The 144,179-nt window shown below is 44.4% G+C and overlaps 2 protein-coding genes across 3 annotated transcripts; one reads left to right on the forward strand and one right to left on the reverse strand.

The window, feature by feature from the left end:
- Positions 1 to 27,954: 27,954 nt before the first annotated feature.
- On the reverse strand, positions 27,955 to 78,347 carry SENP5 (SUMO specific peptidase 5). Of its 2 annotated transcripts, none has more exons than XM_081953626.1 (10): positions 78,202 to 78,347; positions 64,261 to 65,801; positions 56,635 to 56,740; positions 56,356 to 56,503; positions 51,484 to 51,531; positions 49,422 to 49,499; positions 43,673 to 43,810; positions 41,727 to 41,810; positions 28,189 to 28,239; positions 27,955 to 28,076 (listed from the first exon to the last, which is right to left on the reverse strand). In XM_081953626.1, the coding sequence occupies exons 2-10, from the start codon at positions 65,768 to 65,770 to the stop codon at positions 27,966 to 27,968; spliced, it is 2,274 nt and encodes a 757-aa protein (XP_081809752.1). In that variant the 5' UTR covers positions 65,771 to 65,801; positions 78,202 to 78,347; the 3' UTR covers positions 27,955 to 27,965. The 2 variants fall into 2 exon arrangements, with proteins under 2 accessions (XP_081809752.1, XP_081809753.1); XM_081953627.1 differs by having other exon boundaries at positions 78,075 to 78,213.
- A 45,196-nt stretch (positions 78,348 to 123,543) lies between these two features.
- Positions 123,544 to 135,517, forward strand: AHSG (alpha 2-HS glycoprotein). Its single transcript, XM_081953633.1, has 7 exons — positions 123,544 to 123,807; positions 125,770 to 125,880; positions 127,477 to 127,561; positions 128,517 to 128,680; positions 130,318 to 130,428; positions 131,702 to 131,803; positions 134,763 to 135,517. The coding sequence occupies exons 1-7, from the start codon at positions 123,607 to 123,609 to the stop codon at positions 135,009 to 135,011; spliced, it is 1,023 nt and encodes a 340-aa protein (XP_081809759.1). The 5' UTR covers positions 123,544 to 123,606; the 3' UTR covers positions 135,012 to 135,517.
- The last annotated feature ends 8,662 nt before the right edge of the window (positions 135,518 to 144,179 follow it).

Genomic DNA, 144,179 nt, shown 5'->3' on the forward strand with positions numbered 1-144,179 from the left:
CAGAATTCAGGCTAGTCAAGAGCCCCACCATGTGTGCAGCTGGAGGGCTGCAGCCACATCTTGAAGAAGCCACAAAGGGAAAGGAGCAGCTCAGAATTGCACATAGGAGCCCTGGATTTGGGGGAAGGGCCCTGCCTGCAGAAGAAGAGTGAGGGTGAGGGGGTGGGGGGGGAATAAACCTGAATAAAATTTGCATAAGTGTGCAGCTCAAAAGAATTTCTCTTAATCCTCTTTCCCTACCCTTGTCAGTTATACTCACACTGGAGAGTTTGAAGATGGGTTGACGAATGCATAATTTACCGGGAAAATATGTTTTGTGTAAGCCTTGGATTTCACATCACCTTCCGCAGAACATGTGGGCCGCTATCACTAATTTAAGCCCTGACAGGTGGCCCTTGGCCCCAATGGCTGGGTTTGACCCCTGTTTGTTTGTGGGAGAGGGTACTGCCAAGCTCAGCCTGAGGGTTTTCTTGCTCCTTCAACGCTGCTTCCCCCACCCCACAACCGGGTAGCTCCTGACTAGTGACAGCCCTAGAATCCCCTGGGGGGGGGGGGGGGCTGTCCATCTTGCTTTGATTCATCCAAGATGACCCTAAAGGGAAAAATTAAACCAAGGCAGCTGCGTGGCCCTTTTTGCATGCTTACATTCTCCCTTCCTAAAGGGATACCTCAGTGGCTAGGACGCTGAGCTTGTCGATCAGAAAGGTCAGCCGTTCGGCGGTTCGAATCCCTAGTGCTGCATAACGGAGTGAGCTCCCGTTACTTGTCCCAGCTTCTGCCAACCTAGCAGTTCGAAAGCACATAAAAATGCAAGTAGAAAAATAGGAACCACCTTTGGTGGGAAGGTAACAGAATTACATGCACCTTCAGACATTAGTCATTTACACATGACCACGAAGACATCTTTAGACAGCGCTGGCTTTTCGGCTTTTAAAAGGAGATGAGCACCGTCCTCTAGAGTCAGGAACGACTAGCACATAGTCAGGGGATCCTTTACCTTTTTTTGTTCTTTTTTATTATTATTTTCCTTCTACAACACCTTCCAGTCATTATATCAACATTATTATGTCATCATAACTGTACATGTAAATATTATTTCGCTTCTATGTTTATAAATCTTTATACACAGATATATATATTTATCAGTACAATTACAACATATATATATATATATATATATATATATATATATATATATATATATATATATATATATATATATATATATATATATATATATATATATATATATATATTGTTTTCGTAGATTTTCACGGGTATAGGTATGCTGGTTTTTGTTGTATTTGGGTCTTTTCCCGTGTAAGGTTGAGATTGTCTATATCTATCTATCTATCTATCTATCTATCTATCTATCTATCTATCTATCATCTATCTATCTATCTATCATCTATCTATCTATCATATATATATATAAATTTTCGGCTTAATTAATTTTATTCTTGTTTTGCAGCCATTTGTACCAATTGTTCCAAATTTCATAATATTCCGACTCTTCTTTGTCTTTTAATTTTAGTTTTAATTTGTCCATCTCTGCACAATCCAAAGTTTTTTGTATCACTAATTCGTCCAAGGGGATATTATTTTGTTTCCAGCATTGGGCAAATGCTATTCTAGCTGTGGTGAGCAGATCCTTTACCTTTTATCTCCCTTCATCTTTTTTTTATTTTTATTTTTTTGCACCTGGGTATATCTTATTTTTAGACAGCACGGTGACTCAGTGATTAAGACGCTGGTCTTGTTGGCTGGAAATCTGACAGTCCAGATTCAAGATTTGAGCACCATGTAGTGGGGCGAGCTTCCATCCTTCCCTCAGCTCCTACCAACCTAGCAGTTCAAAAGCATGCAAATGCAATTAGATAAACAGGTACCACTTTGGTGGGAGGGGAACAGCGCTCCATGATGTCAAGCTGACCACTGTCTTCAGACAGTGCTGGCTCAATGGCCTTGAAACAGAGATGAGCACCGCCCGCTAGAGACGTCAATGACTAGCAGAGAAGTCCCAAAGGTGCTTTTTTTAAGGAGGCAACTGGACTTCCTTGTTTTTTTTTTCCTTTGGAAGACATTTCTTCAAAAGAGTCAGGAACGATTAGCACATATGTGCGAGGGAAACCTTTACCTTTATTCTCCCTCCACCCTGGAATCAGCAAAAAGACTAGCTTGGAACTGAATTCGATCTATTTCTGCATCGCCCATCTTCCCCCCAGTTCAATTGTCTTGGTCAACGCTGTCAGAGGAACGGGTGACAAAGCTGAACACGTTTCATAGTCTGTCTGACTAACCTCGGACAAGGCTAGAATGAGAAGAGAAAAGGCTATTTGAACAAAGGAAGGCTGATGCTTGTCACCCTTCTGTGATGGGAACAAGATGCAGCAACGTCCAGAGCCCGTGGCAGAAAGAAGCTGACGGGGCGTGTTGGTGCCACAGCTAAGGGCAAGGAAAAGCCTTCAACAGAGAGGTGAAATTTTGCAAATAATGACCAGAATTTAAATGGACCTACAGTTTGCTCTAATGCAGAATATGTTGACCTGTGTGTACGCTCAGCTTTTCAAGGCTTCACTGCTCTCTTTTCATTATGTTCTTTTTTGTTTCTTTTTATACCTTCCTTAGTGTTGTGGCCCGCCAGCAGCCAGCAGAGCTGGCAGCATATTCGGAGACTGAGGAGGTTGGGGAAGAATGTGGGTCAGTCCTGGAGTCTGGGGAAAGCTCTGATGAGGGCTCTGTGTCGGAGGCAGAGAGGGGGCCAGAGCCGTATGCCAGTTATCAGCTGCCTTCAGAGTCAGACATCAGTGGGGCAGACGAACAGCTGGAGCCTGTTCCCAGTGCGTGCATGCGCAGAGTTTCCAGACGAAGGGAACAGCTAAAGAACAGGGGTCGACTTGGGAGTAAGGTCACAGGTGGACAATGAAGGGCCCCTCCCAGAGGAAATAAAAGAGGAGCAAAAGGGGAGTGGAGTTTGCAGGAGACAATTAATTCGCTTAATTGGTTCGTGACTCTCTCAGACTCCTTGCCAAGTTTTGCAGATATCGGCCTGGCAGCCCTCCAAGCCAGAGAAGGTCTGTGACTGTAAATCCTCCCTTGAAAGACTTTGCTGGATGGGAATGAGCAGAATTCACAGTCAATTAATAAAAGGGGTTTTTGTCGGGACAAGGAGTTTGTTTCATGCTCTTGGGAAGCCTAACTCAGAACACTTTAGATGATTTAGCCCATGGTTTCCCAACCTTGGCTACTTTAAGACGTATGGACTTCAGTTCCCAGAATTCCTCAGCTAACATGGGTTGAAAGTCCTCCAATTCTGGAAGTTGAAGACTAGTGGGAGTTGAAGTCCATGGCTGACTAGGGAATTCTGGGAATCGGAGTCTACACATCTTAGACTTGTGAAAGGTTGATTTAGCCTCTCATACACAGGGAAGTTTCCCAAAAAAGAGAACCAAGGATGTCTTTAGGGTATGGTCCAAAAAGTGAAGATGGAAGCCACAACAAGTTAAGATGTCAGCCACAACCAATCAAGCAAAGCACAGAAATGCACATAAAACCAGGTGGAGCTTCAACTCTAGAGTCATGGCTGCCATCTTGACTTTTTTTATATGCTCTTCATTGAGATTGATGGTCTGTTGCAAAATCCAATACTTGGTTATTGTAATCTCACTTTTTCTCCTATCTTCTGGAACCATAAAATGTGAAGGAATCTTTGTCCACCTCCCTGATCTTTGGTGAGATTCCTGCTGATATTATTATTGTTATCATCATCACCATTATCCCATGTTTTGTATGTTGTTGGGTGAACACAACTGTGTAGTTTAAGGTGGCTTACTAAAACCAGCAATGAGTTCAACTCATTGTCCCTTTGGGGAGTCCCTTTGGGGAGAGGGGGCGGTATAAAAATCGAAATAAAAGTTAAAAGTTAAAGTTAAAAACTCAATTTTTACAGTTCATCCCCACAACTGAGACCCAACTCCAACTGAACGTGAGCATTTTTATATATTTATTATTTACATATCAAATTTGGAAGCTGTACATCTTCCTCGCCAAACATAATGAAGAGTAATGGAAAGAAAATTAGAAAAGATCAGCTGAATGATTGGTTTTATATATGGTAACTGCAGAGAGATTATTATATGGAAAGATTGGGTACTACCCACAATGGAGGAATGGCTGGTGAAGAATTTGCAGAGATGGCTTGTTTGATTAGAGAAAACAACAATAACTATATTTGTCAGTGACCGGAAACCCTTTATGGACTTTTTGCTGAAACTGAGGGAAAAATGAACTTGTGACTGATGCCTTTGATAAGTAGAAATGGTGGAAAGAAGGGAGCTAGGACATAACCTTAGAGCAGTGGTTCTCAACCTTCCCAATGCCGCGACCCTTTAATACAGTTCCTCATGTTGTGGTGACCCCCAACCATAAAATTGGTGTCTCGATGGTTCCTAACACCATAGAAAATATGTGTTTTCTGATGGTCTTAGGCGACCCCTGTGAAAGGGTCGTTCGACCCCCAAAGGGGTCCCGGCCCACAGGATGAGAACCACTGCCTTAGAGCATTGTTTCCCAAACTTTTTTTCTCATACTAACTAGGGGTCCTTGGTGCTCTTTGAGCTTGGCTGTTTTCTTGTAGACATTTCATTACCCAAACTAGGTAACATCAGCAGCACTAGTTTGATGAACAATGAAACATCTGCAAGAAAACAAGCAAGGTCAGAGAGCACCAAGGACCCCTCATTTCAACCCTGAGCTACAAATAACAAATAATAAAAAAATATTACAAATAATACAAGTAGCAGCATTGCCAAACAGGCATTATGAGTTGTTAACCTAATTTTGAGAATCTTCTTCTCCGGTAACATTGTACTGCAAACTAGGGCATACAAAACCTTTGCCAGACCAATTCTCGAATACAGCTCGTCTGCCTGGAATCCACACTGTATTTCGGGCATTAATACGATCGAGCGGGTCCAGAGGTATTTCACGAGAAGAGCAGAGGTGGGTTGCTACCGTTTTGCACCAGTTCGGGTGAACTAGTAGTGGAAATTGGAACTGGGTCACTGAACCGGTAGGGCCAGCAGGCTGGCCACGCCCCTCCCCCCCCCCAACTGGTTCTGGTCACCACTGATGTTGCCGGCTTGTTTTTTATTAATATTTTCATGTTCTGCGCATGCGCAAAACAATTTATAGTCAACTGTGCACGTCTGGCGCATGCGAAGCGAACCAGCAGCAATTGCTGGCAGCAACCCGCCCCTGGAGAAGACTACTCCATTCCTCTGCTCACAATAGAATCCCTTAGGCCACCAGGCTCGAAATTTTGGTCTTGGACAACCTGGAACTATGCCGCCTACAGTCTGACCTAAGCGTAGTTACACAAAATTGCCTGCTACCATGTCCTACCTGTCAATGACTACTTCAGCTTCAACCACAATAATACACGGGCAAACAATAGATACAAAGTTAAGGTAAACTGCTCCAAACTCAATTGCAGAAAATACGACTTCAGCAACAGAGTGGTCAACGCCTGGAATGCTCTACCTGACTCCGTTGTTACGTCCTCAACCCCCCCACAGCTTCAACATTAAACTGTCTAGCTTGGACCTCACCCCTTTCTTAAGTGGTCCATAAAGGGCACCTGCATAAGCATCCCTGTCCTACTGTTCCCAATTATTTGTACTCATTTCCTTTGTTCATGCCCATCTTCATACTTATACCTGTTATCTTGTACATGTTAGACAAACTAATGTGTGTGTGTGTGTGTGTGTGTGTGTGTGTGTTGTATTTGTGCTGATAAATAAATAAAGGGAGACTAGTATAGATCTATTTCAAGCTATTTAGCTCTCATCTGCTAGCCATACCCTTACTGGGATATATATATATACACATACATACATACATACATACACACACACACACACACACACACACACACACACATATATATATGTGTGTGTGTGTGTGTGTGTGTGTGTGTGTGTGTGTGTTGTATTTGTACTGATAAATAAAGGGACCTTCCTTCCATATTTAGTCATACCAGGGGTTGTAACACAAATACATACATACATACGTACGTACGTACGTACGTACGTACGTACGTACGTACGTACATACATACATACATACATACATACATACATACATACATACATATATATATATATATATATATATATATATATATATATATATATATATTCTCCTTTATTGGTACAGCCGACGAGGCAAGAGTGAGCCACTTTTGAAGCTATCCTCACATCAGGCCATCTAGCTAACCTTCTGGTTCTCATTAAGCAGGATAATGAAGAACTCCGTTCACACAGCACCTTTAACCCGGTTCATGGATTAACCTTCTATCGAGTTCTCACACTATAGCGAGCTCTAAACTAATCAAGCTGTGTTTGCGCAATACTGTATATACCACGTCTCAAAGTCCAAGGTCAAGGCTAACTAAGCTGAGTACAATGTGTAACCAGGTTTTCCACTGGCTTCCTGACCCCACTTAGGTGAAGATTTCGTTTCTGTTTACTTGATCTTTCTCGTTCAACTGAGCAGGAAAGAAACTGTTTTCTGTTTCCATTAAAATGTAGGGTTCCTGCTCTTTGTCACACTATGGCAAGGACCCTGTCTGAGTAGCCATCCTTTCAGTGTGCAAAGGTTTTTCCCACATTTTGCAACCTTCCCCGGTTTCTCATGCTTCAAGAGACCATCCTTTTGAGGATATCTAATCGTCATAAAGGACACAATGGCTCAATGGCTAAGACGCTGAGCTTGTCGATCAGAAAGGTCGGCAGTTCAGCGGTTCGAATCCCTAGCGCAGCGTAACAGAGTGAGCTCCCATTACTTGTCCCAGCTTCTGCCAACCTAGCAGTTCGAAAGCACGTTAAAAAATGCAAGAAGAAAAATAGGGATCACCTTTGGTGGGAAGGGAACAGAGTTCCGTGCACCTTCGCCGTTTAGTCCTGCCGGCCACATGACCACGGAGACGTCTTCGGACAGCGCTGGCTCCTCCGCTTTGAAACGGAGATGAGCAACCCCCCCCCCCAGAGTCCAGAACGACTAGCACATATGTGCGAGGGGAACCTTTACCTTGTCATGGACTTGGGATCTGTAAAGCCAAACTCCAGCAAGTTATTGTGCTTGCCTTAAAATCTGGAAAGCTCACAGCTGTCCACTTCCAGTGTTATGATCATCATTGGGATCAAGCATCTAGCTGGCTTGGTAGTCATTCTGTAAAACTAAAGATTTCGGACTACAACATACAGGGGCTGCTTCTTTGTTTATATTTCTAATTTATTTTGCATGCATGACACCTAAATGGCTCCAAATAATGGTGAAATGCAATTTTTTTTACTACCGGTTCTGTGGGTGTGACTTGGTGGGCGTGGTGTGGTTTGGTGGGTGTGGTTTGGTTTGGTGGGCGTGGCAGGGGAAGGATACTGCAAAATCCCCATTCCCTCCCCACCCTGGGGCCAGCCAGAGGTGGGATTTGCCGGTTCTCCAAACTACTCAAAATTCCCACTACTGTTTCTCTGTCAGAACCTGCTGGATTTCACCCTTGGCTGCAAACATGGAATAGAAAAAAAAAATAGACGTCCCTCTTCCCCTCAAAATTATAAAATTACAGAGTTGGAAGGGACCTTGGAGGTCCTCTAGTCCAACCCCCTGCTCAGGCAGGAGACCCAATACCATTCCAGACAAATGGTCATCCAATCTCTTTTTAAAAACCTACAGTGCCGGAGCAACTACTCCAGCATAATCCTCGATAATTTAAGCCAAAAAATTATGTTATTAAGGGAGACATTTGTTAAGTGAGCTTTGCCCCATTTTGCAATCTTCCTTGCCACAGTTGTTAAGTGAATAACTGCAGTTGTTACCTTATAACATTGTTGTTAAGTGAATCTGGCTTCCTTATTGACTTTGCTTGTCAGATTGCAACTGTCACTAATATAAATCAGTTGCCAAGCACCCAAATTTTGATCATGTGGCAATGGGGATGCTGCAATGGTCGTAAGGGGGAAAATGGTCATAAGTCACTTTTTTCAGTGCTGTTGTAATTTCAAATGGTCACTAAATAAACTCTTGTAAGTCGAGTATACTACAACAGAGCAACCCATAACAACAAATAACTTGGCACAGGGGGCTGTGATGGCTCATGTGGTAAGACGCTGAGCCTGCGCTCCGCAGAGGTCAGCAAGTCGGTGGTTCGAATCCTGTGAGCAAATAAACCACGTAGGGACAGTAAAGGTGCCTCCTCCAATTGCCTACTGGCATTCAAGCCTCCCGCAGGTAAAATAGCACCGCCCGAAAAAATTCATTTCACAGAGGCTGCCAGCCGCTTCGGTGATCCTTGGCTAAAATGTGCCCTATGCTTTTTTTTTTCTTAAAAAAAAAAAACCTTGGCATAATTGCTTTTAAAAACCCACGAAATGCCGTTTCAGCACTGACTTTGCAGTAATGCAAAGATTGGTGTATACGCACCAAAGAATGAGGAATAAATAAATAATTGCATTTATTTTATTCATGCAATCTATCCACCAACTCAGTCCTAGTGGGTTTTAGATTATGATTTGCAGTTTGTTCCAAACAATGGACGATGCACTGCCTTGAATCCCCAGAGGAAACGTAGAATATAAATGCATTCAGTAATTAAAAATATTTTAATTAGAATGTCCCAACGGTGCTTTTTTCAAGAGGCAATAGGATTTTCTTGTTTTCTTTGAAGACGTTTTGCTTTTCAGAGCTGAAGAAACTTCTTGGATGAGAAGCAAAATGTCTTTTAAAAAAAAACAACCAAGAAAGTCCAGAAAAAGCACCTTTGGGGACAACCGTAACCTGGATGACTGAGAATCTCTATAGACACTTTAATTAGAGTTACCAAGGACCGAATCAGGAATCATGGGCTTGATCAAACAAGCTATGATCTACTAAAAGTGGGGCAACTATCTTTTGTTGTCCAGTCCCAGTTTTAGATCTGTTATCAATCCTTCTGCCCTGCATATTTTGCAATTCATTTACATTTATTCTAACAACCTGTTTTCTTACTTATTTTTTTCCCCTTTAAATCCATTTAATTTTTTTTTTAACAAAGTGATTAAAACGCTGCATTCTGCAGTCCCAGTTGTGCCTCCTGTGTAAGCCATCTTTGGCAATTTACAAAACCTAGTTTTCTCCATATGTTTTGGGAAGGAATTTTAGTGAAGAATTCTGCAAAGCAAAAAGCAGATTGGGGGGAGGGGTGGCCCACTCCAGCCTGCGACTACAATTCCCATTAACCCCATGAAGGTTAGGGGAAGTCCCATGGATCAGAAGGCCTGTGGAAAGTTGCAATTATGTGTTTTTACAGGGGAGGGTTTACTTTTTTAAAAAGTAAAAAAATACAGTGTGACTCTGGACTGGAACAATTCAACCTCCTCTTTTTACCACCAAAACAAGCGTGTGCTTTGTGTATTTGGAGAATTTGACAGATGGCCAAATGCTTTCAAAGCCAGACTTGCATATTTCAGGTTTCATGAGCGAACACACTGGTTATTAATATGACAGGTTACAAACATCAGAAGATTTTGCTGTTAATTAGCCATTTGACAAATACCATGTCCCAAATTCCCACACCAACAACAGCTTGGTGGCACTTGAGAGACCTCTGGTGGCCAAAGACAGGTACTTCCTTTCACACAATCGGCATCACTACATTTTCCGATGATGGTTTGAGGCATTTTTTTTAAAAAAAACACCAAATGGAAGTTCGCAAATTTAAGGTCTGGAGCCTGAAGTTTGAACATTTCAGATTTAAATATGAGCCAGCCACGTGCAGCAGCTGCCAAAAAAGCCAACAAAGTTCTAGGCTGCATCAACAGAGGGATGGAATCAAGATCACATGAAGGGTTAATACCACTTTATAATGCCTTGGTAAGGCCACACTTGGAATACGGCATCCAATTTTGGTCGCTAGAATATAAAAGAGATGCTGAGACTCTAGAACAGTGGTTCCCAACGTGAGGCCCATGCCCCACAGTGGGGCAATTTGATTTTTAATGGGGGCAATTTGAACCTTGTCTAAACAAAGTTAATGGCTTTTTAGGCTCCCTTCGCATGACTAGATTACACTTTTTGAGTAAAGTAAGAATTATATGTCACAGGCAGGGCATCGGGATTTTAGAGATGCTTAGGTGGGGCATGGCCAAAAAACAGTTGAGAACCACTGCTCTAGACAGAGTGCAGAGAAGAGCAACGAAGATTATTCGGAGACTGGAGGCCAAAATATATGAAGAACGGTTGCAGGAACTGGGTATGTCTAGTTTAATGAAAAGAAGGACCAGGGGAGACATGATAGCAGTGTTCCAATATCTCAGGGGTTGCCACAAAGAAGAAGGAGTCAAGCTATTCTCCAAGGCACCTGAGGGTAGAACAAGAAGCAATGGGTGGAAACTAATCAAGGAGAGAAGCAACTTAGAACTGAGGAGAAACTTCCTGACAGTTAGAACAATTAATCAGTGGAACAGCTTGCCTCCAGAAGTTGTGAATGCCCCAACACTGGAAGTCTTTAAGATGTTGGATAGCTATTTGTCTGAAGTGGTGCAGGGTTTCCTGCCTAAGCAGGGGGTTGGACTAGAAGACCTCCAAGGTCCCTTACGACTCTGTTATTCTATTCTATTTTTTTAAGTGTTTCTCCACCATGGGAACTTGAAGATGTGTGGACTTCAACTCCCAGAACTCCCCAGCAGCCAGACTTGCCTAGATTGTAGGCCAACAGGCCAAGTAATTCTTCTCCCTGCCCTTGGGTTAGGGCAGGGGTGTCCAAACTTGGGAACTTTAAGACTTATGGACTTCAACTCCCAGAATTCCCCAGCCAGCCATGCTGGCTGGGGAATTCTGGGAATTGAAGTCCACAAGTCTTAAAGTTCCCAAGTTTGGACACCCCTGGGTTAGGGGAAGGTTGCAGTGAAAATTCTGTCTCCCACACACAAAGACACAAACACACACACACAAACAGCATGGGCCCATAAACAAAGAAACGCAGTTTAGACCTTCAGCAGAACATCCATCAAAGCATTATCTCCAAGGCTTCTCTTCCTTTCAATGGGATGATTTTGCCCCAAATTTAAATCTAGAGCATTTTTTTAAAAAAACAACTTCAAAAACCCTGGTGGTATCTCAAAAATCCTAGCGGGGCGTTATTTAATTCATTTATTTGTCTTTGAAAGGAACTAAGAAGAAATTTGTTAATGGTGAGAACAATGAACCAGTGAAATGCTTTGTGTTCAGAAGTTGTGGGTGCTTCATCCCTGGAGGCTTTTGAGAAGAGATTTGGACAGCTACTTTAAATGGATATGGTCATCTCTCAGTGAGGACAATGAATCAGTGGAACAGAAGTTGCCTCCAGAAATTGTGGGTGCTCTGTCACTGGGGTTTTTTAAGAAGAGACTGGAGAGCCATTTGTCTGAAATGGCATAGGGCTGCAATGGTGAAACTATGGCACATGTGCCACAGGTGGCACACAGAGCCCTATCTGCAGGCACATGATCCGTCGCCTCAGCTCAGCTCCACCGCGCAGGCACATGTGCCTCCCGCCAGCCAGCTGATTTTGAGGTCTTTGCTGTGCATGTGCGGGGGGAGGGCGCTTGCGGGAGACAGGTGCGCTTGCACAGGGTGTTGCATGCACATGCACGGGGGCATGGGGGAGCATATGGGTACCGTGCCCCCCCCCGTGGCCCATTTTTTGTCCCAAGAAGCTGCAGGGAGGCCTACTAGACCAAAATGGGGTGTAAGGCGAAGGTCTTGCACGCATGCATGGAGGGCGGGGGGGGTTGCGTGTGCATGCACGGGGAGAAAGGGGGTCACGCTAATATGCGCAGGGGGCAGGGCCCGGTGGGTGTCGTGCGTGCATTGAAAATGCACGCAACGGGACGCAACAACAAAAAGGTTCGCCATCCCGGGTATAGGATTTCCTGCCTGTGCAGGGGTTGGACTAGAAGACCTCCAAGGTCCCTTCCCATTTTATTCTATTCCATTCCATTATTCCAGTCCAGTCCAGTCCATTTTATTCCTATTCCATTCCATTCCATTCTATTCTATTCTATTCTATTCCATTCCAATATTCTATTCTATTTTATTTCTATTTCTATTCCATTCCATTATTCCATTCCAGTCCATTCCAGTCCATTTTATTCCTATTCCATTCCATTCCATTCTATTCTATTCTATTCCATTCCATTCCTCCTATTCCATTCTATTCTATTTGAATATTCTATTCCATTCTATTTTATTTCTATTTCTATTTCTATTCTATTCCATTCCATTATTCCAGTCCAGTCCAATCCAGTCCATTTTATTCCTATTCCATTCTATTCTATTCTATTCCATTCCATTCCTCCTATTCCATTCTATTCTATTCGAATATTCTATTCTATTCCATTCCAATATTCTATTCTATTTTATTTCTATTTCTATTCTATTCTATTCCACTCCAATATTCTAGTCTATTCTATTTCTATTCTATTCCATTCCAATATTCTGTTCTATTTCTATTTCTATTCTATTCCATTCCAATATTCTATTCTATTCTATTTCTATTCCATTCCATTATTCCAGTCCAGTCCAATCCATTTTATTCCTATTCCATTCTATTCCATTCCTATTTCATTCTATTCTATTCAAATATTCTATTCTATTCCATTCCAATATTCTATTCTATTTTATTTCTATTTCTATTCTATTCCATTCCATTATTCCATTCCAGTCCAGTCCATTTTATTTCTATTCTATTCTATTCTATTCTATTCTATTCCATTCCATTCCATTCCTCCTATTCCATTCTATTCTATTCGAATATTCTATTCTATTCCATTCCAATATTCTATTCTATTTTATTTCTATTTCTATTCTATTCCATTCCATTCCACTCCATTCCATTCCTCCTATTCCATTCTATTCTATTCGAATATTCTATTCTATTCCATTCCAATATTCTATTCTATTTCTATTTCTATTCTATTCCATTCCATTATTCCATTCCAGTCCAGTCCAGTCCATTTTATTCCTATTCCATTCCATTCTATTCTATTCTATTCCATTCCATTCCTCCTATTCCATTTTATTCTATTCGAATATTCTATTCTATTCCATTCCAATATTCTATTCTATTCTACTCTATTTCTATTCTATTCCATTCCAATATTCTGTTCTATTTCTATTTCTATTCTGTTCCATTCCAATATTCTATTTTATTTCTATTTCTATTCCATTCCATTCTAATTTCTGACACATTTTACACCAAGGATGAAAAGAAAAACTAAAGCAGGTTTATTGGCTCAGATGCTCAGGTTATATGGCTTGTCTAGTTGATAGAAATAGCCTCATTTCCTTTGGAAAGCAAGGAAGGCCCCCTTGGGCCCAGAGGCATCCAACAGCCATGGTGAGGTCACATACAGAATGATGTCACTCGTATAGTGGCCCATTTACACGAAATAAAACTAAGATGGATGAATACATTATAATCCGAGAGGGGAAAAAGAACAGAGTTTTGCACGTCATGGTTTGCTTGAGTGTGGTTTATGGACTAAGCCACAATTGACAGGTTTGGACACAATAAATCACAAACCATGGTTTGCAGACCATTGTAGCAGCGTTCATACAACAAGGGAAGCCACGCCGAACAAACCACCTTTAATGTAAATGTTGCCCTTATACGGCGAGGCGCATTTTCATCCCCTCAGAATTGAGAGAAAGGAGGGAGGATGTATTTTCCTAACAAGGAAACTTAAGTGCTTTCCTCCCCCCCTTTTTTTTTTTTTAAATGCCAGATGTTAGGGAACAATAAATAAAATTGATGTAACCTGTTTGTCATTCTGGAACCAAAGCAAAATACTTGAGCTGAGCCTTTAAAAGAACAGCTCAGTTCAACTCAAGATGCTTTGTAAATCTTCTGTATTAAATTAAGAGGGGGAAAAAAAATCCATAGAATTTTATGATTATATGAAAAACAGCCCACGAGGGAAGAGAGAAAAACCTGCCAGGATCACTGAAAATGTGCGTCTGTAGGCTTATTTTTCCATGAAAACGGCGCTGATTTTCTCTCTCCCCCCCCCCTTCCTTTGGCCGAGGGAGAGCATGCCTCCCCACCACCACCAAACTCCATTTGCAAAGAAGGAAGCCCCCAATTATTTGGACAGCTTGACAGAAAGAAACAGATCCAATTTGTTGGCATGACTATTTCCCCTTTCCAAGTCTTGCCATCTTTCAGACTGCGATTTGCATGCGTCTTAACCCTTTTTATCAACTCCCTTCAATCAGCCCCGGTTTTAACAGCGAGACGGTTAAAGCTCTGTGCACATTCAGAATTCAAAGCAGCTGCTCCTGCGTTTGTACTTTATTTTTAAAAAGAGAGAGAGAGAGAGAGAGAAAGATTACGGTTCAGAGGCCCAATTTGTGTGTTACACAGTGCAGGCCTGCACAATTGTATGGCAGTTTGCCCAGGTCTGCAAAGCAAATACTTAAGGAAGGACCAGAGAGGTCACGTTACATGATTGGGGGGGGGGGAAATGGGGATGTGGGGGGGGGAGAGAAGAGAGGCCTGGAGTTTGACCCCCAAAAGTGACACGCAATTTGCTCAATGCTCATTTTGCAAGCCGTTTAAGTCTCTCGGGGCAGGGACCCTCTGCAGGGTAAGCTTTAAAAAAAAGATGGCAGCCGCCACAATATGATGCACAGCAAAGCGCCATTTAAAAAAAGGCACAGCTTTAATTGCAAGTTGTAGCTGCCATCTTGACTTTCTTTTTGACCTTACCCTGCAGACATTCCTGTTTCAAGATGGAGTCTGAAGGGGGAAAAAAAGTCAAGCTGAAGCCATCTGGGAGGTGTGAAGACCGCATCCCCGTATCGTGACACAGGCAGTAGCGATGATGTTGTGGCCCACCAGTGGCCTGTGGAGCTGGCACAGATTCGGACAGGGAGGAGGTTGGGGAGGAAGATGGGCCAGTCCTGGAGTCTGGGGAAGACTCTGACGAGGGCTCTGCATCAGAGACAGAGAGGGGGCTAGAGCCGTCTGACGGTTATCAGCTGCCTTCAGAGTCAGACATCAGTGGGGCAGACGAACAGCTGGAGCCTGTTCCCAGTGTGCGCAAGCGCAGAGTTGCCAGACGAAGGGAACAGCTAAAGAACAGGGGTCGGCTTGGGAGTAAGGACAGACGATGAATGGCCCCTCCCAGAGGAAATAAAAGAGGAGCGACAGGGGAGTGGAGTTTGCAGGAGACAATCAGTTCGCTTAATTGGTTCGTGACTCTCCGAGACTCCTGGCCAAGTTTTGCAGATATCGGCCTGGCAGCTGTCCAAGCCAGATGAGGTCTGTGATTGTAAATCTTCCCTCGAAAGACTTTTTGCTGGATGTGATGAGCAGAATTCACAGTCAATTAATAAAAGGGGTTTTTGTCGGGACAAGGAGTTTGCTTCAGGCTCTTGAGAAGGTTCGGTCAGAACACATTGCAGTCATCAAGATAGTAATTGTGTCCCTCCCTCTTGCTGCTGGTTGTCTTCTTCTTCTCCTCCTCTTTCTTTCCACCTTTTCAAAATCAACACTTTCTCCAGGGATCTTGGCCTTCGCATAATGTATCTAAACTTTAGTGGGATAATTTGAATCTTGTCATTTCTTCTTGGAGCGAATGCTCTGGGGCAAGGAATTTTGCTTTGTTTATATGTTATTATTTTGTTTTGTTTTTTTCTCTTTCTTTCCTCCTTTGTTTTCATGTGAACTGGTTAGTTAGGCACCCAGAGTAATTTATTTAAGATGGGCAGACATATAAATTTTCTAGGGAAATAAACAAACAAACCATTCAACAGCTTAACATAAAAGAACCGTTTCCACAACCGGCCAACAGGCTGGCTGACTTCCATGACTCTGAATCACAAATGACCTAACCTTTGTCTACATTATTATACAAGCCTGCCCTGTGTTTAGCTTAGTCGCTTCCTACTTCAAAGCAGCTGAAAAGCCGTCTGAGGATTTGGGGAGTTTTCCTGGCAAATCTCAGTGATGTTATCAGAAAGGTCTCAAGAGGCCAGAAAAACCCTTGGCTATTCAGGGACCTTCTCAAATTTAAACAGACCTTCCAACCTTCCTTACTCAACAATCAAGGAGGGGTCTCTCTCTCCCTCTCTCTCTCTCTCTCTCTCTCTCTCTCTCTCTCTCTCTCTCTCTCTCTCTCTCTCTCTCTCTCTCTCTCTCTCTCTCTCTCTCTCTCTCTCTCTCTCTCTCTCTCTCTCTCTCTCTCTCTCTCTCTCTCTCTCTCCCTCCCTCCCTCTCTCTCTCTCTCTCTCTCATTCTTTCTCACTCATTCTCTCATATTCTCTCAATCTACCTCATTCTCTCATTCACTCCCTCATTGTCCCTCTCATTCTCTCTTTATCTCATTTTCATTTGCTCCATTCCTTCCTTCCTTCTTCATTCTTTCTTTCTTTCTTTCTTTTTCTTTCTTTCTTCTTTCTTTTTCTTTCTTTCTTCTTCCTTCCTTCTTTCTTATTTCTTTCTTTCTTTCTTTCTTTCTCTTTCTTTCTCTCTCTCATTCTCTCATTCACTCCATTGTCCCTCTCATTCTCTTTTTATCTCATTTTCATTCGCTCCATTTCCTTCCTTCTTCTTTCTTTCTTTCTTCTTTCTTTCTTTTCTTTCTTCTTCCTTCCTTCTTTCTCTTTCTTTCTTTCTTTCTTTCTCTCTCTCTCTCTCTCATTCACTCCATTGTCCTTCTCATTCTCTCTTTATCTCATTTTCATTCGCACCATTTCCTTCCTTCCTTCCTTCCTTCCTTCTTTCTTCTTCTTTCTTTCTTTCTCTCTCTCTCACTCTCTCATTCACTCCATTGTCCCTCTCATTCTCTTTTTATCTCATTTTCATTCACTCCATTTCCTTCCTTTCTTTCTTTTTCTTTCTTTTTCTTTCTTTCTTTCTCTCTTTCTTTCTCTCTCATTCTCTCTCATTCACTCTCTCATTGTCCCTTTTCATTCTCTAACGTCCCTGTCCTACTGTCCCCATATATTTGTATGCATTTCTTTCATTCATCTCCATGTTTATATTTATATCAGCCATCTTGTACATGTTTGACAAACAAATAAATACAAATACAAATAACGAAACGGAGGGGTGTTCTGACTTCATGGTGGTATCTGCCATCTTGATTTTTTCCGACCCCCATCGTACATCCCAGGACATCACCATCGTCATGGAAGGAAAATCTCTAGGCCAGCGGTTCTAAACTGTTTGACACTTGCTAGACTCAAATAACATAATTATTTCATTAGTTATTCATTTGATTCTTATCTCACCTTTATTACTTTATAAGTAACTCAAGGCAGTGAACATACTTAATAATCCGAAAAAGCAGTGCCTTATTTTAAACAATGGGTTCGTGAGCAGCAGTCCCAAACTGGACATAAGTAGTCCTCCACTTATGACCACAATTGAGCCCAGAATTTCTGTTACTAAGCGAGACAGCTGTTAAGTGGTTTTTGTCCCATTTTACAACATTTCTTGTCACGGTTGTTAAGTGAATCACTGCACATAAGTTAGGTTCCTAAGTGAATCTGGCTTCCCCATTGACTTGGCTTGTCAGAAGGTCGCAAAAGGCGATCACATGACCCCGGGACATTGGCAACCGTCATAAGTATGAACCAGTTGCCAAATATCCAAAATTTGATCACACAACTTATGGCGGTGCTGCAACGCTTGTATGAAAAATGGTCATAGGTCACTTTTTTCAGTGCCATTGTTAAGTTTGATCGGTCACTAAATACATGGTGGTAAGTCAAGGACCACCTGTACTCCATTCACGATCACAAATTGTTCCATTTTCCTCAGGATATCCCCAAATATGCCACAATTACCTCAGTTTGAGAACCGTGTTCTAAGCATACCAGGAAAGAGGAACCTAACACTTCAGCATCTTAAAGGAAATGCTCTAACAAAAAAAGGTCAAGAGAAAATCCTTTAGGGCAGTGGTTCTCAACCTTCCCAATGCCGCAACCCTTTAATACAGTTCCTCATGGTGTGGTGACCCCCAACCATAAAATTGGTGTCTCGGTTCCTGTGTTTTCCGATGGTCCTAGGCGACCCCTGTGAAAGGGTCGTTCGACCCCCAAAGGGGTCCCGACCCACAGGTTGAGAACCACTGCTTTAGGGGTTGTAGCCATAGTTGTGTGGAGGCCACAACTCCTAGACACAAAACGTAATACCGTAAAGAATTTTCCTCTTGGACAATCCAGTTCTTTATTTTTATTTCTTATTTTCACAATCTGATTTCTAGGCCTTATGATGGCACCTACTTCAGAAGTAACCCCTGAGGTGGATCAAATAAATGTAAACAAACCAGGCACCGGATCCCTCTGTGTTTAATTTGCATTAATATCCACCAGCTTCTGCTGAGTCAGTTCCGATAGGTTTACTTACACATTAACCTTCAGCCATGTGGATCCCTGCTCCTGTATAAATTGGAAACAAGCTAATTAGAAAAATGCAGTCTCTTCTACGATCCTGACTTCAGCAGAAAAGCAAAACTGAAGGCTCTACGGTGATCTATTAAGATTTTTTTTTAGCCAGGTTAGGCAATGGTTACATCACATAGACTAATATTTGCTAAAATAGTACTATGCCGGAGAATTACCGTAAGTCTAGAATAAACACATTTATTTGGGATTCCTTGAAAATTCCTTTATGCCTCTCCGTGCAATTTATTGCCCTTCTCCTACCATGTTTTCCTGAAAATAAGACCTCCCCAGATAATAAGCCCAATCGGGCTTTTGAGTGCATGGACTAAAATAAGCCCTCCCCGAAAATATTGCAACACAGCAGCAGCCAGGAGGTGACCACGCTCGCCGCCTCCTGCACCTCAAAAATGATAAGACCTCCCCGAAAATAAGGCCAAGCACTTATTTTCGGGGTCAAAAGAAAATACGACCCTGTCTTATTTTCAGGGAAACACAGTAGGTAGATCTGAATCTTTCAGCTTTTCTCTAAAACATTAATTTTGCTAATTCCTGTTTAATAGTGCCTGGTGGAAAAAAAAAAACAGCTGAAGGTTGATCACTTTTTTCCTAGAATAGGACCCTAAAATGTCCCATTTGTTTCTTATTTTAAATTCAGGGAAATAAACATGAGTCTGAGAAACTTTCTAATGCGGCTTTCATTCAACAAATTATGCTAATTTTTGATTGCTATTAATCCTAATCAAGTTGCTACATGTTCCAGCTACAGAATTATGGGGTTTCTAATCCAAATCCATGGTGATAGCTTTACACTGAAGGTTTACTTATACAAGTTAACCTTCAGCCATGTGGATCCCTGATCCTGTGTAAATTAAAGGTTCCCCTCGCACATATGTGCTAGTTGTTCCCAACTCTAGGGGGCAGTGCTCATCTCCATTTCAAGAGCCAGCATTGTCCAAAGACATCTCTATGGTCATGTGGCCAGCATGACTAAATGCCGAAGGTGCACGGAACGCTGTTTACTTCCCATCAAAGGTGGTTCCTATTTTTCAAATTGCATTTTACGTGCTTTCGAACTGCTAGTTTGGCAGAAGCTGGGACAAGCAGCGGGAGCTCAGTCCGTTACACGGCACTAGGGATTTGAACCGCCAAACTGCCGACCTTTCTCATTGACAAGCTCAGCGTCTTAGCCGCTGAGCCACCACGTCCCTGTGTAAATTAGAAATGAGGTAATTAGAAAAACATGGTCTCTTCTAAGATCCTGACTTCAGCAGAAAAGCAAAATTGAAGGTTCAATGCTCTACAATGATTTTTTTTTAAAGCCAGGATAGGCAATGGTTACATCACATAAGACTAATATTTGCTAAAATAGGACTGTGCCAGAGATTTACTCAAAGTCTAGAACAAACACGCTTATTTGGGATTCCTTGAAAGTTACCTTATGTGTCTCTGTGCAATTCCCTGCTCATCTCCTAAGTTGAGTGATGTCTAACCTTTTCCCGACCGAGTGCCCAAAGCGTGCGCCAAACCCCCCAAAATGCAATGCGTGTGCAGGCCCCGTGCAAGTGCCTCACCACCTACCTACCCCCGTGCATGCCCAGGCAACCCACCTGCCCCCTGCGTGACAGAGACCCAAAGACCAGCTGGCTGGCGGGAGGCGCGAGTGCATGCACGGCAGAGGTGAACTGTGGTGACGGCTTGCGTGCCCAGAGAGAGGACGTTGCATGCCACCTCTGCCATGCGTGCCATAGGTTCACCATCAAAGCAGTTTTTCTCTAAAACATGAATTCTGCTAATTCCTGTTTAATCGTGACGGGGGGGGGGGGACAGCTGGAGGTTGATCAGCCTTTTTCCTAGACTAGGATACTAAAATGTCCCGTTTATTTATTTTAAATCCAGGGAAATAAAATAAATAAATAAGAGGATCTTGAGTCTGAAAAACTTTCCAATGCGGCTTTCATCCAACAAATGCTTAATTTTTGATGGCTATTTAGTCCTAACCAACTTGCTACATGTTCCGTCTAGAGCAGTGTTTCTCAACCTTGGCAACTTGAAGATGTCTGGACTTCAACTCCCAGAATTCCCCAGCCAGCTGGCTGGGGAATTCTGGGAGTTGAAGTCCAGACATCTTCAAGTTGCCAAGGTTTGAGAAACACTGCTTTAGAGGGTCTCCAACTACGTTCCCTCTAAGGTGCGCGGCTGCGCTAGCGCGCAGGTGGCAAGAAAACACCGCGCAGCAGTTTTCAACTGCCGCGCAGTGATTTCTATTGCCACAGGCTTTGGAAGCTGGGGAGGTCCTTTGCAGGCAGCTAGAACGGGCCGCCTGCAAAGGACTTCCCCAGACTTGCTTTGAGGAGCACAGGGCGACTGAGGCTAGTTGTGAAGCCCCAAAGCCCCCACCGCCACCGGAAGAACTGCTGCCACCACCTCCTCCTCCTCCTCTAACAGGCAGCACTGCCGGATTTGCCGCCCGGCGCTGCGGCTGAGATGAAGCCGGCAAAGCTCCAGCCGGCATCTCCGCGTGTGGCAGCGGCGCCTCCCCTCTGCTCGGAGCACCTGAGCTCAGCGCTGGGTTACCCCTGCCTGCCCCCTCCTCCTCCTCCGCCGTGCTTTTGAAGAGCCATGAGGCTGCGGGAGACAGTAGGAAGGCGGGGAGGGAGCAGGGGGAAAAAAAGCCTCATGGTTCTTCAAAAGCACGGAGGAGGAGGAGCGGGCACGGGTTACCCAGCGCTGAGCTCAGGAGCAAATCTGGTGGTGCTGTTGGAGGAGGAGGAGGTAGCAGCAGTTATTCTGCTGGCAACTCGTCGGCAACTTCAGCAGCAGCCCTGCCCACAATGAAGAAAGCAGAGATGGAGCAGATCCACGCAGATGACGTCGCTGCAACATGACTGGAGGAGGAATTCTGGGAGTTGAAGTCCACAAGTGTTAAAGCTGTCAGGTTTGAAGAGCTCTGCATTTTTTTTCTAGGGGTGGAAGGGTCTTGTAACTTGACAGCTTTAAGACTTCCATGCTTCAAATGCTAGAGTTCCTGAGCCAACAGGACTGGAGGAGAAATTCTGGGAGTTGAAGTCCACAAATCTTAAAGCTGTCAGGTTTGAAGACCCCTGGGGGTTTTTTTCCCTAAAGGGTTAGGGGTGCAAGGGTCTTGTAACTTGACAGCTTTAAGAGTTGCGTGCTTCAAATGCCAGAGTTTCTGAGCCAACATTTTGGTTGCTAAGCAGGAGCGTTGTTAAGTGATACTGATATTATATAACACTTTGAATTAAGCGGGTACCTTGAAGAAACATAACTTTGAGTTTCAAATCATACTGATTTCGTTGTTGTCTTAGGTGACATCTGTGAAAAAAATTCGGGTGCTCAGGCATGAAAATGTGCCGCTCAAACACTATACTTTTCTGCTCACATCGAAAAAAAATTAGAGGGAACATTGGTCTCCAATCCAACTCCATGGCGATAGTTTCACATTGAAGAAAATCACTTTATTGCTAATAGAGCAAGATAACAGAAGCTTGAAAGCTCATTAAAACTTCTCCAGGTCAACTTATACCTAATGTAGTTAAGGTGGAGTTATTTGGGGTCTTCTCCCCACATTTCCACATTCCCTCATCTACCAGACTCCAGAGGCTGTGGGTGCTCGAAGATTGGACATGTTTAAAAAGAGATTGGACCACCGATTGTCTGAAATGGTACAAGGTTTCTTGCTTGGGCTAGTCCATCCCAACCTTTCGGATCTCAGGGACCACTAAATTCATAATTTTAAATCCCGCTGACCACTAATATGATCTGCCAAATGACAGGGTGGGCGCGGCAAGGTGGTCATGTGACTGGGTGGGCGTGGCCAACTCGATGTCACTCACGTCGAGGGGCGCCTTGGCAGCCTCTACTTGTCCCTCCCCTCCCAGCCACTCCTCACCTACCCACTTGGGCTCCTTAGGGCGCCAACAAGCAGTTGCTGGAGCAAAGCAGCCACCACGAGAAAATTGGAAAAAACAGCTGGCTCAGTTCAAATTGGATCTGACTAAGGAGGCTCAGTGGAAGCACTTGAGGACTACGAGCATAGGCCTTCCAAGCAGAAGGAACACCTGCAAGAATGCAAGGCCAGGTACCGGTGCCTGGAGGCTCAGTGGGCTGAGATGGTCAGCGAGTTCCAGGCCATGATGCAGTCCCACTAGAACAAGTCCCTCCAGATCTTTGCCACCAGCAGCACTTTCCCCCAGCCTTTGCCCAAAGCCCCACACCACAAGATCGAAGCAGACCCCAAGTTTGAATTTCTGCCCCCTCCGTCCCACACAAAAAGACCCTCAAGGGGGAGGTTCTCTGTAGCAACATTAATTGCACGTATCCGGCCCAGGTGCCGTAGTTTGAAGACCCCTGATTTCGTGCAATATAAAAAATGCAAATACCGCCAAAATTTTCTCGTGGACCAGCAGTTGGTGACCGCTGGGCTAGAAGACCTCCAAGGTCCCTTCCAACTCTTGTTATTCACTTAAGAATCTTTTCTGTAATTACCCTGCTTCCTTCTGTAACAAATCTCTCTCTTCATATTTCCTGGGTCTGCAAACATTCCAACAAGCATAGGACAGAATGTCCATTTGCAGCCGTAACCTTGCTTACACGTGAAACTGTAAACATGTTTATTATACATTAGGTTTTAGTCATTGGATTGGATTTTTGGTTGATGACCTGGTAAACGTTTTCGATTCCAACCTCAGGTGGATGGAATATTTTGGGACTCCAAGGGTCCGAGTCTCATCCTGTCCTTAGCATTCCTTACCGTGGTAGAACATCCAGCCTCAAAAACTGCAGACTTGGGGGGGGGGGGACATGCTCAGATACTGATGACGATAAATGATAAATGTAAACCTTATAAGAGCTGTAACGTGTGTTGGGAAGTGGATGAAATCAAAAGAAGTGTTGTTTGATGCCTCCATTACTAGCATAGCTACAGAAACTTGTCGGTTTGGCATAAATTACACAGCATCTCAAAATACAGATTTGCAAAGCCAAGAGTCCTCCAAAGTCACCCAGAAAAAATACCGTATTTTCCAGAGTATAAGACGCACCGGAGTATGAGACACACCAAGATTTTAAAGAGGCGAATTTTTTAAAAAAGTTTTTGCACTCTGCAGACCTCCCAAAAACTGCCCAATTTTTTGCGAAAACAGGCCTGTATTTTGTCAAAAAAGGACATGCATAGCCTTTAGGGGGTTGATAGAGTGCTCCTGGGGACTGGGGGGAGGGGCGGGGGGGACAAAGACAAGCAAAAAACGACCCATTTTTTGCTCATTTGTACCCTCCCAAGCTCCCAGGAGCACTCTGGAAGCCTCCTAAAGGCTATGCACAGCCATTTTTGCAAAGGGGGCAGGGTTTTGGGACACCAAAAATGCTGTATTCGGTGTATAAGATGCACCTAGATTTTCACCCTCTTTTTTGAGGGAAAACAGTGCATCTTATACTCTGAAAAATACGGTACATGAACGTTAAGGAAGAATCTGAATTGCTATGGAAGATTTTGTTTTTTAAAACACACAACACGCAATAGTGGCGAATATCTATGGCTCGGGTGTAGGATGAGGATAAAAGGTTGTTCTTCGAGCTTGTGGGTTGGTTTCCAAACGTTTCATTACCTGGCTAGGTAACATCTTCAGAGGAGTAGGGGAATCCCCGAAACTCCACTGAAGATGTTACCTAGCATGGTAGCAAAATATTCAAGAAATCAACCCACAAGTTCGGAGAGTGAACCTTCGCTCTCACACAACTCACAGCCTCAAATACAAAGGCATCTTGGAGGTTCATGGTTGGGTCTCAGAATTGGGTTGGGAAAACAGAATCTCTATCCTGCCTTGGAAGATTTTCATGACATTGGCAGGAGCCATTGAACATCACGTTCTTGGACAAGATGTAAGGAAACAACATTTTTAAAAAGCAGCCAATTTTCAGCATCCAATCCTTTTACACACACACACACACGCATGAAGTTGAGATATTGCTAGATCTTAATGGAAGCAGAGATCATTTATCAAAACTAATAATAATCAGACATTATAGTCCCAAACTTTTTTTTTTAAAATCCCACATAGATCACAACTTCAGCCTATGACACCGAAGGTCAAGATTCTTCTAGGCCATTGCTTGCAAATCCTGTTCATCTTTAATGTAAAGCAGGGGTGTCCAAACTTGGGAACTTTAAGACTTGTGGACTTCAACTCCCAGAATTCCCCAGCCAGAATTCCTCAGCCAGCTGGCTGGGGAATTCTGGGAGTTGAAGTCCACAAGTCTTAAAGTTCCCAAGTTTGGACACCCCTGATGTAAAGGCATCTTGTTTGTTAATGTTATCATTATACATAAATGATGAATTTTGCCAAGGCTGTGTAGTTGTTGTGTTTTAGTCATCGCTTTTTCTAGTGTTTAGCCTCTGTCAGGAATATCGAAGAAGTATAAACAGTTCTTTCTCACAGACTAGGTTGTGTTGTTATTGGTCGTTCTTTCTCTCTCTCCTTTTAGGTGATGAATGCAACAAAAATAAGGATCTCGCTCATCCCAGGATTAAGTGCTAGAAGGCAGCATCAGCCAAAAATGCCTTCTGCGTAAGCCTTCTGCTTCCAGACGTAGAGCTAGTAAAACGAGATACGCGTTTCCAACAGCTTGTAAAAGATAGTCGCACGCCCACCTCGGGTAGATTTTCAAGTCTCTCTTGGAGTTTGTGCATCATTAGCAAACATCTTGGTAGAAAATGTTTCAAAACCACACAGGTCTCCATCAATCAAAGCGAGCTTGCTTTCCTATCGAGATGTGCTGGAGTTACCAAGCCTTCCCTAGCCAAAAGGATGGTAGGAACTCAAGTCAACGTCATTTGGAAACTTGATCCAGAATACATCAGTTTGCTTTGCGCCTTAAGAGCCATCAACTTACAGACAGCCTATATGCTGTCAAAACATTTAACATCATGCCCCAATGCCTCAAAGTGAAACTGTGGGAATTGCTAGCAAATGGCCCATTCGGGTCCATTTAGCCCCCAAATACTGAAGGTAACAGTGCGCTATCGGCGTTGAGTCATGCCGGCCACATGACCACGGAGACGTCTTCAGACAGTGCTGGCTCTTCAGCTTTGAAACAGAGATGAGCACTGCCCCCTAGAATTGGGAACGACTAGCACATATATGCGAGGGGAACCTTTACCTTTTAGCTTATCCATGTTGGAAACTTGTATTCCAGAGACCTCACCTGGGGAAGTGAGCTTAAATCAGAAAACAAGCACACCAGAATCGAGAAGACAGCCAGTATCCAAGGTTTACCACAGCAGTGGGGGGTTGCAGGGGTTACGTCCCGGTACGGGCGTCCCGTAGCCTGCCTGGAGCATCGGATACCATTCCGGTAGGGTGCTCCGGAGGGCCCACCCACCCACCTGAGCTCCTTACCAGTCTTTTAAGTCTTTGGCGCTTCCGCACACACGCATGGCGCATACAGCACCTGCACAACGCTCCGCTCAGCAGCTGGAGCGTTGCAGAGGCTCGCGGAAGCGGTAAGGCGCATGTGCACACATATGGATGACACTGGGCCCGTTCCAACCGGTACCGGAACCCACCACTGTACCACAGGGAACATCTACTGGCAAGTAAAAATATTGTAGGCTGGATTTTGCTCCCTTGAATCTGCCCTGGGCACTATTAACACAAATGCAAAGGCAATAGAAAGGGAAGGAAGTTTCTTTTCTCCATAAAATGCTCATTTTGTGTATGTGACTTCTTCTGACTGTAACATGGGTCGGGTGTCTCCAGCTGAAATATCTGGCCAGTTAATACTGTGTGTGTGTGTTTGTGTTTGTGTGTGTGAAGGCTTTTTCCTTTAAAAAGACTGAATAACTGGCCCTTTAAAACTACCAGAAACCTATCACCATCTATGAAGGTAAAGGTTCCCCTCGCACATGCGTGCTAGTCGTTCCCAACTCTAGGGGGCGGTGCTCATCTCCGTTTCAAAGCCGAAGAGCCAGCGCTGTCCGAGGACGTCTCCGTGATCATGTGGCCGGTGTGCCTCAATGCCAAAGGCACTTGGAATGCTATTACCTTCCCACTAAAGATGGTTCCTATTTTTCTACTTGCATTTTTTATGTGCTTTCGAACTGCTAGCTTGGCAGAAGCTGGGACAAGTAACGGGAGCTCACTCTGTTACGCGCCGCTGGGGATTCGAACCACCGAACTGCCGACCTTCTGATCAACAAGCTCAGTGTCTTGCCCACTGAGCCTCCATGTCCCATCACCACCTATATCATAGGTTAAAATGTTTAAAATTCTGTGGGAAATCGAGAGGGTCCAAAATTATTCTGAAGATTGTTGGCTGCCAACCATTAGGATACGATGCAGGTAGAGAAGGGTAAGATAGGGTATAGTAGGGTAAGGTAGGGTGGAGTAGAGTAGGATACGGTAGGAGAAGTTAGGGTTGAGTATGGTAGGGTTGGGTAAGGTAGGATAGGGTAAGGAAACAAGCGATAGTTGAGTGGCTTGATGTACCCAGTTGATTATTTCTCAACGTTGGCTCAACTTTAAGACATATGGCAAATTAGCTGGCTCAGAAACTCCAGGAGTTGAAGTCCACACATCTTGAAGCTGCGAAGGTGAGGCACTGTGACCCAGATGTTGCTTAAAAATGAAATCAAATGTCAACGTTTCCTCGGTAAATCTACAAGCAAGACTGCCAAATCCAACTGAACGAGCATCTCCATATTTTATTTGCGCTAAAAGAGTCTGCGGTACAAAGAATTCTTTCCGAACGGTCTTCAGACTGGGATCTAGTACCACTCGGCAAATAAAAAATAAAAAATAAAATGACCAATTAAAATGGATTTTCACAAACTACAGACAGAGTCCAGTTTCCAACTATCTTTCTTCCCAATTTAATGGGGAAGGGACTAGGAAGAAAACATAATGTAAAAAAAGAAAAGAAAAGAAAGAAAAGAAAAAGATTCTGGATATCCTTTTCGTGGAATTGGGATTTTCTTCTCTTCTCTTTCTTTTCTTTCTTTTTTTTTTGTGTGTACATTCAAAGTTTATTGCATTGGAAAAATGGATCATGCACGTTTCATGTTTTCAGACAAAAACGTTTAACCTGTATTATTGTTGTCACTTCTAGCTACATTTCAAAGGTGCACCAATTCTACAGTTTTATACTTCTCTTTGCTTTTTAGTCGCATGCTTTGCCTATGCGCATGCGTTAAGATAATAAATATTAAATACAGGAAAGAACATTAGAATAAAACCCCACCCCACCCCCATGACATTGGGAATCTTTTACGGTAGGTTCGCCGGGTAAAGGTACAGATTGAAAGAAAGAAAAAAGAAACGAAAATGCTTGAGGTAATTCTGTTGGCTATAAACCACTCCACCAAGACTAGTTTGAAATTCATGGAAGTTTCTTTCTTCTCAGAAAATTCAAGTACACAAATACCAGCTGGGACTCTTCAGAAAATACCAAGGGCTGCTTTTCCCCCCCTTCTTTTTCTATTAGTCTATTAGTCGGCATTCACAGAGTTCCTTGTAAATCCTTTTTCGCACTCTGGGCATGTCCTCTTGGGAGAACTGAAAGGACTGGTCTAAGGCGAGGCACTTGCAGTACTGTGGGAAAAACCAAGAAGGAACACATCTTAGAAACAGGGACGAGAGGCAACGTTCCAGCAGATTCTGAAAAAAGGGAAAACCCGATACTTTTGAAAAGCTACTGCCTTACCTGGAGTACAAAAACTCCACAGTCACTGTCATTTTTCTGTTGTGGAATGCACTGGAAAACCACATAAACAAAACAAGAGTTTAACACAAATATTGCACACTAGGTTCCCAAGTAACCGATTTGCATTCTGTACATTGCTCGTTTCCAGATCACCAACAACTCGCAAACCAACCTCTAATTATGGAGTGTATCTCAACACTGTGCCAATCATTTATTTTCGGAAAGATCCAATTTGCATCACCCGTTTAAAAGAGGACCAGGTAGCATGATCATAAAAAAGATTGCTCCCTCCACAGCCTGGAGATCACAGAGACGTCTTGCTGGCTAGACTCTCCCTTGCTGGGGAATTCTGGGAGTTGAAGTCCACAAGTGTTAAAGTTGCCAAGTTTGGAGACTTTGGGACTAGACCTAGTGCCTGCTGAGCTAGGGAGGCCATCAGGAAACATTATGATTGGCCCAATTCTTTAAAGAGGGAGGGTCAAATTTTTAAATGTACAGGCTCATGACTGTCATAGGTTCATACTATCATATGTGGTAGAGTTCCCCAAAAGCTAAAAAACATTGGACGAAAATACATACTGTATTTTTCAGAGTATAAGACGCACTGGAGTATAAGACACACCAAGGTTTTGAAGAGGCAAATAAATTTTTTAAAAGTTTTTGTGCTCTGCAAACCTCCCCAAAACGCCTCTTTTTTTCGTGAAAAACTGGTTCATTTTTTTTCAAAAAAAGGGCATGAATAGCCCTTAGGAAGCTTGTAGAGTCTTCCTGGGGGGTATCCCCCCCTCAAAACAAGCAAACAACGGCCCGTTTTTCGAAAAACACGCCCATTTTTTTGTCAAAAAAGAGCATTAGGAAGCTTATAGAGAGCTCCTAGGGGCTGTGGGGTCAAAATTGAGCAAAAAAACGGCCTTTTTGCTCATTTCTGCCCTCCCCAGCCCCCAGGATCTCTCTGAAAGCCTCCTACAAGCTATGCACAGCCATTGTGGTGAAGGGGGCGGGGTTTCAGGAGGCAAAAAAATGTTGTATTCAGTGTATAAGACGCACCCAGATTTTCAGCCTCTTTTTTGAAGGAAAAAGGTGCACCTTATACTCCGAAAAATATGGCACTTGGTTGAAAAAAATGATAAAGTGGCATATTGATTTGAAACCTGAGATATTTCTATTGGGCATTCTACCGGAAAAATATGATTAAATGACTATACACCTAGTTTTATATTATTAACTGCTGCTAGAATTGTATTTGCGCAACAATGGACAAATGATGATACCGTCAGATGGGAGTGTAATTAAGAAAATATTAGAATGCGCAGAAATGGACAGATTAATGCTCATTATTAAGGTAAAGAAGAAACATAATATTTTTTTGATGTGGGACGTATTTTACTAGTGGTCAGACAATAGAAACAGAAGTTAGAAAGGAGATGTAAAAAAGAGGAAATATTAATGTGGAGAGAATTTGATGATAAAGATGTTATGTATTATTGTAATTATATTGATATATACTGTGTTTCCCCAAAAATAAGACAGGGTCTTATTTTCTTTTGACCCACAAAATATGGCTTGGGCCTTATATATCAGGGGAGGGTTTATTGTTTTGGGGTTGGGTTGCCACGCTTCGAGCATAACTTCTTCTCCGGCTTCCAAACTCTGGAACTCAGCTTCTAATTCTTCCAGCAACGGCCGCTCTAGGAGTGCGCTCTATGGTTGTGCGCCAGCTGACATAGGGCACAGAACCATAGAGTGCACTCCTAAAGTGGACACTGCTGGAAAAATCGAAGCCGAGTTCCGGAGTTTGGAAGCCAGAGAAGACGTTATGCTCAGAGCACGGCGATGGCGGCAAAAGTGGCGGCAGTGCCCTGGCCCTGCAGGGAGAGCTGGCCCAGGGCATGGTGAGGCTGGGAGGCATGTGAGCTGGGGGCGGAACAGGCGCTCACGCAACCACCCTCTCCAGCTGGGCAGAGCACTATGCACTGACCTAGGGGATTTCCCGAATGTGCCAAGCCGCTGAAGCTGGGGGGGTGCGCAGAGTGCCACGTGGCTTGGTGCTTTAGGGATACTCCCCTAGGTCAGTGAATGGTGCTCTGCCCGGTTGGAGAGGGGGTGTGCCGGGCGGCTGCTCATGAGTGTGGTCACCTCATGGCTGCTTCAGCCCTGAGGCTGTGCCCGGCTCTTCAGGAGCCCGCTCACAAGGGAGCAACCACCCGGCAACTCCCCCCTCTGGCCAGGCAGAACGCCACTCCCCAACCTAGCTGTATCCTGAAGGCAGCAAGCAACGTGAGTGCATTTCTCCCCCCCCCCCGGCTCCTGCGGCTTGGCGCCTTCAGAATACCGCTAGATAAGTGAGCTGGGGGGGTGTTGTCCAGGGGGCTTATTTTCAAGGGGTGGGGCGCTTATATTTTTGCCCACGGGAAAAATGTGGCAAGGCCTTAGTTTCAGGACAGGTTGTCTTTTCGGGGAAACACGGTAGTTATGCTATTAATATTATTGTGATGAATATAACAACAAATATGTGGATTATGGCTATTTAAATAACTGTACCCAGATCTCACACTTTGGTGGAAATGGAAAGTAATATAAATAAAACATGAAAAAAAAAAGAAATAAGTTAAAGAGTCCTTATGACAAGTCTACTTGTCTAAATTTCCCAGGGCATCTTGAGGAGGAAGCCGCCAGGACAGTTGCTCTGTTCTGTTTCCTCCTCTTCACAGGAGCCAAGAAGGCATATGCAATCCACTCTCTCTATTTCCGACCCCTTGGAAAAGTTTTTTCCCCAGAAATATAAAATAAAGGTGCTGCCCATATTTTTAGAACTGCCTTCCCAGCAAAATTCCCTGAATCCTATCAGTATCAGCACTGGCTGGGGTTTCTGAGTCCAAATAGGGTTGAAGTTCTACAGCTTTAGGATGAAGAAGAAAGCTGAGACATCTAAGTGTTTTTCTAACTTGGCAACTTGTAAGAGGGGTGGACTTCAACTCCCAGAATTCCCCAGGCAGAATCTCATAAAGGGATGTTTCCATTTAGCCTCTTCGAGAGCAAAAAAAAAAACGTTGCCTGAAGAATTCTGCAGGATGGAAACTCGCCACCAAACATTTTTTACTCTCAAGGAAGTTTGGGTGAAAAGATCCCTCCCGAAATCCAGGTAGGATTTCCTGCTTGGATTTTGTGATGAACCTTTTCCAGCCAGCCCTCAGGAATCAATCTGGGTAGGTGGCTGGTGATCTTTCCTGCCGGCTTCCCCATTGATTTTCTGGGGAAGCCAGCAGGATAGACTACACATGGGGATCACATGATTATGGGGTGCTTGGCAACTCACCACAACTGCGAATGGGTTGTCAAGCGCCCAGACTATATTTGTGTGACTGCGGGAGGCACTAAAGCAGTCATAAGCTCAGGCACAGGTTGTGAGTACCTTCATTCCTGTTGTAACTTTGAATGGTTGCTGAATGAATGGTAGTTAAGTGAGGACTATCTGCACTCTCACTTGGCATTGTGCAAATGAGAGTGAGAAAGCGACATTGTTTTTTAAAAAGAGATTGCAATGCTTCTTTTTTTCTTTTAGGGGTAATACTTTTCCTGATGTGATCCAACCAAAAGGATGTGGTTGGCAGCTTGGGTTGAATCACAAGGTCTCAGGGTCTCGATGCTTTAAAAATATGGCAGATTCTTATGCGGGTTTGGCCACGTAAGTAAACACACCCGTTATTTTGCAATGGGAAATAAATTCTACCTCCCAGCCACATGCCAAATTTGTAATAACCAAGATGGGGCAGCTTCTTTCCAATTATTTCAGGTAAATATTTGAACTCTGCTATCTCCTTTCCACAGGCTCAATTTATTCTGAGCATGCACACACACGGCCAAACACACTAGTTCAGGGAGAGAGTTACTCCTAGCAGTCTCTCTAAAAAGTGCGCGCGTACACATACACACACACATGTATGTATGTATGTATGTATGTATGTATGTATGTATGTATGTATGTATGTTATATATATAATATATATATATATAGCTAAGACTCCTGCCTAAGATATAATACAGCCCAGGTTCGAATCCGAGTAAGGGTGTGGCTAGCTGATGAGAGCTAATTAGCTCGAAATAGATCTATACTAGTCTCCCTTTATTTATTTATCAGTCCAAATACACCATGTATGTATGTATGTATGTATGTATGTATGTATGTATGTATGTATGTATGTGTATATATATATATTAATTACAGCTTTTAAAGCAAGGCAGCCCATTTGAGCATTAAAGACTTACTAGACCCTATGAACGCACCTTCACAATGTATTAACTGTGAGGAAGAGGGAGATAGATAACTAGATGTGTTGAGAGATTTGCTTCATAGGACACCATTCAATGAACTGTCATCAAACTGTCATCAATCAGAGGGAGAGCAGTATTTTAGAGGACTTTTATGAGGAATTCAATACATGGCAATGTCTGTGGAAAAAGTGAGCCCACCCTTACTTCAAAAACCTGTTTTCTGAGTAATGAGGGCTCTGCGTGCCACCTCTGGCAAGTGTGCCAAAGGTTTGCCATCACAGCTCTAAGACGCGATTGTCTTTATCTTTCTGTAACCGCTTTGTTCCCTGGGCCGCCTGCCTGGTAAACTTGCAAGATTCGTTTTTCTCACTACGTAGTGTGTCTTGTTTCTCTGTCATATAATAATAGCATACCGTATTTTTCGGAGTGTAAGACGCACCGGAGTACGAGACGCACCAAGGTTTTGAAGAGGCAAATTTTTTAAAAAAGTTTTTGTGCTGTGCAAACCTCCCAAAAACAGGCCTGTTTTTTTTCCAAAAAAAGGGCATGAATAGCCCTTAGGCGGCTTGTAGAGTGCTCGGGGGGGAGGGGGGATGACAAAAACCAGCCCGTTTTTCGTGAAAGGGGGCCTGTTTTTGTCAAACAAAGGGCATTAGGAAGCTTATAGAGTGCTCCTGGGGGCTGGGGAGGCAAAATTGAGCAAAAAACAGCCCGTTTTTTGCTCATTTCTTCCCTCCCCAGCCCCCAGCAGCTCTCTGAAAGCCTCCTACAAGCTATGCACGGCCATTTTGGTGAAGGAGCGGTGTTTCAGGAGGCAAAAAAAATGCTGTATTCAGTGTGTAAGACACACCCAGATTTTCAGCCTCTTTTTTGAGGGAAAAAGGTGCGTCTTATACTCTGAAAAATATAGTAATAATGTATGTGGGTATATGCTTATTTGTTTGTTTGTTTGTTTTGTCATGCTTATGTAATGTATATTGGAGGTAGTGACCCTTTGAAGGCTGTATGCAATGAAATTTCATTTTAATGTATGCTGATTAGCGTGCATATAAAGTGACAATAAAGTTATTCTAAGTTTAAACTTTGGGTACTCAAGCTTTTTGGGGCCAATCGAAACTCCTGAATGTTCTCTAGAGCCCCTAGAGAGGGAGGTAACAGATAGTCCTCAACGTACGACCACAATTGAACCCAAAATTTCTGTTGCTAAGTGAAGCATTTGTTAAGTCTGTGTTTCTCAACCTTGGCGACTTTAAGTCCTTTGGACTTCAACTCCCAGAATCCCCCAGCCAGCACAGCTGGCTGGGGAATTCTGGGAGTTGAAGTCCACAGGACTTAAAGTCGCCAAGGTTGAGAAACACTGTGTTAAGTGAATTTTGCCCCATCTTATGGCCTTTCTTGTCACAGTTGTTAAGTGAATCACTGCAATTTGCTGGTGAGAAGGTCACAAAAGGGGATCGCATGACCCCGGGACAATGCAACCTTCGTAAATGTGAACCAGTTGTCAAGCATCTGAATTTTGATCGTGTGACCACAGGGGGATGCTGTGATGTTGGAAGTCTGAAAAACGGCCCCCTTTTTTTCCAGCACCGCCGTAACTTCAAACTGTCACTAAATGAACTGGTGCCAGTGGAGCATTATCCCTATTCGCCAAACCCTGATCACTGTGGTGGATACAACACATTCAGAAGGCAATGATTTTGGAATGAGAATTCCCTATCGTGATCTCCGCATCTCCCGGATGCCTTTCGAGGGTCTCCAGCAGACAGGGAGAATCCTCCATGAACAACTGGACAGCAGCTTCTCACCTGTTTGTTCTGACCGAGGCTTCCCCAGTAGCACAAAGCCCAGTCCTCGTCTCGATAAACCCCTTTTATTTCATTTGCAGTGAATTCCTCTCCAGCAAAGTCTTTCCTCTCCCACAGTCTTTCAAGATAGTTCACAATTACTGACCTTTATTAGGCTAGGAGAGTGGCCAGGCCGATATCTTTCAGACGCCGCAATACTTGGCAAGAATGCAGGAATGAACTAATTGTCTCCTGCAAACTCCACCCCCCTTTCGCTCCTCTTTTATTCCCTCTGGGAGGGGCCATTCACTGTCCACCTGTGGCCTTACTCCCGAGCCAACCCTTGTTCCTTAGCTGTTCCCTTCTCCTGGCAGATCTGCACATGCGCACACTGGGAACAGGCTCCAGCTGTTTGTCTGCCTCACTGATGTCCAACTCTGAAGGCAGCTGATAACTGGCATATGGCTCTGGCCCCCTCTCTGCCTCCGACGCAGAGCCCTCCTCAGAGCCTTCCCCAGACTCCAGGACTGGCCCATGTTCTTCCCCAACCTCCTCAGTCTCCGAATCTGCTGCCAGCTCTGGTGGCAGGCCACAACTCTATTTTTAGTTTTTGTGCTTTTGATAATGTGTTTGTTTATGGGTTCATTGCATTTTTGTAATGATGCAGCTAAAGATTGGTGGTTTCTTCTTGGTGCTTTTTGAATTCAACGTCTGTCTCTGTTGTTGTTGTTCAGTTGTTAGGTAGTGTCGGAATTTTAGTATCTGACTCTTTGCAACCCCATGGACCACAGCACTTCAGGGCCCTATGCCTCCAATGTGTCCAGGAGCTTATCCTAATTCACGTTCATTGCATTGATGGCACTATCTAACCAACTGACCCTTTGCCATCTCTGCCTCCTTTTGCCTTCCATCTTCCTCAACACCAGGGTCTTTTCCAATGAGTTCCCCTGTTCTGACCTAGGCTTCCCCAAAAAGCATGAGGGAGACTCCTTGTCTCGACAAAACCCTTTTTATTAAACGAAGGTGAATTCCTCTCATTCACATTCAGCAAAGGCCTGGCAAACAGTCTTTCAAAGGAATATTTATGGCCACAGACCTTATCTGTCTTGGAAAGCTGCCATGTAAATATTTCCCAAGTGAGGTGCTGTGGAAAAAAAGACTGGGCACAGAGTCTCTGAGATTCACGGACAGATCTTCACACTCCTGAAACAAATCTAATGACCGAATGAACAAATCGTTTCCTGCAAAAGCCCACTCCCCTTTCACTCTTCTTTGATTTCCTATGGGAGGGGCCATTCACCTGCCACCTGTGACTTTACTAAGTCAACCCTGATTTCTGAGCTGTTCTTCTCTTCTGGCAGCTCTGCGCATGCGCACACTGGGAACAGGCTCCAGCTGTTCCTCTGCCTCACTGCTGTCTTTCTCCAAAGGCAACTCAGAACTGCCAGATGGCCTTGGCCCCACCTCTGCTTCCGATGCGGAGCTCCTGCCCGAGCCTTCCCTAGCCTCCAGGACTGGCCCATGCTCCTCCCCAACCTCCTCACTGTCTGACTCTGCTGTCAGCTCTGCTGGCCACTGACTGGCCACAACTCCCACTTTCTCCTTTGGTTGGCCCAAGGATTTGAGCTTCAGCTTCAGGATCTGGCCTTCCAAAGAAGAGTCGGGGGTGATTTCCTTCAGGATTAACTGATTCGATCTCCCTCAATCTGAGGGACCAAAGAGTACATGGAAAAAGCATTAAGTCAGGCAACTGAGAGAGCCCCTGTGGGACCAAACCAGGGAACCCCAAGCACTTTGTTGGTGATGCTCCTGTGAACTGCAAAACAAGCAGAGTTTCAATTGTGCCCAGCTTTTGTATAGTATTTAAGAGATTTAACATTATGCAAAACCCTATGCTGGCTTCTTCCAACATCAATACCACCTGATATTCCTGAAGTCAAGACACATGGAAACTGTAATATCCTCTCCCTCACTAACAAAAGGACCGGGTCATTTATTAGGATGAGGGCAGGGCACAACTGGAAAAATCATTATTAAAGACAGCCAGAAAACTGCAAGGCATCTCACTGAGAAACCAGCTAATGTTCAACGACCTGTTTTATTATCTCCAAAGCTATTGCGAGACGTAGCTACACAAGTCACGAAATCCCCTTCTTTCCCTTTTACAAGTAGTCCTTGGAATTACAACTCTTCGTTGAATGACTGCTTGAAGCTACAACAGCACAGAAAAAAGTGACTCATGACCATTTTTCACACTCACAACCGTTGCGGCATCCCCACGTTCACTTGCTCAACAGTTCAAGCGCTTGGCCACTGGTTCATATTTATGGCGGTTGCGGTGTCCTGGACTCATGAAATCCCCCGTTGCGACCAACAAAGTCGACAGGGAAGCCAGATTGACTTCACAACTGTATTAACAAGTTAACAACTGCAGTGATTCACTTAGCAAGGAAGATTGTAAAATGGGGCCAAACTCACTTAACAAATGTCTCACGTACCAGCATAAATTTTGGGGTGAATAAGTTGAGATCTAACTATATTCTACCAGGGCTATCTTTGATTACCCAATGGCTATTGGACTGGATCAATCTGGCAGCTTGATTCCCTTATAGCACTGATGGGGAACCTTTTCAGCACCGATGTGCCAAAAAGGTTGTGAGGAACATAAGCGCTCGTCAGGGCCGTGTTCCGGAAAAGCCAAACCTCTGGCAAACATGCACACACCAGTTTTCGGCACTGCCGCATGCACGAAGGGCAGCTGATTGTCACACGAAGAAGACAAACAGGCCATGCGTGCCGGCCAACATGGCTTTGCGTGCCACTTTGGGCACGCATGCCATAGGTTCGCCATCAAGGCCCTATAGGAAAACGTCACATCTTCCCCACCTTTCAAACTATCCCTTCAACTCTCTTCGTAATAAGGTATATGCCTCTGACTCATACTATGCAGAAACCTTTCCCAACCGGGTGCCCCCTTCCCCCCAAATAATTGGGGAGGTGGGACACTCATATCTGTCTAGAAATTCTGCCTGTTGCTTCCAACGTATAGGGAGGGAGGGACACCCAAGCAGGCAAAGGAGCTGTGTGCTGCTCCTTTGCAAGCAACGGACATAAAATTAACCAAGCCACAAATTCAGAAATATCCTGAACAAGCTACGTAGTCTTTTATTCAATCCATCTTTATAATTATAGGGAATTAAGAGTAACGATGCTATTGTTAAGCAGCAGCAGCGAAGTTGTACTTTGCAGGCAGACAAGATTTTTTTTTTTCTAAAGAGAAGATCTGGTATGCTGGTTACGCTCCGATTCCATGATGGTTATGTTTTTGGCAGCTGAAAGCTGCTTCAGGTACTGAAACGCTCTAATTTTCATTTTTTTCTGTTTGACATTACAAACAGAGCTCCACTTTTAAATGATATATAGGTGGAGGGAGGGGGGAGCTTTCTGTACGGCCTGGTGATAAACATCTGGATGGAAATTATAAGGCTGAAATTCAGACATCTGAAAAGTTGCCCGGATCAGAGCAGCCTCCTTCTAGCCTGGCACTCACAAAAATGCCAGGTCTCGAGTAGGAATGGCCCATCAGTAGTCCCAGGACTGATTATAAAGGTAAAGGTTCCCCTCGCACACATGTGCTAGTTGTTCCCGACTCCAGGGGGAGGTGCTCATCTCAGTTTCAAAGCCAAAGACCCAGCGCTGTCCGAAGACATCTCCTTGGTCATGTGGCTAGCAAGACTAAACGCCAGAGAAGCACGGAACGCTGTTACCTTCACACCAAAGGTGGTCCTCATTTTTCTACTTGCATTTTTACGTGCTTTTGAACTGCTAGGTTCACAGAAGCTGGGACAAGTAATGGGAGCTCACTCTGTTAAGCAGCACTAGGGATTCGAACTGCCAAACTGCCGACCTTTCTGATCGACAAGCTCAGCATCTTAGCCACTGAGCTACCACGTTCCTGATTGTAGCCACCATTTTTTTTTCTTTTCGGGTACTGAAGTCCTTCTCTAATTAAAACTCAGCGTTTCTCCCCCCATTCTGACCCCAGGAAGTTATGAAAATTACAGTACAGGTAGAGTCCTTGACTTACGACAACTGATTTAGTGACTGTTTGAAGTTACAACAGCACTGAAAAAAGTGACTTAGGACTGGTTTTTTTCACAATTACGACCGCTGCAGCATCACGACCCAAATTTGGACTCCTGGCAACTGACTCGTATTTATGATAGTTGCAGTGCCTCCGGGGATCATGTTATCACCTTGCGCTGACTTCTGTAAAGTAGAGGGAAGCCAGGTTCACTTAACAACTTTGTTACTAACTTATCCACTGCAATGATTCACTGAACAGCTGTGGTATGAAGGGTCGTTGTTGTTGTTAGCTGCGAAGCCGTGTCTGACCCATTGCGACCCCATGGACAACATTCCTCAAGGCCTTCCTGTCCTCTACCATCCCGTGGAGTCCATTTAAGCTCACGCTGACTGCTTTGGGGACTCCATCCAGCCACCTCATTCCCTTCTTCTTTTGGCCTCCATCTTTCCCAGCATGAGGCTCTTCTCCAGGGAGTCCTTCCTTCTCATTAGGTGGCCAAAGTATTTGAGTTTCCTCTTCAGGATCGGGCATTCTAAAGAGCAGTCCGGGTTGATCTCCTCTAGGACTGACCGGTTTGCTCGCCTTGCAGTGGAAAGGTCGTAAAAGGAGGCAAAATTAACTTAACAATGGTCTCGCTTAGCAACAGAAAAAAATTGGGCTCAACTGTGGTCATAAGTCGAGGACTACCTGTAATACAGGGGTGTCCAAACTTGGGAACTTTAAGACTTGTGGACTTCAACTCCCAGAATTCCCCAGCCAGCATTCTGAATGCTGGCTGGGGAATTCTGGGAGTTGAAGTCCACAAGTCTTAAAGTTCCCAAGTTTGGACACCCCTGCTGTAATATGTCCTAAAGACGACCCAACCCAGTGCAAATTAGTTCCAAAGTAGTGAAGAAGGGGGAATCACAACATCTTCCCCCCTCCAGCTTACATTTTCACACTGCCCAGTGAGACCCTCTCCCTGGACTCCATCCCACCATTATTAAATGCAGCTCTTCCTGCCCCCCAATTGTTCATTCCTGGTCTCCATGCAAAGCTTTCATTTTAGAACAAGTCAAACCTTTTGGCCGTAGGTTTGCTCTCCAAGCTTGTTTCAGTTTAATTTCTGCAACGTCTCGTTACCAGACTAGGTAACACCATCAGCAGGATTTGGGTGTTCTATTCCTCTCTTAGCTTATGAATGTCTTGTGTGCCAGTGTAGCCAGTTGGTCGTTTGATTGGTTGTTCATTTGGAGCTACGTTTAAATTCTCAGCAGCTGATTGGCTCTCTCGTTGATTGGCCGTTTGAATGGTCTGGTTTCTTATATATTCATAGGTTGGATCTAGAGCAGTGTTTCTCAAACTTGGCGACTTTAAGTCCTGTGGACTTCAACTCCCAGAATTCCCCAGCCAGCTATGCTGGCTGGGGAATTCTGGGAGTTGAAGTCCACAGGACTTAAAGTCGCCAAGTTTGAGAAACACTGATCTAGAGCAATATGCTTGTTAATTGCTCCTTGGGTAGAATACCAGGCTTCAATAAATTCACGTGTGGGGTGGCTGCTGGCCTGGCCAATGATTTTTGTTCCCTCCCAATCGGTCTATTTTACTATCATTGTGGTTTGAGATCAGGGACTTTTGGCCGTGACGTTTAACTGCTAGTTGATGTCCGTGAACCCTTGTTCTCAACTGCCTTCCTGTTTGTCGCACATAGAATTGGTTTACAATCGTTGCAATTGGTTTTGTATACTAGGTTGCTGTAATCTCCCTTCTGTATTTTATCTTTGACTTTAGGTCAAGGGTGTCAAATGTGTATCATCACAGCAGCGTCACGTAATGTATGGCAACTTTTCTCCCCTTCGCTAAACGGGGTGTGGACGTGGTATATATATGTTTTCATAGATTTTCACGGGTGTAGGTATGCTGGTTTTGTTGTCTTGGGGTCTTTTCCCATGTAAGATTGAAATTGTCTTGGCAACATTTTAGCAAGGTCTCACTCGCCATCTTCAGGCTGGTGCTTTTGGCTGAATGTCTCGCTGAAACGTTGCCAAGACAATCTCAATCTTACACGGGAAAAGACCCGAATACAACAAAACCAGCATATAACCAACACAAATACATACCTATTTCCCTGGCTCAACTGATAAGGAACAGAGCCCGTGGCTTAGTGGCTAAAACTCCTGCCTAAGATATATACAGCCCGGGTTCAAATCCCAGTAAGGGTATGGCTAGCTGATGAGAGCTAATTAGCTCGAAATAGATCTATACTAGTCTCCCTTTATTTATTTATCAGTACAAATATAACACACACACACACACACACACACACACACACACATCTTTATTTATTTATCAGCATAAATACAACACAAATGTAACAAAGGCAACATTAAAAATATGGTTTTCTGCCTGGATGGTCTCCTGGAGTGAGCCGAAAGACAGAAAAGGGAAGTAGTGTGTTCCCCCCCATATTTGGGCATACCAGGGGTTGTGACACAATACATACATACACACACACAGACATATTCAACGCAAAAAATAGTTTGTCACGAAAGCGACTGACTGCGAAGGTCCCTGGATTGTGGCTGATCCGTCCCATATTTGGGTAGACCAGATTGCCCTGATAGACCGGTCTCACCAAAAAAACACTCTTTTCCAAGTGTAAATGTGGGTTTGTGCGTGTTGTGGCCCACCAGCAGCCAGCGGATCTGGCAGCAGAGTCGGACAGTGAGGAGGTTGGGGAGGAACATGGGCCAGTCCTGGAGTCTGGGGAAGGCTCTGATGAGGGCTCTGTGTCGGAGGCAGAGAGGGGGCCAGGGCCATGTGCCAGTTATCAGCTGCCTTCAGAGTCAGACATCAGTGAGGCAGACAACGGATGGAGCCTGTTCCCAGTGTGCGCATGTGCAGATCTGCCAGGAGAAGGGAACAGCTAAGGAACAAGGGTTGACTCGGGAGTAAGGCCACAGGTGGACAGTGAATGGCCCCTCCCATAGGGAATAAAGAGGAGCGAAAGGGGAGGAGAGTTTGAAAGAGCAGTGACAATGGAGGGGAGTTTGAAAGAGGAGCGAAAGGGTAGTGGAGTTTGCAGGAGACAATTAGTTCAATTCATTAGGATGAAGATCTGTTCCTGACTTCTTACCAAGTAATTGCTGCTACAGCGTGGCGTTTGGAAGATATCAGCCTGGCAGCCCTCCAAGCCTGATAAAGGCCTGTGGTTGTAAAATCTCATGAAATACTGTTTGCTGGGACTTTGCTGGGTAGGAATTCACTTTAAACTATATAAAAGGGTTTTTGTTGGGATGAGGAGTCGGCTTCCTGATCTTGGGAAGCCTAGGTCAGAACAGTGAGCTATCACAAAGTTGCATTTTCCGCCAGGTACTACCCCAAAAGCTACCTCGCCTCCATGAAAAAGCACTTACCTTTGTAACAGCCGTTTGCCAATCCTGGAGGAAATCGGGCCGGTTCTTTTCTTTAGCTTCTGTCAGCAAGTATTTCCGTATGTTCTTTTAGGGGGAGAAAAAAAATAGGAGAAGGAATATGAATCAAGAGCCTGTTTGGATGGGTTGTAAGTTTCTTAAACAAGCACTTCCCCACACATCGTGTCCTCTGAGAGTCAATGGGATACAATGAAAAGCGTTTGGCTTGGAACAGAAAGCTCCTTTAATGGCCATGATTTAAAAAACATCCTGGGTAAATCTTGCGGGAATCATTAGCTTTCAGTGTAATTAACCTCGTGGGGTTTTAATTCATTTTATCTCTGCAACAAATCTGTCCTATGTAGCCTGTGGAGTTTTACCAAAAGGAAGAGGATCAATCACGGACACGAATCGCTAAAGTTATTTAAGACGGCTTTAAGAACGGGCAGGAACCTTCGCTTGAGTTGTTACGATGGTAGATGTGGTGGACTACAACTCCCAGAATGCTTAAGTAGATGTTGGTCTTGGGCCAAAATGGTTGGGAGCACCGAGACTCCCCATTGCAGTGAATTTGGAGAACTATAGATTGGTAAAAAGGAGATTCAGAAAAAAGCAGGAAGAAGTATGGCCCAGTCAGAATTTACAATATAATTGCAACTTTGAACGGTCACTAAACAGATGGTCGTGAATCGAGGACCACCTATAAAAGGGGCCTGGCATAATTCAAGCAGCGTGGCATTTATTTCAATATTTAGATGCTGCAATGCCTTATCATTTCCCCAAGGTCACAATTCAATTGGCTGCAAAAATACCCAAAGTATTAACCAACTGATGTTCTTTCCCCCTAAAAGAGGGTGGACATGTTGGATGCACCGAATGTGGCCATTTTGGGCCTCCCAAAACCCCACCCCTACGCATCCGTTTTTGGTTTGGGAGGCCTGCAGAGAGCTCCTGAGGGCTGGGGAGGGCAAAAACGACACGCCTGGGGGGTTTGGGAGGTGAAAAATGGCCCCGTTTTTCACAACGCAGAGGGTTTGGGAGGCCTGCAGAGTGCTCCTGGGAGCCGGGGAGAGAAAAAACGGGATGCACGGGGGCCAAAAACTATTGTTTTCCTCTTGTTTTTCTCTTTGAAATCTTGGTGCGTCTTCTAATCTGAAAAATGCGGTATTTATTTATTTACTTACTTACTTACTTACTGCCCATCTTACCAAAGGGTTAACTCTGGGCGGCTTACAAGTTACATCTTAGTTGAAACATAGAATGTTAAAATCAAACCTTAAAACTAGAAACCCATGGGGAGAGAAGGCGGGGTCTGTTATTACTCAATTAACCACCTCCGTTGTGTTGATCCACCCATTGGAGCCTGAAGCCGACTGGCACAGCTACGTCTTTTAGGCCTTTGTGAAAAGTTAGGAGGGTTGTGGACAACCTCACATGAAGGAGAGGGGGGGAAGCAAGATGTTCCAGAGGGCAGGAGCCATAGCGGAGAAGGCCCTCCTCCTGGACTCCGCCAGCTAAAATACTCGTGCCAGAAGTGGCTTTCAGCAGGTTCTGACCAGTTCTGGAGAACCAGTAGTGGAAATTTTGAGTAGTTCGGAGAACCGGCAAATACCACCTCTGGCTGGCCCCGCCCCCATCTATTCTCTGCCTCCTGAGTCCCAGCTGATCGGGAGTAAATGGGGATTTTGCAGTAACCTTCCCCTCCCACAAAGCCACACCCACCAAGCCAAACCACGTGCACCAAGCCACGCTCACAGAACCGATAGTACAAAAATTTGAATCCCACCACTGACTCATGCTGGGACTCCCTCCTCTGCCGGCACGAGTGGGAAAATGACAAAATGACCCTGCTACACTCAGGATAGCTCTATCAAAGAAATAACCAAAGTCCTTGGGGGGATATGAAAAGATGGGATAAGTTTTATCAGAAGGGCAGCTCTTCCGCTTACCTCTACGCAGAACTTAAAATGAATGCCTTGAGAGTCATAAAATGAAATAATTCGGTTAGGGAGATTCACAGTAATTAAGGACCAGTGGACTTCCAGATGAATAGGAATTAATAAGAGGGTCTTTTTGAAGAGGTCCACCTGAAGAAAAAACAGAAGAAGAAGTGCAGGTCATCCATCAGCAGGACCGAGCATCGGCTCACCTGCCCACAATGCTGGATGCATCATTAATTCCCACAGAACCATAAAGAAAACCACCAGAAATTCCAACAATAAGACAAAGAGACGGACAGAGGAAATGCAGGGTGCGCTGCCTGCCAATTTCACACAAACCCACCATGCCTCCTTCCTCTTTTACCTGGGGTGAAGAATTACTGCCTTCCAAACTAGAGGTTAGAATCTCCATCAAGTTAATCACCTTTTCAAGGTTTGCCCGGCAGGCCGAGGGAGCTGCGCAGCCTTTACTGGGGGAGAATTTCCAGAAATTTGAAGGGTGTATCTGCAAAGTTTATGTTGGCCCTTCACACGCAAGGCCGTCCCGGTTTCTGATTCTCAGGTCGTAACATTTTTTGCATCCCTGCTCTGAGGATGTTAAATTGCAAGTGACAAACCAGGAAAAATGAAACTTATTGCCCAAGCATCTGGACAAAGCCCTCTTCCTCCCTTATACTCGTTTTAATTTACCATGTGGAATTGGTAATGGAGTTGGCCTGGAGAATCCTAGGTAGCCATGATTCCAAGATTGGCTAATTTCTGATCTATTTTATTAGCGACAGGAAGGCGGAATTTGTGTTCCAGGGAGCCAATTTTTTTTTGCTTGTACACAACTTTAGGACCAGGGTGTTAAAACCAGGACAACAGCTTCCAGTTCAAAGCAACCCTGAAACCAGGGGTCCCCAAGCCCCAGGCTGTGGCTTGTTCGAAACTAGGCCGCACAAGCGGCAGGCGAGCACATGAGTATGTGCGAAGCGCCCCTCGTGCAAGTGGCGGCAACTTGCACTTGCATGCAAAACTCTCCTTGCATAAATGGCAGGCATGTCTGCAGCTAAAATAAATGCAGAGTCCACTGGCAGGGAACTATCCCTCTCCCACCCCTCTGCCATTTAAGGAAGCCTCCATGGATATCTGAAGGCTTTTTTACAGGAGTCAATAGAAAAAGAAAAACAGTAATAGCCTTGGGGAAAAAGTAATGGTAGAGAGAACACGTGACTGTCTGAAGACTCCTTTCTTCAGAAGATTCCTGATAAAAAGATCATTAGGGAACCAATAAAATCACACAACGCATTGTATTTCTTTTTTCTGGTATGCTTTTTGGAATTCCAATTAGTTAGACACATTTCGTCCGGAAAGACACACACAAGAGGACGACGAGAGACCCTTTTGTTGAAACAACTTCTGGGTCAATGATAACTTTTAAAGCTGGTTTTTAGATTTATATCCTGCCTCTCTCCCCCTAAAAGAAGGCCAAGCAGTGAATACGTATTCCCACAGTTTTGTGTGTGTTTTTTTCCCACCACCATCACAACCTTGTGAGGTACATTGGACCTAGAGTGACTGACTGGCTAGCTTCAAGTCCTCAGGGGAAATTTCCAGAAATTTCTTCCATGGCTGAGGGAGTATTTGAACCCCAGGGCTCCTCACTCATCACCCAAACGTTTACATATCCGTGGAGCCAAGCCGCCAAACAGCAATTTAAACGTTTTCAGCATTTTAGTAGTAGAATCCGTAAAAATGTTTGCTGAAATTTAGTGAAGTGATAAAAGAGGAATCTGGAGCTCTGCTGGCAGGGGGTTGGGGGATTTTTAAAAAAGACTTTTTGTTGCTATCACCCACATTTTTCATTCCATTGCATAATGGTTTTGGCCAGTGAAATTCCTGGTAAAGGATTTTTTTAAAGAAATCTGTCCTCAATCAATAAAAGAATGCGTCATATCCTTGAAGCAAGGAGGCACATGCAGGGCAAACCAGTGGTAACGAAATGTGAAACCCACCACTGAAAGAAAGGCTCAAGTAACCCCACTTTAGAGTAGACGGAATAATCGCAGGAGAAACTGGTGAATACATGAAACTATTTACAGAATCTCTCAATCCGAACCCAAGATTCTACCTCTACATCAACTCAGGTTTAGGAGCTACATGAGAACCTGGGGCCTTGGAGAATCCTAAAAAGAAAGAAAAAACAAAAGCAGAAGCCACTGAGGGAAAAAGAGAGACATCGTGGTGATGGGCAATTCCCTGCTGAGAGGATCCAAGGGAGTTGTGTGCAGTCACAAATCCATCATGACTAGAGGTGCGTTATCTTCCAGGTGCCAATCTATGGAGCTTAACAAAGAGGTCACCCAAGATTATTCAATGTCTGTGGAGATTCTCGACCACCCAAGGTCTTGGTTGTCCCAAAGGTGCTTTTCAAAAGGCAACTGGGAGCTTCTTACTGTTTTTCTCCTGAAAATGTTTTGCTTCTCACCCAAAAAGCTTCTTGGCTTCTTTTCCTGGTTTTCAAGAAAACAACAACTAAGAAAGCCCTGCTGACTTTTAAAAAGCCAATATTTTGGGACAATATTATTCCTTGTTGATTCATGATCAGAAGATATCTTAAGGAATTCATTGCCAGGAAAGTGAAGTGGGAGGAGAAGTAATTTTTTCATCCATCTGTTCAGTTGAAGGTCAATGAGCAAGTAGACTAAACAAGACTCCTTGCATATGAACATCTGTTGTACTATAGATGGTGCAACCAAGAGTTTAGCTTCTCCAACAATGGACTATGCCCGTGATGGCGAACCTGGGGCACGCGGAGTCATATCAGCAGGCACGTGAGCCATTGCCCTAGCTCGGCTCTAGCGCCCATGCGCCCTGGCCAGCTAATTTTCGGCTGGCCCGCCCACGCTGCCCTTCCCTTCCCAGGAGTCTCCAAGCCAAGTAAGTACAGAGCTCTTGGAGGGCGGAGGAAAGCCTCTGGAGCGGGGAGGGTGGAAAAAAAGGCTGTATCGGGCCCAGCAGAAGTCGGGAAACAGGCAGTTTCCGGCCACAGGGGAGGAGGGGGGGCATTTTCGCCCTCCCCAGGCTCCAAGAAAGCTTCTGGAGCATGGGGAGGGCAAAAAATGGCCCCACCAGAAGTCAGGAAATGAGCCATTTCCAGCCTCTGGAGGGCTTGGGGGGCTGTTTTCGCTCTCCCCAGACTCCCAAAAAGATGTGCGTGCATGCGCAGGGCAGCGGGTGGGTGGGTGGGGTGTCACACATGCATGAGCAGGGGGCACGGCATGAGGGGGAGCATTAAAGGATGGGCATGGGCACATGCACGGCGACATAACGCAAGCTCACGGGCTTTTGGCACCCGAGGGAAAAAAGGATCACCACCACTGGACTATGCTATCTTTGTGAAGGACTTGAGTGAATATATAGGAAGCATTGAGAAGAAAATGGTTAGGTAGGCACTTCCTCATGAGAATGGCATAAAACAAGAATCAAAGACAGGGGTCAAAAACAGCCCAGAAGCTAACATACTGACAAGGTCTAGGATAGCGACTTTCTAACCTCTTTGTCCTCGCGTGCCGAAATTGCATGTGCGTGCACAACAGCGCATGCCTGTGTGCCCGCACCCATAATGCAATGCGCCCCGCCCCCTGCATGTGAGCGCATGATTTCCCCTACCCCCACACATGTGTGCGTGTGTTACCCCCCTGCCCACGCACAGCAGAGACTCAAGAATCAGTTGGTGCGGCAGGAGGCACGCACGCATGCGCGGTGGAGCTGAGCTGGGCAACAGCTGGCATGCCCACAGAGAGGGCTCCATGTGCCAGCTGTAGCACGTGTGCCATAGGTTCGCCATCACGGGTCTAGGACAAATAAAGCATGACACTAAGGAAGAAATATTTGTAGAATATTGCAAGAGAAATACTGGCAGGCGATACTCAGAACCTCTGAGGTTTCTACACCGTTGCAGAATGAGAAAAGTAATCCAAAGACAAAGATGTTGCGATAAGACATTATACAGGGATTATGATCCTACAGTGTTGGAAGGTTATAACTTTTCAGAAGTAAAAGAGCCAAGAAGGGATGAAGACGTTGTAGTATGTGTGAAGAAAATATGTATTTACACAGTTGTGCAAATACACAGATTGCAGCATGGACATCCCACGGCACGTGAGTTTGCTTACGACTAAAAGGAGACACCCCAAAAAGAGGTACCAAAAGCAACAAAAAGTGCCTGCCAAACTATTTCTTCCCAATCTCCTTGCTTATTCATCACTGAAGTCCTTCCTGAAGATCGCATAGCCCATTGTTTTATTTGTGATTTGGGTTAGAAACAAAAGAAATACCAAAGGGCATGTAGGTCCAATGGTGAACTGGTATTGGGAGAGTTAGACACGGATGCTGGGTTTGATCACCCAAGATGGCGCTTCTTGTCCCGAAGAGCAAAGCCTGCACTTGTAGGTATAACACTGGGATGATGATGATGATTTGATTTAGTTATTTAACGTCTGGCATTATTACATTAGCCAGGAAACCACGATGCTAATGCAGAGCAGTAGTTTGGCTGCTTGTTTACCAGCAACGATAGGTGCACGACGGTGCTCTCTTCCCAGACTGTCAACAAGAGGAGAACTAGCTTTGCACCAGCAATAAAGATGAGGGACTTTTCCTGTAGTGTTAGTCAAGGGCCCCCACCCTCCAGCAAAGCCACCTCCCAAATGAGCATCGCGACTGGGAAGGTTCATTGCTGGCAGGATTTAACCGCCGCACAAAGCACCAACTTATCTCCCCCACCGAAGTGGTACCTATTTACCTACTCGCACAGAACGTGCTTTGAACTGCTAGGTGGGCAGCAGTTGAGGTGAGTGACGGGAGCTCCCACCGCCACACAGCGCTAGGGTTCAAACTCTGGAGCAGAGACCATCTCAAATGTCAATAAGGTTGATGATGAAGACGATGATGAGGATGAGGAGTACAACTACAAATACTGGGCACCATAGTTTTAAAAAAGGGCAGAGAAAAAATGGTGTGAGTTCTGAACAAAAGGATCAGATCAAGATGGTTAACACGATTGGAAACGAAACCAGCTTTCAATTAGTAAATCTAACAGGACCATTTAGACAGAGCTAAATAACTCCAGCTCATAAAAATTATACAATGAGAATTAACTATGGCTTGGGGAGTAACTGAGAGCTGAAGTGGCAAAATAAAATGCCCTTAATCTCAGGTTTTTGTTGTTGTTGTTGTTTTTTAAAAAAAAGGGAAATGCACATTCTCAGTTTAATTAAAATCCAGCCAGGTGAAACTGCCATTTGCGGCTGAACTCAAAATGCTCTACACAAAGCGTGAACAAAACAAAACTAAGTTCTACTACACAAGTCAAGTAACAAAATCCAATTTAATTTCTAATTCCAAAGAGCAGAATGGAACATTTCGATTTCTGAAGCCTGGTTCTAAATAAATACTTACAAAAGCTATTTTCACTTCTAAAGGATTTGAAGGAGGTTTGGCCTGCATGAACAACTAAAGTAATCATATTGTTGTGATACTACACTTGATTTTGCCCAAAAGGCAAAAAAGATTTTTCCTTGGTCTCTTCCCCAAAGAATATTCTCACCAGTTTAACGGTACAGCATACGCTTCGGTTTTGACCCCAGATTGATATTTTTATAAATGGGAAAAGTTCACAAACATAAAATTCATAAATTTCAGGTGCATTTTTTCCAATGCTCAACACTTTGCACCTGCCAAGGGTTGTCAAGATCAGGAAATAGGGTCATACCTTTTTAGTCCATCGTTTCACCCCGTTATATCCTTTGGTTACCAGCTGTCTATGGAAAAAGCTGTTGAAGAAATGAACCTATAAAGACAGGGTGATCAGTGAATTTACTGGTCCAATCAGAGCTCATAATTCCAATACTGAACCGTGCCCTCAAAGTAAAGCTATTTGTCTGAGTGTGCACAGTGTGACTGCTATTTTGAAACAACCCAGGAGCAAAATACAGTACACAGAGGTTTTGTCTTTCAAACAGTGATATATATACCTGTTTCCCTAAAAATAAGACCTCCCTGGATAATAAGCCCAATCAGGCTTTTAGCGCATGCGCTAAAATAAGCCCTCCCCAAAAAATAAGCCCTTCCTGAAAATATTGCAACACAGCAGCAGCCATGAGGTGACCCACTCGCTGCCTCCTGCACATCAAAAATAATAAGACCTCCCCGAAAATAAGGCCAAGGGAAAATAAGACCAAGTGCTTATTTCGGGGATCAAAAGAAAATAAGACCCTATCTTATTTTCATGGAAATACCATATGTATGCATATGTGTATGTATATATGTATATGTATATGTGTATATGTATATGTGTATATGTACATGTACACACACACATACATATACATATACGTACTAGGCAAAGCCGTGCAATCAATCTTCATCTATAACACGGAAGTACACACGGAGAGAGAGAGAAACGCCCTCACATGGCCTCCCTTATATAGACAGCTTCTTAAAGTGGCAGTAGCCCTGCTAACTCATTCTCATTTCGTCATCTCGGTTTACAGCCTTACAGCAGCTGGTCAGCTATTAAATCATCATTACCTTAACACTATTGCGGGCAACAAGAGAAGGCAAAGAGAAGGAAAAGGGCCCAACTTTAGGCATCTATCTATCTGGTTTGGTACAGCAACCAAACAGGACAGGTACAGACTTCAAGGGATAGTTCAGACTGCAGGAAAAACAATGGCAACTAGGCTGTCTTTCCACTGAAGACCTGTATACTGCAAGGGTCAGAAGGAGGGCTGAGACCCCTCACATCCTGGACATAAACGGTTTCAACTGTTCCCTTCAGGATGCTGTTATAGGGCATTGTATGCCACAATAACTAGACACAAAAAGTTTTCCCCCTGTGCCATTTTTCTGCTGAACACCTAATTCCCACAGGCACTGTCTTATGCCTAAGGATATTTACCATGTAATACAGCTGTATTTCTGTTATCCTTCTCATCTTTCCTATTACTTTCTCCTATTTTATATACATACATACATACATATGTAAAGGTAAAGGTTCCCCTCGCACATATGTGCTAGTCGTTCCCGATTCTAGGGGGCGGTGCTCATCTCCGTTTCAAAGCCAGCGCTGTCCGAAGACGTCTCCGTGATCATGTGGCCAGCATGATTAAACGCCGAAGGCGCATGGAACGCTGTTCCCTCCCCACCAAAGGTGGTCCCTATTTTTCTACTTGCATTTTTCACTTGCGATCGAACTGCTAGGTTGGCAGGAGTTGGGACAAGTAATGGGAGCTCACTCCATTACGCGGCACTAGGTATTTGAACCGCCAAACTGCTGACCTTTCTGATCGGCAAGTTCAGCATCTTAGCCAATGAGTCACTGCGTCTCTACAGACATACACACATGCATGCATGCATAATCATTGTTGTCACTTGTATATACAATACATTGACAGATTACGCACCAAAGACAAATTCCTTTATGCTCAATCACACTTGGCCAATAAACTATTCTATTCTATTCTATTCATTTCATTTCTATTCATAAACCAGATTATGAGCCTGTTCATACACATTCTAATAATATTCATAAAATGCATATATAAAACACAGGCAGCTTACACCCAGCACTTCAGCCACTCGACTGTCCCAACCATCGTCTAACTTTACAGGTGATTTGACCGATTATAAATAATCCTGTTTGATAATTAAACCGATTCACTTTTTTCAGGGGGGAGGGGGGGGTCAGGATAATTCTTTATTCTCCTTCCTACTCTTTTTTGGGATCTTGTTTGGCTAATTCTACTTAAAAAGACAAAACGAAGGATACGTACCTTATCAGGGACTGCATCCATTATTAGCTCGCCATACATATTGATAATCTGAAACAGTTTAGAAAAGATATTTTTAAAAAGGGAAGGATATTATGTCCAATGCATAGTCATTTTATGGAACATAAAGAAGTATATATATCAAATTATGTATGCTTCATGTAATATAGACAAGATTCGCAATCCAGGTCTAGAAAAAGGAAAAGAGAAAATTACAAATATCTCACATTGATTTTAAAAAATATATTTATTTTCTCTTATACCATAACTTCATAATAGTTATGGGGGAGGGTGTAAAAAAAATGTTTTTATGTTGGGATGTCCTACATCTGTATAGCATATTAAGATATTAGTACCTGAATCTAAAAATATTTCTACAGACATAAATGATAGAAAAGAAACCCAGAACTTCTTCAGCAGTTCATTGTTTGCCTAAAGTCCCACTCTGCATATTTTTCTGTACTTACATTGAAATGAGGCATATGAATGCATCCCCTTCAAAGCTCTCTAGATAAAAAGATTTTAAAATCAAAGGCTGCCTTGAATAGCTGCTCTTGTGTGGTATGCGTGTGTGATTTGTTTTTAAGTTCCACTTGTGGGTTTTGTATAGTGAATCACACTGGTTGTGTTGTGACTGGCTGTAAGCCGAGGACATATACGGGTCCAGTATATTGATTTTTTAAAATATAAACAATGCTACACTTCAATGGTTAGATGGCCTAGACGTCGTTTTTTGAACATAGATCTTTTTAACATTTATATTTTATTGGGTTTTACTAGTCTAGGTGTAATGTTAATATATATACAGGTAGTCCTTAGGACACAATGGAGCCCAACATTTCTGTTGTTAAGTGACACATTTGTTAAGTCAGTTTTGCCCCATTTTACGACCTTCCTTGCCACAGTTGTTAAGTGAATCACCGCAATTGAGAAGTTAGCAACACGGTCGTTAAGTGAAGCTGGCATCCCCATTGACTTTGCTTGTCAAAAGGTTGCAAAAGGAGATCACATGACCTTGGGACACCGCAACAGTCGTAACTATGAGCCAGGTGCCAAGCATCTGAATTTTGCTTCACATGATGCTACAAAGGTCGTAAGTGTGAAAAACAGTCACAAGTGACTTTTTCTACTGCTGTTGTAACTTTGAACGGTCACTAAATGAACTGCTGTAAATCGAGGACCACCCATAATGCTAGTCCAGGGCTGTCAATCAAGGTCCGGGGACCAGACACGGCCCACAGGGTGCTGTGAGGCCTCCCTGGAAACAATGAAGGATCGCACGTGGTGGCCCTTTTTGGTGGCAGAGGGCTGCAGGAGGCCATCACAGCCAAAAATGGAGCCCAATGGGGGGCCATGGCAATGTGGCCATATTTACGGCCGTTGGCAACGCCCTGCGGTCACCTGACTGGTTTTGCCAAAAACCAGCATTTCCTTCCGGTTTCCTGCAAAACCACAGCAGAGCAAACAATGGATCTGCTTCACTGTCATCTTTCCTTCTCAACTGCCACCAACCCCCCCTCCCCCCCATATGAAATCAAGTCAGTTGTCATTTTGCAACCATTACAACGTACAACCGTAATGGCAGGCTCCATTACAGCGGTAACTATGCCTCAAAAGTTGCACCAGCTGCAGTGGTTAGAGTGCAGTACTGCAGGTTACTTCTGCTGACTGCCAGCTGACTGCAATTTGGCAGTTCAAATCTCACCAGGCTCAAGGTTGACTCAGCCTTCCATTCTGCCCAGGTGGGTAAAATGAGAACCCAGATTGTTGGGGGCAAATATGCTGACTCTGTAAACTGCTTAGAGAGGGTTGTAAAAGCACTGTGAAGCAGTATAGAAGTCTAAGTGCTACTGGTTATTTAACCTGTTGCTCCTGCCTGAAATACTTTGACTCACAAGTAAACATGCTTAAGGTATTAAACAGTGAGATTGTGTTAAAAATAAGGTATAGGGTTTCCTGCCTAGGCAGGGGGTTGGACTAGAAGACCTCCAAGGTCCCTTCCAACTCTGCTATTGTATTGTATTGTAAAATAAATGAGCTTCATTGGCTGTGGGAACAATACGACCTATACTGTTCCTTGTATCCTAAAGCATCTTTTGGCATTTGTCATGTTTATTAGCCTCTAAACTTTCATGATAGCATACATCTTTGAGCAGAGTAGCTGAATCAAGGTCACTCTTGCATATAGCTCAATTTTTCATGAACTCTGCCAGCAGCTAATACAAACAAATACAAAATAAGGAAGAAAAAAGAAAAAAAACCCTGCTTCTTCACATTATTGCAAAGTTCCTTGTTTTAATCTTCTGCTTTGAAAGTTTCAATAACAATCATTATAAAAAAGGAACTGAGCTTTGCCAGCAACAAATAAGCCAAAAATGCAAGATAAAAATTTGATAAATAGCCCGTTTACATCTGCAACTTTCTCAGCCTTCAGCAAATATACGGTATACAGATAAGAATAAAATGTGTTCTGAACAAAAAAAATTGTACTGGACTTTTTTATCAGTTAGCTAAAACTTAACATACCTATCTTTTGAGATATTCCTTACTTCTAAATTGGAGTTCTACAGAAACAGGTAAGATATTCTCCTTTATAGGATTAACACTGTGGAACTAATATATGATGTAGTGGCCTAATGTAATACAAATTACATATTTTTGAATAGAGACATAGTCACAAGCATACATTCATTCTCAGAAAAAGTAGGTTATTTGCACACACATTTTCACAACCAATCAAACCAAATGCCTTGGATTTTCCAACACAGACATACAGACACAATTTTGGTAAGTAAGCATTTAAATCATGTCTTTTAAGACAAACATTCCTTCCCTTTTTAGGCAGATAGAGATCATCACTTAATACATTCACAATATAGGAAAAAAGAAATTGCTGTGCTATTCTCGTTAGAGATTCATCATATCTTAATGTTCTCAATCATTTCTCTTTCTGAACGTATTTTTCTTAACTGCCTATGAATGCCATCTTAGAAACTGACATTTTAGCTCTCCCATTTTTCTTTACTCCACATGGTTGGCCAGTTAATTCAGAATTTACATTTATAGAGGTCAAGCCATCTTCTCCCACCAAGACAACCTATCCAATGTGAATTCAGAGTTCATTCAAATACAGCTGTCACCTCCTTTGTAGATCAGTGGGCTCATAACAATCTGAATGGGAATTTATTGTTTATTCTAAGTTTACTGTATCGTCTGTATGATATGTTACACAGTACAAAAAATATGTTGAGATTTGGGGGGGGGGGGAGTGCAAAGAAGAGCAACTAAGATGATTAAAGGACTGAAGACAAAAAATATATGAAGAATTGTTGCAGGATTTGGGTATGATGGCCAGTCCAGAGAAAAGAAGGACTAGGGGAGACATGATAGTATTGTTCCAATATCTCAGGGGTTGGTAAGGCCACACTTGGAATACTGCATTCAGTTCTGGTGGCCACGATGTAAAAAAGATGTGGAAACTCTAGAAAGAGTGCAGAGAAGAGCAACAAAGAGGATTAGGGGACTGGAGACTAAAACATATGAAGAACGGTTGCAGGAACTGGGTATGTTTAGCTTAAGAGAAAGAAGGACTAGGGGAGACATGATAGCAATGTTCCAATATCTCAGGGGCTGCCACAAAGAAGTGGGAGTCAAACTGTTCTCCAAGGCACCTGAGTGTAAAGTAAGAAGCAATGGGTGGAAACTAATCAAGGAGAGAAGCAACTTAGAACTGAGGAGAAACTTCCTGACAGTTAGAACAATTAATCGGTGGAACAGAAATTCCCTCCAGAAGTTATGAATGCCCCAACACTGGAAGTCTTTAAGAAGATGTTGGATAGCCATTTGTCTGAAACGGTATAGGGTTTCCTGCCTAGGCAGGGGGTTGGACTAGAAGACCTCCAAGGTCCCTTCCAACTCTATTATTGTATTGTATTGTATTGATAGCAGCATTCCAATATTTGAGGGGCTGCCAAAAAGAAGAGGGGATCAACTTATTTTCCAAAGCACCAGAAGGCAAGACAAGAAACTAATCAAGGAGAGAAGCAACCTGGATTTGAGAAGAAACTTCCTAACACTGAGGACAATTAACCAGAGGAACAGAAGTTGCCTTCAGAAGTGGTGGTTGCTTCCTCACTGGAGGTTTTTAAGAAGAGACTGGACAGCCACTTATCAGAAATTGTATAGGACCTCCTGCTTGAGCAAGGAGTTGGACTAGAAGACCTCTAAGGTCCCTTCCAGCTCTATTCTGATTGATTGGTATGTCTAGGTCCAACTTATCAGAGATCATTCTGATGGTTAGCTGGGCTGAAAGTATCTCATTAAATCCCGTTTATAAGACCCTATGGTCCCTCTTCAGGGTAGAGTTAGAGTGACTGAATGGAGCTGAGCATTGACTAGCCGGGTGCCCTTCCTGATGCCACACGGAGTTCACAGCAGATATTTTGTGCCTTAGGAGAAACACATCTGCCACTACCTAGGATTGAACTCTCAACCTTCCAAGTGGAAGGCGAGCGTCTTCCCCACTAGGCCACCACGCCACTTCCTGAAAGTATCTCATTGAGCTTAGAGAATCTTTACTTACGGTTGTGTAACGTTGGCAATTCTTTCCTACGCATCTTCTATACAAAACAGAGGCTCTAAACCTTTCTGGATAAGTGAGCACAACATTTTGAGAAAATTATGGCCACTTTCACTAAATGGTTAATTAACATCCAGGCACGGTCAGCAACAAGATACAAATCCATCAAAATGCTCCCCTCCATCATTGCTTGGTGTTTCTCCAAAGAAGCCAGCATTCCATGCAACCACCCTACTCGTCAGCAAGCATGATTTCAAGAAGATACATCTTAGTGGATATTTACAACAGAGTCTCACCTGGTCATTTAGCCAGTTCTGGCCATCTAGCGTTGTCAAATCATCCATATCCAGCATGTGCTTATTATAAAAGACCCGGAAATTACAAGTGGGAGATTTTGGATGCCTGGTCTGATACTTCATGATTTCTTTAGTGATGAATGGTTTTCTGCAACAGAATTAAAACAGTGGATGTTAAATAACCCCAGCACTTGTGAGATAGAGGTACATAATCCCATAAACATGGAATCTGGAATGGGCAGGGATGAGCAAAGCAGAAAATTATAGAGGGCTACTAACCGATGAGAAAAATCTTCATTAAAGACTTCCTTTAATCTTCCCATAACGTCTTTTTCACAAAGCGGAACTAAGCTGCCGTATTTCTTTATTACTTCATCTAGGAATCCTTCAAGGGAAAGATTGGTGTATTAAAAAGTCGCAGAATTAATTACAAAAGAGCTGGCTAATCTATTCCCACAGACAAGTTTCAATCCACCACTTTTTCGTCTAGAAAATACAGCACAAAATTAACTCGCAAGATTAACCGATGAGCGTGGTTGGTCAAAGACAGTACAGGGAGATCTCGGTTTACAACAGTTACAACGACCCTCAAAAAAGTGACTTATGACCATTTTTTCATTTTGCAACGGTTGCAGCAACACTCCCCCCCCCCCCCCGTCAGTGGATCAAAATTTAGACACTTGGCAACTGATTCACATTTATGACGGTGTCAGTGTCCCAAGGTCATATGATTTGTATTTTGGGATCTTCTGACAAGCAAATGGGGAAGACAGATTCACTTAAGAGCCGTGTTACTAACTTAACAATTGCAGGGATAAGAAAGATTGTAAAATGGAGCAAAACATACTTAACTACTGTCTCATCTAGCAACAAAAAATTTGGGCTCAATTGTGGTTGTAAGTCGAGGATCACCTGTACTGGAAGTAGACCTAGGATCTCAGAAATATAGTTTCAAATCATAACATGAACAAACCAAGTAGTTTCTCATTAAACTCAGCAACTTCATGCTTACTTCCGGACAGCGAGAATCAGAAAAGAGGCAGCTGTATTTCTCAAGATGGGTTAAGTGTTCTGACCTCCCTCCACGGCTGTGAATAAACCAGAACACAGGCTTGGCTGTTTGGCACTGTTTAATTACTGAGATAACGAATCCTTTGGCTGAGGGCCCAGGCAACTCACGTTCAATAGAGTAGCTCTGCAGCAACCCAGATAATTCAAATGAAGCAACACAGATAGTCCAAACGAACAGACACGGCTAGAATACACAGATAGATTTTCTTAACTACTAATTCGAATGGTTGTTTCCTGCAAATGTCCCCTCCCAACACCTCACCTATAATCTCTCTTGGGAGGGGCCAATCCACAACCACCTGTGCTTAATCATCTTCTGTGAGTCTGCCTATGGAGTTGATGCTTCTGTTTCTCAGCCCTTCTCAATCTAGCATCAGGGATAAACTGCCTTTGATCCTCCCCACTGCTCCATGCCTCAGGCGCCTCCTGGTGGCCAACCAGCCTCTCTGGTCCCTGCTCTGAGTCTGAACCCTGCACAGGGTCCTCCACATCGTCCAGGAAAGACTCATATGGTTCCTCGCTATCCGAGTCCATCAGCAGCTCAACCGGATCCTGCAGGGCCACAACAGGTTAGAATAAATAAAACCTACAATTTCTAGCTAGAAAGTTGGCTTTGGATATGCTTGCTGCAACAACTCAGAGCTGCAGTCCTGACAGATTTAGAAGAAAAAAGCCTTGATCTAAACAACCAGAATCTACTGATCCAAAGAAAAACTAGATATTTTTAGCAGTACAACTAAGGACATCTAGTACTATGGTCCCAGATAGAGGAGGGGCTACAGAGCCTGTTTATTTAAATCTAGGATGGGAAGCATTTCTAAACAAGAGGTTCAACAAGCATCATCTAGGACAGGGGTGCCAAACCTGCAGCCTGAAGGTGTCACGTACTGGCCACGCCCACCCCCATTTTAGCGAAGGGGGGGAGTCAGGATAGATCACATGACGCCGTGAGTTTAATACCCCTGATCTAGGACATTTGGAATAAAAAACCTTCCTTCTTAATAATGAAATAAAATAGGCTGTTTTTCCATGTGTTCCATCAATGAAGGGATTGGTGGGGAATATATTATGATAAGGAAGCAGATACCTTGGATTATTGCTCCTCAACTACAAAGTAATTGTTCCAATAACTCCAATCATCTCTTTTGAACCACTCATTGCAAATAATTGTAAAAAGCCAGTTTGGTCTCTAGTAGTTAAGGTTGGGTTGTTACGGCAACAGACTAGAAACAAGAGACTGAGTTCTAGTCCCGCCTTAGGCATGTAAGCCAGATGTGTTATTTTGGGCCAATCAACAGGAGACAATGAGTTCTAGTCCTGCTTTAGGCATGAAAGCCAACTGAGTGATTTTGGGCCAATCAGCAGGAGACAATGAGTTCTAGTCCTGCCTTAGGCATGAAAGCCAGCTGAGTGATTTTGGGCCAATCAGCAGGAGACAATGAGTTCTAGTCCCGCCTTAGGAATGGAAGCCAACTGAGTGATTTTGGGCCAATCAGCAGGAGACAATGAGTTCTAGTCCCGCCTTAGGAATGGAAGCCAACTGAGTGATTTTGGGCCAATCAGCAGGAGACAATGAGTTCTAGTCCTGCCTTGGGCATGAAAGCCAACTGAGTGATTTTGGGCCAATCAGCAGGAGACAATGAGTTCTAGTCCCGCCTCAGGCATGGAAGCCAACTGAGTGATTTTGGGCCAATCAGCAGGAGACAATGAGTTCTAGTCTCGCTTTAGGCATGAAAGCTGTCTGAATGTCTTTGGGCCAATTACCTTCTCTCAGGCCAATTCACCTCACAGGGTTGTTGTGGGGTAAATCGGAGGCAGAAGGAGCAATGGGTATGTTCACTGCCTTGAGTTATTTATAAAAAATAATAAATGTGAAACAAAGCAAGGAAAGAGAGAAGCATGCAAAACGCATTTTAGTATTTGATGTTCACATAGTATTTTTAACTGGTTTTATATCGGTAAATGGTTCTCAAGTCATATTGATTTGATAGTCAAGACAAAGTCATGAAAATCTATACCAGATTCATTCACCAATCTCTAGTAAAAACCTTGTTTGCATTTTCATTATTGAATTATCAAATTCGTTCATTATATCAATGATAAGTTTACTTTACACCATTTCTATCTCCGGAGCTCATGAAATACTAGAAGCGCAAGGCGTCATCATCCACTACCATATTTAGCAATTTATCTTAAGTTGATTTTGCGGCTTCCTTGCTGATTTGTTACATCCACAAATCCAACTGTGGCCACTTAAGACTTTGAAGCAGACATGAACACATTAAGACCACAATAAGCATTTCAAAAGCAGGCGTGCATAATTTAGCCAGATTTAGACGGGCAAATATAAATCAATTTCCCCATCTTAAATCCATACTGAATTGTTTCCACATTCAGCCTGTCTTTTAAGAATGAAGTTTTATGTTTCTATATTCATGGAAGAATAAATGCAGTTTAACATCCGTTTCTACCACTATTATACATTTTTGTCTCAAGTTATTTTTGCTAATATATTCGTTTCTGCGCATTTCTTCGTATATGCCTTCTGTGCATGTCCCTCTCTCTTTTTCTCTCTTCCTTTTGCATATTAATGTTTGCACAGTAATACATGTTATGTCTGCAAAGTTGTGAGAACTGCAAGTGGCAAATAGCTCTACTAGGATTCACATACTGAGATAGAACATTCTCATTAAAATGAGAATCAACTTCTCTCCCATAAAATGCAATGCAGCGTTTTGTTGTGGTTTAAAGACGGATTTGGACAAACACATGTCTGATCAGAGTTTTGCGATTTATTTTTCAACTTGTCCACCTGTCTACTTACTGTAGGGACTTCAATCTTACTAAGCCACCAACACCCTTGGAATTTAAAATTAAGAGCATTCACACATGAAGAGCATTCACAATGCCGCAACAGACTACAGGATTCAGGTGACCCTGAGGGCAGAGATAAACCCCCAAGTGGCCTCAATGACTCACAGAAAGAGAACTAACGAACAGATGACAGCAAGGATTATAAATCCTTCCGTTCTCCACCATTCAGTCAGAACTGAAGAAGCTTCTTGGGTGAGAAGCGAAACGTCTTCAAGGAAAAACAAAGAAAGTACAGTTTTGAAAGATAGCGCCTTTGCCACAATAAGCATGGCAAACAGAAAAGACCCACTGGCAAGAAGGCCCTGTTTTCTAACCCCATCATGGTTCCTATCACTTAAGTCAGCTTTCGCTCTCTTTCTTTTTTTAAGGGAAATAGGCAAACCAGGAAACAAAGCACTCCATTGTAACTTCTCCCTCCTTTCTTTTTAACACAGAAAGCTTCTGGAATCTTGAAGGTGGAGACAGAACCATTACTGGACATCAAAACGTGCTTTGTTGGCAGCCTGCTAAATTCTTAGTTTTCATTAAAAATAAAACGATCTAAAAAAAAAGACTAAACTAGTTTGGTTACCGGTAGAGGCGCATCACATTGAAATCCATTGGCAATTCTACAGACCTCTCTGCTTCACTTTTTCTAATATGTCTGCAAACGAAGGGACTCAATGGAAGGGAACAAGAGGGAGAGAGACAGACAGACAGACATATTCCCTACAATTTCTACCTTTTGCTATGAAATGGTCCTGAATTATCAGAACTTGAATACCCCTTGCTTCAAAGGTACAATAAGCTCTTTTTACCATCAATCTATATTTTTTATTCCAAGTTCATATAGAGGCAAATGGGGACTGCAGCCAAGAAATTAAAAGACGCTTGCTCCTGGAGAGGAAAGCTATGGCAAATCTAGGCAGCATATTAAAAAGCAGAGACATCACCTTGCCAACAAAAGTGTGTATAGTCAAAGCTATGGTTTTCCCAGTTGCAATGGATGGCTGTGAAAGTTGGACCATAAGAAAGGCTGAGCGCCAAAGAATGGAGGCCTTTGAACTCTGGTGCTGGAGAAGACTCCTGCGAGTCCTTTGGACTGCAAGGCCATCCAACCGGTCAGTCCTAGAGGAGCTCAACCCTGACTGCTCTTTAGAAGGCCAGATCCTGAAGAGGAAACTCAAATACTTTGGCCATCTAATGAGAAGGAAGGACTCACTAGAGAAGAGCCTGATGCTGGGAAAGATTGATGGCAAAAGAAGAAGGGGACGACAGGGAATGAGGTGGCTGGATGGAGTCACCAAAGCAGTAGGCGTGAGCTTAAATGGACTCCAGAGGATGGTAGAGGACAGGAAGGCCTGGAGGAACGTTGTCCACAGGGTCACAATGGGTCAGACACGACTTCGCAACCAACAACAACATACAGGTAATCCTCAATTTGCAATCATAATTGGAACCATTTCCACTGTTGAGCAAAGTAGGTGTTGAGTGAGTTGTCCCATGCCCTTCTGCCACAATTAAGCAAATCATTGCAGTTGTTAAGTGAATCTGGCTTCCCCCACTGACTTTGCTTGCTGTAAGCTGGCTAGGAAAGTCACAAATGGCCATCAGGTGGCCCTGGGATGCTGCAACCAATACGTGCAGTTGCAGCAAGCATCGTAAGTGCGAGGACCAGTTGCAGAGCCCTTGCAACTTTGAATGGCTGCCAAGCGAATGGATCTAAGTGGAGGGTATCTGTACTAGCAAAACCTAAATATGCATCTTGAGTCGCCCATGGATACCTTTGTAATCCTCGACTTAAAACCATTTGTTTAGCAACCAAAGTTAAAATAGTACTGTAAAAATTGACGTGTAAAACTGTTTTTCACGTTTATGACCATTGCAGCTTGGACAAGTGACCAAAATTTGGACGCTTGGAAACTAGCTCGCTTATGACGGTTGCGGTGTCCTGGGGTCATGTGACCTTCTGACAAGCAATGTCAATGGGGAAGCCAGATTCACTTAACAACCGTGTTACTAACTTAACAACTGCAGTGATTCATTTAACAACAAGAAAGGTCATAACATGGGGTAAAACTCACTTAAACTGCCTTGCTTAGCAACGGAAATTTTGGACTCTATTGTGGTCTTAAGTCCACAATTAAGAAAGCCCACCTATGTCAATGCTGGCCCAGTATCTTCCATTAACCAGCAAAGACCAGTTCCCTGTACTTCTTACAACAGGGGTGTCCAAACTTGGGAACTTTAAGACTTGTGGACTTCAACTCCCAGCAGAGCTGGCTGGGGAATTCTGGGAGTTGAAGTCCACAAGTCTTAAAGTTGCCAAGTTTGGACACCCCTGGGTTAAGTGATTCTGGCTCCCCCATTGACTTTGCTTGTCGGGTCATCACAAAAGGGATCACATGACCCAGAGACACAGCAACGGTCATAAATGTGAGTCACTTGTCAAGCATCCAAATTCTGATCACATGATCACGGGGATACTGCAAAGGTTGCAACTTTGAAAAAACGGCCCTAAGTCACATTTTTCAGTGCCATTTGAACGGTCACTAAACAAACTGTTGTTAAGTCGAGGACTGCCTGCATAGAAAATGAATGCAGAATGCTTCATAAAAGTTTCTGAATGCCAACCCCAAAGCCACCTTTTCCCAGCAAGAGCAAGATCCGAGCTTATTTTTACAGGCCACCTAAAATCAGACTACAGCAGAAGTTAGTCACCGATACTCAAATGTTTTCTTTTTAATCACAAGGTCAGCAAGTACATACTTCTGTGCAGCAGTGTGTTATAAAACCTCTAAACCATAACCCTCATACATTTCAGAAATGCTCCTTCATTCTCCGTGTTGCAGACAGGCATCGGTATGATTTGCTTTGTTGTTGTTTAAAACGGAAATATTGTTAAACTCTCAATTCCATTTAATATTTCTACACTGAAAGGGGCTGCGTGCATTATTAATTGGGTTATAAGCAGTTGCTTGCAAAAGCTTCATGTCAGGGGTGAAATCAACTTACCTTCGCTACCGGTTCAGGTGACTTGAGCGCGCATGCGTAGGACTTCGATCAGCTGTGACACGCAATTTAAATTAGCTAGAAAGCAGGAAATCCGACGATTCTAGCTACCGTATTTTTCAGAGTATAAGATGCACCGGAGTACAAGACGCACCAAGATTTTGAAGAGGCAAATTAAGAAGAAAAGTTTTTGCACGGCAGACCTCCCAAAAATGGCCCGTTTTCAGCAAAAAATGGGCCCCTTTTTTGTCTTAAAAAAAAGGGGGGGCATGCATAGCCTTTAGGCTTGTAAAGTGCTCCTGCGGGATGGAGGGGGGCAAAAACAAGCAAAAAACAGCCCATTTTTCACTCATGTTTGCCCTCCCCAGGCTCCAGGAGCACTCTGGAAGCCTCCTAAAGGCTATGCACAGCCATTTTGGTGAAGGGTTTTAGGAGGCCAAAAATGCTGTATTCAGTGTATAAGACGCACCCAGATTTCCACCTTTTTTGAGGGAAAAAGGTGCGGCTTATACAACGAAAAATATGGTAATATAAATCGCAAGTCACAGCTGATCGTCAGAAATACCCGTTCGCCCGAACTGATAGCATTTTTTTTACTGCCGGCTCGGGCGAACAGGTACCATTTTTACTACCGGTTTGGGCGAACCGGTCCGAACCGGTAGCATTTCACGCCTGCTTCATGTTCTGATGACGAGAGATGGTGTAAGCATCATAAATACATACCAGTTGCAGCAAATGTCCTGAGTGCGAGGACTGGTTGTAAATCACTTTTTGTGGTGCCCTTGTAATCACGATTCGCACACAGGCACGCGGGTGCATCTGCCCCTCCCACAAAACCGTCCCCTCTTCCCCCCACTCTGGGCTGCCAACCCGGAAAAGTTGGGGACTCAACTCTACAGGCAGCATCTGAATCTCAACCTACCAAGCAAAACACTCAATAACATTAAGGGGGGAAATATAGACAAATACCACAGAGCCACACAGCCAATTGCTCATCATTGACACAAGACACTTTCTGGCTGCTCCTTTTGCCACCTTTGGGAGTCCCTGATTTCTGTCCTGTGCTTCCTCCTCTCAGAGGCTCGTCCAGGGGGCTCTTACAGTACAGGTGATCTAAGAGCTCTGTGCCAAAGACGTCCGTGCCGATAGGCCCTTCCACTTCCATCTGACTACGGCAGTCTTCGTTCTGGACTGACTCCGTGACAGGACTGTTAGTGCAACCGTCATCGCTTGTGCCCAAATCCAACTTGGGGGACTCCAGGACCACCTCGTCGGAACCCAAAACCTGTCTGGAATCTTCCTCGTCGTGCCCCGAAACGGAGATTTCTTTTTCTGTTGCGATGAAAATGTCTTCGGGGCAGCTGTCCAAGGACGGCATCTCCCCTACATCCGCCCTAGGCAGGGCCTCCGTCCCGGAAGGAGGACTTTTCTGCAAGTCCGGAAGCAGGCAGGTTTCCACGATACCGTTTTGGTCTCGGGGCGCCAGGTTCTTATAATGGAGCTGCCTACAATGGAACAGTCTCTCCTGCGTAAGACAAGCGTCATGCCGGCACGTTCGACTCTCCTCAATAAGTGGTCCTGGCATGTTACTGTTCATATCGGAGATGCGGAACAGGTCCCAAGGAGAGTTACGCTTGGGTTTCCGTGAAGGAAGCGAGGCCGCGCGGTCCCCTGCAAAGGCCTCCGCCTGCTGAGCCTCTTGCCAATCCCTTGTCACTTTCACCGCCCAACTCAGCTTGTTTTTGTTCAACTGACACGTTTTGCCTCTCCGAAGCTTGGGAAGAGATTTCGCAATTCTAATTCGAAACTTAACCAGAGAAAGTTTTTTATGCATCATAAATGGGAATCTTTTTAAAGTACACTGGTTGAATTTAGGCCGTCGGGCAATCAAGAGGCCGCCAGTTCCATGTTGCTTCAGTCCTCGGCAACAATATTTTCTCGTAGAGTTATTCAGAATTATGATTTTGTTTTGTTTTCCGTCATTGTGACGGCCTCCCCTGTTCGAAGCGAGACTGTGCCTTTTAAGCGACAAACCAGTAATGCTGGCCTCAGGGCTGTGTGGCTTGTCTTGACAAACCGTTGAGTCAACCCCTAGGCCAATGTATTTAGCCAACAGCTCCCTCTGGCAAGGTGTCCTGCAAAGCCCCCTAGACCCTGGACAGGATCTTCCACAGCTGGAGAAAGGGCTTTGGAATTTATTCTGTGGACATGTGCAATTCTGAATAAATCCAACTGGCAGATTTATATTGAAGAATGCATCAGGAATCCAACTCCTCTGGTGCACAAGAGCCCTCCTTCTGTATGGTTTAGTTTGTTTCGCCTTGAAAGATGTCAAATTGCTTCGCTTCCTTCTTCTAAGTAGAGGCAGACGCCTCCTCCGGAAGCAGCGTGGCTTCGGCCCCCAAAGTCCCGCAGTCCATGTTCGACAACTGGCCAGCAACAGACTTCTCCACTGCAAGTTTTGACTATGCTCTTTCATTTTTCTGCAGCATTATGATCCCAAAGTGAAGCTGCAAATGAAAAAAAAGAGGGACAGAATTACACAACAGAATACATGGAGATTATCTCATTTACCCTTCTCCAGTAATGTATAATTAAGTACTAACTTACAACCACAACTGAGCCCAAAAATTCTGTTGTTAAAGTGAGGCATTTGTTAAGTGAATTTCACCCCATTTTATGACTTTTCTTACAATGGTTGTTAAGTGAATCACTGCAGTTGTTAAGTTAGTTGTCCAGTTTTTAAATGAAATGTGGTTTCCCCGTTGACCGTTTGTCAGGAGGTCGCAAAAGGGGTCACATGTTACCTGGACAATGCAACTGTCATAAACATGAACCAGTTGCCAAGCATCTGAATTTCGATTATATAGCCATGGGGATGTTGTATGAAAACGGTCGTAAGTCATTGCCGTTTTAAGCGAATGAACAACTAAACAAAAGTTCTGAACTAGGCTTCCCCAAAAACTACGAAGCACATTCCTGACAAAACCCCTTTTATTAAATGAAATGTGAATTCCTCTCATTCACATTCAGCAAAGGCCTGGCAAACAGTCTTTCAAAGGTGAATTTATGACCACAGACCTTATCTGGCTTGGAAAGCTGCCATCTAAATATTTTCCCAAATGAGGTGCTGTGCAAGGAAAGGCTTGGCACAGTCTCTGAGATTCACGGACAGATCTTCACACTCCTGAAATGAACGAACGAATGAATTGTTTCCTGCAAAATCCCACTCCCTTTTTGCTCCTCTTTTATTTCCTATGGGAGGGGCCAATCACCTTCCACCTGTGACTTTACTCCCAAGTCGACCCTGATTTCTGAGCTGTTCTTCTCTTCTGGCAGCTCTGCGCATGCGCACACTGGGAACAGGCTCCAGCTGTTCCTCTGCCTCACTGCTCTCTAGCTCCGTAGGCACCTGATCACTGCCAGACGGCCTCAGCCCCATCTCTGCCTCCAATGCACACCCTCATCAGAGGCTTCCCCAGAATCCAGGACTGACCCATCCTCCTCCCCAACCTCCTCACTGTCCAACTCTGCTGCCAGCTCTGCTGGCCGCTGGCGTGCCACAACAACAAACTGTTATAAGTTGATGACTATCTGTAATGGCTTAGTTTAGAATCTCCTCCCTAAAAGAAAGATGTACCATTTCTAAGTGGGGGTCACAAAGGGGCCCTACAGTATTAATAACTTCCTTTCTAAAGAAGAGTTGTGGTGGCACATTCTCACCATGCAGCCACAGTGGCATTGCATGGTTAGACTGCAGTACGGCAAGCTAACTCTGCCCATGGCCAGGTGTTTGATCCTGACCAGCTGAAAGGTTGACTCAGCTTTCCATCCTTCCGAGGTGGGTAAAATGAGGACCCAGATCTTTGGGGGCAAATATGCTGACTTGTAAACTGCTTTGAGAGGGCTGTAAAGCGCAGGATATAAGTCTAAGTGCTATTGCTAAAACCTATGAATAGGTCACAAGCAGCCTTGCGCCCGGGCTTATTGGTAGAATTACTGGAATACAGAACCTAATCCCTTCCTCTGCTTTATGCCAATTCCCAACCGCACCCTATTTTCACGGAAGCCCTGCTTTTGCCTCAAATGGTTGGTTTTTCCCCCCACTATCTTGGGCCTCAAAACTGCCTCCACATTTTCATGTTTATCCAAATATATTAAACCAGTGATGGCGAACCTTTTCGGCACTGTGCCAAAAAGGAAGCATGGGTGCTCGTCAGAGATGTAAACTGGAAGAGGAGCTGTCCAGGGGGCATACGCATACCAGGAAATGAACTTCCAGTTTCCAGCACGCGCTTCCGGTTTCTGGCGTGCACACTTCCGGTTTCCGGTGCGCATGCATGCCCAATGATCCGCTAGCCCGCACGCCAGAAAACGGAAGATCAGCTCCTCAGTTTCTGGCACTGCCGCACGCATGAAGGCCAGCTGTCACACGCACACACGAGCCAGAAACCAAGAAGAACGGGCGAGGCCGTGCGTGCAAGACATGTCCCTGCGTGACATTTCGGGCATGGGTGCCACAGGTTCGCCATCACGGTATTAGATTATCTTAAAAGACTTCTACCCTAATAGACACCAAATATTAAATTCAAATGCAGGCAGTCCTCGACTTACAACAGTTTATTTAGAGACCCTTCAAAGTTACAACAGCACTGAAAAAAGTGGCATGACCGTTTTCACAGTTACGACGGTTGCAGCATCCCCATGATCCTGTAATCAAAATTCAGATGCTTGGCAGTGGTGTGGCTCACCAGCGGAGCTGGCAGCAGATTCAGACAATAAGGAGGTTGGGGAGGAACATGGGCCAGTCCTGGAGTCTGGGGAAGGCTCTGATGAGGGCTCTGTGTCGGGGGCAGAGAGGGGGCCAGGGCCGTATGCCAGTTATCAGCTGCCTTCAGAGTCGGACATCAGTGAGGCAGACAAATAACTAGAGTCTGTTCCCAGTATGCGCATATGCAGAGTTGCCAAAAGGAACAGCTAAGGAACAGGGGTCGACTTGGGAGTAAGGCCACAGGTGGACAGTTAATGGCCCCTCCCATAGGGAATAAAAGAGGAGCAAAAGGGGAGGGGTGTTAGCAGGAGACAATTAGTTCATTCCTGCATTCTTGCCAAGTATTGCAGTGTCTGAAAGATATCGGCCTGGCCACTCTCCAAGCCTGATAAAGGTCAGTAATTGTGAACTATCTTGAAAGACTGTGGGAGAGGAAAGACTTTGCTGGAGAAGAATTCACTGTAAATTAAATAAAAGAGGCTTATCGGGACGAGGACTCAGCTGCATGCTGCTGGGGAAGCCGAGGTCCGAACAGACAACTGGTTCATACCTTTGACCGTTGCTGTGTCCCAAGGTGATGTGACCTTTTGACAAGCAAAATCAATGGAGAAGCCCAATTCCCTAAATAACCGTGTTACTAACTTAGCTAACTGCAGCGATTCACTTAACAACGGTGGCAAGAAAATGGAACAAAGGTCACTTGATAAATGTTTCACTTAACAACAGAAATGCTGGGCTCCACTGTGGTTGTAAGACGAGGACTACCTGTATCTCAGCCATGAAATTGCTAGGCATCCTTAGGCAAACCACTGCGCATCCAGACAATGGTCTTATTTACAGTAACCTATTACAGGAATAAAGCGGGGAAGTGATCTAATTTTATTTCAAGGCGTATGGGAAGAGCACTCGATTTGAACACTTGAAATCTGTTCTATAAATGATGACCTGATTACAATCTCACGCCCACACAGTTTTAATCATCTCCTTCTTCAGAGCTGTCTCTTCTACCCTATCCATTCACACTCCTTCCCAGCCACCACCCCGCCTCCCACAAATGTCCTTCAGATATTTCGGATCGTTGTTGTTAGGAGCCTTAAATCAGGTACCAAAAACTGAACTGGCTATTCGAACTCAAAATCCCAATACTGCACCATTTAGATCGAAGACTACATCCGTAACCGCGGCCGACATGACTCAATCATTGCCATTTATGTATAACTGTCTCGTCCTTTGGAGGCATCACTCCCAGACCTTAGTAAACCAGTCTCAAAGCCCTCTGTACTGATACTGTGGTGATATGTAATGTAGGAGCCGAACAAAGGTGAGCTGGTCTTTTATTACAGCAGGTGACCGAAGCAATCAGCTTTTGTCCTATCAAGGTCATCTTTACCACTGAGAGCTAATCAGGGCAGAGCTCATTCAACCCCACCTTGCAGTAATAATAAAAAAGAATCTCGGGGTAAAAAAAAAAAGGGGTGTGTGTGAAAAAAAAGGACTGATGGCCAGAAAGAAGGGAAATCTTCTGAACTGGTTTACAAAAATGAAAAGACCAGGTGCTTGATAAGTAAAAAAAAAAAAAAGAACATTCCTTTTTAATTCCTCTGAAGGCAGAGAGACAGCTAAAATGGAGGATTGCAAAATTGCAACACCATCCTGAACGTACACAACTCACAGGATATAAAATTACGCTTGTTCAGCAGTACAAGATTTCTAAAAAATCATGAGGGTTCTCCCCCCCCCCCCACCTTACTGGGTGTGATGCTTATTCCTCCAATCTGGATTAATAGTGTAACTGAAATGTGTGTTTAAATCATTTTGTAACAAGGCGCCAATCCAAAACGGTATGTTCTGAGCTTTAAATGGATGTGTATTTAATGATCAAAACTCAAAGTACCTCCAACGTTCGCTATTCAAAAGGGATGGAAACATGTAAAATGGGGACTGAAAAAGCAGCACTTTGCTGCTTCCTCATGCTCTATTTTAGGACCACAAAAGTAGGCAGGCTGCCACATGGTACTTTAGAGAAACTGCACATATTTAAAGGAAGTGAAGAAGTCCATGGTTTGTAACACACTATTGCTATCCCTAACATTTTCTGCTTTCTAGAATGCTCTAACTCCAAAATGTGCAGGTTAAGGCATCAGGCTAGGAACCAAGAAACTGAGTATAAATCCATTCCTAGGCCTGAAAGCTATCTGGGTAACTTTGGGCCAATCATTCTCTCTCATTCCAACCCACCTCACAGAATTGTTGTTGTAGAGAAAATAGGAGGAGGGAGGAGTATTAAAGTATGTTCATCGCCTTGCATTGTTTATAAAAATAATAAAGGCGGAATATAAATATTGTATTATTTTCATTGCGCTCCTTTGTCAGGGCTTATTTTATTCTATTATTTTAGTTCTGCTTTCCTTTTCTTCCTTTGTATTATTGTAAGCTTCAAATGTGCCTTCAGCCTGAATGATTTGCAGGTGCCTGCCTTGGCTTTAGTATATGGACTATCGGATTTTTAATATTCTGATTATTATTGTGTTCTGATTTATCCTTGCTTCGTTATTCACTGGCACGTCTCGAGTGGGTAGTCCACAAATTTTGCAAAATAGAATTAAGTAACACTACTACTGGGTTTTCAGCTTCACAAATGCCATGCAGAAAATTACGTAGGTTTATCTCTTTGCTAAGCTTTGGAGGAATAACAGGAAAAATGTTAACTGTGCAAACATCTGCATCAGAAAGAAGCAGCAAGACAATTTTTTGTTGTTGTTATGTCGAAGGTACTGTATGAGTCTATTGCTCTTGCTTCTTTGGTATCTGTTTTCTGATGGATGCTTTAAACAGGCATTGGTTGTAAAAGTTGCTTAATTATTCTTCCAGTGTTAAAAAGGGGCGTTTCAAAATAGGGGGGGAAAAAAACCTCTCCCCTACCCAATTTTTCTATAGGTTGAGTGGTGGTAGTGCTTAGCCTAGACCACATCCTACTTGGTGGCTCACTGCTATAAAACAAAGAAGCAAAGGGACTATTTCAAATTTCCATGATGAAAATAACAAAACACCTACTGTATTTTTCGGAGTATAAAATGCACCTTTTCCTCCACTAAGAGAGTGTGGAAATGTTGGTGCGTCTCATACACCAAATACAGCCATTTTTGGCCTCCTGAAGCCCCGCCCCCATATTTCTTTTTTGTGAAAAATGGGCGAAAACCAGGCCGTTTTTGCAAAAAACTGAAGTGTTTTTGCCTTCCCCCAGGTGGTTTTCCGCCCGTTTTTCGCAAAAATAGGGGAGGGTTGCCTTCCCCCACCCTGCTGAAGCCTGCAGAGTGCTCCTGGGGGCTGTGGAGGACAAAAAACTTTTTTTTCTTACTTACCTCTTCAAAATCTTGGTGCATCTTATACACCGATGCGTCTTATAGTCTGAAAAATACGGTATTCTTTTCCCCAAGCTTTATTTTTCTGGAACATACTTTTACAAGTTTTACATTTTACAAATAACTACGTTAGTTTCTAGGCAATTTTCCTGAATGTATGCTTTTTGTATATCCTTGCCATTAAAAAGGAAAGATTTTAGCTGTAATCTTGATTCCACTTTACATACAGGTAGTCCTCGACTTACTACTCCAATTGAGCCCAAAATTTCTGTTGCTAAATGAGTTAAGTGAATTTTGCCCCACTTTATGACCTTTGAACGGTCACTAAATGAATGGCGGTAAGTTGAGGACTACCTGTAATGGTTCCAAACATGCAAACTGATTAAAATTTTGTTGCTGTCTTTTTAACGAAAGTCGACAACAGAAAATTCACCTGAAATGAAATTATGATTTGAGGCCCTTTCCCTAAATCAATCAATCAGGCGAATATGTGAAGATCCCCAATTTTAAACTTACACACAGAGAATGCTATTATTTCTGTTTCAGAAAGCTGATGCTTGGTATCAAATAATATATAGCACTGGCTTAGGTTTTTTTCCCCCAAGGAACTGCAAACAATAGAAATTCTGAAACGTTTTCTACTCACTTTACCAAGGTTTAACTGTAAGAAATTTTCCTGGCAGTTAGTCAAGCTATTTTCTCAAAGGTCCAAAATATCGGAAGACTATACATGGTTTCACATGCTTTATATATTTAAAAGTCAATTATTAGTAATCTCTTGTTGAAAATGTTTGTCTGCTAAACAGCACACTTCTGGAAAACTGTACGTTTTATTCTTGTGTAAACAGTTACTGACTGACCACATATTGGCAAGTAACAAAAGCAACACAAGCAGAAGTGGGCAATTATTCAGTGCCAGGAGAACTACTGGAAAGTGTGGGGAACTCTAGTTATCTAAGCAGTTTTGCTACATGGAACGGCATAATAATCACAAAAATATAAAGGTATTAAAACAATATTGCAGCACAATGTTCTGGAGAAGTAAAAAAGTACCCCCCCCCCAAAAAAAATGATTGGAGATGGACTATATTCAGCTTTCTTCCACTTTAATCCAGCTGTTGAGTCATGACTGCTCTAAAATTCAGAAGAAAAACAACGAACGCATTTCAAAAACAAATTGGAATATCAGTTTACAAAAACTCTTTTCTGACTTGCTGCCCTTCAAATCTGCTCAGGATGCACACCGTACGCAGAAATTAAAATCAAAATATCTGAAAGACACAATTGGAAGATGTCTGCTCTACCCAGAAATGAGGAAAAGTAGCTGAGATTCTGAGATGTTATCGTTCGAAACCATTTCAACAAGTTTGCACACAACTCAAAACCTTCTTCCGTTCATCCCTCCCAAAATATAACACTGGCAGAGGAGAGAACTGCACATTTTAAGTTCATTCTTCTCAATCGTAAATGAGGATAATGTCATGACATCACTTTCTGTAGAAAAAGAGAGCTCATTCTCCACCAGCTCGGCTTTGTAAAACTAAATCCAAGCCATCCTGGCCTTGAAACATGCCGTTTTCCCAGCAATGTGATAAAAATAGGCTACATTCAAAATTTGCAGAAACCAGGATCCATATCATTCAGATTTCTTACCCCTTCACCTCAGTGTCACAGGCCCATCTCCTACTCCACACAAAACTTCTTCTTCTTTTTAACATAAAAGGCTTTCTACCAAAATTCTAAACTCAACTTTAAAAATCAGATCAGATTTATAGCCTGCAAGATGTTAACAAAGAAGTCATCAGCCTTAAAAGCAGTGGTCACCAACTGGTGGTCCGTGGACCACGGACGGTCCACGAGAAAATTTTGGTGGTCCGCAGAAAACTCATTTGCATTTTTTATGTTGCACTAGATCAGAGATGGCGAACCTATGGCACGCATGTCACAGGTGGCACACGGAGCCATTTGTCAGGGCACGCAAGGCGTTGCCCTGTCAGCTGGCCAGCGCGCATGCCCTCGCTGGCCAGCTGAGTTCACCCTTTTTTAAAGCCATTTTTCGCCCTCCCCAGGCTCCAGAGGCTTTATAGGAGCCCGGGGAGGGTGAAAAGAGCCTCCCCCAGCCCCCTGGAAGCCTTCCGCAGGCTTCATGAGCTTCTCTGAAGCCTCCGGAGTGCAAAAAAACGGCCCTACAGGCAAACCGGAAGTTCGGGAACGGACTTCCTGTTTGCTCGGAGGGTCATTTTGACTGCTCCGGAGGCTTCAGGGAAGCTTCCTGAAGGTCCCTGAAGCTTAAAACGACCCTCCGAGCAAACGGGAAGTCACTTCCTGTTTGCTCGGGGGGTTGTTTTGACTACTCTTGAGGCTTCAGGGAAGCCTCCTGAAGGTTCCTGAAGCCTTCGGAGCACTCAAAATGACCCTCCCAGAAAACCGGAGACTTCCGGTTTGCTCGGAGGGTCGTTTTGACTGCTTCGGAGGGCATCTGGGGTGGCGGGGGAGGCTGTTTATATAAAGCCTCTGGAGCCTGGGGAGGGCAAAAAAAGCATGCAAAAATGGGGGGGTCGCACCTGTAGTGCGCGCATGCGCACTGGGGGAGGGGGGTCACATATTGAATTATGGGTGCGGCACGCCTGCAAACGACCCCCCTGCGCTCCCCCCACTTATGCCACGCGAGCCAAAAAAGGTTCGCCATCGCTGCACTAGATACTATTCATCTTTTTTAAAACATTGAAATTATGAATTTAGAGGTCCCTGAGGTCCGAAGATTTGGCGACCCCTGCTCTAAAGGATGGACTGTCTGATCCTTCCCCGGTGGTTGCAGAGGAAGAATTTCTCCCTGTGCAAATGGCAAGGGAACCAAAGGAGCAATCTGTTGTTTTTCCAGTCAACTCGTTCATCAGCACTGGAGCTCCATCTAGCCTCCTGCATCACTTTCCCTATTGCCTATGGCTGTCAGGGAAGCTGTTAAATACTAGCCTGTTTAAAATTGCTAAATTACAAGCTTGTCACACCCTAGAAATATGCTGCAACATAGACATTGTCCCAAAGTCAGAGCAATCTGACTTGTAAGTACATGCCAGACCTCAGATTATGAAGGCAAGCAGTACACTGTGCATTTACCAGCACCTGTGCTCTTCCTGCAATACCACTTTCAACATACACGGAGTAGGGTGCAGTTCTTTGTTTAACTAAATGCAGTGGTTCACAACCTGTAGTCCACAGATGCGATGTCAACACGGGGGGATCATGAAGGCTTGGACCAAATGTTATGATTTCAATCTTGAATTAGGTCTTGGTGGTCCGTGACCACAAAAGGTACTTAAAGAGGGTCCGTGGTGTAGAAAACGTTGAGAGCCACTGACTTCATGCACTATGAACTTGAAAGTCTCCATGTTTTTAGAATTAAACTGATCAGCATCTGGTAAGACCGTGTCTGGTTTTCTTGGCCAGACTTTTCTTTATGCAAGGGGAAAAGAATAAAGATGGAGGAAAGACTGTCCTAAAAATAATTTCCAACAAATCAGATCCTAAGCATATCTAGTTCTCTTCCACCTACAAAATAGCTGTGGCGAACGGAATTTTATAATGTAAAATCTTTATGCTTCCTAATCTTCCATCTGCAGCCCTTTGATAATCAAGATGGTTGTTTCCACATAAGCTGCCAATGTAACGCTCACCCATTTATTCTTATCCAGCTTCTTAAGTATGTCAGTATAATCAGTACAAGCATGCATATTCACCAGTGACCATTACATCAGTTCTATCTCTTCACGCTGGATTCGGTAAAAGTCCTCTGAAATATGAAAATGGCTTTTGACGTTTTCTGAGCACTGTAAAAATCTGTGGAATCAGACCAACCATCCATGCACGTCAACATCAATCGCCACGTTCCATAATGACCCCATCAGGTGGTCTCTTGAGAACCACAAAGAAGACACAAAGGGATTTCTCCTGACTAGGAGTTTCTACCAGCATTATCTTACAGGTTGTCTCATCCGCCTTAAATCCACCCATTAGCAACTGTCAGCATAACCTGTGGAAGCACGTTCCATAAATTAAATGTCTGATTTAATTTAAATTTCAACCCTGATCATCAGTTTTATTTAATAACTCAAATATTACGAGGGCAGGATCTGGATCTTCGCACCTCCTTGAATGGAACTATAGCAAAATGCATTGAACCTAAGTGCTTTAAAGAGTTCTGGGTTTTCCCCTGCAGCCAAGAGGAATAAAGTGCTTGCCCTTGAAAAAATACAAGTAGTACTTCCAAGCAGCTTTTTCAGACATCTTGTGAAAAAAATTCTCAGCAGAAAAGAAAAAGTAAAAAAAACACAAAATCTGCTTGCAATCAGCAGCTTATTTCTGTACAATTTGCAGCCTGAATGTGCACCTGCTTCCCTTCAGGTTTAATTCTAATCAGGATCTTCAAAGAAGATACAAAGCCCTGTCTGTATATCTTTAAAGCAGCTGTCATATTTCATGCTCACCCCTGCTTTCATATGTATGTATGTATGTATGTATGTATGTGTGTTACAACCCCTGGTATGCCTAAATATGGGAGGAAGCTCACTACTCCCTCTTTCTGTCCTTCGGCTCATCACAGAAGACCATGCAGGCAGAAAACTGCCTGCAATAGGATATATATATCCTATTCTGATATTTTTTCATTGGAAAATCTAAGACGAAACATTTATTTTACTGTTACCTTACTGAAAATATGCTTTTATATAAGCATGTATTTATATTCTCCGAATCTTCTTTCTGAAATTAGATATATCATCATTTTCACTCCTTTTTGCATCCTTTATCTTCTCCACACCATAGTGAAAAGAAATCTCAGCAGACAACATTGATTCACAATCTCTTTTAGTTTCCCTAACACTCCCCAGCATGCATATACAGTCATTACTTTCTGGAGCTCTAACCTTCACTGTCAATTTCGATAGTTCCTCTATGGGAAAGTTTTCGTTCCTGCAGATTACTGGATAATAATAATAAAAAGATGTGCATAAGGCTATAAAGGACTATTAAGCGGTAGATAAGTCTAAGTGTTAGTTCCATTCCGACTGCCAGTTATTTAACAGGAAAAGAATATGTTTTTGCTTCAAGTAATATTATGGAAGGAGAGGGAGGCCAGAGCTCAACCAGATGTGTTTTGTGTCAGAGCTCCAATCAGTTCTTGCTACTACAACATATCTCTTAAGAGCACAGAGAAACCATAAAAAAAAATTTTTTTGCAGGTAGGGTTTTATTTGGCAGCGAGTATCCTAAATAAACAGAAGTCACAATAACCAGCGTTAGGACTCCTTTTTTAAAAAAAGCATCAGGCTCTAAATGGCTGGACCTTCAGATTCTATTGAGGAAAGAGAGGGAGAGATTGCCTGGGGAAAGAAGCCATATTCGTTTGGTTGCCTCAAGTCCCTAGGAGCTTTTTTTTGTGTGGACATCTTAAAATCGAAGCCAAGGAAACGGTTATCATGCTCCGGGGTTATCAAGATCATCCGGATAGATTTCATTAGAAACATTCCTCTGCTCGCAACAGAATAGCTGATGCCACCAGACTTGAAATTTTGGGCTTAGTGACAACTTAGAAGTTCTCCATCTTCGATCCGACCTGAACTTAGTACATAAAATTATCTGCTACAATGTCCTATCAATGAATACTTCAGCTTCAACCCCAACAACACATGAGCTCACAATAGATACAAACTTATGGTAAACCGCTCCAAACTCGATTGCACAAAATACAACTTCAGCAACAGAGTGGTCAATGCCTGGAATGCTCAAACCCCCACAGCTTCAACCTTCAACTGTCTATTGTTGATCTCACCCCACTCCTAAGAAGTCTGTAAGGGTCGTGCATAGGCGCACCAACATGCCTACCATCCCTGTCCTAATGTCCATATCCATTTCATGTATTCATAATCATGTTTATGCTTACATCTGTTATCTAATTCATGCCTGACAAAATAATACATTAAATAAAAATTAAAGTCCCCCCCCCCGAGCTTTTTTGTGGGCACCTTAAAATTGAACCGAAAGGAAACGGTTATTGGGTTCATCAGAACCGGGGGGGGGGGGTGTACTGTGTGTGCCTCTGCCGGATAGATTTCCTGATTGCTTATTTTTACCCTATGACTTTCATTAAGTGTTGTATCTTATGATTCTTGATGAATGTATCTTGTCTTTTTATGTACACTGAGAGCCTATGCACCAAAGACAAATTCCTTGTGTGTCCAATCACACTTGGCCAATGAAGAATTCTCTTCTATTCTATTCTCTCCTCTCTTCCTCTTCCTATTCTAGATTTCAATGACCCGAATCAAAGCCCTTTGGGAGCGCAGAGCCTCCCCCCCCCGCCCGACCGCCTTCCCCACCTGCCTGGGGAGGCACCTGCTTCCCTCAATGGACGTCCATCCTCGCCACCCTTCCAGGCAATCCCTCCCCAGAAGTTAGGGGGAAAGACACCCCCCACTTTCCACGGGAACCCCCGCCCCTAAGAGGATTCCGGCTGGAGGAATTGGGGGGGGGTGTCCACTAGGCCGAAAGCCGGCCCTTCCCACCCGTGACTCACCGCCCCTCCCCCGCAGGAAGCGCGGCTGGGGAAGGCACGCGAGCCCCCGGATCACCACGCCCCCTCCCGCCGCGCGTACCTTCGTCGCTGGGCACATCCCGGCCTCCGAGAAGGGCTGGTCTCCCCCCACCTCCTGCTCCCGTCCCCCACTCCCAACACTCTCCCCGGAGCGACAGCACCCGGCAACCGCCTCGGCAACGACTCACGTGGGTCAGGCTCCCACAACCTACACGGCGGCGACCGGCCCCAGCAAGCCTACGTCATCCTCCAGCGACAAAACCTCGGAAGCGACGGGCGGGGAGAGCGACGGGGACGGAAGAGGGAGAGGAGGGAGAGGAGGGGGGCGTTCTGCGCATGCGTCTGTGCGCCGGCGAGAGGGAGGGGAATCGGTACGGGGCCGGAGCAGTAAAGAAAAAAAAAAAACCGGGGAAGCGCTGCCGTCATTTCTGTTAGAGAAAAGAGAGGGAGCAAGGCGCATGCGCCAGCAAATCCCCTCTTTTGGCGGCTAAGGTGCGCCTGCGCGATTGATTTCCCGTTGCTAGGATACAAGCGGTTCTTCGCTCTCCCCTTCGGGTGTCCAATAAGAAAACGGGGAAAAGTAGAGAAGCCCCTCCCCTGTTTGTGGGCGGGGCATTCTGCTGAAGGGCCTAAAGGCTTCTTAGTTACGTGTTTATGTTGAATGTCTGAATGACGGGTGGCGCATTTATTTGAACGTCAGAAGAGGGAGTTTGTGGGTTCACATGGAGGCATAAGCATGTAGTAGTGCAGAAATTTGAACTCTGCTTTATTAGAGTGGAAATAACTTGTGAAAGCACTGTTTTTGAAAGGTGAAGATTGGACTTTTAATGTAAAGTTAAACATTAAAGTCCTTATTTGACCTCAAGCTTGACACTTGGCAGCCAACTGTCAGCCCAACCCACCTAATAAGGTTGTTGGGATATAAATTCAACCTCTAAATAAATAAGTACTCTTGAAATGGAGCTGAAATACCGCAAGCATGACACCCCAAGTTAGGAGAGAGAAAAACATCCCTAAGGGCTTAATTTTTCTCAAAATACAGTTTCTTTCATGGGACATTTTTAAGGAAGGACAAGTAATTTTATCAGTTCTACTGAACTGAGCCGGGAACTTCATTGTTTCCAATTTCCTATTGTAGGAAGTTAGCACCCACCCCTCTCCTAGGAAAATGAAATATTTTAAGAAGAGCGGGGAGAGCGACGGGGGCGGAAGAGGAAAAGGGCAGAATATTTCCTATTAAAAGGGAGGAAGAAACTCATCCCCCACCCCCTTTGTCAATGAGCCATTAAGGCCTGGGCCAGAGAAACATGTTTTTAGGCAGGAATCAGACTCACTCTTAATAGCCCCCATCGTTGTCAATTGGCCATTAAGGCCTGAGCCAGTCTATTCTACATAACAAAGATCTATAGCAGTGGTGGATTGCAGGTGGTACACCCCAGTACGGGCGTACCGGAGCCTGCCTGGAGCACCGGATACCGTTCCAGTACGGTGCTCCGGAAGGCCCACCCACCCGCCTGAGCTCCTTACCGGTCTTTTAAGTCTTCGGCGCTTCCGTGCACGCGGACGGTGTGACGCTCTGCTGAGCAGCTGGAGGGGCTGAGATGCATGTGTGTGCTGTGGGTGTCTGCACTCGCGCAGCGCGCATCCATGTGTACGCCACTGCGCCCGTTGCAACCGTACCGGTTGAAACAGCATCCTGAACCCACCACTGATCTACAGGCAGAGCCATAATAGTTACATCGCCACCCAGCAAGCCTCAACCAAACTTGGACTCAAAGCACAGCCTACAGAGTTGCCCTTGCATGGCTCCATGGCCAACTGGAGTGCATTTCTTGCACAGGAGCGGGAGGCCCAACAGAGGCCCAACAGAGGCCCAACAGGGACTCTCAGCAAGCCAGCCTTTTTTTTTTCTTCTTCTCCAACATCTTCGAGGCATGGGATCCCCCTTTTCCCCAGGACCTCAAACCATGTGGTCCTGTCCATCGTTAAAACCATTTTTACCAGCGGCCTCCATGTTTCCAGTGTCTTTTTTTCTCCACTTGGATCTGAACCCAGAGGCACTTTTCTTCCAACACTAAGAAATAGTGAAAGGTTTATCTGAAATACAGGGAAAAGGACAGCTGATTTGTATTGGTGCAAGCGCCGTGATGTTTCCGACGTATGTCTGCCTGTTTGTCTCTGCTCATTCACCCAAAGCAGGACTCTGTGACAAATGCCTTGAAGGTGGAGGTTGCAGAAGCTAGTGTAGGAAGTTTAAAAAAAAAAAAAAAACACCTCTCCTAGAAAAATGAAATATCTTGGGGAAGATTGAAAAGGCAGAACATTATATATCCCTGGATCAGAAATGGAGAAACATGTTTTTAGGCAGGAAGCAGACTCACTCTTAATAACCCCCTCCTTTGTCAAAGGGCCATTGAAATGCCCGAGCCAGTCTATTCTACATAACTAAAATCTCCCCCTTCAGCTCCGGGGTGATGGGATTAAGGCATGATAGTATTAGCCCTTTACCCATCTCACCACAGGGCACCTGGGAAGACCCAATGCTCAACCAAACTTGGACTCAAAACACAGCCTAGAGAGTTGCCCCTGATTGGCCCCCTGGGAGCCTGACAACCAATCAGAATACAAGCTCAAGATAAAAGGCCAGAGAGGGCATAAAACCAGGAACTTTCACCATCTCAGCCTCTTTTTCTTCTTCACCCAACATCCGGAAGCATGGGATCCTCCTCTTCAGGAGTCAAGCCTATGTGATCCTGTCCACCATTAAAACCATCTTTCCAAGCAACCTCCATGTTTCCAGTGTCTTTTTCCCCACTTGGAACTGAACCCAGAAGGACATTTCTTCCGACACTAGAAATATTTAGTATTCAGGGGCAAGCATAACTTAGATGGAAACCCGAATGGAGAGGATGGATGTTCTGGCAGATCTGATCTTTTTGAAAAAGGGGGATCTTTCCTGCACTCTTGTCATATTCTTGCCAGAATATTGTACGCGGCAAGTCTCCTTACACATATGCATTGCTGCTTACTTAAGATTTTTCTTGTTTAACTTCTGGGAACTAGGGCCAGCCCTATTATTATATATTTAATTTCACTTGAAGCATTAGACACAATGTTCACATACTTCATCCAAGGTTTGCACCATCCCTTGAACTAGAAATTTGACTTTATGAGTCAGCAACACACAACGATCCAAGCTGAATGGCGCTGGCTGGTTTGTGACTCAGTGTGTGGTGTGAATAACCTGGTTTTTGAATTCACCCGTTTTTTGGGGTGACGTAATGTACCAAAGCATAAATTAATCAATCTGGCTGGTTTTACATACAATAACACCCCTAGCTACACAGAGAGACAAATTTAGAGGAACTCAAGTCAACCTTAGCATGTTTTGCAAATGGAGCCAACGTTGCTTTTACTAACAGGACTAGGCATGTTACGTGAATAAAGGTACAGGTTCCTCTTGCACATATGTGCTAGTAGGAGCGGTGCTCATCTCCGTTTCATAACCAAAGAGCCAGCGCTGTCCCAAGACGTCTCCATGGTCATGTGGCCAGCATGACTAAATGCCGAAGGCGCATGGAACGCTGTTACATTCCCACCAAAGGCAGTTCCTATTTTTCTACTCGCATTTTTTACATGCTTTCGAACTGCTAGCTTGGCAGAAACTGGGACAAGGAACGGGAGCTCCCTCCACTATGCGGCACTTAGGGATTCGAATCGCCAAACTGCTGACCTTTCTGATCGACAAGCTCAGCGTCTTAGCCACTGAGCCACCGCGTCCCTCGTTCTGTGTATCCTGAGGCTCAAATGACTTATTGGATATTACAAAAGAGCATTTCAGCATATTGTTGTCTTTACAGAATCCAGGAAAGGAGGTTTTTTACCCAAAGGGTTTACAGTAGTGAAGAGATGGAGGGAGAATTCCAGACAGTTCTGGAATTACAACCACAGCTGAGCCCAAAATTTATGTTGATGCGAAATTTAAGTGAGTTTTGCCCCATTTTACACCCTTTTTTTGCCGCACAGTTGTTAAGTGAATCACTGCAGTTCTTAAGTTAATAACATGGTTGTTAAGCGAACCCCTCTTCCCCCTTGACTTTGCTTGTCAGAAAGTCGCGAAGAAATGATTGCATCGCCTCGCAACACTGAAACCGTCATAAATGTGAGTCAGTCGTCAAGCATCCCAATATAAATCATGTGACCATGGAGGTGCTGCAAGGGTATAAGTGTGAGAAAAATGATCCAAAGTCACTTTTTTCAGTGCTTTTGTAACTTGGAACAGTCAGTAAATGAACTGTTGTAAATCGAGGACTACCTGTATGTTTAGTTTCAGTTTCACTAAGACTTGATTACAAGTCAAGGAAATGTAAAAAAGAAGATTGGCAAAGGTTTCACCAAATGGGGGGATGTGTGCAAATATCTAGAGTTCAAACAGGAGACGACCTGCAGATTTTTTTATTAACAAATGGATTAATTAACATTCATCCGTTAACAAATTCTTATGAATATATTAATAGAGTTCACTCTTATTAGCATTCCTTTTATTTTACTTTTCTTGTGCTAAGCGATGTCATTTTCACATTCATGAGTTTATATCAATCTACCAAAACAACATAAAAATGTTCAGTCCCCATTTCAGAGTTTTATGCACAGACCTGCTTGGGAACGCATTCAGTCAAATATATTTATAGGTCCTTTTCGGATCATTGCTTTTCTTGTCAGTTGGCCAAATGACTCCATCTAGGGAAGGGGTTAGGGTTACGATGGGAAGGTTTTCCTGGGAAGGTTGAGTGGAGGCGCAACAGGAGGGTGCACCAAGAGTGCTCAAACCCAAAGCCGCAAAGAAAGAATTACAATGGGAACGTAAACTGCAAGAAGCAGGAACATGGAAAGGTCAACACAATGAAAGATTATATGAATCAACAGCTCCAGTGATTCTCAGATGAAAACCATATGGTATCCTGGGGTCCCAGGAGATCTCCAGGGGCCCACAGGTGAAAAACATAATGGGGGCCATGGCATGTACCAAGGGGCCACAGGAAAACAAACTCTGTAGATAATCCTCAACTTAACGACTTAATGAAACCTACTTCTCATGCCTCAGTGGCTAAGACACTGAGCTTGTTGATCAGAAAGGGCGACAGTTCGGTGGTTCGAATCCCTACAGGGACGTGCGGTCAGGGGAGGCAGGGGAAGCAGGGCCTCACCTCTCTTCATGAAATAATAGTATATAATATTATATACTATATATATATAATATTATAATATTATATACATCCGTCCGGGTGCGCCCGGGAGCTGCGGAGGCAGAAATGTTGTCGGCGCTTCCGGATGACGAAGGCACGAAAGCGACTGGGTTCCCCGGGAGCTGCGGAGGGCGGAGGCAGAAATGTTGGCGCTGCCAGAGGACAAAGGCATGAAAGCACAGCCGCCTGAATGAGAAAGCAACGAAAGGTGCAGCGAGGGCGGGCGGTGGCTGCAGGCGGCAAGGCTTGAGCGGGGTGAAAGCACAGCCCCTTTCGTTGCTTTCCCATCCACCCCGCTCAAGCCTTGCCCGAGGGAGCTGGGGATCAGGCTTTGGGTTGGTGGGAGACCTTGAAGGAGTGGGGGGGGGGGAAGGGACTGGCACCGGTGGAGGAAGCAATGCTACGCGGATCAGTGCACTCCGCGGTCCCCTTAATGTTCACTCAGGAAGGTGGAGAATGGGACCACGTGTGCTGGAGGCTGAGGCTGCCTCAGCCTCCTGCACACGTGGTCCCATTCCCCGCCTTCCTGATGACGTCACCAGCCTCCCCAGCCATAACCCTCACCGCACGTCACTGAATCCTTAGTGCTGGTCTCCTGCGTGAGCAGGGGGTTGGGCTAGATGACCTCAAAGGTTTCTTCCAACTCTTTTACCGTTTGCTGTCCAAAGTCATATCGGTCGCAAGTTGGGTCAACCACATGACACCCAATTTTGCAATCTTTTTTGCAGCAATTGTTTTAATTATTAGTGTTTATTTTTATTTTTTGCTCTTCGGAATACATTTTTGTTAGGTTATAAAGTATTATAAGATATAAAATAAAAATGCAAATAAGAGGACGGTGAAGGGGAAGAGGAAAAGGAAAGTGAGGAAGGGTAGGGAAAGAAAAAGAAACATTGACTTCCGACTATCGGTTACAGTACAATAAGGCATTAATAACAAACCACAACTTTTTGTTTTACCATAATAGTATTTTGCAATTGTTAAGTGAGCACTACAACTGGTCCAATGATACGCTGTGGACCGCTTCCGTCATAAAACATGTACAAGTGACCACACTGCCAATTGTTCTGACCGAGTCTTCCCAAGGGCATGAAGCAAACTCCTCGTCCCAACAAAAAACCCCTTTTATTAATTGACTGTGAATTCTTCTCATTCCCATCCAGCAAAGTCTTTCAAGGGGGGATTTACAGTCACAGTCCTTATCTAGCTTGGAGAGCTGCCAGGCAGATATCTGCAAGACTTGGCAAGGAGTCTCGGAGAATCACGAACCAATTAAGCGAACTGATTGTCTCCTGCAAACTCCACTCCCTTTTTGCTCCTCTTTTATTTCCTCTGGGAGGGGCCATTCATCGTCCACCTGTGGCCTTTCTCCCAAGTCAACCGCTGTTCCTTAGCTGTTCCCTTCATCTGGCAACTCTGCACATGTGCACACTAGGAACAGGCTCCTGTTGTTCGTCTGCCTCACTGATGTCTGACTCCGAAGGTAGCTGATAACTGTCAGACAGCTCTGGCCCTATCTCTGCCTCCGACACAGAGCCCTCATCCGAGCCTTCCCCAGACTCCAGGGCTGGCCCATCTTCCTCCCCAATTTCCTCACTGTCCGAATCTGCTGCCAGCCCCACTGGCGAGCCACAACACCTATGGCCATAAATTTGGGCTGGTTGCTAAGTGCCCAACATGCAGTCATGTGCTGGACAAGCCATTGGAACTTCCAAACTAGGGTGTAAGTACCTCCAGGGCGATCCATTATAACTTTAAACAGTCACTAAGTGGCCAGTCATAAGTCAAGGGCTACTTGTATCATACTGCACACATACAGGCAGTCCTCGACTTACGACACTTCATTTAGTGACCATTCCAAGTTACAGCTGAAAGATGTGACTTATGACCGTGTTTCACACAACCGTTGCAGCATCACCATTGTCACATGATCAAAATTAAGACGCTTGGCAACTGACTCATACTTATGACTGTTGCTGGATCATGTAGTCATCTTTTGCGACTTTCTAACAAGCAAAATCATTGGGGAATCCAGATTCACTTAATAAACCGTGTTTCTCTGGCAAGAAAAATCGTAAAATGGGACAAACTCACTTAACCAATGTTTCACTTAGCAACTCACATTTTGGGCTCAATTGTGGTTGTAACTCGAGGACTACCGGTACACTGTTGTTGATACCAGAAAATGCGCCAGTTACTGTCTCATCTGCTAACAGGCTGAGTCTGGTTGGCAAAGAAGTGAGACAAAGCTGAATACTCTCTTATTTATTTATTCAACGTATGTGCTGAATATACGTATATTGAGAAAAGCTTGATTAGAAAAAGATGAGCTTTGGTTTTAAAGGAAGGCACATCAATAATCTGTGCTATGCAGATGGCGCTACTCTCATACCTGAATGTATAAATGATCTGCAACCTTATTAATGAAAGTCAAGGAGCACAGTGAAAAAGGATTAAGATTAAATATATTGCAGACCAAACTAATGACACAGGCATAGCAACCAGCTTTAGAACTGAAAATGAAGATTTTGAAGGGGTAGATAACCAATGTCTTAGACTTGAATAACTGAATAATAAAGGAACAAGCAATCACGAAATGTACCGCGGACTAGGACTTGGTAGAGGAGTCATGAAGTCCTTCCGAAAAGATATTCAGATGCTGGGATTTATGTCTATGTACAAAGAACAGAATTCTGCAGGCAGTGATTTCCCTTTGTGGCCTTCTAGCGAAACGTGGACTTTGAAGAAGTAGGATAGACAACACATTGACACTTTTGAATTTTGGTGGATGCTATAATTAGGCCAGAAAACAAATCCATTGGATCATCAAGCCAACCAACTCAAGACCCTAATTACCAAGATCAAACTATCATATCTTGGATACGGTATGCATTATGGACTTTTCCAGACAGTTGTCTAGAGAAGTCCGTAATGCATAAGGTATCCAAAATAGATGATGATAGATGGATGATGGACAGTAGATGATAGATTAGTTAGATGGGAAGACAAACAGATGGAGGATGGATGGATGCATGGATGGATGCATAGATGCATGGATGGACAGTTCTCTAGAGAAGTCCATAATGCATAAAGTGCCAGTGACATGTGGTCAGGGGAGGCAAGGGAGGCGGAGCCTCACCTCTCTTCATGAAATAATAGTATATAATATTATATACTATATATATATATAATATTATAATATTATAATATTATACATCCATCCGGGCGCACCCAGGAGCTGCGGAGGGCGGAGGCAGAAATGTTGTTGGCGCTCCCGGATGACGAAGGCACGAAAGCGACAGTCGACAGTCGCTTTTGTGCCTTCGTTATCCGGAAACGCCGACATTTCTGCCTCCGCAGCTCCCGGGCGCGCACGGACGGAGGTAGGCAGAATGGCGCTGATCCGATCCGGCGGGCGAGCGACCGAGGATCGGGCTGCCTCGCTCACTCTTTCGTCCGCCCGGATCGCCTTGGTGTCGCTGTGGCTACTTCCGTCCGTGTGCGCCCGGGAGCTGCGGAGGGCGGAGGCAGAAATGTCGGCATTTCCAGATGATGTCATCCGGGAGCGCCGACAACATTTCTGCCTCCGCCCTCCACAGCTCCCGGGCGCGCACGGACGGAGGTAGGCAGAATGGCGCCGAGCCGATCCAGGCGGACGAAAGAGCGAGCGAGGCAGCCCGATCCTCAGTCGCTTGCCCGCCGGATCGGCTCGGCGCCATTCTGCCTACCTCCGTCCGTGCGCGTCCGGGAGCTGCGGAGGGCGGAGGCAGAAATGTGTGCCTCCAGCACACGTGGTCCCATTCCCCGCCTTCCTGATGACGTCACCAGCCTCACCAGCCATTAACCTCACCGCACGTCACTGTAAAGTGCCATATCCAAAGTATGGACTTCTGTAGACGGTTGTTTAGAAAGGTCCATAATGATGGGTAAAGCATAAAAGAAGAGACAAGGAATACATTCAGCAGCAAGATTTTATTAGAATGGGAATGGGTGCAAGCTGAAAAGGATCAATTATTTATGTTCGGAGGTGGTGGATTATGGCCCCTTTATGACTTGTGGACTTCAACTCCCAGAATTCCTGAGCCGGCCTGGGAGTTGAAGTCCACAAGTCATAAAGGGCCAATAGTTTCCCATCTCCGATTTATATGCTCGCCAAGAATCAACACTAGTTTATGGCACTTGACCAATCAATCAGAAGCAAATCAAAAAGGAATACAGTATTTATACGTCCCATCAAGCAAAATAAAACAAATAGCTACAAGAAGGGTAGCTTTGAACTTTTTAATTGGCAATGGTAGGTTGATACGATAGAGATAGATAAACAGATAGATGATAGATGGATGATGGATGGTAGATGATAGATTAGATAGATAGGAAGAAAGACAGGTAGAGGATAGATGGATGGATGGATGGATGGATGGATGGATGGATGGATGGATGGATGGATGGGTGGGTGGGTGGGTGGGTGGGTGGGTGGATGGATGGATGGATGGATGGATGGATGGATGGATGGATGGATGCGTGGGTGGGTGGATGGATGCGTGGGTGGATGCGTGGGTGGGTGGGTGGGTGGGTGGATGGATGATATAGTCTCACTATTTTGGTATGGTTTTTAATCCAAACTGGTGTTGCTTACTGTTACTACTGAAAATTTTATTAAGCTTCATTTTTTGCTATTTAAAAGACTTCCTGCATTTTGTAATGTTAGCATTTTATTCAGTTCATCTTGGTTTGAAAGACAGCCAAAGAATATTTGTTGCTTGGCAGCCATTTAAAATTAGTAAATCAAATCAAAATCAAAAGAAACTTAGTCATGGACTCATGGTTCTTCTTCTCTAATGAAAAAAAGACAAACGATGCCTCATTTTTTCCTTTGGCTTCTGTGGGTATCTTTTAAATGACCTCACATCTTCCTCCCAAAATTCTGAAGTGTGAAATAGAGCAATGAATTCTTAGGCATGAGATATATACACATCCCTATCCTAAAATTCAGATTAATCAGCTGGAAACAGTCAAGTCATACAGTTTCTTATTCCACCTTTTTACAAGAAAAGTGTGTTTTTCTAGACAAGAGAAGACAATTTATAAGTGGGACTTTCAGTCTTGTGGTGATATCACTCAATGGTCAAAAAAACCTTTTGACACATGAAAATAGATGCCATTTATGATTTGCAGATAGGTGGCTTGGCATGATGAACTCAATCAATTATGGCTTATTTAATTAATCATAGTTAGGAAACAGATTTCTGCCTGACAACAAGTTGTGATTATCCATTTTTATTAAGCAAGCATTGGAATGGCCAATTTCTAGTGGGGTGGGGCTTTTATTTACTTATTTTTAAATAAAGAATCCCTGGTGACCCAAAGCAGCAGATAAGAAGTTTAGTTTGAAGTATTATATAAGACTATTTTTTTTTTTATTTTGATTGAAGTCCCTGATGTTTATCATGTTACTGTAATTCAGTATTTGTGTGCTTTATATCACATGGAATTACTTTTCAACAGAAGTTCTTCTAAATTAGGATCAGACTAGCATTAATTTGTGGTTACCTGGAACCTAAAGTTTTTCTTTGATGCTTTTCTGTAGGAGAACTTTTATAGATTATTCTCTAGGATTGGAACTGCCTGTAATTTTTATCCCCTATCGAACAAAAGTTTTACCTGTGATGATGATGGTGGTGATGATGATTTTAAATCTACTCTCTTTTCCTTTTGGATATGTAGGGAGGTAGCACCCCCCCCCTCCTACAAAAATGAGATATTTTAGGAAATATTAAAAGGACAGAATATTCCCCCTAAAAGGGAGGCAGAAACTCACCCCCCACCTTTGTCAATGGGCCATTAAGGCCTGGGCCAGTCTATTCTACATAACAAAGATCTACCTCCTTCAGGCAGAGCCATAACAGCAATCCCAAAGCCCTTTCATTATATCATCACCTAGCAAGAGTCAACCAAGCTTGGGACTCAGGACAGCCTACAGAGTTGCCCCTGCATGGCCCCATGGGAGTGTGACAACCAATCGGAATGCAAGCTCAAATTCAAAAGCCCAGAGAGGGTATAAAATCCAGGCACTCTCAGCATCTCTTCCCTTTTTTGCCCAGAACCTCAAACCATGTGATCCTGTCCAGTGTCCACCATTAAACCATCTTTTCAAGCAGTCTCCATGTTTCCAGTGCCTTTCTCCCCACTTGGAACTGAACCCAGCTGGACATTTCTTCCAACAGATACAAAGTTTGATTTTATTGCTCTATCTCTCCCCAAAGGATTTTCCTAGTCATTTGATTCAGGACGACAGGACCTGGGTTGGTTCTGTCTGAAAGTTAACCCTTGGTTAATGCAAGTTTATAGGCTGTATAGTTTTTATGCACATTCCAAAAAAAAAAAGGAAACCACACTGGCTAGCTAAGAGCAATTGTGCATAAAATAAAATCTATACAATGTGCAAACTTAGTCTGCTAGACTAATCATTTAGAGCTGGCTGTTCGTTTCATTATTATTTTCTCCTTGCCAGATTTTATTGCATAATATGTTTTCATTATCTAATCCATTTTAACCGGTGTGGTTTTCTAGATGGAACACTGGTCATTGACTCTAGTAAAGAATTGACTCAATGACTAGTTCAATTTTCCCATGTGCCTCTAATGGTTCCAGGCTTCCCCGTGTCTTAACCTCTTGCATTTTCTCTTCTCCCCACGGAAAGCCAATTAGGCCTGGCTGCACAAACCTAAAGATGTTTACTGAGAAGTACATTCCACAGAGTTCAGTGAGATTTAGTCTCCTCGAGAGCACAGAAGGGAACAGCCCACACCATCGCATTCGCTGCTGCGGATCTGTACAAATACGAACAGGCGGACAAGATATCGGGTGTTGATTTATAAACTGTAGAGCAGGGGTGTCAAACTCAGTTTCATTGAGGGCCACATCAGGGTTGTGTTTGATCTCAGCCGGGGGAGGGGGAATGGGGCATGGCCAGGGTGGGCGTGGCCAGCTTGACGTCACTAGTGTTGGGGGCACCTGTGGTGACCGGAGTGCTCTGCCAGAGAAAACGGGCTCCTGAGCTCTGTTTTTGCCTGCGGCAGTCTCCTGCAACTCTCTGCCAGAGAAAATGAAGCTTGGGTGGGCTGCCCGCAGCACTCCCGAGCTCCATTTTTAGCTGCGACGGCCCCCTGCAACCCTCTGCCAACGAAAATGGAGCTCCATTTTTGCCGGCAGAGGCACTGCGGCAGAGGTAGTATTCAGCTAGTTATGACAGGTTCTGGAGAACCGGTAGCGGAAATTTTGAATAGTTTGGAGAACCGGCAAATACCACTTCTGGCTGGCCCCGCCCCATCTATTCACTGCCTTCCGAGTCTCAGCTGATCGAGTCTTAGCTGAACGACTGGTCTTCTTTTGTTGCCCTGCACAGGAGAACAGTGCTGGAAAGCACGTTAGGGGGGGGAATGGGGATGTTGCAGTATCCTTCCCTTGCCACTCCCACCAAGCCACACCCACAGAATTGGTAGTAAAAATATTTGAACCCCACCACTGCACTGCGGGGTAGTCCGTCACTGTTTCTAGGATGGCCACGCAGGCCAGATGTGAGCACCTCACAGGCCAGATCTGGGCCCCGGGCCTTGAGTTTGACACCCCTGCTGTAGAGACAAATAGACACTAAAGCCACACGGTTTAGAAGCTGAATTAAAACCCCGAACTAATCTGATGCGCACGAATCACCGAAATCTGTTTGATATTTATTGTCAACCCAAATAAGCCAGATATAGCTGCTAAGCAAGGATGGATGCCCACATTCCTGAGCAGTCCTAAAGAGAGAAAGAAATACAATTTAAGTAAATTTATGCTTTTTTGCCTTTATCACCCAATACAAGTTGCAAAAATAAAAATGACATGACTTCAGTGCCCTCTGCTGGATTGTCTGTCTTATTATTTTTTAAGTGTCTTACATTGTGAACAAATTGTAGGTACAGATCAGGGGTGGGTTCCTGCCAGTTCTAACCTCTTCTATACATAGAAGAGGTTCCACAAATCTACAGTGCCGTTTAGAACCGGTTCAGCTCCCTCCCCCCGCCCGTCCACACATCATCAAGATGAAGAGCGAGAGGAGGAATTCTGGGAATTGAAGTCCACAAGTCTTAAAGCTGTCAAGTCTGAACACCCCTGGGTTTTTTTTTTCTAAAGGGTTAGGGGTGCAAGGGTCTTGTAACTTGACAGCTTTAAGACTTGCGTGCTTCAAATGCCAGATGTTCTGAGCCAACATTTTGGTTGCTAAGCAAGAACATTGTCAAGTGAGTTTCATCACATTTTACAAGTTGGCCATGCCCACCCAGTCTTATGGCTGGTAAGCCACTCCCATCTGGTCACATGGCCAGCAAGCCACTCCCACAAAGCAGGCCACACCTACAGAAGAGGTTCTAAAAAAAATTGAAACCCATCACTGGTACAGATAGTCTTCAACGTGCAACAATTCATTTAGTGACCGTTCAAAATTACAACGGCAAAGGAAAAAGGGAATTATGTCCATTTTTCATACTTAACGACCGTTGTAGCAGCCCCATGGTCATGTGATTTACATTCAGATGCTTGACAACTGACTCACATTTACGACAGTTGCAGTGTCCTGAAGTCACGTGACCCCCTTTTGCGACCTTCTAACCAGCAAAGTCAATGAGGAAACCATATTTGCTTAACAACCATGTGACTCACTTAACAACTGCAGTGATTCACTTAACAAATGTGGCAAGAAAAGGTCCAGAAAAATGGGGCAAAACCCACTTAACAAATTTCTCACTGAACAGCATCCATTTTGGGCTCAGTTGTGGCCGGACATTAAGGACAACCTGTATTCCTCCACTTACGACCATTTGTTTAGTGACCGTGAAGTTACAACGATACTCAAAAAAAAGGGATTGACAAGCAGTCCTTTTATATACCACTTCACAGCCCTTTTCAGCCCTCTCTAAGCGGTTTACAAAGTCAGCCCCTTGCCCCGACAATTTGAGTCCTCATTTTACCGACCTCGGAAGGGTGGAAGATTGAGTCAACCTTCAGCAGGTCAGGATCGAACTTCCTAGCTATGGGCAGAGTTAGCCTGCAATGATGCATTCTAAAAACTGCGCCACCACGGCCCTTGGGAAAAGCTTTTTTGAAAACTGGAGGAATGGAATAGCAATGGCATGTACACTTATATACTGCTTCACAATGTTTTACAAACCCCTCTCAATGGTTTTACAGAGTCAGCCTATTTGCCCCCCCCGCCCCCCCTCCCAATCTGGGTCCTCATTTTACCGACCTCGGAAGGACGGAAGGATGAGTCAGCCTTGATCCGGTCAGAATTGAACTGCCAAACTGCCGCCCAGAGTCACTTGGATGAGTTGGGCGGCTACAGAAAAGGAAAAGAAATCGTAAAAATAAAATCGTAAAATAAAATAATGAAGTAAAAATCAACCAATCAGGGTTTTATTCCAAAACATCTGAAGGTCACCATGTTTTCTTCTCCTATGTAATGCTTCTCCTGAAAGAATTCCAATGAAATCACGACCTTGGCTTTTGAAAATACCACAGACCACAGAGGAAAAGAAAGATACCAGGAAAGAAATGTTAGGAATGTATGTTCCTCCACTGAGTTTCACCTCCACATGCAACCGTGTCTTTTCATTTTGGACTAAATAAGAGCCTGCTATTTCTCCCTGATCCAGTACAGTGATGGGTTCCTACCGGTTTGGACCAGTTCGGCCAAACCGGTAGTGGTTTGGCAGCCTGGGTCGCTGGAACCGGCAATGACCCGGACTTGCTACGCCCCCGAACCGGTTCTTCTAAGGTGGCGCCATCTTGATTTTCAGTTCTGCGCATACGCAGAACAATTTCCATTGTACAAATGTAATTATTTTCATTTTTTAACGTTTTGCGCATGCGCAGGCCTATTTTTCTTCAAATGCGCACATGCGTGGAGCAAAATTTTTGTGCGCACCGAACTGGCCATATGCTGGCAACAACCCACCCCTGATCCAGCCATTCTGGGAATTGTTTGTCTCAAACTGAAGGGTATTAATGGCAGGTCTCTTGCGCTGGGGATTAAAAGGGTGATCCCAGACTGGATTTTCTGGTGATTAATAAAGACCCATCTTCTCTGTCACCCACCCACCCACCCTTTCTCTGCGAAACAGAGGGCTCTGGAGGGGAGGGGGGGTCTCAGTCACAGACCAGAACTCAGCAGGGAAGCTGTGATGGATATATATATAGGGTATATAAGGTGGAGCTAAAAGGCAAAGGGAAGCAGTATGCTTCCTCCTATATTTGGGCATACCGTGTGCTTTGACATAACAACAACAAAAAGGGTTAGAGGTGTGTTTTGGATAGCAAAGTGGGATATATGGGTGCCCTGAGAAAGTTGCCTCTTATTTTTTGCTAGGGTCAAGATAAAGAAGAGATGTCTAATTTCTCAGAATACTGGAGCTAAAAGGGGGCATTGTAGGCCATTGTGTTTCAACCTTGGGCACTTGAGCCTTCCTTCCATCCTCCCTTCCCTCTTTCCTTCCTCATTTATTTCCTTCTTCCCTTCCTCTACACTCTCTCCTTCCTTCTTTCATTTATCTCCTTCCTTCCTTCCTTCCTCATTTCTCTCCTTCCTTCCTCATTTCTCTCCTTCCTTCCTCTACTCTCTTTCCTTCCTTTATTTCTCATTTATCTCCTTCCTTCCATCCTCATTTCTCTCCTTCCTTCCTCATTTCTCCCTTCCTCATTTCTCTCCTTCCTTCCTCTACTCTCTTTCCTTCCCTCCTCTACTCTCCTTCCTTCCTCATTTCTCTCCTTCCTTCCTTATTTCTCTCCTTCCTTCCTCTACTCTTTTTCCTTCCTTTATTTCTCATTTCTCTCCTTCCTTCCTTCCATCCTCATTTCTCTCCTTCCTTCCTCATTTCTCCCTTCCTCATTTCTCTCCTTCCTTCCTCTACTCTCTTTCCTTCCCTCCTCTACTCTCCTTCCTTCCTCATTTCTCTCCTTCCTTCCTTATTTCTCTCCTTCCTTCCTCTACTCTCTTTCCTTCCTTTATTCTTCCTTTATCTCCTTCCTTCCTTCCATCCTCATTTATCTCCTTCCTTCTTCATTTCTCCCTTCCTCATTTCTCTCCTTCCTTCCTCTACTCTTTCCTTCCCTCCTTCCTCATTTCTCTCCTTTCCTCCTTCCTTCCTTCCTTCCTTCCTTCCTTCCTTCCTTCCCAGGCTGAAACCCATTTCAGTCTTTTTCTTTCTCTCAACAGCCAACCTTCTGGTGGAGTCACAAGTAGGAGATGGAAACATGCCCTTCCTCTCTCACTATCCTTCTGCAATTAATACACGGGAAGATGCAAATTCGCTCTCAGTAACGCAAGCAAAAGCCACCATCACTGCGTGCAATTCAGAGAAGCAGCATTTGTGGAGAAGAAATGTATCAGGCAGCTTCTGGAGCTTTCCTGATCCAACAGGAATAAAATTAAATGGGAGACAACTTCTCTCCTGCAATTCCTCTTTCTCCACTGAAGCAGAATTAAAAGTAAAGTAATAGCAGTAAATGTCCCTCGATTTATATTGCCTAGAAGCTGAATGACCTTCTTCTTTATAGTCAAGCTGTCCTCATTTTTCTACTATTATCCTTTAAAAAAAAGAAATGGGAGATTATTCCATTTTGCCCTGATCGTGTCACTGAATCTTTACATCCAAGTTGCCCATTAGGTCAGGCAGATATTACATTACCATCTTCCGCCCATGCTTTGGCTTGGTTGCTGATTATTATGGTAATAGACCATCCTGTTCCTAATTGTATCTTCTATAGTTCACAGATGCTGCAGTTCATCAGCTCTCTGGCCACTGGCGTGACCTGACTAATTACCAGGAACAATAATCATGAGTTGTGGTGGCGCAGTGGTTAGAGTGCGGTACTGCAGGCTACTTCTGCTGCCCGCAGTTCGAATCTCACCAGGCTCAAGATTGACTCAGCCTTCCATCCTTCCGAGTTGGGTCAAATGTGGACCCAGATTGTTGGGGGCAAATATGCTGGCTCTGTAACCGCTTAGAGAGAGCTTTAAAGCACTGTGAAGCAGTATATAAGTCTAAGTGCTGTTGCTATTGCTACTGCCCTCCTCAATCTGGAAGTCCCAAGTTGGAGAGAAACAGAACTATTGCAACTTAAAAAGAATTTGATAGCTCAGGAGGAATCAGAGAGGCAGCCAAACCAGACCAGGGGAGTTGGCTTACTTGGGCAGCTGCGCTGGGATAACATTCAGCCAATGTGTACAGGTAGACTTCGACTTACGACCACAACTGAGCCTCAGACTTCCTGTCAGGGTTCCAAATAGCATCCAAAAGTAAATCAGAGTCCAAGCAAAGTATTACTCAAAGGTCCAATTTATTAAGAGAGCCATGTTGGCACATCTGGGAAAACCCGAATTTGAAAGCTTCCCAGTTTTCCCCACCCAGTTGAAAGTTTAAGATCCTGCCCCAACACCCACAAGTCCATCACATGGTCCAATCTTCCACTGCCATGCTGGCAGCTTCCACCCATCCAGCTCCGGTCAGGTGCAAAGACAAAGGATGACCTTGGCTTTCTAGAAAGAATTTTGTTATGGCTACATTGCATCTTACTCCATACAATCCCCCCTCCCATTTTCCCACAATAGAAAATGCATAGTGGAATAATATAAAGTGTGGCAGGCCAAAGATCCAAAAGAAAGATGGCTGCAGGCCAGACACTTCCATTGTTAAGCAAGAGAGTTGTTAAGTGAGTTTTGCCCCATTTTACGAACTTTCCTGGCATAGTTGTTAAGTAAATTTCTGCAGTTGTTAAGCTAGTAACAAGATGAGTAAGGGAATCTGGCATCCCTCTTGTCAGAAGGTTGCAAAAGGGCATCACATGACCCCGGGACACTGCGACCGTCATAAATGTGAACCATTGCTAAGCATCTGAATTTTGATCACTTGACCATCCATGGGGGATGCTGCAACGGTCATAAGTGTGAAAAACAGTCATAACTCAATTTCTCAGTGCTGTTGTAACTTCAAATGTTCACTAAATGAATGTTTTAAGTCAAGGACTACTATACCCTGGTATAACCTGACACTTGCTACAGACACAACTGAGGTTGTTTTCCTTGTGTCATTGGGTAGTCCTCGACTTACAACTATACAGGTGGTCCTTGACTTACGACCACAATTGAGCCCAAAATGTAGGCTGCTAAGTGAAACATTTGTTAAGTGAGTTTTGTTCCATTTTATGACCTTACTTGCCGTAGTTGTTAAGTGAATTACTGCAGTTGATAAGTTAGTAATACGGTTGTTAAGTGAATCTGGCTTCCCCATTTCCCTTTCTTGTCAGAAGGTCATAAAAGGGGATCACCCAAGGACACTGCAACCATCACAAATATGAGAATTTTGGTCATGTGACCAAGGAGATGCTGCAAAGGTCGTAAGTGTGAAAAGCGGTCGTAAGTCACTTTTTTCAGTACTGTGAAACTTTGAACGGTTACTAAAGTTACGGCTGTAAGTCGAGGACTACCTGTAATGGAGTTTGCCCATTACGGTCGTAAGTTGCGGCAGTCATAAAACGGATCACCCACTTGACCTTCCCAATTTTACAACTTTGGGGGGAGGCAGTCCTTATGCCATTTCCGCAGTTGTAAAGGAAATGCTACTCTAATAAAGGAAACACCGGGGTTGTTAAGCGAACCCATCTTTCACTGTCTGGCATTTTTGTCAAAAAATGGAAGTAAAGACCAGTTTTTGGTAAAAACGTCATTTTTCTACAAAATGGCTGTAAATAAGGGCTGTTTACCAAGCCTCTGAAAGGCAGGGAGAGGCTGGCTTTGGGACTTCAGAACTGGGTCCTAAGTATTTGGGAGTGAAGACTTGTAACTTAGCAACGAGTCGTAAATCGAGGAGTACCTGTATATGAGAACAAGGAGCCCTCCAGTAGCATTCCCCATCTGTCACCATAGGAGTGGTGAGAATCAGACCATTTCATGCAATATGGCGGAAACATTCTTTGAATGTCACCTTTTGCTGCCATCTGCCCATGGGCTCACCCTCACCTTTGCCTCAGGCCATGAGGGAGGAGGATTAATTATTTATTAATTAATATAATTAATTAATTACTTAGTTAATTATTGTTAAGTATTCCCCACCCATCCCTTATACCAGCAGATTCTTAGATTGGCTTCAAACAGTGGTCTTTAAATTGGCCTGGGATGGTGAGGGAAGGATGGAGGCAAAGAGAGGGGGAAGGGAAGGATGAAGGGAAAGAAAGAGGGAAGGCAAAGGAAGGGAAGGATGAGGGAAAAGAAAGGGAGAAGGGAAAGGAAGGGAAGGGTTTGGAAGGGAAGGGTGAGGGAAAAGGAAGGAAGGAGGGAAGGAGGAAGAAAAAGAAAAGGCAAAGGAAGGGTAGGATGAGGGAAAAGAAAGGGGGAGGGAAGGATGAGGGAAAAGAAAGGGGGAGGGAAGGATGAGGGAAAAGAAAGGGGGAGGGAAGGATGAAGGAAAAGAAAGGGGAAGGCAAAGGAAGGGAAGGATGAGGGAAAAGAAAGGGGGAGGGAAGGATGAAGGAAAAGAAAGGGGAAGGCAAAGGAAGGGAAGGATGAGGGAAAAGAAAGGGGGAGGGAAGGATGAGGGAAAAGAAAGGGGGAGGGAAGGATGAAGGAAAAGAAAGGGGAAGGCAAAGGAAGGGAAGGATGAGGGAAAAGAAAGGAGGAAGGGAAGGAGAAAGAAAAAGAAAAGGCAAAGGAAGGGAAGAATGAGGGATAAGAAATGGGGAAGGGAAGGATGAGTGAGAAGAAAGGGAGAAGAGAAGGAGGAAGGAAAAGAAAGGGGGGAGGGAAAGGAAGGGAGGAGGAGGTAAGGATGAAGGGGGGAATGAAGGGAAGGATGAAAGAAAAGAAAGGGGGAAGGGAAGGAGGAAGGAAAAAAGGAAAGGAAGGGAAGGATGAGGGAGAAGAAATGGAGAAGGGAAGAATGAAGGAAAAGAAAGGGGGAAGGGAAGGGGGAAGGGGAGAGGAGGTAAGGATGAAGGGGGAATGAAGGGAAGGATGAAAGAAAAGGGGGAAGGGAAGGAAAAAAGGAAGGGAAGGGAAGGGCAAAGTTTGAATCAAAGGTACTTTTCTGAAAAGGAACACCGTTGATAGTTCTACTCAGGCATCTGGCTGCCTCTTTTCCTTCATCTTCTGCTCACCTCTTTAACCCCCAATTCCGCATCATCCATCTGTGCCAGGCAAAAACTGGAGTTTGAAATCTGTAATGCCGAATCTGGATTCCTTCTCCACGGAGACAGGAGCCGAGCACTCGCCGAATGAGAAGTTGCAGATCTCGCCGGATGATACCATGATGGATGCTCAGAGAACGTTGAGCGTCTAAAGGAAAGTTTAGATCCTCCTTTCCTTAAAAACATATAAATCCAAGGTTGCGGGGTGGGAGGGGGGCAGAGCTCTTTGTGGGGGTGCTGCTGACGGTAGAGAACCAGAACAGCTTTTAGGCAAGATGGAAGGGCTTGCCGGAAAGGGTTAAGTGACCTTTCCATCTCCTTTAATATTTGTCAGACTTTGGGTGTTTTTTTTAAGCCGCTGTTCATCCTTCAGCTGGGAGAGAAACATCAGCTCTGGGTGCAGAGTCATGACAAGACAAATACCTGTTTTATATGGAGATGGGATAGAACAGAAGATGGGTATCTCCTTCTCCCTATTCTAAATCCATCCAAGTTCGGAACTTGGGTACTTATAGAGGGTCAACGGTATTCATCATAAAAGGAAAATAAAATAGCTGTGGAAATTGGCAGACAAACACAAACATCTTCACTTAAGAAGCAAAATACAGATGCATGAAAACAGGGGGGGGGGAGTGGAACAACTGACATGACAATGGCACTTGTGTGAAAGATTTTACAGTTGGTCCTTGTCAAGGTACTGAGGATTTAATAGCTGCCAGCTGATGAAAGGTTGTAAGCTATAATCAGCTGATGCAATGTAAGGTAAGGCTGATGCAATGAGAATGATTCAGAAAATACAGGCGTAGCCTCTTTAAGACTCTGGTGGGGTCCACACAAGTCATTTACTGTTTTAAGAGGAATTTTATATATAGTCATTAGAGAGGAGTTGCTCTTCTCTCAGTGTATTCGGTTCTCTCCTTGTGTCTGTAGTGAATGATAAGGGGATTTATCTCTACATTTATATATCTGTATATATTTGTAGATAAACCACTGTTAATTGCATAAAGACTCCGTGTGCTGTGTTATGCTCCCGGGTTTATCACATCATACTAGTCACATGGCCAAAACTCTGACAGTCCTCAACTTACAACCATTCAAATTTGAACAGCCCTCAGAGAGGGAGGTATACGATGCCATCTATCTCCAGTCTACAACACAGTCCTTTCAACAGTTCCAAGAAGGCTCCACACCCATTTGCATTACTCAAGTGACACCCCCCCCCCAAGGACATCGATAAACCTCCAGGTGGCTTCAACAACGTCATGCCCCCATTGGAGCCTGAATCTTCGGGGGAAGAAGAGCTGGAACCTGAGGTGACAGAGAGTGAGGAGGCAGCTTTGTTGGCTTCAGAGGAAAATGGGGAAGGGCAGGGCCTTTCAGGATTAGGACAGCTTGTAGACAGGGAGGAACAGGGGCAAGATGAACATGAGAGACAGAGCTCAGGCGATGAGCAAGGACCACCCACTCCTGATCCTAGATCACGAAGAGAAGAGAGAAGGCGAGAACAACGCAGACTGAGCCGGCTACAAGGGAGGACAGTGCCCCCACTTCACAAGGCACACCTGGGGACTGAGATGTAAGGAGGTACTGGTGGGAGGGGCATTTGTTGGGAACAAGCGTGGAATCTGTGGAGTCTCGTGTGCATCTTGCCGACGCCTGGAGATTACTGTACTCTGATTTGTAGTGTTTGCCCAGTTGGCCTGCTTCACTGAACTTCTGGTTCTGGTTACTTCTGTTTTGCTAATCTTGCTAACTGGACTTCTTGCCTTGGTTACTGCTTTGCTCACCTTGCTTACTGGACTACTCGCTGCCCTGAAAACAGCGAACGACCAGCTCGTAGTGGCTCTGCCAGCGAAAACGGAGCGCAATAAATTTGCAAGAGATTGTTGCAGCCGAAAACAGAGCTCGGGAGCCCATTTTCACTAGCAAAGCACTAGGGCCACAACACTAGGCACCCTCAACATGAGTGACATGGAGCTGGCCATTCTGGCCATGCCCACTCCATCCCCCAAGGTCAAAAATAACCCTGATACGGCCTTCAATGAAATCAAGTTTGACACCCCTATCTTACAGCTTTGGTTGTGTCTCCTCCACTATTTTCCAAGTGGCTTGGATCCGTAATTTTAGCCAAATATCTGAATCCCTTAAAAAAACTGTCTCTAAGAATGAATTTAGGACAATTGATTAAAGAAATAAACTTGCCTCGCCACTGGGAAGATACTTTTTTGGACCTGAATTATGCATAGAAAAATAAAAGAGATAATAAATAATCTTCTTCTTTAAACTCCTTTGTGTTGACTCACCCACATTAGGCTGATGAATAGATTTTGGTTAAAGAAAGGGGGAAATGGAAAACAGAGAGCCTCTTCTTAATTTTGCAGTAGGAATCCAAGTAGTAAATCTGTGCAGGAAAAACACATCCAGATGCTCTTCTCCACAGAGAAAACATTAAAAAAAAATAAAAGATGTTGATAAGATGTGCCACATTACTGGTGCCCATTTTTCCTTCATGTTTTCAGAACAACTTCCAAATTTATCAAAGTCAGGGTACCCTTTGAATGATATGAGACACTGCCTCGATTTAAAAAAATAAAATAAAATTCAGATGAAATTGATCTGACAGTATCACCCAAGAAATTGCTGGTAAGAATTTGGGTGTTTTTTTTTTTTTAAACCAGCTCCAACTGTTATAAAATACATAAAATGTTTTTTTATATATAGGTATCTTGGGTGCTGCTTATCTTGTCAGTATCCAGGCCTCTCCCTTCCCTTCTATCAGAGAGAATTGTGGCTTTTGGAATAATCCAAGTTCAATGTTCAGCCTGCACAATCCTGTTTCAAAATAATCTAATCCAGGGGGTGGCTACTCTGGTGCCATTTTTCACAACTACCTGCTTGGCATGCCAGTGAGTCGGTTTGGTGTAATGGTTAAGGTCCTGGCCTAGAAACTGGGAGACTGTGAGTTCTAGTCCTGCCTTAGGCATTAAGACTAGCAGCAGAGGTGGCTTGCTCCCATTTCAACCCGGTTCGGCTGAACCGGTAATGGTGATTCAGCCTGGGTCACAAAACTGTCAGCGACCCAGGCTGGCCACATCCCCGAACCAGTTCCCCAGTCTCTTCTGCTGTTGCCAGCATGTTTCTGCACATGCGCAGAACAAATTACAGTCAATTGTGCATGCACAAGCAGCGCACGGCAGGCGGGTGGGTGAGTGAAGCGAACAGCACGGGTGCAAAGTGCATGCAAAGCGAACTGGTACCAACTGGTACAGGAACCCTCCCCTGAGCTGGATGACTTTGGGCCAATCATCAGGAGACTCTGAGTTCTGATCCCATCCTTAGGCATCAAAGCCATCTGGATGACATTGGGCCAGTCTCTCTCTCTCTCTCTCTCTCTCTCAGACCAACTACCTCACAAGGTTGTTGTTGTGGAGAGGAAGAAGGAAGGAATATGAGACATGATCTCTAAAGCAGAAAAGTGAGAAATAGAATTAGGTCTCATCAGGCAAGATCATTAGGCTTCCATTTTAGTTATTGATGTTGTTCCAATCAACCACACAATCTCCTTCTTTAGTTTGTTGAAATTTGGGAACTATTTTGATTTCTGGTTAAATCTGCTAATCAAAATTTATCCTGTCGATATCTTCTTCTTTTTTTTTGGAGGGAAAGGATGATAATTATAGAATTTTAGGAACTTCCTTGTTTAGTCATACATTTCTATGTATGCTTTGAGTTGCTTTGAGTTTTAGAGAGATGGTGGTTGATTTTCCTGACATCCTAATAGGGCTGGCAAAGTTACTAGAAGAACACTTTTAATTTTTTTAAAATAATACATTACCTTAAAACTTCTATTGGGCAGGTATCTGGCTGGTTTGAATATTCTTTTGCTGTGTCCATTATTTAGCAATAGATTTGAGGTTGGGTGGGCCTGTGCTGGATACATTTGGGCCAATCACCCTGTATTGCTGAATTGTCAATCATTTTAAAATGCTGTAATATCCTTTGGCAGCTCAGTATAGTAGGCTCCCCTATCAAACTTTTCCACTGCCTATGTAAGCTAATCTGATGACTATCCTTCTTCATGCAACCTACTTACTTTTCACACACACACACACACACACACACACACACACACACACACACACACACACACACATATATACATATATATATATATATATATATATATATATATATATATATATATATGTATGTATGTATGTATGTATGTATGTATGTATGTATGTATGTATGTATGTATGTATGTATGCATTTATGTTACAACCCCTGGTATGACTAAATATGGGAGGAAGGTCACTACTCCCTCTTCCTGTCCTTCGGCTTATCACAAAGACCATGCAGGCAGAAAACCATATTTTTATTTTTACTGTTGCCTTTTTATATTTGTGTTGTAATTGACTGATAAATAAATAAAGGGAGACTAGGATAGATCTATTTTGAGCTAATTAGCTCTCATCAGCTAGCCATACCCTTACTGGGATTAGAACACGGGCTGTATATATCTTAGGCAGGAGTCTTAACCACTAAGCCACGGGTTCTCTTCCTTATCAGTTGAGCCAGGGAAATAGGTATGTATTTATGTTACAACCCCAGTTCTAATCTAATGTTCTAATCCCAGTAAGGGTATGGCTAGCTGATGAGAGCTAATTAGCTCGAAATAGATCTATCCTAGTCTCCCTTTATTTATTTATCAGTCAATTACAACACAAATATAAAAAGGCAACAGTAAAAATAAAAATATGGTTTTCTGCCTGCATGGTCTTTGTGATAAGCCGAAGGACAGGAAGAGGGAGTAGTGACCTTCCTCCCATATTTAGTCATACCAGGGGTTGTAACATAAATACATACCTATTTCCCTGGCTCAACTGATAAGGAAGAGAACCCGTGGCTTAGTGGTTAAGACTCCTGCCTAAGATATATACAGCCCGGGTTCTAATCCCAGTAAGGGTATGGCTAGCTGATGAGAGCTAATTAGCTTGAAATAGATCTATCCTAGTCTCCCTTTATTTATTTATCAGTCAATTACTATATATATATATATATATATATATATATATATATATATCTATATATATATATATATATATGTGTGTGTGTGTGTGTGTGTGTGTGTGTGTGTGTGTGTGTATGTATGTATGTATATGTATATATATATTTCTTTGGTTGTTCGGGTTTTCTCCTGCGTAGAATTGGAAGTATCTTCACGACGTTTCAATGAAGTCTCATTCATCATCTTCAGGCTGGTGCTTCTGGCTTGGTGCTTCCAGGAGCAATGTGAGATCTCAGCCGGTTCCTCTTTTTAACTGCCAGTGGGGGTTTGAGCTGATTGGGTGGGAGCTTGGCTGCATTCTGATTGGGTGGAGGTGTATTCTGATTGGTAGGGGGCTTGGCTGTGCTCTGATTGGATGGGAGTTTGGCTGTGCTCTGATTGGATGGGGGCGTGTTCTGTTTGGGTGGGGGCCTGGTTGTGCTTGTGTTAGTCTGAGTTGCAGTGGGATTTGAGCTGGTGAGCTGCGTTACTATTGTTTGGCTTCACGTTTGTGGTCGTGCCACATCTCCGTGGTGGGCATCAGTTTGCTTCATGTATGGATTGGAGGGGTTTAAAGAGGCTAATAATGCAGCTGTGGTCTGGCTTCTGGTTTGTGGTCGGGCTTCTGGTTTGTGGTCATCATCGGTGTGGGTTTGGGCTTGCTTTTTGCGTGGATGTGTGACAGTGACATCCTGTGTGGTTTTCGTGGGTGTGGGTCTGGTATCATTCTTTGTGTTAGGGACTCGTTTGTCAGTGAGGGTGGGTACCGAGATGTTACCTCCCGCCTACCAGCCATTTGGAAACCCGCCCTCACTGACAAACGAGTCACACGGAAAAGAAAAACTGGACAACTTCCTCACACATCTCAACAGCCTACACCCCAAAATACAATTTACCATGGAAATAGAAGCAAACAACCAACTTCCCTTTCTGGATGTCCTAATCTACAAAAAACCTAATGGCTCCCTAGGACACACCATCTACCAGAAAAAAACACACACCAACCGCTACTTAAATGCACAATCCCATCACCACCCTGCACAGATCAACTCTGTAGCCAAGACCCTCATCTCCAGAACCAAATGCCTAGCCGACAAAGACCACCTGAAAACTGAATTACACAAACTCACAAATGTATTAATCTCCAATGGATTCCAAAGAAAAACAATCACCAACCTAATCCAAAAAGAGACTCCCCCAAAAAACCAAGACACAGAACAGGACAATGGCATCGCCCTCCTCCCTTATATCAAAGGCACCACAGATAAAATCAGCAAAATTCTCCACAAGCACAATATCAGGACAGCCTTCACCACTGACCAAAAAATAGCCAACATCTTAAGAAACCCCAAAGACAAAATCCAGCTAGAAAACCAAGGAGTCTACAAAATACCATGCAAAATCTGCCCAGCAATATACATAGGACAAACAAACAGAAGGATAAATGCACGCACCACAGAACACAAGAACACAGTAAGAAAAAAAGAAAAAACTTCCTCCCTTTTCCAGCACCTTAAAGCTACAGGACATGAAATCAAATTTGAAGGAGCCAGGTTAATCTCCAAAACAGAACACCTCCACAAGAGAATAATCATGGAAGCCATCGAAATAGAGAAACACCCCCACAACATGAACAAACGTGATGATACCTCCCGCCTACCAAACATCTGGAAACCAGCCCTAGCCAACAAACGAACACCACCCACCACCCAAGCCGTTAAAATACAAAACAACAATGCACACACAGCCTGCACCAATCAGCACCAATCTACCAATCATGATACAACCACACAACCAATCATTCCACTTACTGAAACAAAGCCAGCACCCCATCCCCTCCCACCAAGACTTACAGAAAGACGGCAGCTCCGATCACATTTTAAGCCCACAGCTTGAAGATGGCAGGTGATATCCTGCCGAAACGTTGCAAAGACAATCTCAACCTTACACGGGAAAAGACCCGAATACAACAAAACCAGCATACCTACACCCGTGAAAATCTACGAAAACAATATATATATATATATATATATATATATATATATATATATATATATATATATATATATATATATATATATATATATATATATATATATATATATATATAGTAAATTCATCATAGTATAAAATGCAAATGAAAATAGTGGAAAAGGGGGGAGGGAAGGAAAAGGGGGACAGAAAGCAGTGTCAGGTAAAGAGGGAAGAAAGAAGGAAAAGCATTGATTCCTACCAGAGATGGGCTCCTATCGGTTCAGCCGAACCGGTAGTAACTTGGCGGCATGGGTCGCTGGAACAGGCAGCAACCCAGGCCTGCCACGCCCCCAAACTGGTTCTCTCGGCGGTGCCATAGCCGGCACCATCTTGTTTTTGCCTTTTGCGCATGCACATGCGCAGAGAAATTTTTGTAGCACTGCGTGCACGGGCACTCAGGACATCCCTTAGAGAACCAGGAGTAGCGGCAACCAGAACCCACGCCTGATTCCTACCCTTTTTAGAAGAGAAAAATAAAATAGTAACATCACAGTCTCAACTTTCCTTTCATATTCTTAGTACATACAAGCTATTTCTATGACAACAAACTTATCTGATCAACAAAACCCAAAGTCAATGTTTCGGTTTTTCCATCTCAAGAACAAAATCCAGAAATCAAGTTGGATGTCGTCTATTCTTTGATCAGGGCAATTAATTTAGCCATCTGTGCTAGTTCCATCAGTTTTTTCCAGCCATTCATCCATTCGTGGGAGAGCATCTTTCTAATTGTATGCATAAAGCATTCTTGCTTCTGTCAATATAAAACAGAAAGTTTCCAGACTTTCTTTTCCAAGTTCTTTGTCCCTTAAGCCTAAAAGAAAAATCTCTGGTTTAATTTTTATATTCACTTTAAGAATCTTCTGCATTGAAATATGAATCTTGTTGAATATTCAATGAGGAGTGAAGTCTGACATAGACTTCACTCATTGGTTCATTTTCCAGGCGGGAAAATGAACGAGCGTCAGTGGCTGAATTGGTAGACAGCTCGCTGTTAAAGGAGGCTGCTGCGGCGCTGTTTTTTCTACAGGAGTTGAAAATAAAGAGCTGTTCCAATCATTGAGTGTCCTCCCTCTTCTATCAAACCCCATGCTTAACAAATCTTCCCCAGTATTTTTTGGCTGTATTGCAAGTCCATCAAAGATGATAAAAAGTTTTGTTTTTGCATTTACCCTCTTTCCATACACAGAGTGCATGTCCAAATCAGAGTTTAATTTATTTTGGGAAACTTGAAAAAGCTGAAAAAGAAGGATAATAAGCCCAATTGGGCTTTTGAGCACATGCGCTAAAATAAGCCCTCCCTCGAAAATAAGCCCTCCCTGAAAATATTACAACACAACAGCAGCCATGAGGTAACCATACTCGCCGTGACATGCACCGCAAAAATAATAAGACCAAGCACTTATTTCGGGGGTCAAAAGAAAATAAGACCCTGTCTTATTTTCGGGAAAACACAGTACATTTCCCACATACTGTATATTTGAAATATCTGTACATCTTTGACAATTTATTGGGTGTTAAATACCAACAGTACATCATTTGATAAAATATTTTTCTCTTAAATTATAATTTAATGTAAAATTTAAGCCCTTCGTCCACATGCTTTCCCATTGTTCAAATATTATATTATACCCAAATTCTTTGCTCATTGAATAATGCAATGCTTTACGTATTCATTCTCCAAATTCAATTTCAATAGCAGTTTGTAAACCTCGGCAAGAACGTGTTGATCATCATCACACAGTAAAATTTCAAATTAATTTTAACTCCCTCTTCTTTGTGGCAACCTTTTAGATATTGGAACATAGCTATCTCATCACACCTAATCCTTCTTTTCATTAGACTAGACATACCCAACTTCTGCAGCCATTCTATACTTCTGTTGATGCTGCCTAGGACTGCATTGGGTTTTTTGGGGGGCGGGCTGCTGCCACACACATAGGACTTAATTATCCACTAGGAATCCAAGAGCCCTCTCACAGTTACTACTATTAGGGGACTACTACTCCCAGGGGACTGGAGACTAAAACATATGAAGACCGGTTGCAGGAACTAGGCATGTCTAGTTGAATGAAAAGAAGGACTAGGGGAGACATGATAGCAGTGTTCCAATATCTCAGGGGTTGCCACAAAGAAGAAGGAGTCAAGCTATTCTCCAAGGCATCTGAGGGTGGAATAAGAAGCAATGGGTGGAAACTAATCAAGGAGAGAAGCAACCTAGAACTGAGGAGAAATTTCCTGACAGTGAGAACAATTAATCAGTCCAACAACTTGCCTCCAGAAGTTGTAAATGCCCCAATACTGGAAGTCTTTAAGAAAATGTTGGATAGCCATCTGTCTGAAACGGTATAGGGTTTCCTGCCTAGGGAGGGGGTTGGACTAGAAGACCTCCACGGTCCCTTCCATCTCTACTATTGTATTGCATTGTATTAAGTCAGGTCAGAGGTGGGTTCTTACCGGTTTGGACCAGTTCACACGAGTAGGTAGTAACTCAGCCGGACACGCTCCCGAACCAGTTCTAAGCACAGGGCCACCATCTTGATTTTCTGTTCTGCACATGCGCAAAACAATGTTCATTGAAAAAAGACCTTTTTCGATGCAAATGTGCATGCGCACAGAGCACATTTTTTTGCGCGGCGAACTGATAGTAATGCCTGCAGGAACTCCCACTCCTGAGTCAGGTATTACCTGTTCTATACCTGTGCACATGGTTTTACATGTCCAAGTGTAAAAGCTTTCCTCATCATTGAATTCCATTTTGCTAGACAGGCCCCCCTGTGTTCAAGTCTGTCAAGATCAGGGGTGTCAAACTCACTTTCTTGGAGGCCTGCGTCAGGGTTCTGTTCGACCTTGGTGGGCCAGGTGGGCGTAGCCAGGGTGGGCATGACCAGCTCCACGCCACTCCTGTCAGGGTTGCCTGGGATGCCTCTAGCAGTCTGCCAATGAAAACGGAGCTTGATTTTCACTGTCAGATGCACCGCAGGCTATAGTCATTCACTGTTTCCAAGATCCTTCTGTATCTTGAGCTGATCTTCTGCAGTATTGGCTCTTCCTGCCAGCTTGGTGTCATCTGCAAATTTGATGAGTTCTCATTCCATCCCCTCTTCTAAATCATTGATGAAGATATTGAAGATTCCTGGGTCTAAGACAGAGCCTTGAAGCACCTTATTTGACCGTCGGTCCATGTCTACCAGTCTTGCCTTGCCACCGTTTCTTTTCTCAATAAAGCTCCCGGAGGTGACACCCAAAGACACACCTTCATAGAGAACCTTGTTTTATATTCATTCCAAACTCTACAGATGTCACATCACAATGGCTGATGACCTCTTTCTATCGGTCCACTATAGAAAATGTCCTCACATGCTGCATTACAGTATGGTATGCTGGTTTAACTGCTGTGGACAGGAAGGACCTAGAGAGTGATCAATTCAGCACAAGAAACCATTGTTGCCCTCTAACCCCATTGGATGACATCGCCAGGTCTCGCTGCTTTAGCAGAGTAAGGAAGATACTCAGAGATGATTCCTACCGTGGTCAGTGTCTCTTTGCACTTCTACCATCAAGCAGAAGACATCGAAGCATAGCCAGCCGAACAAATAGGTTTAAAAATAGTTTCTATCCTTGGGCTGTCAGACTCTTAAACACAACCACAATCACTCCATGCACACACAGAGGTTTTCTTTTTCTTTCTAATCACCTTATGATTCTTGACGAATGTATCTTGTCTTTTTTATGTACGCTGAGAGCATATGCACCAAAGACAAATTCCTTGTGTGTCCAATCACACCTGCCCAACAAAAAATTCTATTCTATTCTATTTTTGCATAGGGATTATTGTTTATACTACTTATATTGTTTGGATTTGTTGCCATGGATCATACCAATGAGGCTAAAACCAATTCCGTTGTATACAAGATGTACAATGACAATAAAGGCTATACTATCTAACAAAGTGATTCTTAAAATCTATTTTCGATTCACTTTCATATTTTCTGATTTTCAGCAACAGGGAGAACTTCGAAGTCCATTTAGGATTGAAACATATAGGAAGGTTTTATGTAACTCACAATGGGACTCAGATTTCTTTTTCCCCAGCCTGCTCTCACACTGAATGGGCTGTGTGAATCACCGCGGGTGCATTGAGCAGTGACCCTAAACAGGGATGGCCTTGTAGATGAGTAGATAACTAACGGAGTAATGGAGTGCATCTAAAGGGTCAACTACTTTACCAGCTGTAATGGACTCCAGGTCAGTAAACCCTTAAGCAAAGCAAACGAGCCTCGAGAAAGAAGTACTTTACTTTCTCTTGAGAGCAATCCCGGCGACATAATTCATGCTAAGTAATCTGAGTTTACATTTGTTTTTATATCCTCTGATCACAGAGAGATGGATACGTTGATCAACCCTCAACAAGGTCTCTTCCAGCTTAACGGTGCTCATTTATTACGGCAGTTGAGTTTGCCAGAAGCATAACAAATCAAAATGGGTTACATTATTAGAGAAAGAGGGGCGGGGGATATTGCTAAGGGACTGCACAGATTGTTTAAACTAAGCACTTGCATTGGCATTCTCAAGATGATCCATTTGTAGCGCTTACCTTCAGCAGAGGCTACTAGTCTAAAGCTGGTTTAAGCTTTGCCATCCTGATAGCTAAACTCTTCATCTTGAGATGAGACTTCACGGCAAAATAACAGTAACTGTTTCCATGATGACCTGCAGATGGGCGGGGACACAATTTCCAGATGACTTAAAACTAGATATCCAGAAATTGTTGCTCTAATTTTGAATGCTTCATTTGGCCAAGTATGATTAGACACACAGAAGGGATTGGTCTCCAGTGATGAAGCTCCCAAGCAAACATGTAACAGTGATACCCATTGTCATCGGGGCACTTGATACCATGTCCAAGAATTTTATAAGATACATCAACACATTGCAGCATCCTGCAATAACACCAGCAGAACTGCAAAAAACTGTGCTACTTGGAACATCGTATATTTTAAAGTACTTGGTTGATACCTAGGACGCTGGCAGCAACCTGTATCAAACATTAGCACCAGTCACTGATATTTGTAATGCATTTTTAAATATTCAGTTGGCTGAGTTTCAAATTTAATGATAATAATAATAATAATAATAATAATAATAATAATAATAATAATAATAATAATAATAACAACAACAACAACAACAACAAACAGACAAAATACTGGCGCATAACACACCAGACATCACACTGGTTGAGAAAAATAAGGTTACAATCATAGACATTGCAATACCAGGTGATAGCAGGGTCGACGAGAAGGAACATGAAAAAAACGCGAAATACCAGGACCTAAAAATTGAAATTCAACAATTATGGCACAAACCAGCAGTGGTAATTCCAGTGGTAATCGGCACACTGGGTGCTATTCCAAAAGCACTGGAATTACATTTAAAACACTTAAAACTTGACAAAATCACCATCAGTCAAATGCAAAAAGCTGCACTGCTTGGATCTGCACGTATATTACGAAAATACGTTATGACGTCCTAGGCCCCTGGGTGGGGCCCGACTAGTAATCAATGCCAAATCCGGCGAAACAACTGGCCGCTGTGATACAATCGTATAATAATAATAATAATAAAAATAATAAAAATAAAAATAAGAATAATAATAAGAAGAAAAAGGACTGATGGACAGAAAGAAGGGAAATCTTCTGAACCGCCGAGCAGCTGGAGCGTCACAAGCAGTGGTGTGCACAAGGTGGACGCCCGGCCCCGTAGCAGCATACCGGTTTCGACAGGATCCGGAACCCACCTCTGACAGTGATGACATGAGGGAGGGGGAAACAGCCACCGAGTCTCGTTGTTTTGACTTGCAACGCCTTGTAGGAGTTGAAACAGATTATATCCAGAATCTGAGGGATCTGCAGATATCATGCAATATGCGCCTCTTCAATGCAAGGCAGGTTTGATCTTTGATCCTGCATCAGAAATTATTTTGGCCACAGCTGCAGTAGTGGGTGTCACATTTTGTTACCACTGGTTCACCCCACGTGCGCGCAGCCGGCCTCAAAAACGTGCCTAAATCGGACGGCACAGAGCCAGGGCGGCACCATCTTGAATGTTGTCTCCGATATCTTGATAGGTTGGGTCTAGGGCTACCAGAATTCTCCGCCAATAAAGACCAGGCATGCATACAAGTGATCCTTACTTATGACCACAACTGAGCCCAAAATTTCTGTTGCTAAGCGAGATAGCTGCTAAGCGAGATTTGCCCCATTTTATGACTCTTCTTGCCACAGCTGTTAAGCGAACCACTGTGATTGTTAAGTTGGTAACACAGTTGTTAAGTGATTCTAGCCTCCCCATTGCCTTTGCTTGTCAGAAGGTCAAAAGGTAACCACATGGCCCCAAGATATTGCAACTGTCATAAACACAGCTCTTAAGCATAAGAAGCTAGGGTGGATGGATACCTGAGGGAAACCAGCAGGGATAAAAAATGAAGAAAAAATGTTGTTTCTGCCAATTCTGCCTTTGCACCTGTTGGAAGAAATATTCATCTGGCTCAGTTCCAAGAAAGACACTGGAAACATGGAGGCCGATTGGAAAGATGGTTTAATGATGAAACAGAAACTCATGGGTGGTTCTGGGCAGCTGACCACAGGGAGTTGTGAGTAGGATTTTTTTAAATACCTTCTCTTGGGCTTTGCACTTGAGCTTCCTGTTCCTGTGCAAGAACATGTATTCTATTGGCTGTTGTAGAGGTCCTAACTGGCTCTGTAGGTTGTCTGAGCTAGGTTTGGTTGAAGTTTGGAGGGTGATGCAATGTCCTTACAACAGTGGTGGGATTCAATTTTTTTTACTACCGGTTCTGTGGGCGCGGCGGGGCTTGGTGGGCGTGGCAGGGGAAAGATAGCGCAAAATCCCCATTCCCTCCCCACCCCACACCAGGGCAAGGATACCATAAAATTTCCATTTCCACCCCACCCTAGGGCAAAGATACTGTAAAATCTCCATTTACACCCCACCTCACTAACCTGCTTTCCAGCTCCATTCTCCTTTACAGGGCAACAGAAGAAGACCCAGCCAATCAGCTGGGACTCGGGAGGCCGCGAATAGATGGGGGCGGAGCCAGCCAGAGGTGGGTTTTGCCAGTTCTCCGAACTGTTCAAAATTTCCGCTACCGGTTCACCAGAACTGGTCAGAATTGGCTGAATAACACCTCTGCCTTGGGAGACTGTGCCATGTGGCGAGCTCTCCTCCTAGATGGCAGTGGGTTAATCCTACCTTGCTATAGGGAGTAATGGATTACCAAATCTGTATTTCTAAAGCTGCCTCAGCTCAGTATCTGCTTGGGGGTGGGGGCAGGGAGCTGAGGCTCTGAGTTTCTGTCTCCCTTAATATTTTTTTATTTCTCTTTTAGGGGAAATGTTTTGTCCTGACTTTTTAAAAAAAGATTTCTCCAAATATTTCATTCTTCTAGGAGGAGGGGTAGCTTCCCACGCACCTCAGCAGTCATGCCAGTTATCTTCACTACACAAGCCAGGGGGGAAAATTTGATAGCGTTCCTGTTTCCACCTGTTGTGCTTCTTTGTTATCCTTCCACGGTTCCGTAAGGGGAATAATGAAGTGAAATCATTCCTATTGTTCAGGACTGGAGCTATGCTCTGTGTAACTGCGTGCAAAGGTGCAAAGCTGGAGGACGCCTGCTGCACACTGTTGTGGCATGTACCCAGCTGCAGAACTTTCAATTATGTGCGGTAAATCCTTCTCCTGAACCTGCGCTGGGCCCCTTTGAACACTCCAGCTTGGTATTTTTCAATATCGGCAGCTATTGAGATGCGTGGATTTCAATTCCCAGAATGCCACCATCCTAAACTTGCCGAGGTTGAAAAGCACCGCGTTAGCAGAAATGAACGAGGAGACTGGCAACAGCGCCACCGCCTGGCAGGCAAGAAATACTGCAAGGTTCTTGGCAACTGAACAGCAAAAAGGCCGCTCCAGTTCTAATCCAAGTGAGAACGTGCAGAACGAACAGTGCCGAAAACTCTTAGGCAATGCAAAGGTCTCTGAAAAAGCAAACAAATGCTGTCAGATGGCCCAGCCCTAGTAAGCTGCAGGTTCCCTTTTGTGGTATGCTCTTGAAACATTCCTAACGTATGGAGTTGTATATGTCGTTTCCCAATATGCGGTTTTTGTGCAAAATTTTTAGTGAAAAGATATGGCTGTTTTCCACTGTCCTTTATTGCTGCCTGAGCTGAGCTGCCTTTCTTAGCTGCCCTAACAAGTATTTTGATCATTTCTACCAGCTCATTCCCCCTGAAAGCCATAACAGATTTCTTCCTTCTCCTCTTCTTCTTCTTTTGTTCCTCCTCCTCCTCCTCTTAACAGATTAACAGAGTTGGAAAGGACCTTGTAGGTCATCTAGTCCAACCCCCTGCCCAAGCACGTGACCCTACATCTGCCTCTACCTAGGATCGAACTCACAACCTCCTGATTGTGAGGCAAGAGCGCCACCTCTAAGCCACAGTCTCCTCCTCCTCCTCCTCCTCCTCCTCTTTCCTCCTAGCGTATTCCTGCAAGTGCAGGATCCGCTTTTTGGATCATTGGACGCCACTTTGCACAGTCAGCTGCATCTCCAGGGCACAGGCCTGAAGCTTTCATATCTTTGTTGATGGTGTCTTTGCCATCTCTGTTTTGGATGCCCACGAGGTCACCGATCATTGACTTCTAGTTGGTAGGCAGTCTTGGCCACGGTGGAAGATGCTGCTCTCAGGACATGTCCATACCAGTGGAGGGCCTTCTCTCATCTTCTCTATAATTGGTGCCACCCCAAAATGCTCTCGAATGATGTCATTTGTGATGTGGTCAAGAAGGGAGGGAGATGCCCGATATCCAATGGAGCCTTTGCATTTCCATGGCATGGAGAGAGCTTTCGGTCCCTGTTGTTGCTGCCCAGCATTCAGTGCCACACAGTGCCAACAGGGTGGATGGTTGTCTTGTAAATCTTAGATTTAAGATGGGTTGGCATTTGTCAGTCACATAATACACCAGTAAGATCTGGCCAACACATCCAGGCTGCATTTACCCTTGCTCCAGTGGTGGGTTTCGGATTCCATTCCAACCGGTACAGTTGGAACAGCCCTGGCATCACCCACATGGATGCGTAGCTGTAAACAATGCATCTGCAAGCCTCCTCGATGCTCCAGCTGCTCAGCAGAGCATCGTGCAGGTGCTGTATGCGCCATGTGCGTGCGCGGAAGCGCCGAAAGCTTTAAAACACGGTAAGGAGCTTGGGCAGGCAGGTGGGCTCTCTGGAGCACCGTACCGGAACTGTACTCGGTGCTCGGGGCAGGCTCCGGTACACCCATACCGGGGCGTACCACCTGCAACCCACCACTGCCTTGCTCTCACCTCATCATTGATGTCGCCATTGACTTGGAGGTGGGATCCCAGATACTGAAAAATGTCCATAACAGATCCCGTCAAGGTCCCTAATCATACCACCAACGTCCTAGCCATTTTTTTTTGCAGAACACTTTTTTTGACAGCTTGCATTTCACTGATAGTAGAAAATCTGTTAGAGTTGAAAGAAAGATGAAAGAATTAACCCAACAGTGCAAACAGCTGCAAAGTTGGCTTACTGCAAAGCCTGGGTGCCTTTCAAGATTAATGAGAAGATTAGTTGCTGCTTGGAACAAGTTCTCCGCCTGGTGAATTTAGCCCTTTCATAAAAACTTGTGAAGAAATCGTTTCCTTTATTGTTGTCGTTTTGTTTGGCTCCTTGCAATACATAGAAATTCTTTTTAAGCCTCTTAAGGAAAGGAAAGTGGAAAAATGAGAAGGTGCGGGATAACAGAGACACTTGGTTATCATGGAAACAGAAGACAAAAATGACCTTATAGAATGAATAATATAGATAAGATGAGGGGTGGGCTTCAAAAATTGCAGCAACGGGTTCGCTGCCCCACTGCTGGGTGGCCGTGGCCATGGTGGGTGTGGCCTAATCAGCCTCCTGCATGGGAGAGCAATTTTCACCCTCTCCAGGCTCCGGAGGCTTTCCTTGAGCCTCCGGGAGGGTGAAAACTGCTTCCCCTGGGCTCCAGAGGCTCTCCGGAGGCTGGAAACAGCCACATTCTGTACTTCTCAGCAGGCGTACTTCTGGTAGGCTCATTTTTCACCCTCCCAGAGCCTCTACTCCTTTCCTGCACTTACCTGGCATCCAAAACAGGCCCTGTGGAGACTCCTGGGAGGGGTGGGGTGGGCGGGGTCAGCCAGTCCTTTCAACTACTGGTTCGGCAAAGCAGATTAATATTAACATTCAGTTTGCCCGAACCGTTCCAAATGGCAGAATCTCAGCCCTGGATAAGATCGTTCCTGTCTGCAGATTATCTGTATCCCTTCAACGCTAGTCTGTGCCAGCTTTAAAATTATTCCTAGTGTCATCTCCCTGCCAGGAGGAAATGACTTGAGCTTTGACATTGAGTCTCTTTCAACCTATTTTCTCAAACCCTACATCTCCAGATCGTCTTCCATCTTCCCACAAGAACTCCAGCTGAAAGGAGGTTATAAGTCTTTCTTTCTATCTCTGATTACTGTCTTGTTTTTTACTCTCCTGATCACTATTCAGTTTTGTTCAGATGTAGTATTCAGCCGGTTCGGATCAGTTCACCTGAACTGGTCGTGGAAATTGTGGGTCGGAAATTGTGGTGGCCCACCCGCCCTGGCTCTATGCTGTCCTATTTAAGCATGTTTTTGAGGCCAGGCCCATGCGCAGAAGGTGCACACGTGAGCAAAGCCCATGGGCAGAAGGCCGGGCACATGCGTGAAGTGAGCGGGCATGCGTGGGGCGAACAAAATGTGAAACCCACATCTGGTTTTGTTCCCCTCTTCCTTTTGACCCCATTTCCATCCTGTGTTTCTCCCCCTTTCCCTCTATTCTTCTTTGCAGTTGCAGTTTCTATTCCACAGTCAACCACAAAAAATCCCTGGGTGATTTTGGCTACAATGAATTTGTCTTACAGTTTGGGTTAGGGAGAACATGGGAAGAGGGAGTTTCAGTGCATGCTGCCCTTTTTATATAATTAAACATTAAAGGGAGATGTGTGGGCAATCCAGGGAGGCTCGTAGTTAAACTATCACTCGAAGTGATAAGAATTGGGACAGAGATCTCTTTTATTGATCCACCAAGGTTCAGAGGCTGATTTTGAGAGACCTGCATTGTGCAACCTTGCAGCCTTTTCCAGTGTATTTTACAAGAGCCCCTAATGAGAAACATCCTCCATTTGTAAACTTGCTTTTCCCTCCTTTTTGTTGCTGTGTTTTTATTGCTCCTTAAAATCCGCTAAGGGGAGAAGAATCAGAATAGAGTCTTAAAGGCTTTTGAGGAGGAAGTTTAGGCACCATCTGACTTAGAAATGTGATAAGGGGAACTCATCACCTGAACTATTTTTTTTACAGCAGTAGCCTTAATTTTGACCTTCTTGGTGCAAATCCAGAGAGATTCCACAAAGCTGCCAAGGAAACCAGCATTTTAAACCGCATATATATGTACTCACTTTTAAGGGTGCTCCAGATCAGAGGTGTCAAACTGGATTTCTTTGAGGGTCGGGTAAGCATTGTAGTTGTTCTCCATGGGCCAGCAGGAGGGCAGGGAGTAGGGGGAGATGGGATGGACCTCTCCTGCAGCACCCTGTCAGCCAAAAACGGGGCTCAGAGTGACAGCACATGCCCCCCGGCTCCTTTTTTGCCTTTATGACTTCCTGCAACACTGTCCTGGCCAAAAACGTGCTGCGCAAAGGTCCCGCAAGGCCCCTGTGCAACCCATTTTCGGCCTCCCTGGCCTCCAGCTGCACTCTGCTGCAGAGGTGGGTTCCAGCTTCTGTTACTGTGGTTCACTCAGGGAGGCGCTTTGGGCGCACACGCGCACATGCGCAATAGTGAAAAAAAGTAGTGAAAAAAACAAGATGGAATAGATAGAATTATAGAAAAACAAGATGGAATAGAAACAAGTTAGAACTGGTTTGGGGGCGTGGCCAGCCGAGTTACTAACTGGTCTGAACTGGTAGGAACCCACCCCTGATGTACCAACCAAAAATGTGTCCCACTGAGGCCCTGTGAGGGCTGGCAGAGGCATCGCAGGCCAGTCTGGAAATATCAATTCCTGTGGGCCAGATTTAAGCACCCTGCAGGCCTGATCCGGCCCACGGGCCTTGAGTTTGACATCCCAGCTCTAGATAAATGAGGAAGTAGAGTCCATTTTTTCACTCTCGTAGTAGTTAATGGCCCATCCTCAGGATTATAATTTAGCTCTCAATCTTTGAGGGCTATGAGCAAGTTTGGAAACTAAACATCCCCAGAACCTTCAAATACTAGGAGGCAAACCCATTCCCCAGATGTTTCCTTCTATCTCTATGAGGCCTATGTTGGGCCCAGTGATGCTTGTTCTGACCATCGTGCTCACTGGGAGACTTTGAGCCACTTCTTCTCTCAGTTCCAAGAACCGTCTTCCTACTGTGCATGCCCAAGATGGTGTCCTGTCACAGTTGCGGAGAACTTCGGGGAGATGATTTTCCTTCTCGGGGTATGCAGGGGGTACCCTATCCCATTGTCGGTTCCAGGTCCAGCTATGGGAATTTCCTGGGACCTCAGGGGCTACCCTTGAGCTGTGATTTCCTGCCCTGTAGCTGGAATGTTGTCAGTGAAATGGGGCAGTTGGCGGTGAATGGAGAATGGAGAGCATTTTGTTTGCTGCCGGTGTGGGTGTGGTTGGTGGCGGAGCTCCCTACCTGGGGTTTCTGCCGCCGTCGCTGCTGCTGCCCACACCATGGTATTATCCCAGTTGCTCCCCCCTGCTTATGGACGTGATAGACTGGATTAGCAGGGGAGTGGCTGAGGAGGCTGGCATGGCCATTGATTCCAGTGGAAGATGGCTTTGGTAGTTGGCATGGGCATAGTTGGAGTGGGGGGGGGGCTCCTGTGTTGTGCCCCCCCCGCAATCACTGCTGTTGCCTGGACCACCGTACTGTGCCATTTGGCCATTTGGCCCCTCCCCTTATGACACTCCATTCACCGCCAACACTAACTGGGTTAACGGAGTGCGGCCCTGGCGATGGATATGAGTGCGGCTGACATAGACAGAGCTCAGTTGTTGGAGTTGTTGGAGCAGCTGCCGCTGCCGCCGCTGTCCTCACTGCCACCATCCTTGGCCGCTTCACCAACCCGCAATTTATCATCTGCTGCGATTTTGATATCTGACCATTACCCTTACATATTGTCTTCAACATCGACCATGGCTATGATGGACATAAGCCTCTTGCTACACCCTTGAACACTGTCGGCTGCCCCCCATGGATATGTCATCTCCCTGTTCCATCTCCCTATGATGTCACTCCGTTTTGGTTGATGCCACACTCTCCTCTATATTATACTGCGACAAAACTTTATTCCCTTCGGGAACTCCCCCTTTCCCGGGGATGGCCTTCTTGCTTATCAAGACGCTTCCTTAATGACGGATCTTGGGATCCCAAGAGGTAGCATGTGAAGAAGAGGCTTCTTAGGGTTTTTTACAGGGTTTTTAAAATCTAATTTTAAGGGGTGGGCAGGGGGGGTTGATTCAGATGGCTCAGACAGACTTGGGGGGGGGAGTCTTCCAGGACACAGGCCAGAGCTAACTAATGGGCGTGTGCCAGGACTGCTGGAAAGGGTTGGGATTCCGGGGGAGACATTAAACCATTCCATTGGGGTTTTTTTCATCTCTACTGTATGTGGGGGGGGGGCAGATACAGTGGGCGCCTAATTGAATTATGCCCACCAGGTTTCCGGGCGTTTCACCAGCCAAGAGCCCAGAGCAGGGGCGGGGTGTGTGTGGCGGTGGTTATTAGGGAAAGTCTTGGACCTCAGGAGGTCACTGTGCCTCAGATAGGCAGGTGTAAGTCCCTTTTTGTGAAGTGGGGCCTTGGAGTCCAAGTGGGCCTTTTTGTTACGTACCTGTATCCCTGCTACGTTTCATCGGCCCTGCCGGCCCTGCCGGCCCTGCCGGAGCTGCTGTATGTGTTAGCTGGATTGACAGTTGATTTCCCCAGGCTTATAGTCCTGGGGGATTTCAATCTGCCTTCCATTGGCGAGACATCCGAGTCCGCTCAGGAGTTCATGGCTTCCATGACGGCTATGGACCTAACTCAGTTAATTCAAGACCCCACTCATAACGGGGACACACGCTCGACCTGATTTTCGTCTCTGGACAGGCTTGACTTCCATACTGCCACCCCTCACTGCAGGGAGGCGGAACCGATTAGATGGTTCCACCCCAGGCGCCTGATGGACCCTGAAAGGTTCCTGGTGGAGCTTGGAACTTTTCCTTGAATACTTGGCAACTGGTTCATTTTTATGATGGTTGCAGTGTCCTGCTCCTCTTTTGCGACCTTCTGACAAGCAAAGTCAACAGGGAAGCCAAATTCACCAGCTGTTAAGTCAGTCACCATGTTACTGACTTAACAGCTGCAGTGATTCACTAACAATTGTGGCAAGCAAGGTCATGAAATGAAGTGAAACTCACTTAGCAATCATCTCACTTAACAATGGAAATGTCAAGCTCAATTGGAGTCGTAAATCGAGGTCTACCTATGACAGAAAAGGGTAGTGGGTGGAATCAGCAGAGGAAAAAGGACAAACTCTGATTTTGGGACCAACTGCAGCAGCTACCTGTCCATGAACTTGTAAACTATTTTATCAAGAAATGTTAGCTTTGGCTACTTTTCAGACATTTCTGTTGATTGAAGCCTTGTTCGTTCACCTTAAATTTTGACTTTGAACATATTTGATGTCCTTGCCCCTACGTAGTGGAAAAGTCTTCCCTTTTGATGTCACATAAAATGCTCCCCACAGCTCCACATTTCATTAAAATTAGGGAAGGTCTCTTAGTGAAATAAGAAGTCCCAAATGTGTAGCCCCAAAGGACCACCAGATCCTCTTTGCTATTCCTCAGATCCTTCTTGAAAGAGCACAGTTTAATCCCCAGTATCAGAATATACCTTGCAATTCTATAGCTGTGGCCCCATTGAGGCCTTCTAGCACAGGAGTCAGCAACCTGTGGCTCTGGAGCCATATGTGGCTCTTTTCTCCCTCTGCTGCAGCTCCCTGTTGCCGGTCAGCTCCACAATTGATAGAGCTTTTTGTTAGAACAGGTAGAGGAAAAAGGATGTCGCACTAGGAGGAAACTCTATGGTGGGGAAACCGGACTTCCAGTCAGCAGAAGAAAAGGACACCGCACTAGACGGAGACTCTATGGTGGGGGAACCGGACTTCCGGATGGCTCCAGAATTGAACTGGAGGCTTCCGTTTAGCACCTTTGTGGCTCTTTTGAGTGTTTAAAGTTGCCGACCCCTGACCTAACCTTTACTGAAATGATGTACAGCCTGTTCACATTATTGTAATTTTGTCACATTAATGGTTGGATGATTCTAAAAGAGGATAGGAGTTATTAATGACCTTGATGTCTCCATTCAGAAGTCCAGGAATTCAGTGGGTTTCATTGGAACTTGTAAGATGATGGATGACGGGTTTAGCCATATTCGCACAAAGCATTCTCCCAAGTCTATTGTGAAAATTGCATTGTTACTCTAATTTTTGACTTCTTATTACTCACAAGAGTTCAGAGAAGAGCAACAAAGAGGATTAGGGGACTGGAGACTAAAACATATGAAGAACGATTGCAGGAACTGGGTATGTCTAGTTTAATGAAAAGAAGGACCAGGGGAGACATGAGAGCAGTCTTCCAATATCTCAGGGGCTGCCACAAAGAAGAGGGGATCAGAGTAAGCACAAGCTCATCACACAATGGCGACACTTAGCCTCTTCCACTTTCTTCTGTGGAATCTGCAATGCAACCTCTTAACTTGGTTATTAATTCTTTACTGTTAATATATTAATTGGGGTTATTTTTACAATGTTCCAATGTTCTACTTCACATGGTAGAAACAGTAGTGATGCTTTTGAACATTGGGAGTTGGAGAAGTCTCTAGAGCAGGGGTGTCCATGCTGGCTGGGGAATTCTGGGAGTTGAAGTCCTCAAGTCTTTTTTTTTTTAAATTAAATATTTTTATTTTATTTTTGTATAAACAATCCATTTTCCCTTAACCAATGTGTCGTCTAGGTACAAATATTTTGTGCCAACATTAAAATATACACTCTTATTCATTATTTAATCCCATCTTGGCTTAGTTTCCAATACCGTAAGTATCTAATATTATAACAATCCCATTGTAATTTATTTAACTCTATTAGTTATGTTAACTATTGATACATTTTCTATACTTTAGATAACGTCTTTTAGTATTAATTACAATACAATACAATACAATACAATACAATACAATACAATACAATACAATACAATAGTAGAGTTGGAAGGGACCTTGGAGGTCTTCTAGTCCAACCCCCTGCCTAGGCAGGAAACCCTATACCGTTTCAGACAAATAGCTATCCAACATCTTCTTAAAGACTTCCAGTGTTGGGGCATTCACAACTTCTGGAGGCAACTTCTGTTCCACTGATTAATTGTTCTAACTGTCAGGAAATTTCTCCTCAGTTCTAAGTTGCTTCTCTCCTTGATTAGTTTTCACCCATTGCTGCTTGTCCTGCCCTCAGGTGCCTTGGAGAATAGTTTGACTCCCTCTTCTTTGTGGCAACCCCTGAGATATTGGAACAATGCTATCATGTCTCCCCTAGTCCTTCTTTCTCTTAAGCTGAATATACCCAGTTCCTGCAACCGTTCTTCATATGTTTTAGTCTCCAGTCCCCTAATCATCTTTGTTGCTCTTCTCTGAACTCTTTCTAGAGTCTCCACATCTTTTTTACATCGTGGTGACCAGAACTGAATGCAGTATTCCAAATGTGGCCTTACCAAGGCATTATAAAGTGGTATTAATTCTTTATGTCTATTCTCTAACCACTGGTAAAAAGATTCCCAAATTGTATAATAATCAGTTTGTTCTTTCTCTTTGATAGCCAGTGTCAATCTGTTCATTTCTGCACATTCTACTGTGTTTCCCCAAAAATAAGACAGGGTCTTATTATCTTTTGCCCCGCCCCCCAAATAAGCACTTGGCCTTATTTTCAGAGAGGTCTTATTACTTTTGAGGTGCAGGAGGCAGCAAGCATGGTCACCTCATGGCTGCTGCTGTGTTGCAATATTTTGGGGGAGGCCTTATTTTAGCGCATGCACTCAAAAGCCCAATTGGGCTTATTGTCCAGGGAGGTCTTATTTTCAGGGAAACAGGGTAATATTTTCCTAATCACATTCTCCTCTGTAGGGATCTCTTCACTTTTCCAATTTTGGGCAAATACAATCCTAGCTGCTGTCATAACATGAAGGTCTTAAAAGTGCCAAAATTGGACGCCTCTGGTCTACAGAACAGCGTGGGTAGTGAAGAAAAGAAACCAATGGATCTGTAACGCTGAGAAAGGTGGAAGGAATGAAAAGAGGATGGAGTTGCTGTCTAAGATGGATCGAGTTGGTTACAATTGCAATGGTTGCCATGTTGGATGGCCTAAAAGCTAGTCTGGGGACAGATCATTTTAGAAAAGGTCAAATTAGTTGCTAGGAGTCAAGGTCAGATGGATGGCACTTAATCCCTGTTAGTTAAGTCAGTAAAGGAGCTGAGGTTTGACACGAAGTCTCCCATATGTTATAATTCACACTATCTTTTGTGCATCCTTGCTATATAGTTTTGTATTCTTAAAATACCCTTTTCTGCAGCTGTATCCTGGGATTAATACAGCTGATTGTCTAGGGGAGCAGCTTTCCCCTTTTCGCACAATCTGCATTTTTCCCCCTTATCTAAGCAAACTTTGACTAGATGTCCCCACATATTTATTTTTCCTTTCCTCTTGTTTGCAGGACCTTTGGCAAATATTGCATCCTCCCAAGTAAGCTAATGCAAGTGGGCAGGTGGGGGTGGGGGGGACAGGGGACAGAAACACTCCATATAAAGGAGCACCTGGCGTCGGATCCCCTGAAGTCTACCTTCCTTCTGTCGGTGCCTTGTACATCATCTCTGAACCCAACCATGAATGCCCTGGTAGCTCTCGTGCTCCTGGGTCAGATTATAGGATGCACGCTTAGCCATCACTTGCTGCCACAATTCGATTGCAACAGCGAAGAAGCTGAAAGATTTGCAAGCTTGGCCGTCAACTACATCAACGAGCATGCTATACACGGATACAAACATGTTATCAATGTAATCAAGGATGCTCATGTCCTGCCCCGGGTAAGTACAAGGGGAGGAAAAAACTTCCTAGTTTCCTTTACTAAATCAATAACCATTAGGTGATTTTTTCGGTGTGTGTGTGTGATGTTGTGCCAGTCAATTGCTGTAGTCTTCCTGCTGAGATTGGGGCAATCTATGGCCTCTTCATAGGGACGTGGTGGCTCAGTGGCTAAGACACTGAGCTTGCCGATCAGAAAGGTCAGCAGTTCGGCGGTTCGAATCCCTAGCGCCGCATAACGGAGTGAGTTCCCATTCCTTGTCCCAGCTTCTGCCAATCTAGCAGTTTGAAAGCATGTAAAAATGCAAGTAGAAAAATAGGGACCACCTTTGGTGGGAAGGTAACAGCGTTCTGTGCACCTTCGGCATTTAGTCATGCTGGCCACATGACCACGGAGATGTCTTTGGACAGCGCTTGCTCTTTGGCTTTGAAATGGAGATGAGCACCACCCCCTAGAGTTGGGAACGACTAGCAGATATGTGCGAGGGGAACCTTTAACTTTATGGCCTCTTTCTAGTCACTATTCTAAAAATCTCATAGCTTCCATTTCAATTGAATTGCTAGATGGGTGTGGCCAACAGGTGTCCATCATTTTGTTGATAGTGACACATAATGCTCCCACCTCATCTCAGCGATAGAGCACTGCTGCTTCTTTAGCTATCAGATTCTTAGAAAGGGAGGGTGGTCATCTTGTGATCTGTACCATACACACAACATGTGTAACTAGCACAAAGCATGTTTTTGTGATTGCATTTGGATAGCAATAGCACTTAGACTTATATACCACTTCAAAGTGTTTTACAGCCCTCTCTAAGCGGTTTATAGAGTCGGCCTATTGCCCCCAACAATCTGGGTCCTCATTTTACCCACCTGGGAAGGATGGAAGGCTGAGTCAACCTTGAGCCTGGTGAGATTCGATCTGCCAAACTGCTGGCAGCCTATGATCGCAGAAGTAGCCTGCAGTACTGCTCTCTAACCACTGTTCCACCATGGCTCATATATGCAGAGCTTGGTTTGAGCACCTGTTAGAGTTGTTGCATCAGCTCAGCCCCTTGGGTTATTTAATTGTTCAGCGTGTGATAGAAATCCAGGAGATGGTTAATTCTGCAACTGGGTTAAGTGTTGAATGAACTCTCCAACTGGGCAAAATGTTAGCTCCCTCCCAACAATACGATCTTCATTAGACCTCCTGTCCCAAACAGTTGTCCTAAGTATTTGTAGCAGTGGTGGGCTGCAGGCGGTAACCCCCGGTACAGGCGTACCGGAACCTGCCTGGAGCACCGGATACCTCTCCGGTATGGTGCTCTGGAGTGCCCACCCACCCGTGCTCCTTATCTGTCTTTAAAGTCTTCGGCGCTTCAGCTTCTGCACATGGCGCATACAGCACCTGCATAACGCTCTGCCGAGCAGCTGGAGCATCGCGTAGGTGACGCTGGATGGTAAGACGCATGTGCGCACATCCTTGTGGATGATGCCGGGCCCGTACCAGTTGGAACGGGATCTGGAACCCACCATTGATGTGTAGGTAGATAGATCAGGACTACCCAATGGCATTTTTGGAGCCAAAATGCTGGTGGTTGAATAGACAAAATGCACACATGTGAACGGTGCAATGTCAGAAAGAGGCTATTTCTTCCACCCAGACCTGGCCAAAACTAACAACTGGGAAATCAACTGAGGAAAAAACCTCATACCAACGCAGAGCAGAACAGATGTTCATATCAAGACATGTCAGCCTTGTCCATTCCTGCCTTGCAACCTCCAAAGGAACCGTGTTCAACTTAAGGCAGAATTGACATTTCCTGTTGGGTGTATTTTCTTCAGAGCAATTGATACTGAGAAGCACGCCAGGATGAGGTCTTTAACTTGTGTGTCAACTCAAACATTCCCGAGAGTCAGCTGATGCAACAGAGGCAGAAATGTGCAGGGAGAAAAGTCATTCTCATGCTAATTTTTCATTTTAGAGACCCCATGGGAACGTAATCTTCCTTGAGCTAGATCTTCTGGAGACAGTCTGTCATGTGTTGGATCCAACTCCTGCTGAGAATTGTTCTGTAAGAGCACATCAGTACCACGTAAGTGTCTGAAGGTTCTTGAAAATCTAAGACTTTGTGAGAGGACAGGTCCTCTCTTACCCTCCACCAAGAGTAAATTGAGTTTCTGAACACATATACACACAAACTGGTATACTGGTGAACAATGGATTAATGAAAACTCAGTGGTCGCTAACATATTCCACGGGCATTCATTTTGAGTGCACATTACTGTTGGACGAAATGTCCTTCTGGGTTCAGTTCCAAGTGGGGAGAAAGACGCTGGAAACATGGAGGCTGTTTGGAAAGAGGGTTTTAATGGTGGACAGGACCACATGGTTTGAGGTCCTGGGGGAAAAGGTGATCACATGCCTTGAAGATCTTGAAGAAAAAAAGGGAAGAGATGTTGAGAGTGCCCTGGTTTTATACCCTCTCTTGGGCTCCGCCTTGGAGCTTCTTGTTCCTGTGTAAGAAATATTTTCTGATTGGTAGTCAGACTCCCAGGGGGCAGGGGTCTTAGCTAACTTTGTAGGCTGTCTGTCCTTTGAGTCCCAAGCTTGGTTCAACTGTTGCTGGGTGATGATGTAATGAAAGGGCTTGGCGCAATTCCTATTATGGCTTTGCCTGAAGGAGATAGATCTTTGTTATGTAGAACAGACTGGCTCAGACCTTAATGGCCCACTGACAAAGGTGGGGAGGCTGAGTTTCTGCCTCCCTTTTAGGGGGAATATTCTGTCCTTTTAATATTTCCTACAATAATTCATTTTTCTAGGAGAGGGGTGGGTGCTAACCCCACATTACGTAGCCAGATTTTAGTTCAACTCTGAGCAATGAATTAGTCAGGAATTAAGAAGTCAATTCTTCTTTCACATTCACCCCGTGATGTCCAAAGTTGAATTGTTCCCATGCCAGATTCCATGAAAAGTGCCTTGTTGCTCCTCTGCTTAAAACAGGAGGTATCCAACCACGGCAACTTTTAAGGTCTGTGGACTTCAACTCCTGGAATTCCCCAGCAAGCTATGTCCAAGGTTGGACGCCTTAGGTTTAGAGGTTACTGTCCAAATTTCATCAACATGGAACTGGCCAAGTAGGAGTTCTCATATTACAACACCTGCACCAAAGACACCGATAAGATAGTTTTGAAGCAAGTATGCATGTCAGGTTCAAAACCAAGAAAGACCCGCTAAGTTAGGGCAAAGCAATTTTCCTTTATTGTTCCTTACCTAGTACAGACAGAAATCATGCCAAACTAAAGCAAATTACTTGCATCATTAAATGTATACAGTATTCTAGGGAGGAGGAGCTGTCTTGACCTTCTTCTGCCAACCAAACTTTGCTGTCTCTTGCTTCTCTGGAATGCAACCCCTCCCACCTGGGAATCCAGACTACATTCCACCACAGTGCACTAGCTACCGTAATGATACTGCCTCACAAATTAGTTACTACTGCACTGTGCTTGTTTTAATAATCTCCTCTCTGTTAAGAATGTGAAACATGCTGGAATGGACCATAATAAAGCCTACTAATGCTATACATCCCCCAGAAGCACCAGTTTTAAAAGCACAAACCCAAAATGGTTAGTTAAATCATGTTCAGTTGAAGTTTAACATGTTTAATTTGATGCCTTTGTATCTCCAGGCTGTTGAAGCAGACTGTGATGTTAAGCTGCTCAGTGCTGAGGGCGTCGAAAAAGTGGTTGCTGCAAAATGCCACTCAGAGCCAGGTAATTTGTCGTCGTCCCTCTTGGATTCTTACATGGGCTGGGTTCAAGAAACTAAAACAGGGGTCGGCAACCTCACACTCTCAAAGAGCCACAAACGTCCTAACCAGAAGCCCCCGTTCAATTCTGGAGCCGACTGGAAGTCAGGTTCCCCCACCATAGAGTCTCCTTCTAGTGCTGCATCCTTCTTCCTCTACCTGTCCTAACCGAAAGCCCTATCAATTGTGTAGCTGACTGGTGACAGGGAGCCACAGTAGAGGGATGAAAGAGCCACATGCGGCTCCAGAGCCCCAGGTTGCCTACCCCTGAACTAAGAGCTGTGCTAACCATCTTGTCATTTCCTGTCCTGTTTTATTAACTTTTTATGATGGTGGAGTTACTAACCCAGCCTTTCTTTAAAATTCAGCAGCACCTTAGGAATTTTTAAGAAGAGACTAGACAACCATTTGTCTGAAATGGTACATAATATCCTGCATTTTTTGCAGCAGTTCTCAGCTAAGACTGCCACCTGCTTTAAAAACATACGATGAACGGTTGCAGGAACTGGGCATGGCTAATCTAGTGAAGAGAAGGACCAAGGTCCAATATGATAGAAGTCTTCCAATATTTGAGGGGCTGCCACAGAGAGGAGGGGGTCAAGCTATTTTCCAAAGCACCCAAAGGCCATACAAGGAATAATGGGTGGAAACTGACCAAGGAGAGATTCAATCTGGAAATAAGGAAGAACTTTTCTGACAGGGAGAACAATCAACCCATGGAACAGAAGTTGCCTTCAGAAGTTGTGGGAGCTTCATCACTTGAGGCTTTCAAGAAGAGACTAGACTGCCATTTGTCAGAAATGGTGCAGGGTCTCCTGCTTGGACAGGGGATTGGACTAGATGACCTACAAGTCCCTTCCTGTTCTGTTAATCTGTATCTGTATCTGCCCTTCTTGACAATTTTTTTTTTGTCATTTCAGATTCTGTGGAAGACGTGTTGAAAAATTGTCCAAATTGTCCAACTCTTTTGCAACTGAATGACCCTCATGTGGTAGACTCTGTTAACTATGTGCTCCATAAACACAATGAAAAACTGCCCAACCACGCTTACGAAGTCCTTGAGATCTCAAGAGGGCAGCACAAGGTTAGTATGCAAATCTTAAAAAGGAATTCCGATGAACTCTTCCGGTTTAATGCTTTGATACTTCATATAACTAAGAGAAAGCAGGAGGAGATGGGGGTGGGGGTGGAGGAGAGAGATCTGCAAAAATCTAGGAAAAGAACCAGATATCAAGAAAGGAGAATATTTGTAGCTCAGGATTGAAATGGGAGGGGGGGTCCTTGGTGTTCTCTGAGCTTGGTTGTTTTCTTGCAGATGTTTCATTAACCAAACTAGGTAACATCATCAGTGCTAGACTGATGATAGAATAACACCAATGAAATGGGTAGGATTCAGCCGGTTCGGACCGGTTTGGGTGAACCGGTTGTTCACTTTACATCTGGTTCGCTGAACGGGTAGTTGCAAGGAATGGCTGGCCCCGCCCATGCCTCCCCTCCCCTCCCCTCCCAGAAGTCTCCACATGGCCCATTCACTATGCCAATTAAGTGCAGGGCTCGCCTGGAAGTTCTAGGAGGTGAAAAATAGGCCTTCTGGAAGTTCTAGAAGTCCCAGAATGGGCCTGTTTTCGGCTTCTGGAGGTCCTCCAGAACCCAGGGGAGGCCATTTTCAGCCTCCGGGAGGCTTGAGGAAAGCCTCCGGAGCCTGAGGAAGGTGAAAGCTACCCCCCCCGCCATGGTACAGGAGGCTGAATAGGCCACACCCACCATGACCACGCCCACTCAGCAACAGGGCAGAGGAGTGGTTGCTAATATTTTTCAATCCCACCCCTGACAAATGATGTTATTTAGTTTGGGTAATAAAATGTCTGCAAGAAAACAGCCAAGTACCAAGACCCCACAAAGAAGTAGCTGCTAAGAAAAAAAAAAAGGGATAGATAACTTTTCAAGAGCAAGTGGCTGCAGCTCGCTCTTTTAAATTTATGTTCCAAGCCTCTGAATCCAGTGAACAAGGATTCACTGACATTTTATTTATAAAATATAATTATGGGCGATACCCAGCCAAGTGAAACTTAGAAACAGCCACTAAGTAAAATGCCACATGAAGGACAGCTGCAGGTTTTGGGTTTGGCTAGTAAAGAAAAGAAGAATTAGGGGTGACATGATAGCAGTCTTCCAGTATTTGAGGGGCTGCCACAAAGAGGAGGGGGTCAAATTATTCTCCAAAGCACCAGAGGGCAGGACAAGAAACCATGGATGGAAACTAATCAAGGAGAGAGGCAACCTGGAATTAAGGAGAAACGTCGTAACAGTGAGGACAACCAGTGCTTGCTTTCAGAAGTTGTGGGTACTTCATCACTGGAGGTTTTTAGGAAGAGGCTGGACAGTCACTTGTCCAAAATGGTATAGGATCTCCTGCTTGAGCTGGGGCTGGACTAGAAGACCTCCAAGGTCCCTTCCAGCTCTATTCTGTTGTAAATATTCTAAAACAGAAGAAATGAAACAGCCATATAAAAGCCAAGAAATACTTATTTCTCAGGGAGTCTGGGGATCACGAATTACCCCCCTCTCCTTCTGTACCAAAGGGAAGGTGGGGAATTTCAGTAGGAACAGGGGATGGTGGGTGATGGTGGGGAGATGCAGCAGACAGGAGTAAAACTTCGTTCTCCCAGTTCTTCAACTTTGCCCACCACCCAGCTGAAACCTCTCTCGCTTTGATTTCAGCTCGAGCCTGAAGCTTGCTATGTGGAGTTTGCTATTGTGGAGACCAACTGCACCCATCAGGAACTTCACGATGACACTCAGCACTGTCATCCCAAAGCATTAGGAGAAGCGGTAAGTGCGAGGGTCAACGCCAACCCTATCTGAGCAATTGCCATCTCTTTCTCTCTCTCCCTCCCTCCCTCCCTCCCTCCCTTTCTCTTCCACTGCCTCTCTCTCTCTCCCTCTCTCCGCCTCTCTCTCTCCCTCCCTCTCTCCCTCCCTCCCTCTCTCTCTCCCTCTCTCTTCTCTATCCTTTCTTTCTTTCTCTCTCTCTCTCTTTCTTCTTCTTTCTCCCTTTCTCTTTCTTTCTTTCTATTTATCTCTCTTCTCTTTCTTTCTTTCTTTCTTTTTCTTTCTTTCAGTCTCTTTCTCTCTCCCTCTTCCTCTCTCTTTTCCCTCTCTCCTTTCTTTCTCTCTCTCTCCCTCCCTCCCTCTATTCTTTTTCTTTCTTTCTCTTTCTTTCTTTCTTTCTTTCTTTCTTTCTTTCTTTCTTTCATCTTCTCTCTCTATTCTCTTTCTTTCTTTCTTTCTTTCTTTCTTTCTATCTTCTCTCTCTTTTCTTTCTTTCTCTTTCTCTCCTCCCTCTCTTTTCTCTCCCTCCCTCCCTCCCTTTCTCTCCCACTGCCTCTCTCTCTCCCTCTCTCTCTCCCCCTTCCTCCCTCTCTCTCCATCTCCCTCCTCCTCCACCTATCTCTCTCTCCCTTTCTCTCTTCTCTATTCTTTCTCTCTCTCTCTTTCTTCTTTCTCCCTTTCTCTTTCTTTCTTTCTATTTATCTCTCTTCTTTCTTTTTCTTTCTTTCAGTCTCCTTCTCTCTCCCTCTTCCTCTCTCTTTTCCCTCTCTCCTTTCTTTCTTTCTCTCTCTCTCCTTCCCTCTATTCTTTTTCTTTCTTTCTTTCTTTCTTTCTTTCTTTCTTTCTTTCTTTCTTTCTTTCTTTCTTCTCTCTTTTCTTTCTTTCTCTTTCTCTCCTCCCTCTCTCTTCTCTCTCTCTCTTTTCTTTCTTTCTTTCTTTCTCTCTCCCCTCTTTCCCTCCCTCTCCCCCCTCTCTCTCCTAGCAAACCAGGGCCACATCCCAAATAAACATACAAGGCCAAATATTCTACAGAGAAATAGAGACTTGAATTTGGCTCTCACCAGCCCAAATCCTACAATTTAACCTCTGCGCAACGTCAATTTCTTCACAATTTGTCCAGAAATAATGCATCCCCAAACTTCCCATCAACATCTGAAGAACGATACGATGCCGAGCACTCTAATGAACTGGGTTGTGGTCTGATCGGATTCTTTAATTCACTAGTAGCTTTTGGGGTTCATGTGGAAATATCTTAATTCTTCCTTCTCTCCAGCATTTTGGATTCTGCAGAGCCACTGTTTTTAGATCGCATGCTACCACTGAAAAGCCTAAAGATGAAAAATATGAGTCAGACTGCGTCATCTTTGATGTCAAGGTATGTATGTTAAATGCAATTTTGTTCATCCTCCTTCCTCTTCCTCCACACCAGAGTTTCTTATCCTCGTCAACTTTATGATACGTAGACTTCAACTTGCTAGGCTTATCTCCTTTCAGAGATTAGAGTTGAGTAGCAGAAAGTAGTAACAAATGTGCCGCTGAATAGTCACTCACAGCCACCGAAGGTAAAACAAGGATAGCTTTACTTTCGTTAACAAAAATAGGATAAACAGTCTCCAAAAACAAGCTATAAGTAGGCCTGAATTATATGTACAGTCCATGGTACAACACGTTGATATACAGTTGCTCAACTCACACTTCACCATGTAGACAGGTAACTAATATACAGAGTAGCCACCATCCAATACACAGTATTCAATCCCAATACCAAGCAGGGAGAACATACAGGAACAACCAGGAACAATCAGGAACAAAGAGTTCCTACTTCCTTTTATGGCTGCTTAAAGCAACAGCATCCAATTACATCTCACTTGCTTTTAAAGTAACAGATACATTGTTACAATCATGGCTTATGCATATATATAAAGAGGGAGTAGTGACCTTCCTCCCATATTTAGGCATACCAGGGGTTGTAACACAAATACATACCTATTTCCCTGGCTCAACTGATAAGGAGGAGAGCCTGTGGCTTAGTGGCTAAGACTCCTGCCTAAGATATATACAGCCCAGGTTCAAATCCCAGTAAGGGTATGGCTAGCTGATGAGAGCTAATTAGCTCGAAATAGATCTATACTAGTCTCCCTTTATTTATTTATCAGTACAAATACAACACACACACACACACACACACACACACACACACACACACATACATACATACATAAATACATTGCCAAGCCAAGATTAGGGTTACATCCCTAACACAACTCCCAGAATTCCCCGGCCAGCTGGCTGGGGAATTCTGGGAGTTGAAGTCTGCATATCTCTTGGTTTCTCTTATCCATTCTGTCCATCCAAGGGACTCAAAACTAACTTCCTGTTCCAGCTATAGATTCCCCTGCATCCCTTCACATGAGTGAATGCTCTGATATATAATGCGTTTTGTTTGATCTTCACTTAGCATAATGCAGTCTTTATGATTTGCAAACCATAGATTCTTTTATTTATACACTTCCTTTTCTCTGAGATGATCATTTTTATCCTCACCGCTACCTTTTGGATTGTAGGTTGGGCTGAAGACAGAATAACTGGCTCAGAGCTAACCAGAAACTTATATAGCCAGGAAGGGCTGCCCAGTTTAACCCTGGCCTCTTAACTGCGATGCTATCCATTCAACAAACCGTGGTTATGACAAATTATGGCTTAGTCCAGCGATGGCAAACCTTTTTTGGCTCGCATGCCATAAGTGGGGGGAGCGCAGGGGGTCGTTTGCAGGCGTGCCGCACCCATAATGCAATGCGCAACCCCTCAGTGCGCATGCGCACACTACAGGCGCAAACCCCCATTTTCTGCATGCTTTTTTCGCCCTCCCCAGACTCCAGAGGCTTTATAGGAGTCTGGGGAGGGCGAAAACAGCCTCCCCCGCCCCCCCGGAAGCCCTCCAGAGCAGTCAAAATGAACCTCCGAGCAAACCAGAAGTCCGTTTCCGAACTTCCGGTTTGTCTGTAGGGCTGGTTTTTTGTGCCATAGGTTTGCTAACACTGGCTTAGTCATACACCTTACAATAACAAAAATGACAATCCTCTATTAACTGCAGGGTGAATTGCCGTTTTTCAATTTTATTCATTTGACTTCTACTCCAACATTTGCCAACTGCCAGCTTACCATTTACAATTTCCTCAATTTACAACAAATTTTATTTGCTAAGCAAGACTTCTGTTAAGTGAGTTTTGCTCCATTTTACATCCTTTCTTGCCACCGTTGTTAAGTGAATCACCGCAGTTAAGTCAGTAACATGGTTGTTAAGTGAACCTGGCTTCCCCATTGTCTTTGCTTGACAGAAGGTGGCAAAAAAGAGACCACATGGCCCCGCAACACTGTGACCGTCATAAACAAGAGTCAGTTGTCAAACGACCAAAATTTGACCATGGGGATTCTGCAACAATCATAAGCCTGAGAAACAGACATAAGTCGCTTTTTTCAGGGCTGTGTAATTTCGAAAAGTCTCAAAACAAATGAGGACTCCCTCTATTGGAAATATTAAGAGCCGCCGATTTTTTAAACTTCCTTTTTTTCAAGTTTTCAGTGGGTTTTTTTAGTTCACTTTTGTGTTAATGCGTTGGAAAGTTCAAAGCGGGATAAAATAGCAATAGCACTTAGACTTATATACCGCTTTTCTAAAAATATATATTTTTATTATTTTTACATTTAAAACAATGCAATACCGCGGAATCGGAGTGAGCATACATTCACATTATACACAGCTAGTTTCAGCCATTAACAATTAATCTACTTAATACATTGTCTGTCCTTCTGTTCGATCACAATATATACATTTGTTCCAGTCTTGTCATCTTGTCTTATACCAATCATAAAATCTGTTCCAGACTTCAAAATATCCTGATTCCCCTTTATTTTTAAGTTCAAGAGTGAGCCTATCTGCTTCTGCACAGGCCAACACTTTTCTGATTATATCAAGCTCTGATGATGTATTTTCTTTTTTCCAATACTGTGCATAGGTTATGCGCGCTGCAGTTAGTATATGTAGACTTATATACCGCTTTACAGTGGTTCGCAGCCCTCTCTAAGCGGTTTACAGAGTCCGCGTGTTTGCCCCCAATAATTCGGGTCCTCCTTTTGCCCACCTTGGGAGGATGGAAGGCTGAGTCCACCTTGAGCCTGGTGAGATTTCAACAGCCAAATTGCAGGCAGCCGGCAGTCAGCAGAAGTAGCCTGCAGTACTGCACTCTAACCACTGCGCCACCGCAGCTCCTGGTTCAATGGCCGAAGAAGACTCATCCGTGTTTACATGTTGTTGTTTTTGTTTTGTTTTCCAGGAGGGACATTCTCACAGCCATTTGGTGGAGCATCACTTTGTAAAAAACATTGATTCCCCAGGACACAACAATACTGTCCTGAACCTCGCCCATTCGCACAACCATACAAGCGCCTCACACGAGTCTCATTCTCACGAACATGTCACGGCAGTTCCTGTGGTCAAAAGAGAAGCTCCAACAGTGTCACCACACGATCACACACACGCTACAAAACTTTGTCCGGGAAAAACACATCACTTCAAGATTTAGGCCAGCCATGCCAGAGAGCTGAGAGAAGCCGCCCAGTTAATGCAAAAACCCTGTTTTCAAATCTGAACTCAAACCTTGCATCCAAAAAGGGGGTTTCACCCTGATACATTACAGGCTTAGTGTTGGGATCACCCATTGTTGTTGTTGTTGTTGTTGTGAGAAAGAGGCTCTGTATTTGTGCCTTTCTGCTTTTACAACTGCAGACGCTCACTGCAAACTTAACATCTTCCAGTCTCTCTCTGTTCAGCCAAGGATCTAGAAGAAAGTTGAACAGAAGTTGTATTAGCCCCAAAGTCAAAATTCTTATTTTTTTTTCTTTTAAAGAGAAAATGTATAACATTTGACAACAATATCTGCTCATCCCTTCTATTCTGAGTAAGATTCCCCAACCTCACATGTTTCACCATGCTACATTATTTTACAAGGGCAATGTTGAACAAAGTCTGATATAGTGACAGCAAAAGGCACAGGGTACTTCCTAAATAAAATGTTCAATTCTAAAATGATATTTGCCCCTTGTTTTGCTTTATATTTGTAGCCAGACGGCTTTGGGCACTCTGGGTGAGACTTCTGGGAATTACAGTTCAGCACCTCTAGGGGAGGACAGTGGGTCAACCTGTTCTCCAAAGCGCCTGAAACAGTGGTGGGATTCAAAAACTTTTACTACCAATTCTGTGGGCATGGCTTGGTGGGTGTAGCAGAGGAAGGATGCTGCAAAATCCCCATTCCCTCTCCTCTCCAGCGGAAGGATGCTACAAAATCCCCATTCCCTCTCCTCTCCAGGGGAAGGATACTGTACAATCTCCATTCCCCCCCAACTCCTGGGGAAGGTTACTGCAAAATCCCCATTTCCTCCTCACCCCACCAACCTGCTTTCCAGCTCCGTTCTCCTGTGCTGATCAGCTGAGACTTGGGAGGCAGAGAATAGATGGGGGCGGGGCCAGCCAGAGGTGGTGTTTGCCGGTTCTCCAAACTACTCAAAATTTCCACCACTGGTTCTCCAGAACTAGTCAGAACTGGTTGAATACCACTTCTGACCTGACGGCAGAGCAAGAAGCAATGGATGGAAACTAATCAAAGAATCAACCTAGAAATAAATCCAGTTCTTGGCAATTAGAAGAATAAAATACAATTTTGACAATGAAGAAATAAATATTAGAAAAGCCAGCATCTTTTCTACTCCATGTCCAAGGTTTATCTTGGACATCTCTTCTTTTTGATGGCATGCAGACCTTTGGGCTATCAACATTTAAAACAAAATCTTTTGGTCTCCCTGAGATTCAAACATCTTTGAACAGGTCAGATAAATTTCATGCCATCAACTTTCTCTTTTTTTCTCTGTCCTGGGCCATGTTACAGTAGCATAAAGCACCCTGTTTTATGACTGATTAGGGCCCAGTGATGGTGAATCTATGGCACGCGTGCCACAAGTGGCACGCGGAGCCATTTGTCAGGGCACACGAGGCGCTGCCCTGTCAGCTGGCCACTGCGCATGCGCACGCTGGCCAGCTGAGTTCACCTTTTTAAAAGCTATTTTTCGCCTTCCCCAGGCTCCAGAGGCTTTATAGGAGCCTGGGGAGGGCGAAAAGAGCCTCCCCGCCCCCTCCGGAGGCTTCAGGGACCGTCCGGAGGCTTCCCTGAAGCCTTCAGAACGCTTAAAACGACCCTCCGAGCAAACCAGAAGTGACTTCCGGTTTGCTCGGAGGGTCGTTTTAAACGTTCCAAAGGCTTCAGGGAAGCCTCCGGAGGGCCTCCGGGGGGGCGGGGAGGCTTTTTTCACCCTACCCAGGCTCCTATAAAGCCTCTGGAGCCTGGGGTGGGCGAAAAGAGCATGTAAAAATGGGGGGGTCGCGCGTTGTGCGTGCATGCGCACTGGGGGGGTCGCGCGTTGCATTATGGGTGCGGCACACCCGCACATGACCCCCCTGCGCTCCCCGCACTTGTGGCACTTGAGCCAAAAAAGGTTCGCCATCACTGGATTAGGCCAATGTGTTAGGGGTATTGTTGTTATTTATTTATTTATTTTATTCAATTTATAAGTCGCTCCCTCTCCACAAAGGGACTTGGGGCGGCGTACAATCAAATATACAGACATATGGCACGGAGGAGGTATACATAAAAACTTTTACGGTTCATAAATAATAATAATAGCCACAGTGTTAAAAAGCAGTAAGAATAAAGTTAAAAACAATTAAAATACCCTAAAGTTAAAATTTACAATTTAAAATTGCCAGGGGGATTAGAGAGTGGAGTTCTAATTAAGCCAGGCCCGCTAGTTGGAACAGGTGGGTCTTGAGTTTCTTGCGGAAGGAGCGGAGATCGGTAGTTGTCCTAATGTCAGGGGGAGGTCACTCCAGAGGGCTGGGCCCATCACAGAGAAGGCCCTACTCCTAGCCGCCGTCCTCTGGCACTGCTTAGTTGATGGCACCCGGAGGAGTCCCTCTCTGTGAGAGCGAATTGGTCGCAGGGATGTATGGGGTAGGATGCGATCCCGCAGGTAACCAGGTCCTGTGCCATGGAGCGCTTTAAAGATGGTAATCAGTACCTTGAAGCACACCCGGTAGACCACAGGGAGCCAGTGCAGCTCACGCAGGAGAGGTGTTACATGGGAGTACCTCGTACTCCCCATAATTGCCCGCGCGGCCGCATTCTGGACCAGCTGTAGTCCCCAGGTGCATCTGAAGGGGAGCCCCATGTAGAGAGCATTGCAGTAGTCCAGACGGGATGTCACCAGCACATGAGTGACTGTGCAAAGGGCATCCCGATCAAATAGGGGGCGCAATTGGCGAACCTGGTGGAACGCCCCCCTTGCCACGGCTGCCACATGGTCATCCATAGACAGCCGGGCATCTAGGAGGATGCCCAAATTGCGCGCCCGCTCCATGGGGGCCAGTTGCTCGCCCCCAGTGGCCAGCGATGGAATCAACTGGTTGAACCGGGGGGCCGGTGGCCACAGCCACTCCGTCTTGGAGGGGTTGAGCTTAAGTCTGTTGTCACCCATCCAGACCCGTATGGCTTCCAAGCACCGGGACATCATTTCGACGGCCTCATTGGGGTGGTTCGGGGTGGAAATGTACAGCTGAGTATCGTCAGCGTACAGATGGTATCCCACCCCAAAATCACGGATGATCTCACCCAGCGGCTTCATATATGTGTTGAACAGGAGGGGCGAGAGGACCGACCCCTGCGGCACCCCACAAGTGAGCGCCCTCAGGGTCGACCTCTGCTCCCCTGCCAACACACATTGCGTCCAGTCGGAGATGTAGGAGCAGAACCACCGCAAAACGGTGCCCCTTACCCCCAGCCCCTCCAGCCGGCGCAATAGGATACCATGGTCGATGGTATCTAAAGCCGCTGAGAGGTCTAATAGGACCAGGATAGAGGAACAACCCCTATCTCTGACCCTCCAGAGATCATCTACCAACGCGACCAAGGCCGTCTCCGTGCTGTGCCCGGGTCGGAAGCCGGACTGGCGCAGGTCTAGATAATCAGTTTCCTCCAGGTGACGTGGGAACTGTTGGGCCACCACACTCTCTACAACCTTCGCTAAGAAGGGAAGGTTGGAGACAGGACGATAATTTGCTAGCTCAGTTGGGTCCAGAGAAGGCTTCTTGAGTAAGGGCCTCACAACCACCTCCTTCAAGGCGGCTGGTAGGAACCCCTCACTCAATGAAGCGTTCACTAGTCCCAGGAGCCAGCCTCGTGTGACCTCCCAGGATGCCAGTACAAGCCAGGAGGGACACGGGTCCAATAAACATGTGGTGGCTCGCAGTCGCCCATGCAACCTGTCCAAATCATCGGTGGCAACAGAGTCAAACTCCTCCCAGAATGGCCTCTCAAGACTCGCCTCGGGCGTCCCCCCTGGATCACTGAGGGGGACCCATTCCCTCCGGATTTGAGCGATTTTATCCTGCAGATATTCCCCAAATTCCTCTGTCCTGCCCTGCAAGGGGGCTTCCCGCGGCCTCTGTGACAGGAGGGAGCGGGTCACCCGAAACAGGGCGGCAGGGCGATTGTCTGCGGACGCAATAAGAGCGGTGCAATGTCGGCATTTGGCCACTCTTAATGCCACAAGGTATGTCCTTAAATAGGTTCTTACCTGTGTTCGGTCAAATTCGGAACGGGAGGATCTCCATCTGCTCTCTAGGCGTCGCTTGTGGCGTTTCATCGCCCTTAACTCCTCGGTAAACCAAGGAGCCAGGGTGGTTCGTTGCCACAGGAGAGGCCGCAAAGGCGCAACCCAGTCTAAGGCCCCGGCGGCCACGCTATTCCATGCGGCCACCAGTTCCTCCATCCGGGAGCGGGTCAGGTCTACAGGGAATGGCCCAAGCTCCGTCTGGAACCTATCCGGTTCCATCAGGCGCCTGGGGCGGAACCATCTAGGACATTCTGGTTCCGCCTCCCCGCGGTGGGGGGTAGTGCCAGGGAAGTCAAGCCGGAGAAGTGAGTGATCTGACCATGACAGGGGTGTGATAACTACGTCCCCTATTCCCAGTTCACTCGTCCACTGGCCAGAGACGAAAACAAGATCCAGCGTGTGGCCTCCCTCGTGCATGGGGCCCTGAATTAATTGAGTCAGGTCCATGGCTGTCACGGATGCTTCTCCCATCGACGGCAAGTTGAATTCCCCGTAACTAACAGTCTGGGGGTCTCAACTGCCATCTCTGCGATCAGCTTGAGGAGTTCAGGCAGGGCCGCTGATGTATAGTGAGGAGCCAGGTATACAATCAGCAGGCCCAACTGTCTCCCTGGGCCCCATCTCACGCCCAGAGACTCACACCCGGATGTCTGTGGCACAGTGAACTCTCTCGGTTCCAGACTCTCCCGTATGATCACCGCTACCCCACCACCCCTACCCTTTGTGTGAGAGAATGTTAAAATATTCTCTCACACAATTTTAATTCCAAAATATAATAGTTCCACTAGCTCTTGCCTCACAATCAGGAGGCTGTGAGGTCGATCCTAGGTAGAGGCAGATATTTCTCTCTCTGGGCACAATGAGAATATATCTGCTGAACAAAACTCTGCATTGGAGACAGGAAAGGCATCTGGCCAGTAAATACTCAGCTCTATTCAGTTGCCCAGGCCTTACCCCGCAAGGGATTATGGGGTCGTTAAAAGATGGTGATGATGATGATATGATGATGATAGTATTAATTTTGCCTTTAATTTCTATAACTCTTTCATTCTAAACCTCGCCCGACATTTCTGAAACTATGGCCCACTTCTTTAACACGCAGTTAGTTCTTTGAGATGCTCTTTGAACCAAATGATTTACTGTATTTTTCGGAGTATAAGACGCACCGGAGTATAAGACACACCAAGGTTTTAAAGAAGCAATTTTTTTAAAAAAAGTTTTTGCACTCTGCAAACCTACCAAAAACAGCATGTTTTTTGCAAAAATGGGCCCGTTTTTTAAAAGGCATGAATAGCCTCTAGGAGGCTTGTAGAGTGCTCCTGGGGGGGGGGGGCAAGCAAAAATGGTCCATTTTTCACGAAAACGGGCCCATTTTTTGTCAAAAAAATTGCATGCATAGTCTTTAGCAGGCTTATAGAGTACTCCTGGGGACTTGGGGGGTGGAATTGAGCAAAAAATGGCCATTTTGATGAAAGGGTGTGGGGGTTTGGGAGTCAAAAATGCTGTATTCAGTGTATAACATGCACCCAGATTTTCAGCCTCTTTTTTGAGGTGAAAAGGTGCGTCTTATACTCTGAAAAATACAGTAATTACACAATTACATGAAAAACATCCACTTAATGATGGAAAATGCTGGCATGAGTTTTCTGGATTAGAAGTAACAAATGGAAACTAATCAAGGAGAGATCCTACCTAGAAATCAGGAGAAATATCCTGACAGTGAGAACAATTAACCAGTGGAACGATTTGCCTCCCAAAGTTGTGAGTGCTTCGACACTGGAGCTTTTTAAGAAGCGATTGGGCAACCATTGTGTCTGAAATGGCACAGAATCTCCTGCTTGAGCAGCGGGTTGGACTAGAAGACCTCCAAAGTCCCTTCCAACTCTCTTATTCTGTATTCTGTATGATATAACAGTTCCACTAAAAGTAAAATCTAAATATAGTAATAGAATTCAGTACAGGTCATCCTCAACTTACGACCACAACGGACCCCAGAATTTCTGCTGCTAACCAAGCCAGTTGTTAAGTGAGTTTTGCCCCATTTTACGACCTTTCTTGCCATACTTGTTAAGCGAATCACTGCAGTTCTTAAATTATTCACACTGTTGTTAAGTGAAGCTGGTGCCAGCCTGCAGTCATATTTCTTTTAGGATATTTGGCCTGCCACACACTCTCTATTATTTTACTATGCTGTTTCATTAGTGGGGTAATTGGGAGGGGGAATAGTAAGGAGTAGAATTGTAGAATGTGTTGTTGTCATAATAGAACATTCCTTTCTAGGAGCCCAAGGTCACCCTTTGTCTCTGCACCTCTGCACCTGACCGGAACTAGATGGGTGGAAATGCCAGCGTGGCAGAGGAAGATTGGACCATGTGATTGACTTGTGGGTGTGGGGACAAGATCATGAACTTTCAACTGGATGGGAACCCAGGAAGTTTTCAGATGCGGGTTTTCCACAGATTGTACCAACATGTCTCTCTTATGAAATTGGAACTTTGATGAAAGATCTGCCTTGGACTTTGATTTAATTCTGGATGATATTTGGAACGCTGACAGTTGGCTTCCCCATTGACTTTGCTTGTCAGAAGGTCACAAAAGCTGATCACGTGATCCCAGGACATTGCAACCATCATAAATATGAACCAGATGCCAAACATCAAAATTTTGACTATGCAACCACGGGGATGCTGCAACTGTTGTATAAGTATGAGAAACGGCCATATGAAACTTTTTGCAGTGCCATTGTAACTTTGAACAGTCGCTAAAAGAAGGGTTGTAAACCTAGGATTATCTGCAATAGCAGAATTATAAATGCAACTATTTATACCATGATAATTAAGATAAGATAAAACCTTTATTGTCATTTTTTACTGTGAGCACATGGCACATATTAAAAATGAAAATCTGTTGCCAGTTCTCAAAAGAAAATATATATCTACCCATACACATATGTAACACATATATAAGGTAAAGGTTCCCCTCGCACATATGTGCTAGTTGTTCCTGACTTTAGGGGGCAGTGCTCATCTCTGTTTCAAAGCCGAAGAGCCAGCGCTGTCCGAAGATGCCTCTGTGGTCATGTAGTCGGCATGACGAAATCATACGGAACGCTGTTACCTTCCCAACAAAGGTGGTCCCTATTTTTCTACTTGCATTTTTAGATGCTTTCGAACTGCTAGGTTGGCAGAAGCTGGAACGGGATCTCACTCCATTACGTGGCACTATGTGTTAGATACTAGCTTCAGCTATAATGGTTTCCACCAAGGTCCTCTGTTCCAGCAGGAACAGAGGTTTAATCTCATTGGTCGAAGGCGACGAGGATGGGATTGGAAGGCAACTAGGCGAACCAAAAAGAGTGTAGCAATCCAGCAAGTAAATCCAGCCCGGAGCTCCGCGTGGCTTGGAACAGCCATTTTTGAGAGGCAAACTCAAAATGCCCTCAGAACATAAAATGGCCATGCACGCCCCACTGACTCTGTATGACCCAGTCACCCAGCACTAAGACTCGTATATGCTGAGGTTCGACTGTTTCCTCAAAGCCAACGACCTCATGGGCCTTTCTGAAGGCTGCAAGAAGAACATGTTCCTCGGTTACTGTAGACGGGAAGTGTTCGAAACTGCTAAAGACCTGTCAGTACCAATGCCGCTACAATCGGTCGCTCGGTCCGTGCTCCAGCAAACGCTGAGGACTGCTAGGCTGGCTTTTTGGTAGCTCTGCCTGACCTGCGCAGTTCAGGAAGAAATGAATACTTAGGGCAACAGTCAGCCTAGGGTAGGGGTGGGAAACTCAAGGCCCGCAGGCCGAATCTAGCTCATGCGGCCACCCTGGAAACAGCAAAGGACTGGCCCGCAGTTCCTCGGCCAGTGAAAATAGAGCTCCGGAGGGCAACACAGGGTGTGTGTCCCCCCCCTCCCGCCGCCTTGAGCTCCATTTTCACTTGCAGAGAGCAAGCAAAATGAACTTAAAACAAAACAACAGGGGAAATGTTTTCCTTTTTGCCCTTGAGCATGCAAGAAGGGACAGGAAAGGAGAAAGGGAAAGAGGAAAGAAAAGGAAGGGAAGACGGAAAGAGAGCAAGAAAGGAAGAATAAGGAAGGAGGGGAAGGAAGAAGATAGGAGAATGAAGAGGGAAGGATACGGAGCAAAAAATAGAACTCAAACCAGAAGCATTTTTATTAGGACTACTGGATCAAAAAATGGACAAACAATCTCAATACATAATCATACACATACTCACTGCAGCCAGGATTGCCTTCGCACAAAACTGGGAAAAAGTCAATACACCCTCAGATGAAACTACAATCAGGAAAATACTCGAATGCGCAGAAATGGATAAAATGACAATAGGACTAGAAGAAAGAGAAGAATCGGACTTCTATAAAGTATGGAATAAAATGTACAAGTGGCTAGAAAACAGAAGCCAAGACAGAAAATAGAGAATACAAATATATGGAGATATAAATAATGAATACTATTATAAGGGTTAATACTAAGTTCGTTAAATCACAGGACAAGGTTATAGTGAGAGGAAGGCAATGCAGAAGGGAGAATGATAAAAGCTAAGAAGGAAAGCCGATAGAGAAAGCTGTAAAATTACTGTGTGTTGTTATGTATGTTCTGTGTTTTGTTTTGTCTTATTGTGTTTTTTTTCTTTGCTGTGTCTTCCCTATTGTTTTTAAAGATCAAAACATTTAATAAAATTTATTTATTTAAAAAAGAAGAAGAGGGAAGGAAAAAGAAGAAGAGGAAGGAAGGAAGGAAGGAAGGAAGGAAGGAAGGAAGGAAGGAAGGAAGGAAGGATATAATGAGAATGAGGGAGGGTCTGAGGGAAGTGCTTCCTTAGCACTTGAGCAGCACAGGTGCCCCCTACACAAGTGAGGTTGAGATGGCCACACCCATCCTGGCCAGGCCTACCCTGGCCATACCCACTTGGACCCCTGAGGTCAACCACAATCCTGATGCAGCCCTCAATGACATCGACTTTTACACCCCCGACATAGGGGAAAAGGTGTGGTAAGTCATGCAGCCA

This window comes from Natrix helvetica (assembly GCF_964273705.1).
Source record: "Natrix helvetica genome assembly, chromosome: 5".
NCBI classification, from domain to species: domain Eukaryota; kingdom Metazoa; phylum Chordata; class Lepidosauria; order Squamata; family Natricidae; genus Natrix; species Natrix helvetica.

Coding starts and splice junctions, on each gene's coding strand:
- AHSG (XM_081953633.1), top strand. CDS start 123,607: ATGAATGCCCTGGTAGCTCTCGTGCTCCTGGGTCAGATTATAGGATGC. Junction 125,881..127,476: donor TAAGAGCACATCAGTACCAC/GTAAGTGTCTGA, acceptor TTGTATCTCCAG/GCTGTTGAAGCAGACTGTGA. Junction 131,804..134,762: donor GCGTCATCTTTGATGTCAAG/GTATGTATGTTA, acceptor TTTGTTTTCCAG/GAGGGACATTCTCACAGCCA.
- SENP5 (XM_081953626.1), bottom strand. CDS start 65,770: ATGAAAGAGCATAGTCAAAACTTGCAGTGGAGAAGTCTGTTGCTGGCC. Junction 56,741..64,260: donor ATTGGCTGTGTGGCTCTGTG/GTATTTGTCTAT, acceptor TTTCCCTTGAAG/GATTCCTAGATGAAGTAATA. Junction 41,811..43,672: donor ATTTTAAGTTCTGCGTAGAG/GTAAGCGGAAGA, acceptor TCCCCCTAAAAG/AACATACGGAAATACTTGCT.